The 144,179-nt window shown below is 41.3% G+C and overlaps 6 protein-coding genes across 10 annotated transcripts in view; 2 read left to right on the top strand and 4 right to left on the bottom strand.

The window, feature by feature from the left end:
• Positions 1-22,701, top strand: part of LOC117515699 (zinc-binding protein A33-like) — a 23,931-nt gene extending 1,230 nt beyond the window's left edge. Inside the window, exons 2-6 of the mRNA XM_034176389.1 lie at positions 1,812-1,907; positions 16,096-16,326; positions 16,418-16,440; positions 21,930-22,048; positions 22,127-22,701. Coding sequence (XP_034032280.1) covers positions 1,812-1,907; positions 16,096-16,326; positions 16,418-16,440; positions 21,930-22,048; positions 22,127-22,674 — 1,017 coding nt within the window. The 3' untranslated portion in view covers positions 22,675-22,701. The remainder of the gene's footprint in view (positions 1-1,811; positions 1,908-16,095; positions 16,327-16,417; positions 16,441-21,929; positions 22,049-22,126) is intronic.
• A 14,829-nt stretch (positions 22,702-37,530) lies between these two features.
• ighmbp2 (immunoglobulin mu DNA binding protein 2) lies at positions 37,531-62,073 on the bottom strand. 3 transcript variants are annotated; one of them, XM_034176387.1, is made up of 16 exons: positions 61,898-62,073; positions 61,679-61,772; positions 51,058-51,227; positions 50,746-50,941; positions 50,520-50,617; positions 50,206-50,369; positions 49,277-49,477; positions 49,060-49,207; positions 48,796-48,970; positions 48,531-48,713; positions 48,339-48,457; positions 48,146-48,240; positions 42,771-42,894; positions 38,283-39,119; positions 38,007-38,206; positions 37,531-37,784 (listed from the first exon to the last, which is right to left on the bottom strand). In XM_034176387.1, exons 2-16 carry the CDS (start codon positions 61,753-61,755, stop codon positions 37,590-37,592), a joined length of 2,982 nt encoding a protein of 993 aa, XP_034032278.1. In that variant the 5' UTR covers positions 61,756-61,772; positions 61,898-62,073; the 3' UTR covers positions 37,531-37,589. The 3 variants fall into 3 exon arrangements, with proteins under 3 accessions (XP_034032278.1, XP_034032276.1, XP_034032279.1); XM_034176385.1 differs by having other exon boundaries at positions 61,679-61,775; positions 61,903-62,073; XM_034176388.1 differs by having other exon boundaries at positions 38,007-38,208; positions 38,300-39,119; positions 61,679-61,775; positions 61,903-62,070.
• A 7,136-nt stretch (positions 62,074-69,209) lies between these two features.
• Positions 69,210-82,181, top strand: chid1 (chitinase domain containing 1). The gene is made up of 12 exons (XM_034176380.1): positions 69,210-69,578; positions 73,739-73,882; positions 74,029-74,161; positions 75,866-75,910; positions 76,014-76,120; positions 76,206-76,267; positions 76,369-76,458; positions 76,549-76,650; positions 76,737-76,886; positions 81,126-81,206; positions 81,301-81,343; positions 81,443-82,181. Exons 1-12 carry the CDS (start codon positions 69,474-69,476, stop codon positions 81,539-81,541), a joined length of 1,161 nt encoding a protein of 386 aa, XP_034032271.1. The 5' UTR covers positions 69,210-69,473; the 3' UTR covers positions 81,542-82,181.
• Positions 82,169-87,517, bottom strand: gatd1 (glutamine amidotransferase like class 1 domain containing 1). Its single transcript, XM_034176384.1, has 7 exons — positions 87,376-87,517; positions 87,217-87,293; positions 82,977-83,082; positions 82,779-82,886; positions 82,597-82,688; positions 82,423-82,516; positions 82,169-82,321 (listed from the first exon to the last, which is right to left on the bottom strand). The coding sequence occupies exons 1-7, from the start codon at positions 87,422-87,424 to the stop codon at positions 82,206-82,208; spliced, it is 642 nt and encodes a 213-aa protein (XP_034032275.1). The 5' UTR covers positions 87,425-87,517; the 3' UTR covers positions 82,169-82,205.
• A 3,589-nt stretch (positions 87,518-91,106) lies between these two features.
• On the bottom strand, positions 91,107-107,854 carry cd151 (CD151 molecule). 3 transcript variants are annotated; one of them, XM_034176381.1, is made up of 9 exons: positions 107,721-107,854; positions 101,049-101,133; positions 99,941-100,132; positions 98,057-98,131; positions 97,768-97,788; positions 94,142-94,246; positions 93,817-93,972; positions 91,795-91,881; positions 91,107-91,674 (listed from the first exon to the last, which is right to left on the bottom strand). In XM_034176381.1, the coding sequence occupies exons 2-9, from the start codon at positions 101,130-101,132 to the stop codon at positions 91,615-91,617; spliced, it is 780 nt and encodes a 259-aa protein (XP_034032272.1). In that variant the 5' UTR covers position 101,133; positions 107,721-107,854; the 3' UTR covers positions 91,107-91,614. The 3 variants fall into 3 exon arrangements, with proteins under 3 accessions (XP_034032272.1, XP_034032273.1, XP_034032274.1); XM_034176382.1 differs by lacking the exon at positions 97,768-97,788; XM_034176383.1 differs by lacking the exon at positions 98,057-98,131.
• Positions 107,855-108,118: 264 nt separating this feature from the next.
• On the bottom strand, positions 108,119-134,915 carry cracr2b (calcium release activated channel regulator 2B). Its single transcript, XM_034176379.1, has 17 exons — positions 134,607-134,915; positions 134,408-134,519; positions 132,851-132,998; positions 131,477-131,623; positions 131,306-131,396; positions 131,123-131,218; positions 130,861-131,048; positions 121,067-121,138; positions 120,871-120,925; positions 117,298-117,377; positions 117,086-117,200; positions 116,817-116,943; positions 116,643-116,724; positions 114,056-114,170; positions 108,583-108,690; positions 108,417-108,493; positions 108,119-108,228 (listed from the first exon to the last, which is right to left on the bottom strand). The coding sequence occupies exons 1-17, from the start codon at positions 134,859-134,861 to the stop codon at positions 108,147-108,149; spliced, it is 1,950 nt and encodes a 649-aa protein (XP_034032270.1). The 5' UTR covers positions 134,862-134,915; the 3' UTR covers positions 108,119-108,146.
• Between the last annotated feature and the right edge of the window lie 9,264 nt (positions 134,916-144,179).

Raw genomic sequence — 144,179 nt, 5'->3', positions numbered from 1 at the left:
CAAAAGTGGACCTTTAACCAAGGGGTGTTGTGGAGGACGTCCCCTCCACAACACCCTCTTTTCATCTGGATGCGTCCCTGGTTTGCAGTCTCTGAGCAGGAACAATCAAGAATTTGTGTATTTATGTGGAAAACGTGACCTGACTAAGAGGTAACACCTAATGCCTTATACCCCCGTCACACTAGAGGCCGAATGAGCCTGACTACTGTCCAAATGAAAATTTGACCTCCATTCAAGCAAAGTCGAAGCACAATCGAAAACCTCCGACAGCATCCTGTGTGCACTCCAAACAGTTGAGCAAATTTCTGTGGCCGGACCGAATGTTGGCACATATTCCAAACATTTGAGGTGGAAAAAGCTCGAACAGCGGTCAAAGTGCAGTCTGATTGCAGTCTGACTGGGTTCTAAATATTCTCACAGCGTCATAACAGCATCTTGCGCTCAAGAGACATTCGCCGTGGTGAGGCATGTCAAATCCTGCCAGCATATCCCAACTGTGCCATGGATGAGCTGTACATGCACCTCCACAGGATCCCGTTCAGGGTGCGCAAAGGAAATATGTGCAATGTCTGTGGCACGCATTCATCTTGTGAACTAAACATGAACATTGCGCATTCAAACCAAAAGCACTGTGTCACTGTGAGTCAATGCGTCTCAGAGCCACAGAGTAGTGCGGACATCTAAATGGAGTGTAATATCCCTAATAAACCTTATACTACAGATACATTGTCATTCCCTCCCATGGGTTGCATAATGTATGCAAAATATTATGATCATCATAGCTGTAACACCATGAGCAGATGCGCCGTGCCGCTGCCCCACAGCGAGTCAATGCATCTCAGAGGCTCGGCGCAGCACAGCACAGCACAGCTGAACAGCATGTCATAGCTGGAATGCACATATTATGAAATGTGCACCATCAAACCCTTTAGGACCCATTAGAAGGAAAAGCTGGTGTAAATTATTCAATGAACTAATAGGATTATTAAATGGAATAGTTTGGACTGTGTTGAATGCTTGGTCTCCAAAGTAATGGTCAAACAATGTCGAGATCCATTGGATTACCCTGTAACATGATAACTAAGCATGACACATGGAGCACACTATTCCTTTTAAAAATCCTATTAATGAATAATTTCCACCACTTTTTACCAAAATTGAAGCAACTTTACCTTTGACCCCTGTCAAACTGAAATTGGCCGTTTTTACCACATAACTCCAGAACATTCAGTCATAGATAGTGCAAACTACACCTTTTTGGAATATTTCTGTTCAGACAAATAATGTGGTATAGTTTTCAATATGAGTGGAGGATTTTTTAAAGTTTGACCCCTGTGTAATTCTTCAAATGACCTCTACCTGGTACCCTTTTGAAAATTCAGGTGACCAGTCCATTTTTTCAAATGAGTAATGTCTAAAGAGTATTCGTGCCGAATTTGGTGCTTGCATCACTATTTGAAGGATTCCTCTGTAAATATTCTTTTATCTGCTGCACTATTCCGGGAAAATTGCAGAGGGAGTTTTTCCTTACCACTGTCACCTGTGGGCTTGCTCAGTGGGGTTGGTAAGATTAGACCTTACTCATGTGAAGCGCCTTGAGGCAGTTTTGTTGTGATTTGGCACTATATAAATAAAATAAATTGAAATGTAGGTTAAATTGCTGAAGTTAAAAGACGTTAAGAACTTTCTTTTGATCCATGAAAGTGTGTAAAATGTATTGACCATTAAAACTAACACTGGACTTGGGCTGGTAGTTTGAAACTTGTGATTGACAGAGTTTTGGTCAATAATTCTACTATGACTTTTTCCAGAGAGAAATTTCAGCAAAGCTCGAGTCCTTGCAGAAAACTTTGCAAACGCTGAACAAGACAAAGGAGCAATGGAATGAAACTAAAGAGCACATAAAGGTGAAAGTCCTCATGATATTTTGTATTTGTTGTACTTGAGATATTCACAGTGCATCCATAAAGTATTTACAGGGCTTCACTTTTTCCACATTTTGTTATGTTACAGCCTTATTCCCAAATGGATGAAATTCATTTCCCTCAAAATTCTATTCACAACACCTCATAAGGACAACATGAAGAGTTTAGAAATATTTGCAAATTTTTCAAAAAAAAAAAAAAAAAAAAAAACTAAGAAATTACGTGTACGTAAGTATTCACACCCTTTACTCAACACTTTGTTGATGCACCTTTGGCAGCAATTACAGCCTCACGTCTTCTTGAATATGATGCCACAAGCTTGGTGCACTTGTCTTTGGGTAGTTTTGTCCATTCCTCTTTGCAGCACCTCTCAAGCTCCACCAGGTTGGATGAGGAGCGTTGGTGCACCGCCATTTTGAGATCTTAACCTTATCTAGAGCTGGGGGGGGGGGGTTGTCCCTTACCGCTCTCCCCTCATAACTGGTGAACGGTATAGCATATGGCCACCAAATTTGCAGGAGATGATCTACACATGAAACTTAATCATTAGCCTCATTTTGGTATCATTATACTGTAAGATGTCATTATGACATCATAATCTGATTGTATTGCCTAAAATGTCAATGTATTTTCCTCCAAATTTAGGTTATACATCTCAGTTTTACTGATTATACCGCTTAGCGCATTTAAAATGTTCACAATGATTTCTGCTGCAAATGGCAACTACAAAAAATAGCAAAATGATGACATAAAATGACATCATAGATGTGGCAAAGTAGCTTCAATTTCTCATAACATGACAGTAAACTGTAAGTCCTTAACGACATAATATATTCCTACCAATTTTGCAGGGCATGATGTGCTAACACGTAATCACTACAAATATATTGGTGTTATTATTAATTATGACGGGCATGATGTACTAACACGTAATCACTACAAATATATTGGTGTTATTATCATTAATTATGACATCGTAAAACATCACATTCTTTTTTTATTTACTAAAATGGTCATTATAGGATAACCTTATACAAAGTTATGTTAATATAATGGAATAAGTATATGTTAAGTAGAAAATATGGAAAGTACATTGATAACCATTGCCATGGAAACTGCAAAGATGATAGGCTTAATCTTTTGGTACCAAATTGTAGCCAACTACATTTTAGGAAAAGTCACAAGTTTTGTAGTCCTAGCATAAGTTGTTAAGAAATTATACGACGTGAAAGTTGGCACGGGCACTTTTACCCGCCCTGGACTAGATAGGGTTAAGATATTGAAGACATTGTAGGCTACTGTAGCCTACTACAAATGATAACATTTGTTCAGCGCACTAAAATCTACTTCAATACATCACGGCCAGCACACTGTTGATTATTTTCATGTATTCGTCAAATTTACATTCATTTTGGAAAAAAATTCTCAGAAATAAAGACAGGAAAATACAGACTGGGATGCAGAGACCCTCCAATATAGCAGAGCTAGTACAGTTCATTTAGACATATAAAGAAGTGTTTTTTGAGCTCTACAGACAGTAAAGTAGCAGTTGTGGTCCCAGTGAATACTGCTTCTTGTGAACAGAGTTTTTCTAAGTTAAAACATGAATGTTAAGAGATTAAGGAGAGCATCGAGTCTTGGGGGGCAAAGGTATTGAGTCTTGACTCCTTTGTTGATCAGTTTGTCAGAAATCAAAATTGCAGAATACAGTTACTGTAATAAGTAGAGCAGTCAATGTATTTATATAATTCTGAACTGAGAAACTGAACCAAGGCTGCACCTAACAGTTATTTTCATTATCAATTCATCTGCTGATTATTTTATCAAGTCAGTACAGTCTGTAAAATGTTTATTACACACACACACACACATTATATATATATATATATATATATATATATATATATATATATATACACACACACACACACACGAGGTCTATTAGATAATAAACCGACCCTTTTATTTATTTTTTTTTTAACTATATGGATTTGAATGACGTGCGATTCCACCAATCATGCTTGAACCCTCGTGCGCATGCGTGAGTTTTTTCACGCGTGTCGGTGACGTCATTTCCCTGTGGGCAGGCCTTGAGTGAGATGTGGTCCCGCCCTCTCGGCTGAATTCCTTTGTTTCACACGCTGCTCCAGACGGCGCGGTTGCTTTATCAAAATTTTTTCTGGATCTGTGAGGAATATCCGAGTGGATACTATTCGAAAAATTAAGCTGGTTTTCGGTGAAAAGTTTAACGGCTGATGAGAGATTATGGGATGTTTCTGTCGGTGTAAGGACTTCCCACAGAGCGGGACGTCGTGCAGCGCTTCCAGGCGCAGTCGTCGGCCTGTTTCAATCAATCAATTTTATTTATATAGCGCCAAATCACAACAAACAGTTGCCCCAAGGCGCTTTATATTGTAAGGCAAGGCCATACAATAATTACGTAAAAACCCCAATGGTCAAAACGACCCCCTGTGAGCAAGCACTTGGCGACAGTGGGAAGGAAAAACTCCCTTTTAACAGGAAGAAACCTCCAGCAGAACCAGGCTCAGGGAGGGGCAGTCTTCTGCTGGGACTGGTTGGGGCTGAGGGAGAGAACCAGGAAAAAGACATGCTGTGGAGGGGAGCAGAGATCAATCACTAATGATTAAATGCAGAGTGGTGCATACAGAGCAAAAGAGAAAGAAACACTCAGTGCATCATGGGAACCCCCCAGCAGTCTAAGTCTATAGCAGCATAACTAAGGGATGGTTCAGGGTCACCTGATCCAGCCCTAACTATAAGCTTTAGCAAAAAGGAAAGTTTAAGCCTAATCTTAAAAGTAGAGAGGGTGTCTGTCTCCCTGATCCGAATTGGGAGCTGGTTCCACAGGACAGGAGCCTGAAAGCTGAAGGCTCTGCCTCCCATTCTACTCTTACAAACCCTAGGAACTACAAGTAAGCCTGCAGTCTGAGAGCGAAGCGCTCTATTGGGGTGATATGGTACTATGAGGTCCCTAAGATAAGATGGGACCTGATTATTCAAAACCTTATAAGTAAGAAGAAGAATTTTAAATTCTATTCTAGAATTAACAGGAAGCCAATGAAGAGAGGCCAATATGGGTGAGATATGCTCTCTCCTTCTAGTCCCCGTTAGTACTCTAGCTGCAGCATTTTGAATTAACCTGAAGGCTTTTCAGGGAACTTTTAGGGACAACCTGATAATAATGAATTACAATAGTCCAGCCTAGAGGAAATAAATGCATGAATTAGTTTTTCAGCATCACTCTGAGACAAGACCTTCTAATTTTAGAGATATTGCGCAAATGCAAAAAAGCAGTCCTACATATTTGTTTAATATGCGCTTTGAATGACATATCCTGATCAAAAATGACTCCAAGATTTCTCACAGTATTACTAGAGGTCAGGGTAATGCCATCCACAGTAAGGATCTGGTTAGACACCATGTATCTAAGATTTGTGGGGGCCAAGTACAATAACTTCAGTTTTATCCGAGTTTAAAAGCAGGAAATTAGAGGTCATCCATGTCTTTATGTCTGTAAGACAATCCTGCAGTTTAGCTAATTGGTGTGTGTCCTCTGGCTTCATGGATAGATAAAGCTGGGTATCATCGCATAACAATGAAAATTTAAGCAATGCCGTCTAATAATACTGCCTAAGGGAAGCATGTATAAAGTGAATAAAATTGGTCCTAGCACAGAACCTTGTGGAACTCCATAATTAACCTTAGTCTGTGAAGAAGATTCCCCATTTACATGAACAAATTGTAATCTATTAGATAAATATGATTCAAACCACTGCAGCGCAGTGCCTTTAATACCTATGGCATGCTCTAATCTCTGTAATAAAATTTTATGGTCAACAGTATCAAAAGCAGCACTGAGGTCTAACAGAACAAGCACAGAGATGAGTCCACTGTCTGAGGCCATAAGAGATCATTTGTAACCTTCACTAATGCTGTTTCTGTACTATGATGAATTCTAAAAACCTGACTGAAACTCTTCAAATAGACCATTCCTCTGCAGATGATCAGTTAGCTGTTTTACAACTACCCTTTCAAGAATTTTTGAGAGAAAAGGAAGGTTGGAGATTGGCCTATAATTAGCTAAGATAGCTGGGTCAAGTGATGGCTTTTTAAGTAATGGTTTAATTACTGCCACCTTAAAAGCCTGTGGTACATAGCCAACTAATAAAGATAGATTGATCATATTTAAGATCGACGCATGAAATATGGTAGGGCTTCCTTGAGCAGCCTGGTAGGAATGGGTCTAATAGACATGTTGATGGTTTGGATGAAGTAACTAATGAAAATAACTCAGACAGAACAATCTGAGAGAAAGAGTCTAACCAACTACGCGGCATCACTGAAAGCAGCCAAGATAACGATACGTCTTGGGATGGTTAGGAGTAATTTTTTCTCTAATAGTTAAAATTTTATAGCAAAGAAAGTCATGAAGTCATTACTAGTTAAAGTTAAAGGAATACTCGGCTCAATAGAGCTCTGACTCTTTGTCAGCCTGGCTACAGTGCTGAAAAGAAACCTGGGGTTGTTCTTATTTTCTTCAATTAGTGATGAGTAGTAATGTCCTAGCTTTACGGAGGGGGCTTTTTTATAGAGCAACAGACTCTTTTTCCAGGCTAAGTGAAGATCTTCTAATTAGTGAGACGCCACGTCCTCTCCAACTTACGGTTATCTGCTGTAAGCTGCGAGTTTTGAGTTATACCACGGAGTCAGCACTTCTGATTTAAAGCTCTCTTTTTCAGAGGAGCTCCAGCATCCAAAGTTGTCTTCAATGAGGATGTAAAACTATGACAAGATTACTCTATCTCACTTACAGAGTTTAGGTAGCTACTCTGCACTGTGTTGGTATATGGCATTAGAGAACAAAGAAGGAATCATATCCTTAAACCTAGTTACAGCGCTTTCTGAAAGACTTCTAGTGTAATGAAACTTATTCCCCACTGCTGGGTAGTCCATCAGAGTAAATGTAAATGTTATTAAGAAATGATCAGACAGAAGGGAGTTTTCAGGGAATACTGTTAAGTCTTCAATTTCCATACCATAAGTCAGAACAAGATCTAAGATATGATTAAAGTGGTGGGTGGACTCATTTACATTTTGAGCAAAGCCAATTGAGTCTAATAATAGATTAAATGCAGTGTTGAGGCTGTCATTCTCAGCATCTGTGTGGATGTTAAAATCGCCCACTATAATTATCTTATCTGAGCTAAGCACCAAGTCAGACAAAAGTTCTGAAAATTCACAGAGAAACTCACAGTAACAACCAGGAGGACGATAGATAACAACAAATAAAACTGTTTTTTGGGACTTCCAATTTGGATGGACAAGACTAAGAGTCAAGCTTTCAAATGAATTAAAGCTCTGTCTGGGTTTTTGATTAATTAATAAGCTGGAATGGAAGATTGCTGCTAATCCTCCGCCTCGGCCCGTGCTACGAGCGTTCTGGCAGTTAGTGTGACTTGGGGGTGTTGACTCATTTAAACTAACATATTCATCCTGCTGTAACCAGGTTTCTGTAAGGCAGAATAAATCAATGTTGATCAATTATTATATCATTTACTAACAGGGACTTAGAAGAGAGAGACCTAATGTTTAATAGACCACATTTAACTGTTTTAGTCTGTGGTGCAATTGAAGGTGCTATATTATTTTTTCTTTTTGAATTTTTATGCTTAAATATATTTTTGCTGGTTATTGGTGGTCTGGGAGCAGGCACCGTCTCTACGGGGATGGGGTAATGAGGGGATGGCAGGGGGAGAGAAGCTGCAGAGAGGTGTGTAAGACTACAACTCTGATTCCTGGTCCCAACCCTGGATAGTCATGGTTTGGAGGATTTAAGAAAATTGGCCAGATTTCTAGAAATGAGAGCTGCTCCATCCAAAGTGGGATGGATGCCGTCTCTCCTAACAAGACTAGGTTTTCCCCAGAAGCTTTGCCAATTATCTATGAAGCCCACCTCATTTTTTGGACACCACTAAGACAGCCAGCAATTAAAGGAGAACATGCGGCTAAACATGTCACTCCCGGTCCGATTGGGGAGGGGCCCAGAGAAAACTACAGAGTCCGACATTGTTTTTGCAAAGTTACACACCGATTCAATGTTAATTTTAGTGACCTCCGATTGGCGTAACCGGGTGTCATTACTGCCGACGTGAATTACAATCTTACCAAATTTACGCTTAGCCTTAGCCAGCAGTTTCAAATTTCCTTCAATGTCGCCTGCTCTGGCCCCCGGAAGACAATTGACTATGGTTGCTGGTGTCGCTAACTTCACATTTCTCAAAACAGAGTCGCCAATAACCAGAGTTTGATCCTCGGCGGGTTTGTCGCCGAGTGGGGAAAAACGGTTAGAAATGTGAACGGGTTGGCGGTGTACATGGGGCTTCTGTTTAGGGCTACGCTTCCTCCTCACAGTCACCCAGTCGGCCTGCTTTCCCGGCTGCTCGGGATCTGCCAGAGGGAAACTAACGGCGGCTAAGCTACCTTGGTCCGCACCGACTACAGGGGCCTGGCTAGCTGTAGAATTTTCCACGGTGCGGAGCCGAGTCTCCAATTCGCCCAGCCTGGCCTCCAAAGCTACGAATAAGCTACACTTATTACAAATACCATTACTGCTAAAGGAGTCCGAGGAATAACTAAACATTTCACACCCAGAGCAGAAAAGTGCGGGAGAGACAGGAGAAGCCGCCATGCTAAACCGGCTAAGAGCTAGTAGCTGCGCTAAGCTAGCGGATTCCTAAAAACACAAAGTGAATAATGTGTAAATAATTTAGAGGTGATTCAGCAGAGGGAGTGCTTTAGTTAAGGCATGTGAAGATTACACTGTGAAACAAATCGTTATCTAGGTAACTATATCAATCTAATTGCGCAGATTAAACAGCTAAGAGATACATCAAAACACCGCTGTGCTCCAGAACAGGAAGTGATACAATACCGCAGTGAGAGCCAACCACCAGTATAGGCAAGCAAGACCTGAAAACATCCTAATTTAAGGCTTAATTCACGCACAACGTCGTGAGAGAACAGAGAAGATTCAGAAGAGGCCGGCATGAGGACTTTATGCGGACATTCCACTGTTTAAGGACATTTTTAAATGAAAGACGTGCACGCAAATTAGCCGAGTCGTTTCCGTGACAACTCGACGAATCTGTGTGCGCCGCGACAGGAAAAACACCTCCGTGTTGAAAACCATTTGTAAAATTCAGGCGGCTTTTGATGGCTTTCAACAAGTAAGTAACTGAGAAATTGTTTAACAGCTTGGGCATCTTCCAACTTGCCCGTTAAGGTTTCCAACGGAGGTGTTTTTCCTGTCGCGACCCCCCGCGTTCAGGTCCAGCCTGACATGCGACTCTGCCCGCACGTTCTTTCATTACAAAATGTCCGTTAACAATGGAATGTCCGAATAAACTCCTCATGCCGACTTCTTCTGAAAGTTCTCTGTTCTCTGACGACTTCCTGGGTCAACAGAGCCTGAAATGTGGAAGTTTTCAACTTGAAACGGCGAGACACTGCCGCCTCGAAGCGCAGATCGCTGTCAGGCGCCGTGGGCCGTCCTTAAAGCGACAGTTACAGACCAAAATCTCTCATCAGCCGTTAAAATTTTTACCGAAAACCAGCTTAATTTATCGAATGGTGTCCACTCAGTTGTGCCTTACAGCTTTGAAAAAATTTTGATCAAACAAAGCAGCAGTCTGAGCCATTCCTAAACAATGAAGAGAAAAAAAAAAAAAAAAAAATCGAGGGTGGGCGACTCCTCACTCAAAGACTGCCCACAGGCAAATTACGTAACCGACAGGCGTGAAAAAATTCTCGCATGCCCACGAGGGTTCAAGCATGTGTGATGTAATCACACGTGATTCAAATCCATATGGTTTTTGGAAAAAAAAAAAAAAAAGGTCGGATACTTTTCTAATAGACCTCGTATATATATACACACACACACGTGTCTCAAATATATTTTGAACCATTCATTTAGGTTACAATGGCTAATTACTAGTTTTATGAAAATAAAAATAAATTAAATAAGATTTCAAATCTTTGTATTTGTTGCCCTGAGTTGAATGTGCCCCTCTGACAAGCTGTGCCCCCCAAATTGGTCAAGAACCACCACTGGGAGAAATTTGCTTGAAAATTGAAAGGGCTCATACACTAGCGGCGATTCCATCAGGTGTCCGGCTGAGTCTGCTGAGCAAAATCAGACATAGTAGTGAAGCAGCAGGACCTTCGTGGCCGGGACGACGGTGGGGATCGAACCCACACGGCTAGCACAAAAGACCGTTCCTCTACCAGGTCAGCCAAAAGGAAACTCCCCGTTAGCCAAGCTAGTGGGAACGTCTTTTCAATTGGGACCTGGGACTTTCATCCCGCTACAGTAGCTTCACAAAGCTTTTTTTTTTTTTCCCTTCCTCCTCCTGATGTATTCTGCACAGGACGCGTTTGTGTGCATGTGCTAATTCAGAAGGCAGAATAACGCAGTGTTCGTGCTCTCTGAAATGCATCTTCGTTTGGTGTCCTGAATCAAACTTACAGCTCTTTAAAAATGCAAAAGTAACTGGAGACAGACACAAAGCAGCCTACCTTTTTTTGACTGTTGTTGCTGTAAGTTCCTCTTTCTTTCCTCTGATTATAAACACGGGTGAAAAGTTGCTCTTGAATGAATGAATGAATGAATGAAAACTGTTTATTTCGAACATTTGATACAACAACAATTACAAGATAGATCAGTAAAGACAACAACAAAAAAGTTCCTACTGTGTACCCAACATGTCTGAAAAGGGGTAGGGTGAAGCATCAGCTTATTTATCCCTACCCCTTCTTCCCCACAACCAGTAATACCCTTTGCCACATATACACATAGATCCCTACACACCTAAACCGATATCAATATTATATATATATATATATATATATATATATATATATATATATATATATATATACACACACACATATATACACATATACATATACACAAACATAAATATACACCTACACATACCTACTTACATACAAAATACTATATATTTACAAGCCGAAGCAAAAAACAAAAACACCCTAACCCTCATTACCCTTCCTCCTCCCTATACCTAGAAAAAAACATTTTTGTACCGCTGTTTGAACTGGTTCATGCTTGGACATTGCTTGAGCCCCACTCCCAATCTGTCCACATCCTCACCCCACAGACAGAAATACAGAAACCTTTTAATGTTGTTCGTGCCCACTGATGCTTTAAATTAAATTTCCCCTCAGACTGTATCCCCTGATCTGTTAAAAAAAACATATTTTAATATTTGCTGGAAGTAAATTGTTTATTGCTTTATACACAATTTGTACTGTTTGAAAATGAACCAAGTCTGTGAATTTTAAGAATTTGGATTGTAAAAATAGTGGATTTGTATGATCTCTATAGCCAGTATTATGAATAATTCTTATAGCTCTTTTCTGCATTACTGATAGTGATTGTGTTGTACCTTTATAAGTATTACCCCATACCTCTGCACAGTACTGTAAATATGGTAAAACCAGTGAGCAGTAAAGAATGCGGAGTGAGTTGTGGTCCAGAATATGTTTTGCTTTTGAATGAATGAAAACTGTTTATTTCGAACATTTGATACAACAACAATTACAAGATAGATCAGTAAAGACAACAACAAAAAAGTTCCTACTGTGTACCCAACATGTCCGAAAAGGGGTAGGGTGAAGCATCAGCTTATTTATCCCTACCCCTTCTTCCCCACAACCAGTAATACCATTTGCCACATATACACATAGATTCCTACACACCTAAACCGATATCAATATATATATATATATATATATACATATATATACACATACACATATATATATATGTTTAGAACTGAAATGCTTCTTGACAGTTTACTTTGTATATGTTTTATATGAATCTTCCAGTTTATCCTATCATCTATTATCACCCCCAGAAACTTATTTTCATGTACCCTTTCAATATCTACCCCCTCGACTTGTAACTGAACCTGTATGTCTGTATTACAATAGCCAAATAACATGTATTTTGTTTTACTTAAGTTTAATGATAATTTGTTTCTGTCAAACCATATTTTAAATTTTCCCATTTCTATACTGATCCTCCTCAGTAACTCCTGCAAATCCCCCCTTGAACAAAAAATGCTTGTGTCATCTGCAAATAATACTAATTTTAATATTTTGGAAACATTGACAATATCATTTATATAAATTAGAAAGTTTTGGACCCAATACTGACCCCTGTGGGACGCCACAAGCATTGTCCAAGCATGATGATGTATAATCCCCCAACTTCACAAACTGTTTTCTGTTAGTTAAGTAGCTTCTCACCCAGTGCAACACCAACCCCCTAATCCCATACTGTTCACGTTTATTGATTAATATGTCATGATTGATTGTATCAAAAGCCTTTTTAAGGTCTATAAATATTCCAACTGAATGTAATTTGTGGTCTATGGCGTTTGTAATCTCCTCAACTGATTCTATTAATGCAAGTGATGTTGAACTATGTGCTCTGAATCCATATTGACTATCAGTAAGTAATTTATGTTTATTTATGAATTTGTCTAATCTATTATTGAATAACTTTTCTAATAATTTGGAAAATTGTGGAAGCAAAGAAACAGGTCTATAATTTGTGAAGTGGTGTCTATCCCCAGTCTTATACAGCGTCACAACCTTAGCTATTTTCATTTGATTGGGAAATTTACCGGTTTGAAATGATAAGTTACAGATGTATGTTAATGGTTCTACAATCCATTCAATGACCTGTTTTACCACCACCATATCAATTTCATTTAAATCGGTAGATGTTTTATATTTACAATTATTCACAATGTCTATAATTTCTTTTCCATCCACTGCTGTGAGGAACATTGAACAGGGATTTCTTTCTATGAGATTATTATCCCAATCCTCAGGTTGGGAATCGGGAATTTTTTCTGCCAAGCTTGGTCCAATATTTACAAAAAAATTATTAAAACCGTTGACTACCTCATCCTTATTTTCCTTCTTGACATTATCAATGAAATACTGAGGGTAACTCTGTTTTTTATTACCATTTTTGATAATGCTATTTAATATATCCCATATTCCTTTAATATTGTTTTTGTTATTATATGTTACTATAATATTCCTTCCTACATACCCGTATAATATTAGTTCATCTATTTTTGTATTTCTTATATCTATTTTCTGCCTCTTTAGTTTTATGAATTCTCTATACAGTGTATTTTTCTTATTACACGCATTTCGTAACCCTTTCGTCATCCATGGTCGAGCTTGGATTTTTTGTTTTCTGTAGTCTTGTTTAATTGGACAATTTTTTATCATATAATGATGTAAATATTTGTAAAAAAAAGTTTCATATGCACTATCAACATCACTTTCACTGTATACCTTTTCCCAGTTTTGCTCCTGTAAATCCTTCTTTAGTGTGTTCATGTTTTCCTCTGTCCGCACTCGCCTGTATTTTATTTTCTCCTCTGGCTGATTCCGCCGATGGTTTCTATTATAAACGATGAAAACTGGTAGATGATCACTAATGTCATTGTTAATAATCCACTCACAGTGTTATTCTCAATATCATTGCTGAATATATTATCAATTAAGGTGGCACTATGGGATGTAATTCTGCTTGGCCTGGTGATTTTTGGATATAAACTCATACTGTACATTATACTGATAAATTCATCTGTTATTTATGCTTATTTGGATTGAGCAGATCAATAAGTCACCACAAATGAACAGTTTTTTGATTAGTTTTTGAGAACATTTTTCCCATACAGTCAGTGAATGTTTCAATACTAGATCCTGGTGCTCTATATATACAGCTGACTAATACATTTTTGCTTTTTTCTTCACATATTTCAATAGTTATACATTCTAATAAGTTATCAATCACAGTTGTCATATTGTCTACTAGTTTATAATCCATGTTCTTATCCACATACACAGCCACTCCTCCTCCACTCTTATTCTTTCTGTTTACACAATTAAATTCATATCCATCCAGTTCAAAATCCATTCCTTTATCTTCATTGATCCATGTTTCTGATATAGCAATTATGTTAAATATTTTTTTAAACTGACTTAAATATTCTTTAATGTTGTTAAAGTTTGCATATAGACTTCTGCTGTTGAAATGGATTATTGATAATTTGTTATCCGTTTTAATGATCCGATTAAACTGTTCATCTGTATATAGCAACAACTGTCATTGATATTTGAGAAGAAATTATTGTCCGGGTCTATATCGTGCTCCAAGTCCAGTACATTGTGGTCTGTGTATTTAAATGTTCTCAGTTCTACTTTTCCATGATCAGCAATCCTTTGAGTATATCCTTCTTGTCTCCAGATGTAGATGATGTAGTAGATGAATAGGTTCCTCTGGTCTGTGTCATGGTGTTGTGATGTGTTTGTGTCCTCATACCTTATTGGTCGTATTTGTCCAGATCCTCGATGTTCCTGATTACCATAACCTTCGCTTGTTCTGGTGTTCCATTCAATTTGATAAATGTTTTGCAGTTGGATGTCCATGTCTGTTGAATTTTCCCTGCTTTTTTAAGAAACGAGCTTTCCTGGCGATGTCTGCATTTCTTTTGGTCAGATGTTCATTGATGAATACGTTTGTTCCTTTAAGTTTCCGTCCCTGTTTTAACAATGCCATTTTATGTTTTCTGTTGACAAACCTCATTATAACTGCTCGCTTGTCTCCATCCTCTCTCCTGGGCAGGGGGTGGCACGCTTCAATGTTATTACAGTCCATTTGAATACCTTTAGATTGCAGGAAGTCAGCCACCTGTTGTTCCACTGAGCTGGCCTCCTGCTCGTTGGCCTCCCCTCCGCTGTCTTCTGACACCGCCCGTGCATAGGATCAAGGTTTAATATGAATTCCTGTAATAATAACGTCGTTCATCCTTGTGTACTGTTCCAACTCCGCAACACGGTTCTCCAGGTACACCAGACGCCGGTCTTTCTCGGCATTCTGGATCCGGAGAGCCTTCACTTCTTCCACCAGCTCCATAATGGATTTCTGCTGCATTTTAACCACAGAGATTTCCTCAGACAAAAAGTCCAGGGACTTCTTGATATCGTCTCCCTCCTCCGCCGTCAGTGCCTTCTTCGGACCCATGGTCAGATAACTCCGCGCTGGCGCCTCGGGCCTCGGCAAAGCCGCGCCGGTGGAACTGCGCTGGCGCCACCTCTTGAGGGGTGTACTGGCTGTGTTCCGGCTTACTTTCACCCCTGTGTTCAACTGGATTTAGGTTTGGGCTCTGGCTGGGCCACTCAAGGACATTCACAGAGTTGATCTGAAGCCACTCATCTGACATCTTGGATGTGTGTTTAGGGTCTTTGGCCTGCTGAAATATGAACCGTCGACCCAGTCTGAGGTTGTCCTTCTGGAAGTTTCTCCTCTCTGTACAGAGGAATGCTGGAGCTCTGACAGAGTGACCATCGGGTTCTTGGTCACCTTCCTGACTGAGGCCCTTCTTCCCCGATTGCTCACTTTAGATGGGCGGCCAGCTCTAGCAAGCGTCCTTCTGAACGTCTTCCATTTATGGATGATGGAGGCCACTGGGCTCACTGGGACCTTTAAAGCAGCAGAAATGTTTCTGTACCCTTCCCCAGATTTGTGTCTTGAGACAATTCTGTCTCGGAAGTCAACAGACAATTCCTGACTTCTTGCTTGGTTTGTGCTCCGACATGCACTGTCAACTGTGGGACCATGTATGTAGACAGGCGTGTGCCTTTGCAAATCCTGTCCAATCAACTGAATTTACCCCAGATGGACTCCAATTAAGCTGCAGAAACCTCTCAAGTATGATCAGTGGAAACAGGATGCACCTGAGTTCAATTTTGAGCTTCATGGCAAAGACTGTGAATATTAATGTACATGTGATTTATTAGTTGTGTTTTTTTATGCATTTGCAAAATGAATTTTGAGGTAAAAAATTAATTTCATCCATTTTGGAATAAAGCTGTAACATAACAAAATGTGGAAAAAGTGAAGCGCTGTGAATACTTTCCCGGTGCACTGTAATATTGTATCCAAAATTAAAGAAAATTCTGTCTCATTTAGAATCTACTGAAGTGAAATCACTGTCTGCTTACATTTAATAACCAGAGTCAACTCACTTTATCTTAGACACAAGCAGACGAAAACGAGGAAGTAATAAAAGAAGAGTTTAAGAAGTTACACAACTTTCTTTGGGAGGAGGAAAAGACCAGACTGAAGATGCTCAGACAGGAAGAGGATGTTAAGAACAAGGTGATGTGTAAGAAGCTGGAAGATATTGAGGATCAGATCAGAAAGCTATCTTCCATCATCAGTGACACCAAGACTGCACTTCGATCAGAGGATTTACCTTTTTTACAGGTACACTTCCACATTACTCAGACCATGATAATGTCCTCAAATCTGGCATGTTACTGATGTCTTTTTTCCCTTCTGCATTCTTACAATAAAGGACTACAAGCACATATCGAAGAGGTACGTATTCAAACTATTTAAATCAGTACTACTGGTAAGTACTATAGCACTGACAATTTATACTGTATTTGTTGTCTTTCTGATGCCTGATTCTGCAGCTGAAGAAAGGCCAAGGAAACACCTACTTTTCACATGGCTGCAATAGGCAGGTGGACATAGAGTGCTTTTCTGCCTGGGTGGTTGCCATTCAATTTAATTCAATTTATTTTCATTTATATAGCACCAAATAACAAAATTGCCTCAAGGTGCTTCCCACAAGTAAGGTCTAACCTTACCAACCCCTAGAGCAAGCACACAGGCGACAGTGATAAGGAAAAACTCCCTCTGATGATTTGAGGAAGAAACCTCAAGCAGACCAGACTCAAAGGGGTGACCCACTGCTTGGGCCATGCTAATGACATAATTTACAAAACGAATATGCAGGAAATTTTGGGCGTCCATGCAAGTGCACAGGACAGGAGGCTTGCAGAAGACACCACTCATCTCTGGATGGAGCCGCACCTCAGAGGGAAAAAAAACAAAACAAAACAGAATCAGGCATCAGAAACACAACAAATAAAGTACAATTTGTCAGCATTAAGCAACAAGAAAAACAGAAGAACTACTAAGGTGATCGCCGGCCACTAGCCATAAGCTTCACTAAAAGACCCAGACATTAGATAAAGTTGAGGCCACAGCCCACTGTCTTTACTAATAAATGACTTTAAAAGGGTAAAAAGCATAGTGACATACTATGCCAGTATGCTAGACATACGAAAGGGAAAATAAGTGCGTCTTAAGTTATGTCTCTACAGAATTTGACTGCTTTATTGATGCAGGGAGCTCATTCCACAATGTACTGCATTTATATAACGCTTTTCCCAGTGTTTTAACCACTAGACCATCACCTCCCCATTTACCCCGAATGCTGGACTATGGTAAACCAGAAAATAGAACATTGCAGTAGTCCAATCTAGAAGAGACAAACGCATGAATCGGGGTCTCAGCATCAGCCATAGACAGGATGGGACAAATCTTCACTATATTTCGCAGGTGGAAGAAAGCAGTCCTCATAATATCTCTAATGTGGAGGACAAAAGACAATGTAGGATCAAAAATTACCCCAAGGTTCCTCACTTTGTCAGTGTGATCTATGACACAGGAGCCCAGGCTAAGTGTTAGCTGGACAAATTGATGCCGATGTCTCACTGGACCATCCAGAACCCAACAAGCTTCCATAGTGTAGTGAAGTGATGACACGTGGACCAGTGCATACTCCCAGATCTGACCTGTCCTGGACAAAGAATTAGAATCTGGACTTAGAATCTATCCTCAAAATGCATACCAGTGTTTTTTTCACAGTACTCAAGAAGGAATTTTCATTAACAGCAAGTCTGACAATGTCTATAGGGTGTCTCAAAAATGTACCCAAAACCAATCAATATTATCAGACTTCAACATGACCATGTGGCCGAAGCATGTAATTTTTCTCCCCCATGCAGTTTTTAGTCGTCTTTTTTTTTGACATTTTAACTGTCACGGCCTGCCGGTACCTGACAGCTGACAGGTACCAGCAGGCCAAGCGTGTCGCAGCCCGTGCAGTCGCAGAGGCAAAAACTCGGGTCTGGGAGGAGTTCGGGGAGGCTATGGAGGAGGACTATTGGTCGGCCTTGAAGAGATTCTGGCAAACCGTCCGACACCTCAGGGGGCGGAAGCAGCTCTCCACCAGCACTGTTTACTCTGCGGGTGGGGAGCTGTTGACCCTGACTGGGGATGTTGTCGGGCGGTGGAAGGAGTACTTCGAGGATCTCCTCAATCCCATCATCACATCTTCCGAAAAGGAAGCAGAGACTGGGGACTCAGAGGCGGACTCATCCATTACCCAGGCCGAAGTCACCGAGGTGGTTAGAAAGCTCCTCGGTGGCAAGGCCCCTGGTGTGGATGAAATCCGTCCCGAGTACCTTAAGTCTCTGGATGTTGTGGGGCTGTCTTGGCTGACACACCTCGGCAACATCGCGTGGCGATTGGGGACAGTGCCTCTGGACTGGCAGACCGGGGTGGTGGTCCCTCTGTTTAAGAAGGGGGACCGGAGGGTGTGTTCCAACTATAGGGGGATCACACTCCTCAGCCTCCCCGGTAAGGTCTATTCTAGAGACTGGAGAGGAGAATTCGCCCGATGGTCGAACCTCGGATTCAGGAGGAGCAGTGTGGTTTTCGTCCTGGTCGCGGCACACTGGACCAGCTCTACTCGCTCCATCGGGTGCGCGAGGGTTCATGGGAATTCGCCCAACCAGTCCACATGTGTTTTGTGGATCTGGAGAAGGCGTTCGACCGTGTCCCTCGGGGCACCCTGTGGGGAGTGCTCCGGGAGTACGGGGTCCGGGGTCCTTTGCTAAGGGCTATCCGGTCCCTGTACGACCGCAGCACGCGCTTGGTTCACATTGCCGGTAGTAAGTCAAACCTGTTTCCAGTGCACGTTGGCCTCCGCCAGGGCTGCCCTTTGTCACCGGTTCTGGTCATTATTTTTATGGACAGAATTTCTAGGCGCAGCCAGGGTGTAGAGGGGGTCTGGTTTGGGAACCACAGAATCTCGTCTCTTGCTGTTTACGGACGATTGGTTCTGTTGGCTTCGTCAAATCAGGACCTTCAGCGTGCACTGGGGCGGTTTGCAGCCGAGTGTGAAGCGTCCGGGATGAAGATCAGCACCTCCAAATCCGAGGCCATGGTTCTCGACCAGAGATAGGTGCTTTGCCCTCTTCAGGTCGGTGGAGTGTCCTTGCCTCAAGTGGAGGAGTTTAAGTATCTCGGGGTCTTGTTCACGAGTGAGGGACGGATGGAGCGTGAGATCGATAGACGGATCGGTGCAGCATCTGCAGTGATGCGGTCGCTGTATCGGACCGTCGTGGTGAAGAGAGAGAGCTGAGTAGGGGGGCGAAGCTCTCGATTTACTGATCGATCTACGTTCCGATCCTCACCTATGGTCATGAGATTTGGCTCATGACCGAAAGAACGAGATCGTGAGTACAAGCGGCCGAGATGAGTTTCCTCCGCAGAGTGGCTGGGCGCTCCCTTAGAGATAGGGTAAGGAGCTTGGTCACTCGGGAGGAGCTCGGAGTCGAGCCGCTGCTCCTCCACGTCGAAAGGAGTCAGTTGAGGTGGCTCGGGCATCTTTTCCGGATGCCCCCTGGACGCCTCGCTGGAGAGGTGTTCCGGGCACGTCCTACTGGGAGGAGGCCCCAGGGAAGACCCAGGACACGCTGGAGGGACTACATCTCTCGCTGGCTTCGTAACGCCTGGGGTTCCCCCGGAGGAGGTGTGTGTGGATCGGGAGGTCTGGGCGGCTTTGCTTGAGCTGCTGCCCCGCGACCCGACTGCCCGATAAGCGGAAGAAAATGGATGGACATTTTAACGCTTTTCTTTTACACCACATGATCACTGTAACCTCGTCTGAAGTTTCCTAAGAAACACAATCATCCGTCTCCAGTTTTCCTGAAGCCACCTAGGAATTCAAGTCCCTGGCCATTTGCTGGGAACTTAGTTCGCTCTAAGACTGGAATTTTGTATGGAAAGAGATGCAAGTCTGCCTTAGGATACATTGCACAGAACTCGATGGTTTTTGTTCTCTGAATTAGGGTCCACTGAGGCATTTTTCCTGGACTTTGTCTTGTAGAACCAGCTTTAGAGTTCCTGAAATGAGGAAAACACCATTATTTCCCAGCAAAACCATTTCCTAGTATTCATACAGTAGTGTTCATAGTAGTGCTATGTGACTAAAAAGATTAATCCAGGTTGAGTATATTTCTTATTGTTACATGGGACATATTTTGACATATCCAAACTGATCCATGATACCTGGTATGCGATATATAGGCCCAACACCATAGTATGAGAAACTGCCCATATCATGATTGCTTGCACAACCATGCCTCACTGTCTCACTGTGAACCTTTGGCTTGAATTCAGAGTTTGGGGGTCATCTCACAAATTGTCTGCGGCCCTTGGACCCAAAAAGAACAATTTTACTCTCATCAGTCCACAAAATATTCCTCCATTTCTCTTTAGGCCAGTTGATGTATTCTTTGGCAAACTGTAACCTCTTCTGCACATCTTTTATTTAAGAGGGACTTTGCGAGGTATTCTTGCAAATAAATTAGCTTCACACAGGCGTCTTCTGTCACAGCACTTACAGGTAACTCCAGACTGTATTTGATCATCCTGGAGCTGATCAATGGGTGAGCCTTTGCCATTATGGTTATTCTTCTATCCATTTTAATGGTTGTTTTCCGTTTTCTTCCACATGTCTGTTTTTTTTTTTGTCCATTTTAAAGCATTGGAGATCATTGTAGATGAACAGCCTATAATTTTTTTGCACCTGCGTGCAAGTTTTCCCCTCTCCAATCAACTTTTTAATCAAACTACGCTGTCTTCTGACAATGTCTTGAATGTCCCATTTTCCTCAGGCTTTCAAAGAGAAAGCATGTTCAACAGGTGCTGGCTTCATCCTTAAATAGGGGACACCTGATTCACACCTGTTTGTTCCACAAATTGACAAACTCACTGACTGAATGACACACTACTATTATTGTGAACACCCCCTTTTCTACTTTTTTTACTAATAGCCCAATTTCATAGCTTAAGAGTGTGCATATCATGAATGCTTGGTCTTGTTGGATTTGTGAGAATCTACTGGTACCTTGTTTTCCATTGTAACAATAAGAAATATACTCAAAACCTGGATTAATCTTTTAGTCACATAGCACTACTATTATTCTGAACCTTACTGTATTTTACAGAACTTTTGCTACATTTTTTGAGACACCCTATAATCAGTCGTTTGTTTCTAAATTACTTAGATTTTGACACTGGTACCATGGAAACATACCCAGGTTAGTTTATTTGGGACTTGCCAAGATTTGAAAATACATATGTCCCAAGTCGGGTAAAATTCAGCCTTCGTTCAATAATCATGTCCCAGGTCAGATCCCATTCTGTTGTTATGGCGTGTTCTTGTGTTTATTATGCAAATAAATCTTAGGCACAATAAAAGGAGAAACACAGAACAACATCAACTGTAAGGTGGATGGAAAGAGAGGTGACTGGTGTTTTTTAAGTTAGGTTTTGGAACATATGGCTGTTGTCCAGGTCTTGCCTCAACTCTGTAAAATCTTTCAGCACCTTTTGTCCACCTGAGGATGGCAGACATTTACACGTTAAAACCAGTTTGTGTACAGATGAAGTTAAAATTTTAGTGATTTTTTTTTTTTTTTTTACATTTTACCCTTCATCTTCCCTTTTATCATTATCTTGACATCACAAGCTCTAATGAAGATAAAAATATCACGTCATTGCTAATCAACTGTCATCATTCAGTTCCTTTTCTTTCCACATTTCCTTATTTTTTGTGGTAAGCATCCTATGATATGTTTTATCTGAACTGTCAATGACCTGTGAAGCATTTTGCTGTACGCTGTCACCAGTTTGAATGCTGTAATTATTTCACCACACTGCAGGACCAAATGCAACATTCATGAGCCAGAGTGCATCAGAGATATTTTGATAGACTCTGCGAAGCATTTGGGATCACTCAAGTATGAAGTTTGGAAGAAGATGGTTCGCATTGCTCAGTATGGTAGGTGATATAAGACGAATAGTTGAAGTTCATAATAACGTATAAACAATTTCAAACAACTGAATTTTGTACTCTCAGTTCCCATTACTTTTGATCCAAACACGGCCCAGTCCAACTTGAAATTCTCTGAAGAGCTGACAAGTGTGCAGTACAGCAGTAAGCTGATCCTACCCGACAACCCTGAACGCTGCACCAGCCGCATGTGTGTACTGGGAGCAAATGGCTTCACTTCAGGGAAGCACAGCTGGACAGTCGAGGTCGGCCAGAGCAAAGAATGGCACATTGGAGTGGCCAGAGAGTCCATTAAAAGGAAGAAGAATGTCTTTCTCGACCCTTGTGAGGGGTTCTGGGTAATTGGTCTGTGTAATGGGAACACATACTCAGCTCAGATGTCTCTTCGCATCAAACTAATGGTGAAGAAAAAGCCTGAGAAGATCACTATACAGCTGGACTATGACAAAGGAAAGATAGTGTTCATCGACGCTGAAGATCTGACAATAATTCACACATTCAAAGACAAATTTACTGAGCGGATATTTCCGTATTTCGCCCCTAGTTTGTATGAGGGGATAAACTCCAGCCCAATGACAATCTGTCCTATGACAGTTACAACTGATGTCAAATAAGTACAATAAACATCTTTGTCGCACATTGAAACTGTTGCTAATATCACTCAACTCCCATCATCTGTTCCACTACTCCTCCAAGGTGTTGGGGCTAATTTCCACCAAACATAATGTGTGTATGTCAGTTGACTCCAGAATTACGCTTCAAGGGTTTATTTGTCAAAGGTTAAGGTCAAATTTTGGGTTCATCTGTTTGCCTACTCCTCCCAGATTTTTTGGCTGATTTCCACCAACCTTGTGTCGCGGCTCGTCTTTAGTCTTCTCAGGATGTCGTCTTTTAGATAACACAAACTAATTGCAAGTGATATGCTAGAAAATGACACAACACTTTAGAATAATTCAGCCTTAAGCAAGATAAAATGCACAGAGTTTTTAAGTTTATTTAAGCCTTCGACACAAAGCTTAGACAAACTGAGTCCTCTAGAGAGACTGAATAAGTGACAACCGCGCTCATCTATTTATTGGAGACCCGCGGGCATCGCTCCTCCTTCAACTTTTTTATTTATTTCATTCCTAAGACATGGTTTTCTATTGGAAGCGTCCTCTAGTGAACCCTAAGCAGGTGTTAGGCCATTATTTCAATGTGACAAACGCTCCCATTAAAACATGAAGGATTTACAACTGATTTTTTTAAAAGACCTTCAGCCACAGGTGCAGCTGGCCTGAGGCCCCCCCCCCCGCACGTGGCCTCAGTCACACGTGCAGCTGGCCTGAGGCCCCTGCACGCGGCCTGCGGGAAAGCACCTAAAAGGCCTTGGAAAGCCCCTGACAGACTAAATGACTAATAGAGCCCTTTTTGGGTTGAACACCTGCTAGTTCAACCAGAGGACATACAGTTCGGATCAGGACACTTGATAGTTCATCACAGTTCAAATATGGACCTAAATTCTTCTACAGTCCCTCCTCTGGGACTCGAAAGAGTCCCATTACATCAACTATACTCTTGGGTTGTTTACTGACAAGACATCCTCATTTGTGCATTGCAATAAAAAAGAAAAACACATCACTCGACTTACTGATAACTCTGGTGCGGATATGAATATCAGTGATACTTCACACGGTAAATATATTGCAGTGCAGGTGAACCTACATACTAAGGCACAAGGTGAGCAATTAGCCGGATTATATCAACGCAAGGTGACATTCAAACAATGAGTTTTGGTGTAATTCAAGGCACTTAAAATGGCCACATAAAACAAGTTACAGCAACCTCTTAATCATGGCAAAATAAAGGCTTTACATTGACATCAGTGCAACCAATCATCTTCTGGCATCTACTGACTCACTCAACCAGAGGCTCCAACCCATTATACTTGGTTCTACATATTATTTTGTTAAAGAGTCACACATGTATTACTTAAATGCATCAAATAACGCCTACGTTACCACTATTTAGTCGACCAATCAAGAAACTATTCTAAGGTTAGCGCAGCTATGTCTAATTAAATGATAAAACACAATAAATGGTTTCCCTTCATGTCCGTCCTTAAGTCATTTGCCTTAGTCAATCATATAATGGTTTTCATTATAGGCCATTTCTCAACATTTTCCACTTTGTTTTTCTTCTTTTCAGCTTGTTTTCTAATGCCCGTTTTGGCCAGACACCAAATTTAGGCAATGCATGTCTCTTGAGGCATGCTATAATTTAAGAAAAAGGGGTCCCTATGGTGCATCTTTACTACTAAATCTACAAACACGCCGTGTAAGGGTCCCCTTTTTATAACTTTGCAATGTGATATCTATGTGTATGCATTTAGCTTTATCTGTGTTACGCAGATGATGGTAAGGACAGACATTTACCCAACCTTCGTTACTAACATATATCCTTCTTTGTTTTTATTTACACTCAGATTTCTGAAACCAGTCCGCAATTCAAACTCAAGAACCAAGATCATAGTCCGTGTTCAGTGCCATTACGTCAGTCCGCGCTCCTCAGCATTTACTCAGCATCTGAAGTTTTGGGAGAAGTTGGGGAACATGGGGAGGTTGGCCTTTCAGGGGTAGTGGGGGAAGGATCAGGAATTCTGGCTTTCAGACAGTCGTGCAGTTCTCTGATGGATCTTTCCAGCTCCTTGTGCTGCTTGGCCAGGTTGTACAGGGCCCCCAGAGAATTCTTGCCCACATTCAGGGTGGTGGTGGCCAGCCCTAGCTGTTCCCTTTCCATATGCTCCATCATGCAGGCTAGCATGTCCATACTAGACTGAAGACCACACAGTTGAGTATGGAGGCCCTCCTGAGCACAAGAGATGTTGGCATTGTCACGGTGTATCCTGAACAGGTATGCAGCTGTCTGACTTAGTTGTGGCATGATTTCCTCAAATAGCTCATGGGGAATGTGATTTGTGAGGGGCAGGAGCTGCTCCAAGGTTTTTGGAACAGACTCTTGTGGAAGACGAAGCTCTCGAACCAAGATTGCCATGTCCTGTGGGGTGACCATGACCAGATTAAGGTTGTGCAGTCCAGGGGACAGGAAGTACAAGGGGGAAGGCATTTCGTGTGTGGGGGGAGTATTGTTGATGTCGCACAGGCAAGTGGTTGGGACACTCTTGGCATTTAGTAGCCTGTACAAAGCTCCCCTCTGTCCTGGTGGGTGAGTTCGACTAAGGTCCACCCCTGCTGATCCTCCTCCAGAGGTACTGGGCTGATCAGAATATCTCTCCTGCCTTGGGGGTGGAAAGCTGGGGACAGGGCCTAGCAGTGAATTGGGTCTAGGATGCACTCGGGCGGTTGCTGCATATGGCCGACCTTGGCTGCCTCCCCTGGAGGGTATCGCTGCCACTGGCACATGTGACTGTCTCCATGGCATCTACGGAAGGGGTGTGTTCCTGAGTCCAAAGGGTCCTTCAGGTGATGGTGGAGTCCTCGGGCCGACTCTTGCTGCAGGCAGATTCTGTGAAGCCGTCATCGCCAGGTGCTGGAACGATGAAGATCCTTCTGTTGCCAACTGGTTTAGCTGCTGGATGGAAGGCGGCTGTGGCGACCAATCATGGTCGCCACAGCCGCGACCAACAATCGGTTCCTTCTGTACTTAGGGGCACTGGACAAAGTTTACTGTCGGCAGCATATTTTTCATCACCTACTGCCATTTTCATAACACATTGTGTATAGCATTCTGCTTGGTCTGAGTTATGTTGGGGACTCCTATAACAGTTATTGATATCAGGTAGGGGTTTAACCTGAGGTATCACACCTTTCCGGTGACAGGCTATGCAAGGCTTTTCACTGATCTGCCTAGCCGAAAATTTCAACCATTGGTAAAATAAATTGGTCTTCAACCCTTGTGTGCGGGCTAGGTCTGTACTGGGATCCCATCTCCCTAAGTGACTGCTTGTTTCTAGGCTTCTAATTGTCCTCTTTTTCCTTGGTTTGATTTTTACCCATTTTGTGGCTTCATGTACTGTAACAGTTACGTCTTGCTTGGTTTCCCTGCATCCTCTTTTATCACAAATTACCTCTATGTTGAGTGTTCCCTCCTCTTCACATTTGATGCTAATGGCTTCGCCTAATATGTAATCCCCCAGCTTTCCCTGTATTCCTATGTTCTTGTAGGCTTTGATTTAATGTATACCAAATTATATGTTTTTCCTGTGTTTAGAATGCCTTGTTTAGCTGCTATTGCGGCCATGGCCACGGCACAGTCCGTTGTATGTTTTGGATGTCTATTTTCTCCCATACTGACCACCAGTAGTATTGTCAATCCCTTGAATAATTCCTTAATCATTGCTCTGATGACTGTTGAGATGTGCTACTAGATGTGCTACTAAGTGAGCCGTCACTAGATGAGCTGTCACTAGGGATGTGTGGTGTATCTGTGCTTTGTCTGGGTTGTACTTCCTGCGGTTCTTCTGTCGGTAAATCTACTGAGTTGCTGTCCGAGTCTGATGTCTTCTGTGGCCTGTCTATCTGTCGGTCTGTATTTCTGTCTGTCTGTTGGCCTGCGTCTCCAGTTGTCTCTGAGTCTGCATCGGAGTCTGTCGCTGCTCTATCTGGCAGGGATCCACTACTCTCTGAAGCTGTGCGTCGTCTTTGTTCAATCAGTCTCTGTGAGCGCCTTGGCCAGTGTTCGCCTGGCTGCAGGGAGGCGTGGCCTTCCCTCGGTGCTTCTTCTGGCTGCAGGGAGGCGTGGCCGTCCCTCGGTGCTGCTGTAGGGTCTCTGGCTTCTCCTGCTTCCCCCCTTGGCCCGGCGGCTCTGCCAAGACGAGCTTGCCAAGGCCGCAGGGGCGCTGGGCCACCAACCCTACAGCAGTGGTTTAAATGAAACCAAGTGTCCTTACCGTCTACTTTGACTGCTGTACGTGAGGCAAGAATAACTTTGAAAGGACCTTCTCGGCGGGGCCTGTCCCACTTCTTTTTGAACACCTTGACGTAAACCAGATCACCAGGCTGGATGCTCTGATTTTCGAGTGGAATCTCTGCTTCTCTGTCTTCTGTAGCACCTTTGACCTGCAAAAAGATAGTTTTGTGTATTTGGGTTAACTGTCTCAGATAATTATGCCATTCGTCTTGTAGCTGCTCCAGCGATGGTCCTTCGTAGGGTCCTCTCAGGTATGGAATAGGCATCGGCCGACCTGTAAGAGCTTCAAATGGTGTCAAATGGGTTAGTCGGTTAGTTTGTGAGCGCATTGACAATAAAGCAAGCGGCAACGCATCCAGCCAGGTTAGTTTGCCATTGCTGTCTGCTATGATTTTTGCTAGTTTGTTCTTTAAAATGCCATTAGCCCGTTCCACTGCCCCATTTGATTGAGGGTGATAAACACACCCAAACTTCTGTTTGATACCCAATTGTTTGAATGTTTCTTGTGTAACCTTGGCTACAAAAGCCCTACCGTTGTCAGATGAGATAGTATCTGGAATGCCAAATCTTGGAAAGACGTCTCGGCACAAGAATTTGGCTACCGTTTTATGGTCTTGATTTGCAGAGGCTACTGCCTCAATCCATCGGCTGAATCTGCATATCACTACCAAAACATATCTCATTCGTTTAACTCGATTTTCAGCTCCCATGTCTATGAAATCCATCATAAGATGTCTGAATGGCCCATCAGGGACCGGAATGTGGGCTAAAGGGGCTGTGAATGATTTCCGGACATTGTACTGTGCACATACCTCACACTCATTCAACAAACGGTCCACTGTAGCTGCCATATATGGTGACCACCAGACAGCTTTTAGTTTGTTCATAATTTGGACTCGCGAACAATGATCGGGTACGTGGGCCCAAATGATTGCATGTCGTAATAAATTGGTGGGTAACACAAAATGTCCATGACTACTGCGCCACAGCTTGTCCGCTGGCCCCTGACTGCGTGTCTCAATAGCGCCTCGTTTAACCCACATTCGTTTTTCTTCTCCACTGGCCCTACTTTGAGCCACTATCAGTGCGTCAAGTGAAACCAGTGGGGCACAATCTTGGATGGTTAGCAGGGGAAACATATTTTCTCCTTGTGCTCCTTTGCGAGCTGCGTCATCTGCTAGATTGTTACCTTGAACTATGATGTTATTATTCTTTTGATGAGCTGCACATTTAATGATGGCTACCTCAGACGGTAATTGGAGAGCTTGTAACAGTTGGGAAATCGCTTCTCCATGAGTGACAGGGGTGCCATCTGCTCTCAGGAATCCCCTTTGTTTCCAATGTTTGCATGTACATGACATACGCCATAGCGTAGGCTGAGTCTGTGTAGATATTAACACGTTGATCTTTAGCTATCTGGCAAGCCATAGTTAAGGCTTTGATTTCTGCCAGTTGGGCTGAACAAGGCTGATCAATTCCTTGGGACTCCAGTAATTCAAAGGTCTCGCCATCCGTGTTTAGTTTAACAATCCCCATACCCGCATGCAATCCCGCGGCATCCCGAAAGCATGAGCCGTCCACGAACAGGGTTAGATCTGCATCTATGGCGTGATTATACAAATGTTCTCTGGCTCTCAAAAATTTCTCTGTCTCTGCCACACAGTTATGTGGAGTACCATCTAACGGTGTGGTCAATTTGGTGGCGGGATTCACCGTGTGACAACGTTGTATTGTTATTTCTGGAGCGGACAACACAACTTCATATCCAGTGCGTCTAGCTTGTGTTAAGACAAAACGTTGACTGGTTAGCAGGGCATGTAACTGATGCGACGTGTACAACGTTACTGCATGTCCCATGATTATGGATGATGCTTTTTGAAATGCAAAGGCAGCTGCTGCTAGACCCTGATAGCATGGTGGCAATCCTGTTTCAATGTTGTCAAGCTTTGTACTATAATAGGCCAATGGTTGTTTTCCTTCATTTGTTTCCTGCATTAGTACAGCACAAGCATATCCAGTTTTTTCAGTAACATACAAATGGAAAGGTTTCCCATAATCTGGGTTACCTAACGCGGGAGCAGATTGCATGTCTGTTTTTAGGGCCTCAAAAGCTCCCGTTGCCTGATCTGTCCAGACGAGGAGAGCTGCATTGCTTGTTTGCCCCACTGCTCTAATCATGGCACGCAAAGGTGCAGTTTTTATAGCATAATCACAAATCCACGGCCGACTGTACCCTGCCATCCCAAGGAATGAAAGCATCTGTCCCACTGTTTGGGGTTTGGGAGCCTTGATTATAGCCTCCACTTGGCTTGGGGCTATACATCGCGTGGTCCCACACAACTGTCTTCCCAAGTATTCTACTTGTTGTTTGCAGAACTGCAATTTGTCCTTACTTACTTTATGACCTCCATCTGCCAATGCATGCAATACAATTAATGAATCTTTTTCACACTGTTCTTGAGTCTCTGATGCAATAAGGAGATCATCCATATATTGCACCAATGTACTGGGTATATCAAGGTGTTGTAAATCTTCAGCCAGGACTTTGTTAAAGATGGCTGGGGACAGGTTCAGTCCCTGAGGTAGCCGTGTATACGTTAGCTGTTGTCCCAGAAATGTGAATACAAACAAATGTTGTGAGTCTGGGTGCACAGGCACACTGAAATAGGCTGAACACAGATCGATTACCGTGTACCATTTTGCTCCAGCAGGGATGCTTGATAGTATAGTATGCGGATCAGGTACTATAGGTGCATCCATTTCTATTATTGCATTGATAGGACGCAGATCATGTACCAGCCGATACTCTTTGGTATTGTTTTTATGGATAGGGTAGATAGGAGTATTGCATGGGCTTGCAGTTTTTATTAAAACTCCAGGTGCCATTAGTCCCTTAATTACTGGTTTTATGCCTTCAATAACCTGAGGTTTTAATGGATACTGCCTTTGGTGAGGCAGTTTTGCTCCCGGTTTTACTTTTATTTTTACTGGTAAGGCTGTTTTTACTAGTCCTACATCCGTTTTGCTTTTGGACCACACCACTGGTGGTATTTGCTCTAACAATTTCTCTTGTTGGGCCGATAACACCATCTGTCCCTCTGGTCTAGGATTGAGCTCCACTTTTTGAGCTATAGCCTCATCATTTACTTTTAAATTAATTCGTACAAACTGCTGGTCTTTTGACAGATGTACTTGTGGACTTTCCATGTTTTGCCATTCTTCAACTTCTGAGGCTGTCTTTACCATTGGACCTAGGTCATGGGATTCGTACTTTTCTGAGACTAAAAGGGTCACATGAGGCGTGGCATTTGGCACTTGATACCATTGTTGTTCAGCTGAAGTTAGCTTGACAGAAGCTGCGGCCCCTTGGGGGCCTAAATAAATTTCTGTGGTGGTTATGTGAAACAGCCGTTGATTCATCAATACATCCCAGCAGCATGCATAGTCAGTTTGTTCTTGTTTGGCATCGAACATCAGGGTGACATGTAAAGGTAAACTAGGTGTATATACTGCTTCATAGTGTTGTTCGGCCCAGGGCTTCCATTTTTCCCATTCCAGTTGAAGATTTGAATTTTCTGGTTGTAACTTCAGCCAGTATACCATGGGTTGCACAGGTCGGACATTGTTTTCCATGTCCATAAGCACCATAATGTTGGCAAGTGCTTCGTCAGGAAAGTGTATTTGCAGTCCTTGATGGGTACACACTATCTGGGTTTGTAGCTTACATAAAATGTCTCTTCCCAGCAAATTCACAGGTGTATTTTGTGAGTATAACAGGGGTGCTTCAATTGTTTTTCCTGCAATCGTTACAGGAAGTGGGCGTGTAAAAGGTATTATTTGAGTTTTCCCAGAGAAGCCGATGGTCTTAATTACAGACCCAGAGAGGGGGAGATGAGCGCCCATTTTCCCTATGCAAGAGTATGTTGCCCCTGTATCCACCATGAAAGGGAAATCTCTGTTTTGTATATTAACAGTGACGGTTGGCTCTTCCTTAGGTATCATCGAAATAGCCAATGCCACCGTTTCCCCCTCTGTCTTCTCTAGGCCTCCCTATTGCCAATAGGCAGAGGGTCCAACCCAAGGTCGGGCCGGACAATTTCTCATTCGATGTCCAGGTTGTCCACAGCTCCAACACTCATTAGAGGGTTGATCCCCTATTGGGGGTGTTGGTCCCATAGGCGGTCCCACTTGACTGTTCCTGGGAGCTGAGTTTTGGAGTCTGTTTCCAAATGAAGGTTGGCGAGATCCTCTTCGCCACCCTCCTCTTTGACCTTGAAAGTTCCGTGACTCTCCTCTCCACCCATGACTGTAGGTGGGTCCATTTCCGGGTGTGCCAGTGCTATGGTAGTGATAGTGATGCTCCACTGGTGCCGAGACTTCTCCTGTAGGAGTGCTCCCTGCTGCTCCTTGGGGGCTCTGTGTGGCTGTTACCACAGGTGCCTGTATGGTGGCAGCAGTGTTTGTCGTAGGGCCTGTGCTTGCCGACTCAGAAGGAACAGGGGTCATCATTGGTGCCTGGGTCTTTGTTTTTTTCTTTCTTGACTTTGGTTAGCTCTCCCAACTGCATCTGCACCAATTTTTTCGTCAGGGATTTTGCTGCATCTTCTTCTTTTTGTTTTTCTTTCTTGTAGATTTCAAGATGGTGACAAATATGCTCAGAGTATAAAGCCCAATTCATTTTCGATAGTCCCACGACTCCATCTAGGGCTTTCTGAACCTCATCTGGTAGAGCCTTTTTTACAGTTATTTTAAACAGGATTTCAGTTGCTGGAGAATGGTTCCATGCATTTCCTGTTTCCTCCGCCCATCTCTTCTGGAATCGATGCAGGAACTTCTTTGGGCACTCTTCAGGTGTCCACTCCTCATCATCCAATTTAGAGGGATCCAAGACCTCAGGGTACTTTCTTCTCAGTCCTTCCCACATGGAGTTTCTATAGCGATTAAAGGGGACTTCATCATGTTGATTAGTGCCCATCATTTGTGTTAGTCCAACCTTTCCTGCTAATTCTTCAGTGTCATGTTTTCCCATGACATGCATTAGCAAGGCTTTTATGTCACCTAAAGACAAGGTTACCCCTGCAGTGCCCTCTTCTAAGGCAGTTATCCATCTCCCAGCTCCTTGGGTGATGTCTGGCAGCCTGTTGGCCAGCCCCACCATGTCTGTCCAGCTCCATGGGGTATACACATGATGACCATTTCTAACCACCAATGGGCATATGAGGTCTTCGCCCTCCTCTTCTTCTGTGCGGGCTCCATACTGTCTTCCAGATCGAGTGCGACTGACTGGTTCCAGGCAGTCCATCCAGTCGGTTATATTCTGTTCTAAAGCCGCTATGTCTTTGGCTACACATTGTTGTCTTTGCCTGAGTCGGGCCTCTTTTGCAGTCTCAATGATGATCTCACCAGAAATTTTTCGGGTGGGTGGCTCTATAATGTGATTCCCTTGATTGGGCGTCGATTGTTGTAATATTCTTCTTTCCTCGGCGTCCCTATGTCTTTGTATTCTTTCCTTCGCTAGCCGAAGTTGCTCAGCTAGTTCTTCATTATCTCTTCTGGCCAGATCCAGTGTGTCACAGAAGCTCTTGTGCCACTCTTCGGAGCCTCTATAGCCTGTGAAGGTCCAGTCGGCTGACTTATGGTGGGAGGGGACGGTTTTCAGTGGACCTCGATGTGCAGGCGGAGCCTTCAGGTCTCTCTCTTTATCCTCGTCTGCCTCCGTGTCACTGTTATTTGTGGCCCCCCCTGCTGGTCGTGGTGTGCGACCACTTACTTTCGGACTTGGAGACCTTGTATGATCCATTTGACAGACGGAGGACCTGTCTCCTTGTGGCTCTCGAGCTTTTAGTGTCAGTGTGAATTTGCCCTCCACATCCATGCCTTGGTCCTCTTCACGAGTTCCTAATACAAATTGTCCAGCTGTCTTCCCCATATCATGACGTTTATATGGGGGTGGCTCTGCTTCCCAGCTCGGTGCACTGGCTTTAGTCTCTTTGGATCTTTCCTCTGTCATTTTTTCTCTTTTCTGCTGTAGCCTCTGTGCTTCCTGCTTGAACAAGGCCAAAACTTCTTTTTCTTCAGTGCGTTTTTGTTATTTACGTTCTTCTGCTGATCTTTAATTTCTTTTTTCTGTATTTCTACCGCAACTGCTTCACACATCACCGGATCAAATGATCCCTCCAAAGGCCATTGCCTGCCCCCATGTGACCTTTTGTGCCACTTTCTCATACATTGGTTGGCCTTAGTGCGTTTTCCTGGATATTTTCTTAGTACTAAGTCTAGCGGGGTACTTTCCCGACCTTGACCTTGAGAGTTACCCATGTAACCCTGACAAACACTGTGTGAGGTGTTTCTATGGTGTTCTGGTAGTCCCTCAGGGGCTGTCCTGATCCAGACCAATAACTTGCTGGCTGTAACACCTGTTTTGTATTTTAAACCCTTAAAAGGATTAAATTTCCAACTGTTATGCCCGTCTTCTTTTTCTTTAACTAAATATGAAAATTTACCTGTTTCCCACCGAACCTTCCTTGGGACCACAGTCAGAGTCAACCTAGGAAACAGTTCTTCACCTGGATCGGTTGGTAGTGTTACTAAATGATTTAATGGTATGCTAAGTTCTTTATTAGGGTCAGCACAAAGCAGCTCCAGCCACGGGGTTAAACCCTGATGCCACAGACGTCTTATCAGCAGCTCCCAATTAATTAGAGGGAATTGTTCTTTCTTTTGCTTCAGATTGATTACCTTAGTAATCTGCCATAATTTCTGATTGATCTCTTGTTCGTCCTGCCAATGTTCTGCTCCTACCCTGTCAAAATAGGTCCTTTCCAGCCAAAAATGTGTCCTGATTCCCTGGGTTTCGATGTCTCCGTCAGTCAAGTAATGTTCTGGGAGTATTATTTCATCATCACTTAAGTCTCCCATCAAAGACTGTCCCAAGCATTGATCAGTCTGTCACCTTTTTCACTATAATCTAAGCTTTAACTCTTTTGATTTATAACCAACTTTATTTATTTAATCCTCTTACAACCCTAACACTTCCTAATGTCTTTGCTCCCGACTTTCTTCTATTTTCCTTCAAATTTTTTAACTTTCTGTTATGTTTGTTTATTAGTTTTCTCTCTTTGAAATAATATCTACCTTTTCTGTATTTACATAGCACTCTTCTCCTGTCTTTTTCTTCACTGTCTCTGTTTCACACTTTACTCTCTGCCTGTCATGCCCCTCCCAAGTCCTCCTGTTGGGTCTAAATACCTCCCCCTCGTACTCTTTCACATTAATCTTGTATGTCAGCCAGCTTGCAAGCCCACAGCTTTTTGCTTGCACCTCCCCGCTTACTCTCCACTCTCCCACACACAATTTTCAACAGCTTTATACACAAAAATTATTAAAAACAACTTTCTATATATCTCTATCTAGACTTCTGCCACTTTTCACTCCGCGGCTTTAAACAACCTTTTTATTCACTTAACACCAATGTGTTCTGTTTAAGCATGTATCTCTTCTTCACGTTAGACAGCTTCTCCGGCGCTGTCAGCAACTTCATATATTACTTTTTTACAAGCCCTCTTTGAGCGTACAATATTTCATTTACTTCTACGCCTTACCGCGCCTCGCGTGCGTATCCTGTGCTTAATATATTATTTTTCACCAGCTCCTTTCTGAGCATACAATATTTCATTTATTTCTACGCCTTACCGCGCCTCGCGTGCGTATCCTGTGCCTTTCTGCACTTTCTTCTACCTTTTTTCACTTACTGAGCTCCTCGTGAGCTTAATGTGCCTTTGCACTGAAAATATTCTCTTTCTTTTCTTATAAAAAAACTCATATTACTGTGTACTTAATTACTTATTCTTCTCCCACGCCCCACAAGCGTGTATCTGGTGCCTTACTGCACTATTTTCTGCTTCATTAATTCTCATGTATTCTGCACTAACTCTTCATTTATTTTATTTTTTATAGTTTTTCTCTTTTCTTAAAAAATGACGTCCTTTATTGAGCTCTTTTACTTACTATCAGCTGTGCCACTTTGCACTTTTAAATCTCTTTATCACGTACGGTATTTCTACTGCGCCCCCTCAGGCGCTTATCTTGTGCTTCCTCTGCACGTATTCTCTGTTAAACTTTTTTCTCACTTATTTCACTTCAGTCTCTGTTAAACTCTTTAAATAACCTTGTATTACCTTGTATCTATTTGTCAGTATACTCCCCTAAATTAACCACTACAGCGCATGCTATCAGCCGGCACGTTAGTAACGAATTTCAACACCAATTATTTTCCAAGCATCCAGGTTAGTTCTTCACGCACTCTTTCCGCACCAGAGTTCATGAACATTCCTGACCTTTCACTCACACAGACATTCTTTTTCCCCGGGAACACACACACCTTCTGAGCATTTTATCTACAAGGCCTGATAATTTTCAATCTTATCTTTTTTTTTTTTTTTTTGGTCTCTTATCAATTTTCTTAGTCCAGGTTCTTTTGGGTAAGAGGCAATTAAAAAAAATATCACCCGTCAACTTGGGCGGAAATCCCGACTCACTCCTCCAGATCGTGCAGAAATTATAAAAGGTTTCTGCTTACCTTTTAGTCGTGATCACTGTTATTTACGGTCTGGAGGGATGAGCTGGACTGCCCCAGGCTGCCGGAATGCCCCTGGACCCTCCTGAAGCTGGCTCGCCAAGTTCTGTCGCGGCTCGTCTTTAGTCTTCTCAGGATGTCGTCTTTTAGATAACACAAACTAATTGCAAGTGATATGCTAGAAAATGACACAACACTTTAGAATAATTCAGCCTTAAGCAAGATAAAATGCACAGAGTTTTTAAGTTTATTTAAGCCTTCGACACAAAGCTTAGACAAACTGAGTCCTCTAGAGAGACTGAATAAGTGACAACCGCGCTCATCTATTTATTGGAGACCCGCGGGCATCGCTCCTCCTTCAACTTTTTTATTTATTTCATTCCTAAGACATGGTTTTCTATTGGAAGCGTCCTCTAGTGAACCCTAAGCAGGTGTTAGGCCATTATTTCAATGTGACAAACGCTCCCATTAAAACATGAAGGATTTACAACTGATTTTTTTAAAAGACCTTCAGCCACAGGTGCAGCTGGCCTGAGGCCCCCCCCCGCACGTGGCCTCAGTCACACGTGCAGCTGGCCTGAGGCCCCTGCACGCGGCCTGCGGGAAAGCACCTAAAAGGCCTTGGAAAGCCCCTGACAGACTAAATGACTAATAGAGCCCTTTTTTTGGGTTGAACACCTGCTAGTTCAACCAGAGGACATACAGTTCGGATCAGGACACTTGATAGTTCATCACAGTTCAAATATGGACCTAAAAATTCTTCTACACTTGATAGGTGGATGACGATTAACCGTAGAATTTCCCTTAAAGGGTTTGCTTTAGCATAATGTCAAAATTCAGATTTTTCACTTTGGTGTCCAACAAATGTGGCACACAAGTGTAGGTAAGTTCTGAAACTGCCCAGCAAGATCATAATTGGCAAAGGTCAGTAAGTAGGTTAAAGGTCATGTCTGCTTCTCTGTTAGCCTACTCCTCCCAGTTCATTTTTGCTGGTTTCTATCAAACTTATGCCAGTGAAGGTTGACACCATAAAAAAACAACAACAAAAACTTTTTGTTGAAGGTCAAAGTTAAGAAATGTGGCATATACTTAAGTGGATTTCAAAATTGCCCTGGCCAAGTCAGCTAGAGGTCAATCATTTATGTAAAGATGGAGATCATTGGTGTCAAGCATCAGACTGATTTTGCTATTTTCATGAAAATTCAGTAAGGTATGTCTTCTATATCCATCCATCCATTTTCTTCCGCTTTATCCAGAGTTGGATCGCGGGGGCAGCAGCTCAAGCAAAGCCGCCCAGACCTCCCGATCCACACACACCTCCCCCAGCTCCTCCGGGAGAACCCCAAGGCGTTCCCAAGCCAGCCGAGAGATATAGTCCCTCCAACGTGTCCTGGGTCTTCCCTGGGGCCTCCTCCCAATGGAACGTGCCCGGAACACCTCTCCAGCGAGGCGTCCAGGGGGCATCCGGAAAAGATGCCCGAGCCACCTCAACTGACTCCTTTCGACGTGGAGGAGCAGCGGCTCGACTCCGAGCTCCTCCTCAGTGACCGAGCTCCTCACCCTATCTCTAAGGGAGCGCCCAGCCACCCTGCGGAGGAAACTCATCTCGGCCGCTTGTACTCACGATCTCGTTCTTTCGGTCATGAGCCAAATCTCATGACCATAGGTGAGGATCGGAACGTAGATCGATCGGTAAATCGAGAGCTTTGCCCCCCTACTCAGCTCTCTCTTCACCACGACGGTCCGATACAGCGACCGCATCACTGCAGACGCTGCACCGATCCGTCTATTGATCTCACGCTCCATCCATGTCTTCTATAATACATTCCAATTCTAAGATAGAACTCTACTAGTGTATACTAAAGTATATCTAAATATGTAAAAAAGGAAGCGTAGAATAGAATAGAGTAGTTCAATGCCCATGGGTACTATTCCTGAGTGTTATTCATAAAAAAAAATAAAATAAAAAAAAATGCATTAAACATTTTAAATAAATTATTTAATCCATTTTATACAAAAGGTTTCACGTTTGTTATTTTCCCATCATTAACTGTCCTCTTTGTTTTTTGCTCTCCTTTGTGATGCCATATCTTTCAGTTTAGAGTCCAGTTTTCGCTGTAGATATGCCTTCTTACTGGGGTCCAGAGACCTCTCTTTCTTCCCACTGCCAGCATAAAGAACGCCTTCTTTGATTATTCTCATCCGGGCATGAGACTTGGCTTTGTCACCGCAACCGTGAACCTAAAAGTGACAGAAGAAAAGCAGATAAATCACCAAACCTGAAGGCGTTATTCTCTGTAATTTAAGATCGTCATCTATGGCTCAACAATGCAAATGCACACTGGGCAGGTAATCCTTGTTGTATCAGTATCATCCCGATAGTACACAGCTGAATGAACACCTCTAAAATATTTGCTAAAATAACTAGTTTCAAGTCAGTTCTTCACTTATGGCACCTCGTACCTCAGGGATATGATGGCTGAGACAATACTGCCTGTTGCAAAACAGGCAAAGCTGACCAAGTGTCAGGACTGAAGCTTTACACTTCCCAAAACTGCACACGCTATCAGCCTTCACCACTGCTTCAATAAGTGCATCAAAGTCATGATCTGAAGTCGTGGCAGCAGCAATGTCACAGGCACCAGCCTTCATACGGGCCTTTCCTAGGAGAGAATTAATTGTTTAGGTGATCTCTTGCAGGCATACATACAAACGAAAGTATACTGTTGTATTGCAAACCTTTAACCGGCTTGTCGTTCTTTGAATATTGGGACTGTGCTGGGGGGTTGGTGCCCCGTTGCTTTTTTTGTTGGGCATTTCCTTCCCGTTTCTGCTCCTCCCTTTTCATTCGCTCCAAATGTAAACTTTTTAGGTCTAACGGAGGTTGGCGTAATGAATCTCGCTGGATATTTGGGATCGTTCTATCTTCCAGTCCTGCTGCTTCTTTTGCTTGTGCAGGCTCCTGCACTAGTCCGTTCTTCACAGGCTTGGAAACCGTGATACAGCGGTCTTTACCCTCCCCTTTGCTCTCATGCAAGAGGCCCAGTTCCTCAGCAACTTGATGGACAAGCATTCGATCATGAGAGTTGAATGATGATGGAAACTGTAGTTCAGTTTGATTTAAATCTTTCAGAAATCTCTCGACATGCCCTCTGATCTCAGTGTATCTGCTTTTGGCCTGCTCTTCCTCTTTCAGTGCCGATGTAGAGGACTTTGTGTGCTTATTTCGACCGTCATCATTGTCCTTACTGCTGCTCCCGCTGGATTTCTTCTGTTCTTGCTTCGCCTTGCTTGGAGGATGATCTCTGACCTTCTGTTTGGTCGACACAGAGCTGCTGGCAGAAGCATCAGGTGCCTTTGTATCTTTGTGGTCACGGGTATAGTTCTGCGGTACAAGATCTTGGATGTACTCAAATGCTGTTCTGACTTCCCCAAACTCAGTCATGTGACTGATGAGTGACTTTAGAAAAGCGTGATTCTGAACAGTCTGTGTGTCGCACACGACGGCAAGATGACGTCTGGCGCGTGTAACAGCAACATTTATTCTCCTGTCTTCTGCCAGAAATCCAACTTCACCTAAAGACAAACCAACCAACAAATATACATGTGTAACAAGGAAAGATTAACTGATGCCAGTGTAACAGAGTTAAAAAGGCCTGTTAAACCCCTGTTAATTGGTTATTGATTGTCCCCCCCTTTTTTGTATTTTCACTGTTACCTGGAATTATTTTCTTGTGTATTGCCCCATATTTTAGTTGGTCCTCTGCACTCTTCTTTGTTGATTAGTGTCTTTTTCTTCTTCAGGTACCTCTGCTATAAAATCAGGAGTACCTGTCTACCTCTTCCTCTCTGGAATGCCCTTATGAAAGAGTTGTCTATCTCATCCATTATCGTCCTGTGTTTTAATGTTCATCCTGACTTTTACATTTTATTTATATCACTGTTAACATCGTGTGCATTGTATGCACTAGAAGAGTGCGCATACGTTTGATGTGTTGGGTCAGGTGCACACGTGGCGTATCCTAACCTGTGTATATGTGTTGATTAGAGTTTGGGCAGAACAGACTGGGACTAAAACAGACTGTGTTTTACATGATTAAAAAGTATGTTAGTTTATATTATTTTCTTCTTCTCTGGAATGGAAGAGAGTTGGGGCGGAACGGAACGGGGTTTAAAAGAGACTGTTTTATTTTACATATTACCAGATCTCCAGACCATTAAATGGAGTGAGTATCTCCTCCTCCAAATAATCCTTGCTGTGTCCTGTGTGTCCATCCGCATCACACCAGCAGTCACACAACACAACGCCATGCCATGCCAAGAATATACCGGTCACACCAGCAGAGTTAAAACTAATTCTCACACACACACACACACACACACACACACACACACACACACACACACACACACACACACACACACACACACACACACACACACACACACACACACACACACACACACACACACACACACACTTCCATGTGAGGAGTTCAACTGGACACAGAGCATCTTATGAAAAAAGAACCTTGCTCAAAAGCACTTGAGTGATGTTGACCACTTTGCTTAAAAAATATAATACAACCCCAATTCTAATGAAGTTGGGACGTTGCGTAAAATGTAAATAAAAACTGAATACAATGATTTGAAAATCCTCTTCAATCTGTATTCAACTGAATACACTGCAAAGACAAGATATTTAATGTTCAAACTGACAGACTTTTTTGTTTTTGTGCAAATATTTGCTCATTTTGAAATGGATGCCTGCAACACGTTTGAAAAAAGTTGGGACAGGGCAACAAAAGATTGGGAAAGTTGATGAATGCTCAAAGAACACCTAATTGGAAACTGGTGAGCGTCATGATTGTGTATAAAAGGAGCATGCCCAAAATGCTCAGCCATTCACAAGCAAAGATGGGTGAGGATCACCATTTTGTGAACAAGTGCTTCAGAAAAATAGTCCAACAGTTTAAGAACAATGTTTCTCAACGTTCAATTGCAAGGAATTTAGGGATTCCATCATGTACAGTCCATAATATAATCAGAAGATTCAAAGAATCTGGAGAACTTTCTACATGTAAGCGGCAAGGTCAAAAACCAACAGTGAATGCCCATGACCTTTGATCACTCAGGCGGCACTGCATTAAAAACCAAAATCACAAAATCACTGTGTAAAGAATCTTACCACGTGGACTCAGGAACACTTCAGAAAACCATTGTCAGTTAACATATTTCGTCACTACATCTACAAGTGCAAGTTAAAACTCTACCATGCAAAGCAAAAGCCATACATCAACAACATCCACAAACGCCAGCGGCTTCTCTAAGACCGAGCTCATTTTAAATGGACAGATGCAAAGTGGAAAAGTGTGCTCTGGTCTGATGAGTCCACATTTCAAATTGTTTTTGGAAATCATGGACGTTGTGTCCTCCAGACAAAAGAGGAAAAACACCATCCAGATTGTTACCAGTGCAAAGTTCAAAAGCCAGCATCTGTCATGTTATGGGGGTGTGTTAGTGCCCATGGCATGGGCAACTTGCACATCTGTGATGGCACCATCAATGCTGAAAGGTACATCCAGGTTTTGGAGCAACACATGCTGCTATCCAAGCAACATCTTTTTCAGGAACGTCCCTGCTTATTTCAGCAAGACAATGCCAAGCCACATTCTGCACGTGTTACAACAGCGTGGCTTCATGGTAAAAGAGTGCAGGTACTAGATTGCCCTGCCTGCAGGCCAGACCTGTCGTCCATTGAAAATGTCGGGCACAATATGAAGCGCAAAATATAACAACGGAGACCCCGGAGTGTTGAACAACTGAAGTCATACATCAAGCAAGAATGGGAAAGAATTCCACCTACAAAGCTTCAACAATTAGTGTCCTCAGTTCCCAAACGCTTATTGAATGTTGTTAAAAGGAAAGGTGACGTAACACAGTGGAAAACATACCACTGTCCCAGCTTTTTTGAAATGTGTTGCAGGCATCCATTTCAAAACAACAATAAAATTTATCAGTTTGAACATTAAATATCTTGTCTTTGCAGTGTATTCAATTGAATGTAGGTTGAAGAGGATTTGCAAATCATTGTATTCAGTTTTTATTTACCTTTTACACAAGATCCCAACTTCATTGGAATTGGGGTTGTATAACCTGTTAAGCTGACCATGCACTATACTTTGTGTCTGTGCTGCAGCAATATTTCACAGATGGAACACAAATGCAATGCAGTGTGTAGGGCTTATGCTGTATCCCACACCCCCTTTGGGTTGAATGCAACATGCGCAAAATTTCAAACATGTTCAAAATTATGCCATCAAGCAAAAACAACAGCCGCAGCATCCGTGTGTGTACTTTATTTTGCACCTGGGCTTCAGTTTAATGTATGCACATGCATATATAAATGTGTCATGAAAACACAGAATGAAGTACTTCTCGATAATAGTAGGTCCCTTTGGCTGCTCCCTTGTTTTCACTCAGGGTCATCACAGCAGATCCAAGGTAGAGCTGCATGTTGATTTGGCACAATTTTTATGCCGCTGCCCTTCCTGACGTAACTCCACATTCCATGGAGAAATGTGGCAGAGGTGGGGTTTGATCCGGGAACCTTCCACAATGAAACCAAGCACACTAGCCACTTGGCTACCACCCCTGCAAATACCTCTCGATAATAATGCACAATTGCGCTCAAATGTCTGCAGCATTTGCTATCTGCACTCATGTGCACCACTGCTCAACCCAAAAGTAAAGTTTTACGATTTGGGGCAAGAACCTTGGAGTTAACTTCAGCATTACAGCAGGTGAATTTTCCTTCAGAACACTCTAGCCTGACACACTTTATATAGAGAATGAAGAATTAAAATAACCTCTTATTATCAATTCAATCTATATATTAAAAACCAAGTAGCCTCTGTGTACGTGTGTATAACTTCGATTACGGACAAACTGGGGAGAGCTGACATTTGCACTTTGGTATGTCTATGCATTTTGGGTCAAGGATGAACGCCGCATCAGTGGACAGTAGACATTGATAACTGCATTCTGGACTCACACGCCGATCCAAATCATTATAGAAACTTTGCATAATTTATTACCACCCTTGAAAATGTCAGTGACCTATTTTATGAACACTACCCAATCTAGAGCCCATGGATCCCCACAGGCAACGCGCTAGTTAGTCTTATGGTGTAATGCAACATGCAAAGGCTCTTATCAAGGAATTACCTTTTCTGTTTGAGCGCACCAAAGACAACACCACAGCCTCTTTCTCTCGGCCCTGAAATCCATCCACGGATTTGACTTCAAGCTCTGAATGCCTTGCAGAAAGTTTCTGACGCAGAAGATCAACCTTTAAAGAAACAAAAACTATTATCGTCAGGTTACCACTGTTAAATCTATTGACCTACTTATTATTACAACACCAAATCCGAAAACGTTGGAACATATGGAAAACAAAAATATAAAAATCCTGCAGTGATTCTTACATTTACTTTTGACTTAGATTTCACAGTATGAAACCAAGACATTTCCTATTTTGGGTGATCACGTTAATTACATTTGCTATTGTCCATTCCTGCCTTACAGGCCTGCAACATGTTCACCAAAATAAGTTGGGGCTGGTAATGGTATTAAAAAAATAATAATAAATAAATAAATGAATAATATTATTTCAGACAGGTGATATAATGAGCTGCATGTGTCTGTTCACTTCAATGAGATCGCACATACGAGGTGAGGGGGGAAACGAACAGATTTAGAGAATCTGGGTTCATTTATCCTAAATCAATCAAACAGGAAAAAAAAAAAAGCTTCTGCCACCCCAGGAACATCACTGAAATGTGTTTTTTTTTTTTTTCCTTACAAGATTTCGTTCTTAAGGCACCTGAAAATGAACTTGCCATGCTGGGAAAGAGAGTGGTATAGAGCACTACTGTAGTGTCATTTTTTGTTAAGGAAAGATGATGTGCTAATGAAAAACTTATCATGAGAATATGTAATGCCAGAAAAGGGGTTTGTTGTGTATTTTCGATGACAGTGAACAGATGTTTAAAAGAATATATGTTTTGTGCAAAATGTATGTTTTCTTTCAAAGGAAACCATAAGGCCAGAATTTGGAGTTAAAGGTATAATTTGAGTGAAACACTTAATCTGTGAAGAATATTTTATTAAAAACGTGGGATTTATCAGAGGAGTAAATTTTCATGGTTCACGGCCTGTTGACCGAGAAATGAACCCACAAGCCTGGTAATTTTTCATGATGGTTTTTTTAACACCTCCACCCTGACCGAGAATGAACTCACTGGCTGGGGGATTTCCAAGAAATGAATTAATTTGCATTTGTATAATGATGTCATTAATAACTGTTTTTTTAAGGAGTGCTAAGTTTAGAAAGGCCCACTTTGGGTGGAGTTACTGACCCCTGACGTGTATAAAAATGCATTGTCAGAGTTCGTCTCTTTGAGCTGTTCGGGTGTCCCTGAAGACTCTATGGATTTTGCTTCCTTTTTTGTCTGCAAAAAATAAAAACTGTTGCTTTGAGATTTTGATTCTCTGATTTTTTGGGGGGTACCTTTGAGGAAATGTTTTTACGATTGAGCAGTTAAAAAGGGACTTTGTCCTAAATTTTACATGACATGAATATGACAGCACCATACACTCACAAATATCAAGTGGACAAGTATTATTGTATTTGTCCTGATCAAACAGATTATGAATGAACCATTTATTTTAAGAGCCACTATTTTTTAAGTTCAGGCAGTTTTACATTAGGGTGCGAATCAAGCCGACTCAGATTTCAACAAAACTTGGCTCAGAGATGGAACCTTCCAAGAAACGAACTCTCCCAAAATTTCTCGACTGAAAACCAAACTGTGACCTTGCCAGGGGCCATAAAAGTTCAAGGCAAAAATATACTAAAACTGATATTTCATTAAATTCCCATTGTTCCAGTGGTGCAACATTCAGCGCCATCAAGTCCCCAAACCTCCCTATGTCCCCAATGACATAGGGAGGCACACGCTTTCATCTTATATACATATTTGGTTGGGGGATCGATGGCGCTGAATATAGGGGGCACTCAAAGTCTGGTCATTTTGCAAAATTGCCTGTATTTAAAGGCCCATAACCCTCTGTGCCATCAAGACCCCAACCAGATTTTAATGTTATCAACAATATAGGCCCTACTCTATCAAAGGCAACTAAAAAAAAAACATTGGGGTCTTGCTGGCGCTGGCCATCAAGGGGCGCCAAAGTACTCAACTTGCCCAATTTTGAGGAAGTTTAGCGCCACCTGGTGGCCCGCGCTATCAGCCTTTTGTAACAAAATTTGCAGGAGTGGATAAACCAACATCTCTACTTTATATAACATTTGCCAGAATTTGGGGGACTTGTCTTAGATTGATTTGATACCACTTTAAAATCAGGATTTAGGTATGAAAAAAAAATAACTTCATGAAAATTCTTATGTTCTGTTGAACAGAACATGTTCACAAGCGTGTTGAAATAGCAAGTGATACTAATACACATGTATTGGATTGACTGTACATAAGGGAAGGAGAATCAAAACAACATATCATCAGATCATACATGCATTCATGTAGTAATTCATGCAATTGGGTTAGCGAGCATATGTTCAATGACCTGATTAAAAAGGGGTATCAAACCAGGAGGAGTCCCCAAAATTCTGCAAACTGGCACAGAGGGTTACGGGCCCTTAACTACAGCCAATTTCGCAAAATGGACCGACTCTGAGCACCCCCTATATTCAGCACCATCGATCCTCCAACCTAATATGTATGTAAGATGAAAGAGTTTGCCTCCATAAGTAATTTGATAGTTAAACTGAATTGGGGACTTGATGGTGCTGAATGTTACACCACCTGAAAGATGGGAATTTAATGAAATGTCAGGTTTTGCGTATTTTTGCCTTGAACTTTGATGACCCCTGGCAAGGTCACCGTTTGGTTTTCGGTCAAAAAAATTTGGGAAAGTTCATTTCTTGGAATGTTCCATCTCCGAGCCATGTTTCATTGAAATCTGAGTCAGGTTGAATCACAGCCCGCCTGATCCTGAAAAAAATTGGCTCTTAATTGTCATCTGAATGTGTTACAAGTGTTCTGTTCACATACAGTGTGGAAAATAAGTATTTGAACACCCTGCAGTTTTGCAAGTTCTCCCACTTAGAAATCATGGAGGGGTCTGAAATTTTCATCTTAGGTGCATGTCCACTGAGACACATAATCTTAAAAAAAAAAAAATCCGGAAATCACAATGTATGATTTTTTTTTTTTTTTAAATAATTTATTTGTATGTTACTGCTGCAAATAGGTATTTCAACACCTGCCAACCAGCAAGAATTGTGGCTCACACAGACCTGTTAATTTTTCTTTAAGAAGCCCTCTTATTCTGCACTCTTTACCTGTATTAACTGCACCTGTTTAAACTTGTTACCTGTATAAAAGACACCTGTTCACACACTCAATCAATCACACTCCAACCTGTCCACCATAGCAAGACCAAAAAGCTGTCTAAGGACACCAGGGACAAAACTGTAGACCTGCACAAGGCTGGGATGGACTACAGGACAACAGGCAAGCAGCTTGGTAGAAGACAACAACTGTTATGATTATTTATTAGAAAGTGGAAGAAACAAGATGACTGTCAATCGCCCTTGGTCTGGGATTCCATGCAAGATCTCACTCTGTGGGGTAAGGATGATTCTGAGAAAGCTCTGAACTACACAGGAGGACCTGGTCAACAACCTGAAGGGAGCTGGGACCACAGTCACAAAGATTACATTAGTAACACATGATGCTGTCATGGTTTAAAATCCTGCAGGGCAGCAAGGTCCCCCTGCTCAAGTCAGCACATGTCCAGGCCCGTTTGAAGTTCACCAGTAACCATCTGGATGATCCAGAGGAGGCATGTGAGAAGGTCATGTGGTCAGATGAGACCAGAATAGAGCTTTTTGAAATCAACTCCACTTACCATGTTTAGAGGATGAGAACAACCCCAAGAAAACCATCCCAACTGCAAAGCATGGGGGTGGAAACATCATACTCTGGGGTTGTCTTCTGCAAAGGGGACAGGACGACTGCACCGCATTGAAGGGAGGATGGATGGGATCATGTATTGTGAGGAGTGGACCAAAATCCCTGTTGCAGTGTGTGCAAACCTGGTGAAAAACTACAGGAAATGTTTGACCTCTAACTGCAAACAAAGGCTACTGTACCAAATATTAACACTGATTTTCACAGGTGTTCACATACTTATTTGTAGCAGTAACATACAAATAAATTATATATATATTAAAAAAAAAAAAAAAAAAAAAAAAAAAAAATCATACATTGTGATTTCCGGATTATTTATTTTAGATTATGTCTCTCACAGTGGACATGCACCTAAGATGGAAATTTCAGATCCCTCCATGATTTCTAAGTGGGAGAACTTGCAAAATCGCAGGGTGTTCAAATACTTATTTGTGAGAAGAAAACTCTATGGCTGGAAACACGAGTCTGACGTGTGGTTTGAAAATATCAGCCCAGCTTCAGTTTGAATACTGAACACTACTGGCCAGTAGATGGTAGTAGAGATCTTGAAAACACAAAATTCCAGATAATCTGTGTTGCTACGTTTAAGATGCATTTAATAAAAGCAAACAATAAAAACATCTATAAACCCAGAGAATATATTCACGTGAGTTTTAGGCAATAGAGTTTAATGCTGTTGTCCTGATCAGAATGTCTGAAATGCATTTCTCCTGTCGTGAACGTACTGAGATTACCCTATCCCATAATACACCAGGACACAGCATGCCCCACACTAAAACCTTAAAAATTAGAGCATTACTTTAAAACTAAAACATATATCTGATATTTTCACTTTATAAAACTTCAGAAGTGACGTTAATTTAAATAACTTGTCCAAAATGAGTTTGGTTAAAATTTGAACCATAAGTTAAAAATGACTTGGGTTATATTGGCCGCGTATCAGTATGGGGTTAAAAAAATTAGGGTTTTTTTTTTGGGGGGGGTGACCGGTTCTCGTTTGCCTGCAGAGGATAGAGCGGCTTCTCCTAGAAACAGCTCTCCTCTGTTTGTAGAGGGTAGAACTGCACATCTGTTCACTTTTGCTTACCACGTTAACAGTCTAAAAGTTAATCGGAAGATAATTAGTCCGATAATGGTTTTCAAAGTTATCTGAAAAGATAATCTGATAATGAAAACTTTATCTTCGATAATTATCGGTTATCGGATTATCGGAACTGTGCCCACCACTGATTGAATATAGGTTGAAGAGGATTTGCAAATCATTGTATTCTGTTTTATTTACATTTTACATAATGCCCCAACTTCACTGGAATTGGGGTTATGGAATCAAACAATGGTGATTGTCTTTATGTTTAAGGTTATGAGTGATTGATGTTATATTTAAAAGTATTTTTATTTCATTTATATAGCACCAAATCACAGCAAAGCTGCCTCAAGGCGCTTGGCTATGTACTGTACAATTTTTTTGCATCTTTATTATGACACAAAACAGTCTTACTTGCTAAGATATGCACTATTTAATCCCTGAATATGTCAAATTCAATCATTTACCTGCAAATTGTATGGAGCAATAACAGCTATATCTTTGGCTTTCACTCCAGCATCAGTTAAGACCTGAATGTGCAGTTCAACAATGTCGACTTCACCTGAGGAAACATTTTACAAACCAACCAAATAAAAACTGTTTAACATCATTCCTGTTTTTAATTTACTTTGGGGTTTTTTTCCAATAAAAACAACTGACCTTGATTGCCTTTGGACTGCTCATCTGCAAGCTCCATTTCAGTCAGACCACAGCCTGCAGTGTCAATAAGAAGAAGTGGCGTACTTGTTTCTTCAATGCAGGTGACTCCTGGTAGATCCCTGTTTGGATCGAACATATTTAATTAAGGTGTCTCTTCCCTGAACTACACAAGAAAAATATGTTGATTCTCACTTGAGCAAATGACTATCCACAGAAGAATGAGCAATAAGTCTTCCATGGTACATCTCTTTGGAGGCCCATTCCATGATGGCACTGTTCATTCTGTACTGTACTGTCAGCATGCGGACCACCGAGTCCCCGTACATCTGGATGAGTCTCTCCATGAGACTGAGAGACAAACCTTTTGATGCAGTCCTGCGGTAACATAAAAGGACATGTTGCACACCAAACAAAACTTTGACAAACAAGTATCAAATTACAGAGAACCAGATTTTACTTTTGTGATTTAATAGTGGGCGGTAACTGCTTGTAGTCTCCAGCCAGAAGGCACTTGTGTGCTTTGAGCAGGGCGATCCAGCAGCTGCTCTCCAGGGCCTGAGCACATTCATCGATCACAACCCAGTCAAAATGTTCTGCTGGCAGGAATTTCAAAGGACCGTCATCACAAGCCCCTAAACACACACAGGCACAAAAAGTGACTTCTTTTTGCTTTCAACACTACCACTACAACTGACTGACATTTTCTCACTGCATCACAAACCTGTGTTGGTTGATAACACAACATCAGCACTTTTTAGGATCTGAGTGATGGCTGCTGTCTCTCTGGTTTTCAGCTCTCTTCTTAACTCTCCAACTTCCTTTTTGAAGCTAACCTTCTCTCCTTTGTCACAAATCATCTTCATTCCCATCTTAAAGCAAAATACATAATTAAATATGGGAAAGATGATGAAAGCAGTAACACAGACAGACATACTTACAAAAGCTTTATCGATGTCTTTACGGATGTCAGCAATGATGTTTGCATTGTCACTCTGAGCAAGGATGGCATCCAGTGAATGCTTCTGGATGGCCTCCAGCAGTCGGGCAGGATGTCCCAGCCTCAGGACTTTGGCCTTACAACGAGCGAGACTCTCCACTAAATTATCCACAGCCACATTAGATGGTGCACAACACAGGACCTTAAAAAAGCCACAAAGAATCTATCTACTAAAATGATTTACAGACTGCAGTTCTGCAATGACGATATGACAGGACCCAACTAGAAGTTCTCAGAGAGTACATAGCGCTAACAAAAAAGAAGTACAGCTTTTAACCACAGATTCCATAAAGAGAAATCCAAGGGAGAAGAAAAATATCGGAACCTCCCTATGCTGTACTTCGCGTAACAAGGACAATGATCAGAAAGCTGACTTTCCCACTTGTATTAAGTGAGTATGAGTTAACATATCAGCACAGAATCTGTGAAAAAACAGAGCTTCAGGTTTCTAGATCAATTTGCTAACTCAAGCAACGTAAATGCAGCCCCTTAAAATAAAAATCTGGACCTTGATAGGGATCTGCACTAAATTAAATATACTGTTGAAATGTCTCATTATGTGAATACCTGATTTTTCCCCCACAAAGGTGTATGTACCATTTGCCGAGAAATTGATTTAAATCTGAAGTAGTTCTATCTCACAATGTTAAAGTAAAAAAAAAAAAAAAAGTTTTGGAACCGCCTAGTTAATTAGAGCTGCTCCACCCACTCTTCCACTAAGTTACCAAGTTTCAAGAAAATCGGTTTGATAGTTTTTATGTAATCCTGCTGAAAGAGGAAAAAAACAAAACAAACAAAAAGCCAGCACTGAAAACATTAGCTCCTTGGCAGAGATACAGTAATAAATGTGACTTTATTTTTTCCTTGCACCTTTTGACCTTGTTTGACCGCTTGGAGGATGACCTCGACAACGGTGGTGGTTTTCCCAGTGCCCGGTGGGCCATGAATCACAGCCAGTTCTCTCTGAGACAGAGCAAAGGACACAGCTTCTCTTTGGGACTTATCAAGGTTTGGGTTAAAGAATTCTACTTGATCTGAGGAAACATAAAAACAAGGTATAAAATGTAACACACTATCTTACTTTGTGTTAAACAGTGTACACTGTTTAAAAGCTACAGTCAGTCACAATTTCAAACAAACAAAATACAGAGTGGTTGCTTTTGCTTTGTAAAAGCATTACTTACTTGGCTGTGACTGAGAAGAAGGTTTTGCATCTCCAAAAAGAACATTTATGAGACTGACAGCAGGTCCACATCTGTATCCATTTAATGCAATCAAGGCACTGCAGATGAGATGACAGTTGCACTTGCAATTAAGTGTTTCATTACTTGCTTCTGTCTTCGCAATTATTGGTAGAGCAACTGATCAATTTGATTCTGAACTAGCTACAATACTCATTATGGCGCTTACAGTTTCATCCGTTTGTATGTGACATCGTTTGCCAACTTTAAGAGGTTGTAAAGGGAATCTGTTTCAAAATGGTGGCCATCTTTATTGTCCTCAAAGGCAACACTAACTGATGTTTGGCCAACCCTCATCACTATTCCTGTGCCAAGCTGGGAGGATGGGCTGCATCCAGTGGTGTTGTACAAGCCAACAATGTCTCCTGTAACACAGGCCACAGACAACTTCCCATTTAGGACCATAAAAAAAAAAAAAGAAAAAAAAAAAAAAATCAGTCACACACACACAAAAAAACAACAGCATATTTTTCAGTCTTACCAGGGCCAAAGTTGTTGCTTGGAAGAACTGATGCACCAAAATGCTTTCTCGGCTCTAGGATAAGCACTGTGTGGCCATACAAGCCCGTGGATTGGCTACCGATCTGTAGCTTCAACAAGCACACGCCTTTATTTTGGAGATCCTTGAGAGAAACATTCTCCTGCCATATCCTGAGACCACAAAAATGTATTTTAAGACGGGTCTGTAGGCCCAGACCCCCTACTCCAGGGGTGGCCAAGTTCGGTCCTCGAGAGCCACATTCCTGACACTCTTAGTTGTCTCCCTGCTCCAACACACCTGAATCCAATGAAACGAGAGCCACATTCCTGACACTCTTAGTTGTCTCCCTGCTCCAACACACCTGAATCCAATGAAACACTCTTTCATTGGATTCAGGTGTGTTGGAGCAGGGAGACAACTAAGAGTGTCAGGAATGTGGCTCTCGAGGACCGAACTTGGCCACCCCTGCCCTACTCTATATCATGTAAATGCATAGTGCATCTATATTTTTTTTAAGCAGGTAGCCATCTACCTGCTAGAAGTAGGTCCAAAGTAAATAAACAGCAAAACAATTTTTTTTAATAATTTTGTTTCTGTACACCACCACAATGAAGCTGAAATGAAATTATCACCTTGAATTTTAAGGATTTAACAAAAATATCACAATCATTTAGGAATCAGACATGTTTTATACACAGTGCCTTCATTTTCAAAGTCCCAGAGCTGACTACACCAAACAGACTTACTGCAGAGTACCACACTTTGTGACCAGTCAAATGGAATCGAACCTGATTGGACCGCTGGTGCAGGACCAGCTTGTGTCATCATGTGATCTTGTCGTAGCATTCTCTCTGTGGTGAAGAAAATAGTCTCTTGATCAATTCAGATGGGATGGTGAATGCGGTGAAAGAACAGGCCAAGTCTTGACGCTCACCATTTCTGACAGACTGTGAATGTGGTTCTAGATTCTCCTCAATATTGCCCACTGAAAAGTCACTTGGAACTGATTTATTTCTGGTTTGGGGTGGCTGTGCACAATGACTGTCAAAGTCCTATGGCAGTTACTGCAGATGTCCTGAAATGACTACTCATAACAGTTTTATGTGCCTAACATTCCAAGTTCTGCCAGTTCTTTATATACACACACACACACACACACACACACACACACCGGGTAAAATAAGTATTGAGCATGTCACCATTTTTCTCAGTAAATATACTTCTAAAGTTGCTACTGACATGAAATTTCCACCGGCTTTTCATCCAAGTAATCCACACATACAAAGAAAGCAACCATAGATGTCCACAAACTAAGCTATGTGTAATAATGTGAAATGACCAGTGGTGGGCACAGATAACCAAAAAATTAACTTCGATAACAGATGATCAGATAACTGAAAAGTTATCTTCGATAAAGATAAAACAATAAACCACCCAAAAAGTTTTCGAAAGTTACAGATAACCGATAACAGATAAATTCTAATATTATCTCTGGCACATTTACAACTACTAGTAAAACAAATTTAATAGCTTCTAATAATATTAAAAATAACAACAGACCCAAACAATAAGACCATACTTTTTCTTTCAACAGTCTGCCCCTGCTGGAAGCTGTACAGCACTCCGAGCACAGACAGAAGCACCCCGTGACCCAAACAATGAGACCACACTTTTTTCTTTCAACATTCGGTCCCTGCTGGAAGCTCTTGTTTATGACAGCCCTCCCAACACAGAGGTGCTCTGAGAGCAGCCATAAAACCAACCCTGTATTAATTATAAAGGTCCGGTCATGCGCAGGTCTTGAAAAATAAAGTCATATTGACTTATGGTTTTGATTTATAAATAACATTAATACCAATAGAATTAACTCCATTAATGTTAATTCTGTCATTTGTACAAAGTTAAAATATAACATATATCTTTTAATGTTGAATAATGCACTAATTCTGGGGTTTTGTAACAAAGAGACAGATCGCAAAGGATTCTGGGTAAAGGTGCCTGCTAAACACTGACTGGTTCAGTCATTCATTATGTAAACCAACACGTTAATGTGACGTCTGTTGTGTGTTGGTGTTTAAATATGCTTTTGTAAAATATTCCATTTTTTTTATTTGTAAAAACAGGCATTTTTACAGAGCTCTGGAAGTGTCATCGCAAATTTTTTTGCATGTTTTTTTTTTGCATTCTTTTTTTTCATTTTTTTTGCATTCTCTCTTTACAACATTCATTTGATGTTGTAAAACACTTTACACTGTGCGAGATGATTTTTCATGCAGGAATTTTTGGACCAAGTTTCAGGTTAATCGTGCGTCCTGCATCGTGTAGAGTTCATGGAGTATCAAGCTGTGGTCAACATCTGACGAACACCTCCTGATCGCTGATCGTATGGTCGAATGAGAATCAAACCTGTTTGATATATTATTGTGGTCAGCCGTCATGAGGTTATCCTGCTGCTGAAAGCTACAAGCAGCATCCAACCGTTCGCACTGTACCTGTGCAAACACTGCAGAGCTGTCTTGTAATATTATTATTATTATTATTATGCAGTTTTGTTTTTAAACTTCATTTGTAAAAAAAAATCCATTTGCAAAGCAAAAATTTGATTTGACAATCATCTTTGTTTCTTTCTTTCTTTAATATTTATTTCATTCATTTAAAAGAAAAAACAGAAATAAAGCATCACAATCACCAGAATGCAAAGGAGCAGAAAGAAGAACAAGTCTTATATCTGACATAACCAGGGTCAAAATAAATAGAACACTGCCATCTACTGGTCCCCAGACACTGCCATGAACACTACTGGCCAGTAGACGCTAGATGGCAGTAGAGGCTTTCAAAACAAATTCTAGATAATTCCTGTCTGTTCACATTTAAAATGCGTGGAATTTAACAAACGTAATTTAAAAAAATCAACGTCTATAAACGCAGAGAATATATACAAGAGAGTTTTAGGCACTAGAGTTTAATGCTGTTGTCCTTGGAGCTTGAACAGAGTGTGTGAAATGCATTTGTCCTGTCGTGACGTACTGAGATTACATCATCCTACCCATAATGCACTGCGGGGCAGAGCATGTGTTTTTCCTTTGTCTGCAGAGGATTGAAATGCTTTTTATACAAGCAGTTCTCTTCTGTTTGCAAAGGTTATAACTGTGTGTCTGGTATAAACTTTTTAACAGGTGGGTGCTGAACTAATTTAAAAAATGCTTGTCACTGTTCAGCTTTGTTTATTTTGTTTATCGGTTTAAAAGTTATCGGACAAAAATTCATCAGAAGATAATTAGTCCGATGATGGTCTTTAAAGTTATCTTAAAAGATAATCCGATAATGAAAACGTCTTTGATAATTATCTGTTATCGGATTATTGGAACTGTGCCCACCACTGGAAATGACACAGGGAAAAAAAGTACTGAACACCTGAAGAAAGGCAGGTGCAAAAAGGCATGGAAAGCCAAGACACCAGCTGAAATCTACCAGTAATTAGAAAGTAGTTCTGTCCCTTGTTAGTGCAAATTAATATCAGCTGGTTCAGTCCCAACTAATGGCCTATAAAAAGGTGTCATGTGTCACACAAGAAACATCTCATGATGGGTAAAAGCTGAGAGCTCTCTCAAGATCGTCGCAATCTTATTGTTACAAAACAGGTGACAAATGGCACAGAAGGATTTCTAAACTTCTGAATTTTCCAGTGAGCACTGTTGGAGCAGATCAGAAAGTGGACAAAACATAATTTCACTATAAACCAGCCATGACCAGCTGCTCCTCACAAGATTTCTGACAGCAGACTAAAAATAATTATTAGAAGAATTGTCCAAGAGCCAAGGACTGCTTAAGAAAGACCTGGAATTAGCAGCAAGAAAATAATAAGTACTGCACTCAATTGGTATGGCTTGTATGCACGGTCACCACGCAAGACTCCACTGCTGACAAAAAGCTCATTTAAAGTTTGCTGAACAACATTTAGACAAGCCTGTGAAATACTGGAAGAATATAGTCTGATCAGATGAGACCAAAACGGAACCACTTGAATGCCATAATGCACACTATAAATGGCACTGTACATCACCCCAAAAACACCACATCAACAATGAAGTTTGGAGGTTGGAACATCATGGTGTGGGGCTGTTTTTCAGCATCTGGCACTGGCAAACTTCATATAATTGAAGGAAGGATGAATTTTAAAAAAATGTACAGAGACATTCTTGAAAAAAAAATTCTATCAGGATGATGACAATGAAACGAGGGCAGACATTCAAGGAAACTCTCACTTGGTTTCAAAGAATAAGAAAAAAAGCTGCTAGATGGCCCAGCCAATCAAATAACTTGAATCCAATAGAAAGTTTATGGAAAGAACAAAAGATCAGAGTTCATAGAAGAGGTCCCCGGTACCTTCAAAATTTGAAGACTGTTTGTGAGGAAGAATGGGCCAAAACATGACACCTCAGCAATGCATGAGTTTCTGGAGGTGTCTTGAAACTGTCATTACCAACAACATTATGTATTAAATACATTTCAGTACACGCGTTCAATACTTTTACCTGTGTCATTCCATTTTATTACACATAACTTAATTTGTGTACTTATTAGTTTCTTTGTGTCTACAGATTACTTGGGTTGTCACTGACACCTGGCGAAAATTTCATGTCAATAACACATTTACAAATATAATTACTGAGAAAATTGGTAACGTGTTTACTACTTATTTTACCCACTGTATGAGCTACATTGTGTTTTGCCTTGGTGCAGAAAGTGCTAATCCGACTGCTGCACTACAAACAGTGCAGTAACAGTTAAATTAAAAAATTGCAGCACTTGGGCTCAGTGAAGGACTAAAACACCAAATCAAATACGGCTATTGATGTAAATGAAGTCAAAGACATATTCAGTGACTTGGAAATAGTCATATATCCATTCAATAGCAAGCCCCTTTGGCTGGTCCCTTGTTCAATTTTCAATTCAATTTCAATTTATTTTAATTTATATTGCACCAAATCACAACCGAGTTGCCTCAAAGCGCTTCACACAAGGTCTAACCTTACCAACCCCCAGAGCAACAGTGGTAAGGGAAAAACTCCTTCTGAGGAAGAAACATCAAGCAGACCAGACTCAAAGGGGTGACCCTCTGCTTGGGCCATGCTACAAACATAAATTACAGAACAATTCACAGAACAATTCACGGACGAGCCCTCCTGTGGGTTCACCACCTACAGAGGGGGCCATGGAGGTCGGGTGCAGAGAGGATTGGGTGGCGGTCAAGGGCGGGTGGCCCGGTCCATGCTCACAGCCCCTGGCTGTTGGGACGTGGAATGTCACCTCGCTAGGGGGGAAGGAGCCTGAGCTTGTGCGGGAGGTTGAGAGATACCGACTAGAGATAGTCGGGCTCACCTCCACGCACAGCTTGGGCTCTGGTACCCAACTCCTGGAGAGGGGCTGGACGCTTCATTTTTCTGGCGTCGCCCACGGGGAGAGGCGGAGAGCTGGGGTCGCATTGCTTATTGCTCCCCAGCTCAGTTGCCAAGTGTTGGAGTTCACTCCGGTGAACGAGAGGGTCGTGTCCCTACGCCTTCGGGTCGGGGACAGGTCTCTCACCGTTGTCTCGGCCTACAGGCCGAGCAGCAGTGTAGAGTACCCGACCTTCCTGGAGTCCCTGGGAGGGGTACTAGATAGCGCTCCGACTGGGGACTCCATTGTTCTCCTGGGGGATTTCAACGCCCACGTGGGCGGCGACAGTGAGACCTGGAGGGGGGTGATCGGGAAGCACGGTCTCCCCGATCTGAACCCGAGTGGTGTTCAGTTGTTGGACTTCTGTGCTAGTCACAGTTTGTCCATCACGAACACCATGTTCGAGCACAAGGGTGTCCATAAGTGCACGTGGCACCAGGACACCCTGAGCCAGAGGTCGATGATCGACTTTGTAGTCGTATCATCTGACCTTCGGCCACGTGTCTCGGACACTCGAGTGAAGAGAGGGGCAGAGCTGTCAACTGATCACCAACTGGTGGTGAGTTGGATCCGCTGGGAGGGTAGGAAGCCGGTAAGACCTGGCAGGCCCAAACGTATCGTGAGGGTCTGCTGGGAACGACTGGCGGAACCCTCTGTCAGCGAGGTCTTCAACTCCCACCTCCGGGAGAGCTTCTACCAGATCCCGGGGAGGTTGGAGACATGGAGTCCGAGGGACCATATTCTCCACCTCCATTGTCGATGCGACTGCTCGTAGCTGTGGTCGCAAGGTCTCTGGTGCCTGTCGCGGCGGCAATCCCCGAACCCGGTGGTGGACACCAGAAGTAAGGAATGCCATCAAGCTGAAAAAGGAGTCCTACTTATCTTTGTTGGTAGGTGGGACCCTAGAGGCAGCTGACAGGTACCGGCAGGCCAAGCGTGCTGCAGCTCATGCGGTCGCAGAGGCAAAAACTCGGGTCTGGGAGGAGTTCGGGGAGGCTATGGAGGAGGACTATCGGTCGGCCTCGAAGAGATTCTGGCAAACCGTCCGACGCCTCAGGAGGCGGAAGCAGCTCTCCACCAGCACTGTTTACGGTGCGGGTGGGGAGCTGTCAACCCTGACTGGGGATGTTGTCGGGCAGTGGAAGGAGTACTTCGAGGATCTCCTCAATCCCATCGTCCCGTCTTCCGAAGAGGAAGCAGAGACTGGGGACTCGGAGGCGGACTCATCCATTACCCAGGCCGAAGTCACCGAGGTGGTTAGAAAGCTCCTCGGTGGAAAGGCTCCTGGGGTGGATGAAATCCGTCCTGAGTACCTTAAGTCTCTGGAGATTGTGGGGCTGTCTTGGCTGACACGCCTCTGCAACACTGCGTGGCGATCGGGGACAGTGCCTCTGGATTGGCAGACCGGGGTGGTGGTCCCTCTGTTTAAGAAGGGGGACCGGAGGGTGTGTTCCAACTATAGGGGGATCACACTCCTCAGCCTCCCCGGTAAGGTCTATTCCAGAGTACTGGAGAGGAGAATTCGACTGATGGTCGAACCTCGGATTCAGGAGGAGCAGTGTGGTTTTCGTCCTGGTCTCGGCACACTGGACCAGCTCTACACGCTCCATCGGGTGCTCGAGGGTTCATGGGAGTTTGCCCAACCAGTCCACATGTGTTTTGTGGATCTGGAGAAGGCATTCGACCGTGTCCCTCGGGGCACCCTGTGGGGAGTGCTCCGGGAGTACGGGGTCCTTTGCTAAGGGCTATCCGGTCCCTGTACGACCGCAGCAGGAGCTTGGTTCGCATTGCCGGTAGTAAGTCAAACCTGTTTCCAGTGCACGTTGGCCTCCGCCAGGGCTGCCCTTTGTCACCGGTTCTGTTCATTATTTTTATGGACGAATTTCTATGCGCAGCCAGGGTGTAGAGGGGGTCTGGTTTGGGAACCACAGAATCTCGTCTCTGCTGTTTGCGGACGATGTGGTTCTGTTGGCTTCGTCAAATCAGGACCTTCAGCGTGCACTGGGGCGGTTTGCAGCTGAGTGTGAAGCATCCGGGATGAAAATCAGCACCTCCAAATCCGAGGCCATGGTTCTCGACCGGAAAAAGGTGCTTTGCCCTCTTCAGGTCGGTGGAGTGTCCTTGCCTCAAGTGGAGGAGTTTAAGTATCTCGGGGTCTTGTTCACGAGTGAGGGACGGATGGAGCGTGAGATCGATAGACGGATCGGTGCAGCATCTGCAGTGATGCGGTCGCTGTATCGGACCGTCGTAGTGAAGAGAGAGCTGAGTAGGGGGGCAAAACTCTCGATTTACCGATCGATCTACGTTCCGATCCTCACCTATGGTCATGAGATTTGGCTCATGACCGAAAGAACAAGATCGCGAGTACAAGCGGCCGAGATGAGTTTCCTCCGCAGGGTGGCTGGGCGCTCCCTTAGATATAGGGTGAGGAGCTCGGTCACTCGGGAGGAGCTCGGAGTCGAGCCGCTGCTCCTCCACGTCGAAAGGAGTCAGTTGAGGTGGCTCGGGCATCTTTTCCGGATGCCCCCTGGACGCCTCGCTGGAGAGGTGTTCCGGGCACTTCCCACTGGGAGGAGGCCCCGGGGACGACCCAGGACACGCTGGAGGGACTACATCTCTCGGCTGGCTTGGGAATGCCTTGGGGTTCCCCTGGAGGAGCTGGAGGTGGTGTGTGTGGATCGGGAGGTCTGGGCGGCTTTGCTTGAGCTGCTGCCCCCGTGACCCGACTCCGGATAAAGCGGAAGAAAATGGATGGATGGATGGAATTCACGGACGAATATACAAGAAATGCTATTGGCGCATAGGACAGGAGGATCGCCAACACGAATACAACTCCCATCTCTGGATGGAGCTGCACCTTAAAGTAGACCTGCATTGAAATAAATACAGTCAGATCTTTGGACCAAAAAATGACTTATATTTACACATAAGATCCTTCTGAATGTAGTAAAGTAAATCTGCAAGCCCAGATCTGTCATTCAAGGGAGAAATCTTCATTTAAAAATGAGAAATTTACAGCTAAAATTTAGCCCTCCGCAAAACTGTCATCACATCCGGGACGCTGCCTAGACGTCAGGGAAAAGATCCTATCCCTGCATGCATTGCGCGCGCCAACTGTAATTTGTGGATTTATGTCAGTTTGCATCTGCACCTTTTTATTGTCTTATTGTCTTATTATCATATTGTCTTGCGGTACGCTTGGTGAGTACACATTTCTTTTATTTGTGCTTGAAAATTATTTTTGGGGACTGACTTTTTCATACGCCCGTTTGATAGAGTGGTGTCGCATTGAAAATCTACTGTCTTTCGCCTCCGGTGTTACCGTCACGGGTTACGGAGGCGAGACCCGCAAAGAATTCAAGTCATTAAAAAGATATAAACCTCTCTCAGTGGGCCACGGAGCTCTGTGGCTCCGATTACCGAGACGTGCGGCACTGCAGATTTTGACGCAAGAAGTTTGTCCTTGTGAGCAACAGATGTCACCGGGCTCTCCGCATCAAAACAGCGAGCGTAGTCTCTAGACTTTTGCCAAGTTGGCTGCACCTCCATTCAGTAGACAGAGCTGTGTCTGCGGCTGTACAGCAGACACGGGGGTGTGAGTGGCCCGCGGCGGAATTTAACGAGCACATGCACTCAGTAAGTGCATCGGAGGCAGGGAGAGCGAGGCGTTGGGGAAGAATGGCGCCCGCTGTTGATGTCGCTGCTGATCTGAGCATGCAGAGCTGTATCTCGCATTCATTGCAGCTTACGTTTGGATGTTGAAACCAGGATGTGTATAACAGTAACATTACTAACAGATAAAATCAATTTCAATGCGGGATTGGACTGAAGGGAGCGTGTCGTCTTGTCCCCGACGTCATGGAAATGATCCGGATGTACAAACTGTTTTCGCGGAGGGCTAAATTTTAGCTGCAAAGTTGTCATTTTTAAACAAAGATTTCTCCACTGAATTACAAATTTGGGCTTACAGATTTACTTTACTGCATTCACAAGGGTCTTATAAATACATATCAGCGATTTCTTTCTGAAATCTGACCACATTTATTTCAATGCAGGTCTACTTTAAATAGAGAAAAACAGAATCAGGCATCAGAAAGACAAAAAATACTGTATAATTTGCCAGTATTAAACAACAAGAAAAACAGAGAAATACTAAGGTGATTGCCGGCCACTAGCCCTAAACTTCACTAAAAGACCCAGAATTTAGGTAAAGTTGAGGCTGCAGCACACTCCAATTACTAATAAATGAATTTAAATAGTAAAAAGCGTAAACAAAACTGTACCTGTAACCCCCCACTTGGGGTCACCATAGAAAATCTAAGGTGGATCTGTATGATGATTTGGCATAAGTTTTATGTTGGATGCCCTTCCTGACGCAACTCCATGTTACATGGAGAAATGGGCAGGGGTGTTGTTTGAACTGGGAACCTTCTGCACTGAAACCCAGCAGACTAACCACTTGGCCACCAACCCTTCATGTATCCATTCAATGACCTGCTAAATAAATTTATCAATGACTTGTCTCTTGAATTGATAATTTGTATGCAAAACTAATCCTAATAGATTGTCAGCTTACTTATGGGCTCTCAAAATGAAAGGATTTTAATTTAATTTTAATTACACTGTGGTGGTCTACAGAGCCTACATTACAATAATTGTGTCACTATCCAATTACCTACAGACCTAGCTGTAGCTGTACTGCAGTCATAATGGGTAAAATGGTTTTCTTACAAACCAAGTACGAAGACTTGAAATTTCACTTACGCTTGTGTGAAATGTACATTTGCTGCACTTGCTATCAATTTGTTTCTCTGACTTGCAAATTTCTTAGGCTAAAAGTGTGTGTTGTAAATGTAATTTTAGGCTGCAATGCAACAAAAAAAGTGCACACTGAACCAGAGGTGCCAGAACAAATTTTAAATTCTTATATTATTTAATTTTAAAGTGCATGTTCCAATTTATCATTTGTTTCTTGATTGCTGTTTTGATTGTTTGTTTTACTGTCTCATTTTTTTCCTGAAACACCTTGTATGTATCACTTGAAAGTGCTGTGTAAGTAAACTGAGACACATCCGAGTGTGGAGCTATGTCAACCAACCGCATATTTTATTTACAGAAGGAAAAGTTTACTGTCGTCTGAAATAAAAGTTAAGAATCAAAGCATGGGTGTTATTCTATGTACCTGGTCTCCGCTATCTCAGCTTCTCTCTCCTCCTGAAGAAGTTCGAGGGTCTTTGACACAAACTGCTCAACTGCCATTATTTCCTACAAAAACCCTGAAAGGTTTGACACAGATACGTGTCAGCAGTTCGAGCTAAAAAGCCGCAAAGGTTAGCTAGATAAAAACAGTTGCTAACGTTAGCAGCTAGCAAACGACAACGGCCAAATTCAGTCAGCTTACCTGAAGTCTTCAAATAGGACAGAGGTAGGAAAAAAGACCTAAAAATACGAGAAACAGATCGATTTTCATTTTACGGGAACTAACTTCATTGAAAATACCAAAAACGTTTGATCAATCATGCTAAAAACAAACCTCTTCTTCATAGCATTTGGACCTCAATTTCTTGTACACTACCGCCACCTACTGAATTGCAATGCTTATCTGCCCATAAAATTCTCATTTTATGATAGAGGGCGCTGTATGTTTTGGAAAAATTAAAACTCATTGAGAGATTTTGTCATATTATAATATATATATGTCATAATATATATATATATATATATATATATATATATATATATATATATATATATATATATATATATATATATATATATATATATATTTCATCCAATTGAAACAAGCAAGGTGGCCGTGGAATCTGGGTGGAGTTTAATATGGTTGAAGGGCTTGTTTCAATTGGATGAAGGCACATTGCCGCAAAAGTGTCACTACGTGTGTTATCTTCTTATTTATTTAATCATTTTAAGGAGCAAATAGTTATGTGTTGCTGCATTCCAACAAAATTAGATTTCACCCCACACTAGTCTCCACGCTCATGTGTTTTTGAGGTGAGTGTTTTTGTAGCAATTCTCAAGGTCGGTCATCCGGGCATTTAAGCTTGAGGGGCGGGTTCTCTCTGTGAAAACATCGCGAGCTCAATACAAATACATGTAATTTGGTCACTTTTCATAGGGGTCAGACTCGTCAGTAAAGTAAATTTAACATACAATGGTTCATTACAGGTCATCTTCATGTATAAATCTCACAGTTCAAGGCAGTGATAGCTGTCAGCTGGCCGTTAGAAGCAAGTTAGAGACAATAAAAAACTGGCTGATTTCAATAGAACAGCATACAGCCCGAGCATGTTGTCACCGAGCAGCCAGTCAGGGAAGTACGAATTCTCGAGGTTGGCGTCCACGTGATATGGTGAAGTAGCCAATCCGAAGGTGAGAATTCGTACTAGGAGTGCTATGCCTGTAACCATATTCATGGGGTGATTTTTGGAAGATGGGTCATCTGCAGAGCAACATGCAGATTTTACCATCATACCCAGGATACACCAATTGGTTGGACCAAAAGGTCCAACTGCCTTGCTCAAGGACATGATATATTGCTTTGAACAGTTGGCCTTACATATCTGAACTTATCTACGTCCAGCACCTCCTTGCAACTTCAGCATTGCATTGTGCTCACTTTCATTCACGTTTGTCATCTTGCCCCGACTGACTTTCATTCCTGTTCTCTCCAGAGCGTAGCCCCACCTGTCATCTCAGTCTGCTTACTCTCACTACAGATTAGTCACCTGCAAACATCATAGTCAACATCAAAAGGCTAACGCTAGCTCCTTCACTGACAAGTATCAAACCACAACTCTGCGTGCCAAAGACACCGCTGGCCTTTACCGCTCCACATACCTACTGTACGGGATGGCGGACACAGCAGGTAAAGGTGCCGCCGCCCTGAGTAAAGCACAACTTAAACCAGAGATTTATACTACAGCAAACGGTAAGACTCTGGTGGAAGATGAACTATTGAACTTTCTTGTTGTGAAAATGAAGACAGTCAGGATGATATTATATTATTGACTGTGAACCATTTTGGGTCCGAGTGGATTGAGACCTCGAAGAAGGTACTGTTTGATCTCTGCCCTAGTACAACTCAGCGTTTTGTTACACACGAAGGGCCACAAAAAGATGTAAACAATGTCAAAAGCTGTCTAAAGGTGCTTAACGAGGCCGGGGAAAACATCCCTCGCTTTGTGTCTCATCACTTAGATGAACTTCCCCCTGTAACCTTCAACAGCATTGACATTTCATGTATGCTGCGGACATTGGAACGTGTGAGTGAGGACATATCATTGCTGAAGCAAGCGGTGTCTGTGCAAGCAGGCCACTGCGATGATCTCCGCTCGATAGCAACCGGACTAAATCAATGGCTGTGTGCTGTTGAGAAATGTGAAGCCCCCGCGAAAAGTGCATCGCTGTCATCGGGCAGGGAGGAGGCTGTGAGCCCAGGTGTGGGCAGCGTGAGGCGGATGCCTGAAATTACGGACCCTACTGTTATGGACCCTGTTGTAAACATGGCGGAGGGAAACGCAGACCAACTTCCCAGACTATCTGCTTCTCCGAAATACAGCAGCGTAGTCAAGAAGGGCCGACGATGACAGCACCTGGTTGATAGACCGACTGCCCAGCTTCATCCCAAACCACGTCTGAATTCGACTCGGAGGGAGAAGAAAAGTGGTGTTGTTGGAACCAGTGCGTGTGGATCTATACGGGTTGTTAAAACCAAGCTGGTGAGTGTCTTCGCCTCAAGATTTTCCCCTGATGTAGATTCGGAAGAACTGATTTGACAAACTACATCGGGATGTGTCTTGCCAAAAGATTGACAGTGTTCAAAAGCGGTATAACTCATTTAAAATTACTGCAGAATGTGAAAAGGTCGAGGAAATGTATGACCCAGAGCTTTGGCCAGAGGGAATCTTTGTGCGCCACTTCTATGAAGCACGAAAAACAGTGGATTTAAAAACTCTTGGGGTGGCAAGGAGCAATAAGGTGCCTGAGGCCGGGGCATCTGCTGCAGTCAATGCTGGACAATAATCATGGAAATAGTGTCATACAATGCGCGTGGCCTGCGTCTAGGACAGAGCTATAGTGACAAAGCGCGACGCATTGTGATTGACCAACTCTTTGACAGCGCGGATATATTATGCATACAAGAGACTCTATTGCCCAAGCAAGAACTCGACAAACTTAATTCTGTGCATAAGGACTTCTATGGGGCAGGGGAGTCCACAACTGATCTAAGTTTGGGGATAATACCTGGCCGAATTCCTGGCGGGGTGGCCATATTCTGGCAAAAGAAGTATGATTCACATATAAGTGTGATTCGCTTAGAGGTCGACTGGGCTATAGCGATCAAGGTTACCTATGAAAAAAATGAGTTTATAATTTTAAATGTTTACACTCCCTATGAATGCAATCAATATGAAAATGAATTTCTCAACAGATTAGAATTCATTAGTTCTTTTATTAAAGAAAGTGAATGTACATGTATATTTGTTATGGGTGATCTGAATGCTGACATCTCAGATAATCAGTCTTTGTTTGGACAGCATCTAGAACTCTTTTGTCAAAACAGTAAATTAGTGTTTTCTAGTAAAGTGCTGCTGCCTGAGAATAGCTATACATATATTAGTGAAGCATGGCATACAACATCCTGGCTGGACCACTGTATATGCACAGCCGATGCCCATGACTGTTTATCTGAGGCTAAAATTCTGTATGATCTGTCCATAGCAGACCACATTCCTGTCTCTATGTCATTAAACCTGAGCTGTCTACCGGAACTGTCTAGCAATAATAGACGTCAACATGCATGTAGGAAAATAGACTGGGCTAAGCTCTCTGAATATGACCTTTTGAAATATATTAACAGATAAAAGCCTCAGCAGTGTACATATACCACATGTAGTATTAACTTGTGATATTAACTGCCAAAATCAGGACCACCAGAATAACTTATTTAATATGTATGAAAATATAGTGAAGTGTTTGATTAATGATGGTAAGTTTTTTGCTCATGACAAGAAAAAAAATATATATATATATCAGGCCTGGATGGAATGAGTATGTGTTGGAGTTTCACTCAGAGGCTAAAAAAAGCTTTAAGAAACTGGGTAGTTGCTGGAAAATTGAGATATGGCCCTGAGTTCCAGCATAAGAAGACCACTAATGCCAGGTTTAAATCTGCTGTGCGCTATGTGAAAAGAAATGAGCAAATGATGAGGGCTAACTCACTGGCTAAAAAACTCCATCAAAATGATGTCCAGGATTTCTGGAAAGAAGTTAAAGTTATTAACAACAGCAAGATGCTTCTTCCATCTACTGTAAATGGTATATCTGGGGATGGGAATATTGCAGAGTTACGGGCGAAGCATTTTGGGGAAATTTTTAACTGTGTTGAAAGTGCTGCTTTTGATGTTGGTGATGTTGTTTATGATGATGGTATGGTTATTAGACCAGATGAGGTGTGTGATGTCATTGGAAAGCTGGCAGTAAATAAAGCCAGTGGTACTGACCAAATTACTGTTGAGCATCTAAAGTATGCTAGTTATAGACTCTCAGTGCTGCTTGCTTTGTGTTTCTCAGGCCTGTTAGTACATGGTGTATTACCTGACTCTTTGTTGTCTGTACTGTTGGTTCCCGTTATCAAAGATAAAACTTGTAAAGCATCTAGTATAGACAACTATAGACCCATTGCACTTGCTAGCATAATTTCCAAAGTATTAGAGCGGATAATCTTGGAGAGGCTGCAAGGACATGTGGTGACAACTGATAATCAATTTGGTTTTAAACATAAACATGGAACAGATTTGTGTATCTATGCATTAAAGGAGCTTATATCAACATATAAGAAGAAGAACTCCACAATATTTATGTGTTTTTTTTAGATGCATCGTAGGGCGTTTGACCGTGTTAATCATGGGAAATTGTTTTAAAACTATATGAACGAGGGGTTCCTTTATACTTGATATGCATCTTGCAGTATTGGTTCTCTCATCAAACCATGCAGGTCAGATGGGGCGAGGCATCTTCTAGTCATTTACTGGTTTCCAGTGGTGTCAGGCAAGGTGGAATTCTCTCTCCTGTTCTTTTTAGTCTTTATATGGATGATCTGTCCAGGAAATTAAAGGACTGTAGGACTGTATGTATGGTTGGGGATAAGGTTATTAATCACTTATTGTATGCTGATGACTTAGTTGTCCTGTCTCCCTATAGTGCTGGTCTCCAGCAATTGCTCAGAGCCTGCTCAGAGTATGGGATAGAGTATGACATTAAATATAACTCAAAAAAGAGTGTTGTAATGATTGCCAGGTCCAAGGAGGATAAAAAATTACAGTTCCCTTCTTTTTATTTAAATAACAGTGAGTTGGCAAATGTAATTAAAGCAAAATACTTGGGTCATATTCTTAGGAATGACTTATGTGATGATGATGATATTCAGCGTCAGTGTTGCAAGTTGTATGCTCAAGCGAATATGCTGGCACGCAAATTTTATATGTGTACTAATGATGTTAAAATATCTCTCTTTAGAACTTACTGTACTTCACTGTATACAGCCCATCTTTGGTGTAGCTATAGCAAAGCAAAGATGAATAAGATCAAGGTGGCTTATAATGATGCGCTTAGAATTTTGCTGAAGGCTCCAAGATGGGAAAGCGCAAGTACTCTGTCACTGCAAATGTGCCCACATTTCAGGCTCTAATGAGGAACCTCGTGTATAAATTTATGTGTAGGTTAACTGAGTCAAGAAATGGTATAATGTGTTTGTCCAATATAAAGGAAAGTGACACTCAATACAATTCTGACATATGGAAACATTGGAAAAGCCAATTGTATGTATCTCTAATCTGATTTTTTTAATGTAAATATATTGTGTGTGTGTGTGTGGGGGGGGGGGGGTGAAGGTGGATGATTTTTTTTTAATGTTTTATAATGTAAGTGTATATGTCTTGTGTGTATAAACTGGACCCTGAGTCTGTAAATAAAGTTTATATATATAGTCCATGCAGACTCCTGCCTGACTTTGTTTGTCAATTCGCCCTATTGACGTTTCAAATCCCGCAAAACTTCGAAGAGGTCGCCGCACTACGAGATCTCAGTAACATTGAGAACTTTATTGAGATGCTCTGATCAGGCATCACTTTAACCGCTGCACATGGTCAACACCATTAACATCGCAACATAAAACTATTTTTATATTGTGCCTAAAACTCTCATGAATATATTCTCTGGGTTTATAGACGTTATTGCATTTGTTTTATGTAAACGTGAGAATCACAGGTTGTCTCTCCGTTATTTTCAGTGGGAGCTGCTGTGAGCTACAATCGCTTCCTGATCGTGTCGTTCTGGGGGAAAGTGAAGTTTGCTCTTTAACATCTTGATTATTGTTCTTTACAACACTGTTTGTCCTCTTTGTTCCAGACTAATATATATAATATTTCTGAAATTCGGTTTGCATTTATTAAATTCCACGCAGATTAAACATAGCAGATACGGATTATTTGTTAGAATTGTTTTAGCATGTTTAGCAAGGGTATCATGCATGCAGTCTCTTATTAATGTGACGAAAAGCATAAAAAATACATTTTTGTAGTATAATATTAATTTACAATTGTCATCATGTGGATTCTCTATGTTGTTTGACTGCAGCGACTCTCTGGCGCACAAGGGATTATGGGATACATCAATAGGGCGAATCTGTTCTTCAACACTACAAACAACAAAGAGCTCATAGCTAATTTAATTAGAGGAGCGCTATAGAGGGTTTTCAATCACGTGACCGATTTGCTGCAGGACAGGTGCCGTCGCCATTCTGGATTACAAGGAGGCTGACGCGTGATAGAAAAATGAAGAGAATGTCCCGTTATTACGAGGCTTTAAATCCTCGAGATAAAGCTATTTATCGTGATAGATGTGTAACAGTTGGTTCAGTGGATCCGTATCTTATACCAGATAGTGAATTTAGTGGTGATGCAACGAACTGGCCGACCGTGTCACACTGCGATATTGTGAACTAGGAAGCTGCCGACCAGGTCAGCCTCGCCGGCCTCCTGCAGAGCATCACAGCGGAGCTCTGAAAGCGGTCATCTTGAAGTCCTGAGCGATTTCTCTCACCAGGCGTTGGAAGGGCAGTGTATCAGCAGCTTGGTGCTCGAGGACCACAATATTGGAAGCGTTCTTGTGTTATCCTCTGCAGTATTTTTTTATGTATTGTTATATAATTTTATTGCCGAATAAAATAAAATAAAATTCTGGGAGCAGTGGATTTCTGTTAGCGGCGGATCTCTCACAGCGCCACGGTGCCGTGAGGCTTCTTCACACCGATGTTGAAATTTATGCAATTGTTCGCCAAATGCACGAAGTGTAATCACAGCGGCCACCGCGTCATAACCCAAAATGGCCGCGGGACACAAAATGACGTGACCAATACGTCACATGAAAACCCTCTATAAAAAGGTGAAGTCATCCTTTACAGATATTTGAATTTTAGCCCATTGCGAAAATATCCAACAGCACTTGAATTCTTTGCCACTGTAAATTGTTAAGTTAATAGGGGGATATACATCACCATTAGCTACACTCCTGAATTTTAAGGCTAGTTTAGCTGTTTAAATCAACAAAATTTAGCTTGAAAAAGTAAAAATATAAGCTTCGCGTCTTCTTCGGTGGTGCTGGCTTGCGGCGCCTCACAGACCACACGGCATTTATTTTGAAAAAACAACACGGAAGTTACACCGATCATTCACCTCGAAGAAACACGTTGCGCTAAGTTTTCTGTCACAAACATCATTAATCGCTCTGCAATCCAATCGAGGGTGTGTTATACATTCGCAGATTGTACGGAGCCTTTGTGGTATGACATGCTGTTTGTTAATCTGCCACATCTCAGTTAGTCAGGAAGGAAGGAAGGACTTGACCTGCACAACAACTGAAATAAGCCGTTTGCTGCTGCACCACTCTGTAAGGAAATGAGAGCGACATTATTTCTGTTGCTTACAATTTCATGCTGCTGCTTGGTTCGTGCCACTTTGTCCAAAACTGATGTCAAGAAGTCACATAAAGCTGAAGCTGAGGTGAGTAACTTGTAATCGTTGTGAGCAAAGGCACCAGCAACATTTATTTACACCAGGTGGATGGTGACTTTTTTAGGGGATGGTATATGTGATACTTAATAATTAAAATAGTTTGTATGCTTATTATCACGTCATAGAGTGACATGTCATAGTATACAAATACAAATAATGAATGTTTATGAGTTCAATGGTACAAATATTTCATACCATTCACCTCGGCTTCGCCTCATTGAATGGTTTGTTCCAGCTTTCACCGAATTAAATATTCGTTCCATTGAAAGAATGTAAAAACATTCATTATTTGTTTTATATAATGCTAAAATAGATCCTTGTCATTTGATATTTTATTAATTTATAAACAACAGAAAGGGGACTTACATTTTGGTGTTCCACTGTAACGTGTAGTCCAGTGATGCTGTGCACTGACTTCAGACTTTCATAAAAAAGACTTTGTGTAGTTCCTCAGTCCAGCCAAAAATCTCATCAGCGTTTCATGTGAACAGGTCATCATGCATCCAGATGGCTTACAAGCGGAGTTGATTTTGTGTGTGGGTGTGGGTGTAGCAGCTAGGGATGGGTATTGATAAGATTTTATCGATATCGGTGCCATTATCGATTCTGTTTAGCGATCCGATTTCTTATCGATACCTCGTGAATTTTGTACTAAAAGTAGGCTTTACAGGTTTTCTGTGTATTTCATTAAGTCTTAAAGTAAATAAATATGAAATTGCTCACTGTATCCTTGATCTCTGGACATAAATAAAAATAAAACGGTGTTTTACTTTGAAGTTATTCATTCAGACTGGATTCTATCATTCTAACTTGACTTGTGAGAGAGCCGCGCAACGTTTGGAGCTGTGTGAACAGAACGATTCTCGTTTCTTTCTCGCAACAAGACAGGAGTCCCAGTTAGTAACTTTAATCTGCACAAAAGTGACTCATTCAGGGATGAAAGTGGTGAAAAACAAAAAAATTCCAGACAATAAACTGCAGTGAGTGCAGCATCCATTTAGGTGCAAAAAAAAAAAAAAAAAAACTTATTCAGATTCATTCCAGTAGTATTCTGCTCTTACTAGGATGCAGCAGTTTTCTAGTTTGGCAGATAGCTCTGGAGAAAATCACTGAAGAAATTAACAAATTGAAAATATGGTTCGACCGAAACAAACTGTCATTAAACTTAAATAAGACAGGGATGAAATGGAGGTGTAAGAGACACTAGGTGTTCACAGGAAACATTTATTTCTGTATGTATGTATTTATTTATTTATGTATGTTCATTGTTAGTTGCTTTTATATTTTCTGTTGTGTTTCTATTCAGGTTCTTTTTGTCTCTTTCTCTAAAACTGTATATAATAATCATTAGATTATTAATATATAAACAAAAATAAATTTAAGAAATATTACAATTTGAAAACAAATGCACCCGAACATGATGACAGCTGCGACTGCTTAATGCTAACTTTTAACATTGAAAATGCCATAGACATGCTAAGGCATTAGCATGGCTCCTATTTTTAAGTTATAAAATACATCTATCAACTGTTTCAGAAGACTATAACAGGTCGGTTTAACATAGAAAAGGTAAATAATACTCACAGACATATGCTCTTTAGGGTTTTAGCGGGGGAAAATTAAGCAAAAGAAAGAAAGAATAAACGAAGCAATAGATCGAAGCATTGCTTCAATCTGCGAACCACTGTTTTGATTGGTTCAAGGTTCAAAGCAAAGGCGCGCTGCAGAAAAGTTGATTACGGACTCGCTGACAAACACCCCCCAAAACAACGGCCACTCTGAAGGACCGATAACAGAATCGTTAAGCACAAAGCTTATTGATGTCGGTGGATCGAATCATTTCTTAACGATACCCGAAAGGAACCAGTTCTCGATACCCATCCCTAGTAGCAGCATCAGTTACCTCAATCAAATCACCGTGTCTTTGCCCCCCCCGCCACGCCACGCGCACACACTCGCAACTGGCTCAGTCGACTGTGTATGTCCTCAGTGCAGCGAAAAAATAATCACATCACAAATGTGTGCAGCTTTTCTTTCTCTGTTCCTGCCAACAGCCTCCAGACAGCACAGTGGATTTGTTTTGTTTTTTTGTGTGTGTGTGTGTGTGTGTGTGTGTGTGTGTGTGTGTGTGTCTTACAAACAGCGTCAGTTAGCTCAATCAAATTATGTCTCGGGAGAGTCGTTGTGCCCCGTGCGCACACACACGCACGTGCGCAACCTGGTCGGCGCTTGTGCATGCGTGTACTACCAAAAAAAAGACTGTGTACATCCTCAGTGCAGCAAAAAAAAAATCACATCAGAAATGAGTCCAGCTTTTCTTTCTCTCTTCTTGCTAACAGCCTCCAGACAGCACAGTGGATTTGTTTTGTGTGCGTGTGCGCACGAGTGCATGTGCGTGCGCGATCATGTGTGTGCGCGTGCACAAGGATGTGCGTGCAGAGTGCAATGGTACCAAACATATGGAACCAAATTTGCACTCTAAATGGAACCAAGCTGCACTCTAAATGCAATGAACACAAATGGGATGAATTAATCCATGTCATGTGACATACAAAGCACCAATCAAATGACAAGGATCCACTCAGCCGTTATATAAAATACAATGGACATTGACCTTATTTGACCATTACTTTGTAGATCAAACATTCAATATGGTCAAAACGATTCCATTTACCAAAATTTTTGACCCCTGTACAAACTAAAATTGACCACTGTCACCATTATGCTGATTTTACCCCATAACTCCATAATATTTGGTCATAGATAGTAATGGTATTCCACTACATGTACTTGTCACCTTTAATGCAAATTACTTCAACGACACAAATTAATAGGGCACCGCAGTCTCGTTTGAATCCCGCGTGATATCATGGCATTTGACCATTTATGGGGACAGCCAGAGTAGCTGTGGTCTCTCACCTGCAAAACCGCCTTGACACATTTGTGCTGCTGGTCATAAACAAACTGCAACACATGTCCACTTTCCCACAGCATTGTCATTTTTTCTTTGCATTTTCACTTTGTTTGCATGTAATTTGCCCAATAACCCATTGAAAATGTCATGCTTGGTCCCCCGGAAGTAGAGAAATTACGTCATATTTTACCCTTTTAGCACCCACCCTCAAATGAGACTGCGGTGCCCAATTTTCATATATTACACAACAAAGTTGCCATTTAATGGTGCAAGAATCATACACAAAATGTGCACTGTGGGGAAGAAAGTCTGAAAATTCAGTTTATTTTTATGAAAAACAAAAAAAAACTGACTTCTGTGGTTTTCAGAATAATTCTGTAAAAAATCCAGTAAAAATATGTAAGGCAATGGCTATCTGTATTTGTATTGTGAACTTCTTGTGCTATGTAGCGTCTCTCTCATTGGCCAATATAGACCTTGTGATCATGAGGCTGTGTACTTGTACATGCATTTGCTACTGATATGTAGATTCCTGAACTACGTTTTGAATTGAATAGGCACATCTAGTGTCTTGAAGCTCCTGAGCACACCTTATCAAAATAGAGTGCAAAAAGTCTATTTTTCATTTCATCATAACTTTGATGATGGAATTTTTGGTTGCAATGAAAAAGTAAGTCCCTTCGGCTGCTCCCTTGTTTGCACTCGGGGTCGCCACAGCAAATCTAAGGTGGATCTGCGTGTTGAATTGGCACAGGTTTTACGCCAGATGCCCTTCCTAACGCAACTCCACATTACATGGAGAAATGTGGCAGTGGAGGGATTTGAACCCGGAACCTTCTGCACTGAAACCAAGCGCATTAACCACTTGGCCACCACCCCTGCTTTTTGTTTGCAATGAAAACCTGTTTAATTCTGGCTTTTCATGGTACATGATTTGAGATCACTGCATCCTTGACTTAATTAATCGATTATTCAATGGGATATCCAAAACATTTAAACTTTTCAGTGACAGACAGCAGTCTGATGTTACACTATTACTTACTTTCAATAGTTACACCTTCTAGTAAAAGCAGGTGGTTGCCATTGTTTGGAGGTGTGATTGATTGAGTGTAAGTCTGAATATCTGGATTCATATAAATTCGCTTGTCTTTTTTTGTGTGTGTGTGTTTTTCCAAGTAGCGTTGATGTTGGCTTCCAGATGATGTGTCACTGAAATGGCCTCATTTCTCCATAGACTTCCCCATCAGAGTTGTCAGTGTTGGAGAGAGGCCTTGTTGTATCAGACCCACAATGGAAAGACATAGTGAAGGAAGAGAAGAGATACTGTACTCATATCAAAAAAACATTTCAAGGATCAGTTCTTGGATATGTCACACCTGTAAGTTTTGAAATCCAGTTATTACTGATCCATACACTTGCATATCTTTCCGATTAACATTATTGTGGTTTCTCAAGCCGACTGCTTCTATAAATCTTTTTTTTTTGTTTTTTGGCCATCACTTACTGTTATTTCTTTCACTGCAGTGGAATTCTCATGGTTATGACATTGCCAAAATGTTTGGATCCAAACTATCGTCAGTGTCTCCAGTGTGGCTTCAGCTTCATCGACGAGCTCCTGAAACCTTTGATGTAAGAGGTCTCCATGACCATGACTCAGGTAGAGGACCCAACAAAACATGATTTGTAAAGGTGCCTGTACTTCAAAAGAAGAAAACATCTCTGAGGCTTCAGCCACAGGAATGGCTTGGCTGTGGACGTGATTGGTTGCGGTAATGATGAGTAGTGGCATCACCACTGAAGGGAAAATTGGCAGGGCTTGACATTTTTGAGGTTCATTTACTCCATCTGGTGCCACGAAAGCAGCATGTTGCATTCGTTAGGGGCTGTAGCATTGGTTCCTGTTAATAACTGCAATGATTAATTGGTTATTAATCATTGCAGTTAAATTAACTAGTTTGATAATCGATTTGAATCATTAAAAAAAATCTAAATTCTCTGATTTCAGCACCAGATCCAGCACAAATTCTCCTTAAACATTGCTTTTTTGAAAAAAAAAAACGACGGGCCACTTGAATTTCAATAGGCGGCTACGTAGGGGTTAATTGAAGAATTACACAAGGGTTAAAAAAAATGCTCTAATCATATTGAAAACTATACCACATTATTTGTCTGATCATAAAGATTCCAAAAAGGTATAGTTTGGACTATCTACAACTGAATGTTATGGGGTAAAAACCTTAAGAATGGTGACAAAGGTCAGTTTCGGTTTGTACAGGGGTCAAAAGTTAAAGTTGCTCCATTTTTTAGTAAAAAATGGTGCAAATTGTTGATTGAGCTATTTGGATTAATAAATGGAATAATTTTGACTGTGTTGAATGCTTGGTCTCTAAAATCAATGTCAAATGTTGACGTCCATTGAATTTTATGACGTGATTGACATATGTTACCCCGTAATGTGATAACTAAGCATGATACATGGTGCAAACTATTCCTTTTTGAAACCCTATTAAGTCAACCAATAATTTGCATCACCTTTGAACAAAATTGGAGCAACTCTAACTTTTGACCCCTGTGCAAACTGAAACTGAACTTTGTCGTCATTCTTGTTGTTTTTACCCCATAACTCTAGAGAATTCAGTCATAGTCCAAACTATACCTTTTGGAATCTTTACAATCAGACAGATGATGAGGTATAATTTTCAATATAACTGGAGCATTTTTATATTTTGACCCTATGTAATTCTTCAATTGACCCCTACGTGGCCGCCTATTGAAAATTCAAGTGGCCCGCTGTTTTTTCAAAAGAGTAATATCTAAAGTGTACTTTTGCCAAATTTGGTGCTTGTATCACCATTTGAAGGATTTCTGTAAATATTCTGTTATCAGCTGCACTCTCTTTGCTCCTCAAACAGTGAGCCTTTCTTTGTACCAAATCATTACAATTACCTGTTAACATCCTCTGTTTGAAATAGTATTACATTTATATTGTATTTTTCTCATTAGTACTATATTGCGCCATCCAAACTTTTTGATACGTGTTACAGACCTGAAATGCAGGAATGGATATACAATAACAAATGAAATTAAGGTGACGAGAAAAAATGTGAAATATCTTGCGTTTGTATTGTCTGTAATAAAATATAAATCAAAGTAATGCCCAAGTATTTTTTTTTTTTTTGTATTTTTCATGCTTTTTCTGATTTGGTATTGTAGATATTCTGCACTACGTACCAGCATGGAGTGACTTACAGAAACATTTAGTTCTTGTGGAGTTGGAGGACTGGTTCACTGACACCCCCGTAAATCTGCCATCTTTTCTTAATAAAGTCCTACTAGATGATTTGTTCTCTTTTGTTTTCAGGGTGGGTCAAAGCTGTACGCAAATCTAACAAAAAAGTCAGGCTGGGTGAGTAGATGCTTACCAAGTTACCAAGTGTGTGAACTTTTGCTCCGATAACTTTTGCCAGAGAAGTACCGGTAGATGATCTTGTGCTTGTCTTTACCATCAGTGCCTCGGTTGTTATTTGATCGCTGGTCTTATCAGGACTATGTTAGCGTGTTGGGAAGTGAAGATGAAATTGAAGAGCTTACAAGCGAGCTTGTAGATGTTGCAAAGGTAAGTTTAGTACCATGTTTGTGTTACTAGCGGTGCTGGATATAGTAATTATATCACTTCTGTCTTACAAGTCCTGCTTTTGCAGACAGAAGGTTTTGATGGTTTTACTTTGGAACTCTGGAGCCAGCTGGGAGGCAACAAAAGAAAGTGAGTTAGTCTACTGCTACTTCTTTATTGTTTGTTGTACATTATTTGCATGAGATGCATTGCATTTGCAAAGAAAATAACCAGACATCTTTTGCACATAGGGAGCTGGTCCATCTGGTAAAACACATATGTGAGACTTTGAGCAGTAAAAAATTATACTGCATCCTCGTCATTCCACCAGCTCTAACAAGGTGAGTTAGTTGTAGCCCCTCTGCCATTGTACAAATTTCCAAGTAATTAAAACTGGTGCTGACTTGGATTTTTTTTCTTTCTATGATCAGTATGGGACAGCCGGGTATGTTTGGCAGGGAGGAGTTTGAGCAGTTGGCTCCAGTAGTGGATGGATTCAGCCTCATGACGTACGACTACTCCAACACTGGCAGGTACAAATCACAGATGTAATACTTGTGTAATCTAGTCAGCAAGTTACACAGACCTCTCCCCACCCACCACCCCCTTCTTCTTTAAGACCAGGCCCAAGCTCACCCCTGCCCTGGGTGCGAAACTGTGTCCTCCAGTTGTCACCCAATAGTGAGTGGAGGCACAAGATCCTGCTTGGGCTGAACTTATATGGCATTGATTTTGCAGATCAAGCAACAGAACCAATCCTGGGAGGCAGGTAATAAATCACTGAAATAACTGACTTTAACTGAATATTTTAAAATTCATTGTTTAGAAAGGTATGGTTCCTTTTTCCCACAAAATTGACAAATTTACTTTATTTTGAAATCTAGTTTTTATAAAAGTATCTTTTTATTTCTGTGGTATATCACAAAATTACATTTTTATTTGACTTTTGCTGGTATTTATTTTGAGGGAGTTTCATGGCAAATATAGGGAGTTGGTTCTATGAGACCTTTCAGAAGACGTGAAGGATGAAACTGGTTATGTTCCTGCTTCAGTTTTACAATGGTTTTCAGCACGATGAGGTGCAGTTGAAGGTCTACCATCAGGGTTCTAGCTAGGACCGTTTTAGTGCCGGGTAAATTATGTGATCGCGGCTCATAGCTTTGGGGAGCCGCAGGCCCTACGGTCCCCCAAAGCTACAGGGTTTTCATACCACTAAAACATTATTGGCAAGCCCTATTTTAACTCATTTTGAGTGGTTTTAGATGCATTGAAAGCAAGAATAATAAAGAAAAAAATATATATTTATGTTGTAATATTTGTAAGATCAAAGTTCTTTTTTGCATGTTGCTGTCAAAGTCTAAGTTAAATTAAATAACATTGAAAATGTTAAAAACATTATTTAATGGACATAGCATTTACTCTCTTCTTTAAAAATGACACACTGTAGTTTTAATCTAGTGAAGTAGGCAGTTTTTCTGTCATCCTGAGTTTATATATATATATATATGAATGGGATTTTATGACATTTCTTTTTAAACAATATACACCTAATTGCCTTGTTTGAACAAGAGCTGAACCTGGACTGATTTGTCAAACCTGTTCTTTAAAGCCCCGGTCACATGGCACTAACGAAGGACACCAAAGCCAAAACGAAACAATAAATCTGGACTTATGTTGACATCGTTTAACCGTCGTCCAGTTTCGTTCCTGTAGCTGGCGTTTCTTCAGAATTTTCAAACTGTTGAAAAATGTGAACAAATCCTGATGACAATCTCAATTCATCCGTATTCCATTGTGTTTTCTGTCTTGATGGTTCCTTATCGTTTGTGTAGTTCCAATACCGTCAGCGTTTCATTTGGTTGTCGTCCAACCTCCCAAGTCCGATGTCTTGCACCAACTTTGACAATATCTGAACGGATCAATAACTAAAGCTCAGATGAGCTGAATGTGACTCATACATGTGTGGAATGAAAAGGAATATTTTCATACAGAAACAATAGTGGCAAGGACGTTTTATCAACTACTTTAACGATTTACGCATGTTCAAGCTGTCGGTGGCTGGGACGTGCGTGTGTAAATTGTTTCCAGATTATGTGAATGTTGATCAGATTGGAGATACACAACAATCAATGCAAGTCCTTTGTTTGAACACTATTGAAAAAAAAAGAGGTGCAGAAGAAAATCCTTTTTCTAAATTTGTGTATTTTTTTATTATTATTTTTGCAAATTTATTAAAAATAAAAAGCTTAAGAAATCATGTGTACATAAGTATTCACACCCTTTGCTCAATACTTTGTTGATGCACATTCGGCAGCAATTACAGCCTCAGGTCTTCTTGAATATGATGCCACAAGCTTGGTGCACCTGTCTTTAGGCAGTTTTGTCCATTCCTTTTTGCAGCACCTCTCAAGCTCCATCAGGTTGGATGGGGCGTGTCGGTGCTCAGCCATTTTCAGATCTCTCCAGAGATGTTCAATCAGATGCAGGTCTGGGTTCTGGCTGGGTCACTCAAGGACCTTCACAAAATTGTCCTGAAGCCACTCCTTTGATATCTTGGCTGTGTGCTTAGGGTCATTGTCCTGCTGAAAGATGAACCGTCACCCCAGTCTGAGGTCAAGAGCGCTCTGGAGCAGGTTTTCATCTAGAATGTCCCTGTACGTTGCTGCATTCATGTTTCCCTCAATCCTGACTAATCTCCCAGTTCCTGCCACTGAAAAACATCCCCACAGCATAATGCTGCCACCACCATGCTTCACTGTAGGGATGGTGCCTGGTTTCCTACAAACATCACACCTGGCATTCATGCCAAAGAGTCCAATTTTCATCTCATCAGACCAGAGAATTTTGTTTCTTATGGTCTAAGTGTGTTTCAGGTGATTTTTTTTTTTTTGGCAAACTCCAGGCCAGCTGCCATGTGCCTTTTACTAAGAAGTGGCTTCCATCTGGCCATCTACCATACAGGCCTGATTGGTGGCTTGCTGCAGAGATGGTTGCCCTTCCAGAAGGTTCTTCTGTCTCAGAGGTGTACAGACAATTCCTTTGACTTCATGCTTGGTTTGTGCTCTGACATGCACTGTCAACTGTGGGACCTTATATGTAGACAGGTGTGTGTCTTTCCAAATCATGTCCAATCAACTGAATTTACCCCAGGTGGACTCCAATTAAGCTGTAGAAATATCACAAGGATGATCAGTGGAAACATCATAGTTATCAGTGGCGGGCACACTAACCAAAAAGTTAGCTTTGATAACTGTTAATCCACTAGCTGATAAGTTAACCTTTATAAAGCTAAACCGATAAATCCCCAAAAAATTTAGTGGAAGCTACAGATAAAAGCTAAACCATTAACTTTCACTATTGACTTCAGTACACGGCAGCTACTGACACAATAACAAATCAGCGCTTGTCTCAGATCGACCTCTCAGCAAAAGAGACCTGTGATCAGAGAGAAAGGAAAGGGAAGTAAAAGACAATTTCTCTTCACACCATACAGACCTGCTGTCTTGCACAGGCAGACAGTTTTGACTTATGGTTATAATTTTAAACAAACTAATTCCAGACAAGTTACTGAAATTAACATCACGTCTGCGAATGTGTGGCACACTGGCATTAACACTGCCATATACTGCCAGTAGTGTCCATGGCAGTGTGAAGAGTATTTGCCACACATTCGCTAAAAGTGATGGACTTGAACAGAATTTTCAGTTTTCAAATTGCCTTTTTTTACAAATGAAAAAATGACATAGTTACAGATAGATTTTTGTAAAACCCACCGTATGTTTCAGTAACTGTGTGTTATACCGACCAGCCAATCAGCATGTGTGTCTAAATGCTAAAACCTTCAAAATTAGTGTATTACTTTAAAACTTAAACCTGATATTTTTACTTTGTAAAACGACAGACGTGATGTTAATTTCAAAAACGTTTCCGGAAATAGTTTGCTTAAAGTTAGAACCATAAGTCAAAACTGTCTGCCTGTGCAAGACTGCAGTGAAATGGCCAACAGGTCTGTATGGTGTAAAGAGAAATTATCTTTTTTTTCCCCCCCTCCTTTGCTCCCCCTTCCTTTCTCTGTGCTAGTCACCTCTCTTCTGCCTGTGGATGATAGAGCTCTACCATTCATGGCTGTCTGTCTGCTGCAAAACACGTAACAGACAGGCACTAAAATCTTTGATTTCAGATTTTACAAATGTTTTTAACTGTTAAGCTTTATTCACTATGCCCCCAAAAATATGTTAGCGGTTTACAAGTTAGCGGAACTAAACTTATCGGAGGATAATTGGTCCGCTGATGGTTTTCATAGTTATGTGCAAAGCTAATCCGCTAATGAAAACGTTAGCTTTGATAATTAGCGGTTAGCGGAACTTTGCCCAGTATCCTGTCAGTTATGAGGGTAGCCTGAAAACTTCTAAGGCTCCCCATGAAGGAGTAATGCATTAACTGCATTATAGTGAGCCTTAGAACTTTTCAGCCTACCCTTGTACACCTGAGTTATCAGGTGCTTCAGCTTCATGGCAAAGGCTGTGAATAATGTGCCTGTGATCTTTTTTTTTTTTTTTGTCATTTTTTATAAATTCGCAAAAATTTAAAAAAGAAGTGCTGTGAATAGTTTCTGGATGCACTGTATATACACACACGTGTGCATATGTATATCAAAAGGGACTACACAAGGATGTGTGCCTTTCCAAATCATGTCTAATCAATTGAATTTACCCCAGGTGGACTCCAAGGAAGCTGTAGAAACATCTCAAGGATAATCAGTGGAAACAGGATGCACCTGAGCTCAATTTTGAGTTTCATGGCAAAGGCTGTGAATACTTACGTACACGTGATTCCTTAGTTTTGGTCATTTTTAATAAATTAAGATGAATCAAAAAAATGTAGATGAAGTGAAGCACTGTGAATACTTTCTGGATGTACTGTACATACAGACACACGTGTGCATGTATATCTAAAGGGACTACGCCTTTACCTGTGTCTCGTGTGTGTGTTCCTCACCTCTCTGCAGATACATTGAGATCTTGCGTGAATTCAAGCCAAAACTTCTCTGGGATGAGTATTCTGCAGAGCATTATTTCACTTACAAACGGTACTTAATGCATGAAAATGAGTGAATGAATATCACCTAAATTTTAAATGTGTAATGTACATTTTAACAAGAGCGTTTACTTATTTCTTTTCAGAAACAGCGCAGCTAAGCATGTAGTTTACTATCCATCGTTGAAGGTAACTATTACATTTTGAGCCCATTGGTAGACAAACATTTTTTAAATCTGTTGGATGCTTTCATTATTATTACATTAATGTTTTTCATGTATTTTATAGTCCATCTTCCTGAGGATCTCTTTAGCTTCAGAACTTGGCACAGGAATTTCCTTATGGGAATTAGGACAAGGGCTGGATTACTTCTATGACCTCCTTTGAGAACAAGGCATCTTTCTCACAGCTGTCAACTTTGGATCATCAGCACATGGATTTTTGTTCTTCCAAATATAGTTAATCACAAAACATGCTCGACTTGCAGTTTTTTTTCCCCCTCATGACAGAAATGAACTTTCAACATGGATGAGTTAATAATCAACAGGTGCCATTCCTGGATTTGAGATTGTTTGATCACAGCAGACCATTGATTAGTTGAGTTTTATTCCTTTTGACATTGTGCAGCATCATTTCCACTCAGCAGTCTATGCATGACACAATATTTACAAAGTGAAATGGTTGCATTGTTGCCGAGAGCTCTTCACAGTTGACGTGCCATATCTGCAGCAAACTCATCTTAAAGTGACGTTAAACCTTCTGTTGAGCTTATAGTTGTTTGAATGCTGCTCTTCAGAAACATCTAGGATTCCTTCTCACTTCCTGGTATCGATGCTCGAGATGCATCTGCTCCCAACATCCAAGTGTGTTTGCTATTTAAATTATTTTGGATGTGTAGATTTTTATAATGTTTGTAACAGTCACATTGACAAGAAAATTAACTTGCATATACAAATGTTGCCAAATGCAATCTGTTCTCAGTGTCCCCCTCCTCATGAACGTCTGTACATAAAAGTGGAACAGTTGTTGATCCTTTTTTTTTTTTTTTTTTTTACTTGCTGCTACAGAGCAGGAGGAGATTATTTACAGCAAGTGAGGTTGACTGGATGTTCTGACCAGTAATTAGGTGTCTGTCTACTACCACATGCACGCCATCTTCTTCACTTGCTGGAATAACAAAGCAGAAAACATCAAATATTGGAGTTTAGTTTGAGAAATTCAGATTATGGGACCTGTCCACTGAGGATCTGCTCTGCTGGTGAGCTCACCTGTGTATGATCCACCGCTGTCTTTAACAAAGTCCTCTACAATCAAGGGCAGGTTGGCAAAGTCAGGCCTCCGCACCAGTTCAAACACTGACGGCTTTGAATCAAACACAAACAGTCATGTTAACAAGAAATGTTTGAGCACGTTCCCCTCATTCACACTTGAGGGACACTAACCCCCGTTAAACTGTAGCCGCTGAAAATCCACCGCTGGCCCTCAGTGGCACAGCACAGGGCCGATACACCCTGACCCACAGCACAAACAGGCTCTGTACACACAGAGGGAAACACAACAGAAATCTGCACATGAGACTTACGGATTACAGACAGACTGCTCTCCACCTGAGCATCACACTCACTGTGGTAAGATATGAAGTGGGTGAGAATGCGGTACAGAGAACCGCTGTGTGCCAGGTCGTTCAGGGCTCCAGGGCAGTCTGGGATGAGCAATGCCTGGTATCGAGCACCTACAACAGGTCATTGTGACACACAGTGACCTTACGCTGAGCACAGGACAATAAAAAGCAGTCAAACAGCAGTGAGGTGATTATTCTTACCATCTATAGATTCCAGTTTGGCTGGAGTCGCGTAAGGTTTGACACTGAAGTCCTGCACCCATCTGGCAGTGCTTTCGTCGATCCCAACAAAATCTATGGGCTTCCCCTGCAATTCAAATAAGCTTTTAGCTCAGTCTCTGCCCGCAGTACCTCTGAGAGGGCATGATTTTGTCAAATAAGGGCAAGAACTACTGCTTCAAGCCAATTCTTAATCGCATGGAATGTAAATGGCCCCTTTTTTCTGTATTATCAGCGCTTTAACTTGGGGTTTTTGTGCACTGTATTAGTGTACTTTTTGTTATTGCCATTTATTGTTTCATTGTAAGAGCTCATTTTGTTTAGTGCTTTGATTCCTGAGGAAGCTGCATGTGAATAGTCACTATATGTAATATTAATACATTTTTTGGTGGTATATAGGTCAGACTGGAGTATGTCACAGGACGTTTCAAATTAATAATAATTTAAAAAACCCTGCACCCCCAAAAACAGTCGTTATCTACGAACCACAGTAGGCAGCACATTTTTAGTGAGATTTATAGTTAGCCGTACTTCCAGTTGCACTGTAACTGGTGAGGTGTTAAAAATGCATCCAATATTTGTAAATTAGACTGGACATACTAAGTAAAAAATAATAAATATACTATGCAACATAACTGCATCCCACACTGCTTTGTATGCTTCAATATTTTACATGACGGCCATAAATATCCAGTTACCGTGGACATATTTGTGTTTCTTGATTTTTTTGTCTTTTGTCCAACGAGTCAATAAGCAGGTAAGTATGCACATAGCTAACATTTAGTACTGATAAATGTCTGAAAGTTCCATGTTCACAGTACAGCGGGCCCACTGAGATCACTAACCCGACCTCTGTGTCCTCTCCAAACTTTCATGGTCACACTTCCAAAATAGGATAAACTTGCCCAGCTTTCTCGTAGACACGTACAAATAAAAACAAGCACTCGTACAGAGGTTCAGCAGATGGAAAAAGACAAAAACACTGAATGTTTACGTCACAATGCATTCTGGGTCGATTTCCCTACATGTCATTATTATTCTAATGTAATTTTTTAAATCAGTCATTCATTTTTGTTCATCATCATGAATTTGGGAGCTCAGCCTGTGACCACTAGGCACAGCTTAAGGAGTCATGAGGAGTCTTTAGGTATGGTGATGAAAGTCCAAGTCTTTCGGCTCCTGGTGCTTTTGAGTTGCAAGCTAGCTAAGATGAAGACTGGCTGTCTTTGACACTAGGTCTCTTCAGAGAATCCTTGGGTACCACTGGAATGACTATGTCAAATGAGCAGTTACTTAGGGAGACTCTTGAAGTATACTACAACAAATCCTAACCCTGACCCTTTGAGAACAGTCATCGTTGGAGCTTCATGTCACCATGTTGGTCAAACACAACCAGGGAGCAATCTGATCTGAAAGTATCAATGGACATTGAAGAAGCCTACTTTTGCAGTCCTACTTCCACTTTGACTGGGTAACTTGAAGGTATGTCAATAAAGGAACTCACAGGTAACAAGACTTGTGGGATGTGAAGCCTGATGCCCTGCTTGGAATAGACTGACATTCGGGTATGGCTGAACTTAGTCAGTTGTGGGGCTGAATCTACTTTCAGTCAATATTTTTCAAATCTATTAATCGATTACTTTGTCAACACAAAATTTAACACTTTTTATGACATTAATTACTGTCAGACCAAGGGATGCTGCAAATACTTAGAAACACTTTAGGTTCCAAAATCTGACACTAAAAAGTTAAGTTTCGGGGTGAAATGTGTCATCTCCTCTCTGTAAATCCGAACCATCACTTTTGAACAGCAGCTCAGAAGCTTCGTTTTCGGATGGAGCAGGTTCTTTTCCCTCTGTCAGTCATTGGGATGTTTCTGTTTTGCTAATTAGGATGTCACACACTGCAGAGAATTGCTGAGTGAAATGTTTTCCTGAACGGAGTGGCTATACATCCAACCGTTGGTTCAATAAAGTAAATACGCGAGCATATACGCCCAACCACAACTGACCAATGAGCGCGCTTGTAAGTTCACTTCCGGTTCCAACGTGGGTAAAAAGGGTGAATATTTTCTCGCTGTCTGTGGGAGGGTTTGCAGCCCACGGAGGGGCTGTGATCTAAAGTGGTTCTGTTTGGCTCATTACACCCAGGGAACTGTGTCAAACTAACACCATTTTACAGACAACAAGCAGCATGTTGTTCATAAAAACTGTTTTGTCGTCGTTAACAGGCTTCCGTTCAAAATGCCTATGAAGTTTGTCTGCATTCATCCATTGCGGTGTTCTTTTTGCAGTAATTAAAGACGCCGTCGTTAAATGTGTCAAACATACGCCACAATAGAGCCTTAAAAAAGTGGTGTAAAAAACGTAGTTTAGATGCACCAAACATGTCAAATACACAATCACGATTGGGCGAATAAGGTAAGACATTATCTGCCCAACGGTTGGGTGAATAGCCTTTGCCTTTCTGGAAATGCACCTGCTAACGCTCAGTGTGAGGAATAAAATACATCAGAGGTCACTAATTATTAGCACGTGTGCAGACACTTACAGTAGTGTCCAGAATAATAGTAGTGCTATGTGACTAAAAAGATTAATCCAGGTTTTGAGTATATTTCTTATTGTTACATGGGAAACAAGGTACCAGTAGATTCAGTAGATTCTCTCAAATCCAACAAGACCAAGCAATCATGATATGCACACTCTTAAGGCTATGAAATTGGGCTATTAGTAAAAAAAAAAATGTAGAAAAGGGAGTGTTCACAATAATAGTAGCATCTGCTGTTGACACTACAAACTCAAAACTATGTTCAAACTGCTTTTTTTTAGCAATCCTGTGAATCACTAAACTAGTATTTAGTTGTATAACCACAGTTTTTCATGATTTCTTCACATCTGCGAGGCATTAATTTTGTTGGTTTGGAACCAAGATTTTGCTCGTTTACTAGTGTGCTTGGGGGTCATTGTCTTGTTGAAACACCCATTTCAAGGGCATGTCCTCTTCAGCATAAGGCAACATGACCTCTTCAAGTATTTTGACATATCCAAACTGATCCATGATACCTGGTGTACGATATATAGGCCCAACACCATAGTAGGAGAAACATGCCCATATCATGATGCTTGCACCACCATGCTTCACTGTCTTCACTGTGAACTTTGGCTTGAATTCAGAGTTTAGGGATCGTCTCACAAACTGTCTGCAGCCCTTCGACCCCCCCCCCCAAAAAAAACAAAATTTTACTCTCATCAGTCCACAAAATATTCCTCCATTTCTCTTTAGGCCAGTTGATGTGTTCTTTGGTAAATTGTAACCGCTTCTGCACGTCTTTTATTTAACAGAGGGACTTTGTGGGGGATTCTTGCAAATAAATTAGCTTCACACAGGCGTCTTCTAACTGTCACAGCACTTACAGGTAATTCCAGACTGTCTTTGATCATCCTGGAACTGATCAATGGGTGAGCCTTTGCCATTCTGGTTATTCTTTTATCCATTTTGATGGTTGTTTTCCGTTTTCTTCCACGCGTCTCTGGTTTTTTGTCCATTTTAAAGCAATGGAGATCACTGTAGATGAACAGCCTATAATTTTTTTGCACCTGCGTATAAGTTTTCCCCTCTCCAATCAACTTTTTAATCAAACTATGCTGTTCTTCTGAACAATGTTATGAACGTCCCATTTTCCTCAGGCTTTCAAAGAGAAAAGCATGTTCAACAGGTGCTGGCTTCATCCTTACATAGGGGACACCTGATTCACACCTGTTTGTTCCACAAAATTGACGAACTCACTGACTGAATGCCACACTACTATTATTGTGAACACCCCCTTTCTACTTTTTTTTTTTTACTAATAGCCCAATTTCATATAAGAAATATACTCAAAACCTGGATTAATCTTTTTAGTCACATAGCACTACTATTATTCTGAACACTACTGTATAATCATGAGTACTTTTATGTTGTCTTACTAACTGGGACGTTAAAAAACGTGACACGTCTTTTAAAAGCCAAGATCTTAGTTCTGACACAGGACAATTTCAATCCCAGACACTGAGTCCGCGCTCAGCCATGGAAGATGGAACAGAATTAATTTCCTTCATGTACATTTTCATATGGTGTGTGAAGATTTACCAAAATTCAAGTGGTTTTAGAGGAATTGCACTTTCAGACTCACACAGATGGATCAGAAATGTAAAGTTGTGCATTTTTCTGTAGAAAGTCTTACCCCAGGCGTGGCTGTCTGCAGGTTAAAGGCAGAGGTACAAAGACTGAAGGACTGATGGAATGATTTTGCTGACACACCTGAAGGAAGGGGGAAAAAAACAAGCGTGTTCTGGTGCTGCTAGAAGAAAAAAAACATAATGCTCAGAGATACTGAACCAACCTTGAGGAGTCGAACTGGCCACAATCAAACACGTTGGTTTTGCTGACATTTTTTTTTTCTTGCTCCTTTTAAGTCAAATATTTGAATTCCGGATGAAAACCGTGAGCAAAACACTGATGAAGCGGAAATGCGATTTGTCAGCTGACATCCGCCGATTATTTCAAAATAAAAGCTTAATCAGAACGGCAGCAGTTGCTGTTTCTTGCAAAATAAATAAATAAAATTATATGTAGCGTTTTAGCTCCGGGCCATTAGGTGTATCTATCCCAAAACGGACAGGATTGTATTTCTGTGAATGAACCAACAAGAATTTGAATAGTTAATTATTTTTTGATGTCCAGGGAGGGTTTTTTTTATTTATTTATTTATTTGATTGATTAGTTATACTGCATAATGTGTGTTGTATGTGGGAGGTGATGGTCTCGTGGTTACAGTGGGCTTGCACCAGGGGGGTCCTCATTCTAACCCCCGTCTGGAAGTAACGTCATATGGGCCCTTGGGCAAGGTCCGGTGTGTGGTGAGTTCTGCACCGTGAATAGAGTCCCTTTATACAGAGAGTAGCGACAACTGAGAACATGGCGCCATTTTGGGGCAAACTGTCCTGAACTACTAAATGAACCTTTTGTTTTCAACGTTTTTTTTTTTTTTAATCAACCATATACAGTAACACATCCAGATACAGGTACTATCAAAATAAATATAAAAATAGTTAAGATCACATTTACATGAATTTACAATTTGTGATGATTTAATTAATTTAAAACCTGATGTATGCTTTTGCAATTTTCATCAAATCAGTGAGTGTCAGAGCGCTGAACTTTAATTTTGTACCTTTGCACGTCCAGACTACTCTGGGTTTTTTAATGGAAATGCACTGTGTACATTACTGTACATGGGACTGAACAATAAATTTAATGATGAAGTCACTTCCATCCCATTACTTTCCCAAATTTTTCTTCTGTTCGGATCTGAAGTAAATCTGTACATCTTGAAGCCCTTGTGTCTATTTGTGCATCCAAATGCACAGCAACCCAGCATTTTCAGCAAATAAATAACTAAAATAGCTGGATTTACATGCATACGAACGCTATTTTGGCCCCAAGATAGCTCCATGAGTCACGTGACTGATTTTTTTGGCTTGTCATGTCACTACTCTGAATAAAGGGACTCTACCTCTGAGCGCCCCCCCCAATGAACAGAGAGAGAGAGAGAGAGAGAGAGAGAAAACTTTGCACAAACAGCCATTTTTTAAATTATTTTTAATATTTTAGAAGTGCCCCTGAAATTGCAATTGGAATAGACATCAAAAGACTGCAGGTGACAATATAACTCTTATACAAAACATTCATGAATTGCAAATTGCTCTGTTATTAAGGTACATATTTGTCTCGTCATTTAGCATGTTTGTAAATATTAGGCTAAATGTGCAAATAGCATTAACTAATCTGCAAAAGAAATTTGATAATGTGGTGTTTCCCTTTTTTTTTTCTCCCAAATTTTTGGTCTTCATCTGTGGACCAAATGAAAACCTAAACTGAAATGTTACTAGCATTCCCATGCCAGTGAAATCAAATGTGATTCGTTATCTCCCTTAAATAAACCAGTTAATTATAAAGATAAGCCTCACTTAAAATTTTATTCTATTATTATTACTACTACTACTATTATTTTGTCAGTGTACATAAGGAAAAGAGAGTTTCCAGCTGCTGGAAAATTTTTGTAAAAATGTGGTAACACACACTCTTGCAGGCACATAAAAAGGTCAGATTCAAGTCACTTCAGCTAGTAATGTGAACGCAGCTCCACGAGTGGGCAGTTTGTCCTCTCAGGTGCCATTCAAACCCGTTGTTACACCCTGTCTGTCCGCTTCCAAATTTGTTTTTTCATTAACTAGCTGCCTGCCTTGTTCGCTGGGTGATCCACAGAGAAATGTGGCACAGAGTTCTGGTAAGTGGGCATAGAAAATATCACTCATCCAGGAAATCTTAGCTCCACCTTTCTACCTAAATCTACCTAAAAATTTATACCCTGTCACACATAGCTGGAATGAAGCCGATTCATGTCAGATTGATGATTCGACCCACATCGGAAAAGTGTCCAGTTGCAGTCCAAAAATGTTCTGACAGCCATCTGCGAGAGTCTACACAGTTGGTCAAAATCGGCTGATGCCCCGAGTGTGACGCACATGTTCAAAACACTCCGGCGCGGTCGAGATGGGATACCTATCCCACGGCGGTCCATGTGCAATCTGAGCACCATCTGTATCAGGTTCTACTGGCAGAACAGGCTGGACACAATTGCAAGATGCAGGAAAACAGCTCTGTAGAATTAAGGCGTTTACTTGGTACCAATGCAAGGGTTGGTACACAGAAAGGCAGTCCAAAACAAGCAACAGTAACAGAGTCATCAGGCAAAGGCATGGTCCAGTTATACAAACAGGTTGTCAAAAACACGATGAGGCAGTCAAGGCAAGGCAAGGCAAGGCAAGGCAAGGCAAAAAACACAAAGAACAGAGCTAGAAAGAGGCACAAGGCACAACAATCAGGGAAGGAACAAAGGCCAATGGTGAGGCTTATTAAAGCACCCAGGTGATGAGCAGTAAATCAAGAACAGGTGTGGGGAAACTTCCAGAACCAGGGTGTGGCCAGAGGGAAACGCCCACCATGAAGAACCAAGAGTGAGACAAGAAAGAGCAGGACAGAGAAAACCCAAGCAGAAAAGCAGAGCAAGAGACAGACAGATAAAAGTAAACCAAACACATACCACACAAAGTCCAATTCCTGACAATATGACCACAATTTACATATTCTGATGGTGTAAAAACAGGATTCGAAAGGATTTGAGCGCATATAGCTGCTCATTCACCTATTGTGAACACACACACACACACACACACTTCATGTCAGTCCAGCACCTCTGCTCTACGCGCACACGCACGTGAGGTCAGTAGTGCTGTGAAGTGGAGGACGAGCACAGATGTGGAGTGAGTGACTGCCCCATGCAGGCTATGACACATATGGCGTGAATCCGGTCCATACTTTGGCTGTACTCTGATGTTCAGTACCGGCAGGGACTGTGTACATGAGGACCACAGCGCTGCCTCCCACTCCGGTCCCGTGTTTGCCATCCAGATGTTTGGACATCGGGCAGTCTGCGCCTGTTATTGCCGTCTGACTGCAATCTGTGTCATCTACCTGTTGTCTACATGCACTTTGGATGCCATCGTGCAGATGTGGACAAGGTAATCTGGATGCATTCTGACACTGCTGACCACGCCTCTTTTCCTCCAGACTGTCAGATTATGGCAGTATTTGCTGTATCGGGTTGGTTCCTGCACATTCTCGCTATGTGTGACGGGGCTTTAACATCTATTCCAGTAAATGTCAAACCTTTTCAGGATTTTTTTTGTGTGTGTGTGTGTGTGTGAGAGACAGTCTATACTAGTAATCCACCATTTCAAAAGAACACTCAACTTCTTTGTTCTCTGTGCAGCTCTGCCCAAAACTGTGATGTCATGCCAACCTTTTCAGTATTTTTTATTTTTATTGGCACCATTTGTTTGCAAGTAAACCTGCTGATAAATCATCTGAAAATAACAAAAACAAAAACACATACTCTTTGGCACATTAACAATAATGATGAACTGTACTTTTCAGTTATAAATTGTAAAACACAAGACACAAATACACTTTCTGACCAACTGTACACAACCAGCCAGCACCTATAAAGAATGAAAATAAATGCTCTAATTTTATACAATACTAAAATTTATTTGAAGATAAAATGTGACATTTTTAGACAAGTTGCTTCATGCAGGCATAACACTAAAAAGAGAACTCCCGCTCTACTCTTGCTCCTAAAGACCTAGACTGATGTGAGACAATTAAACTTTGGTTAATCCTGTTACATAAAAAAAAAAGTACTTAAAATATCCACAGCATGCAGTAAATCAGAGCTAAACAGAAATATGTTCTCTGCTCTTAAAAATGTGTAATTTGGAAACAAAGTCACATATTGCACATATTCATGTAGCCTTGAAACTGAATATTAAAAGCACACACTGTAATATGCAAAAATAAAACAGTACCATCCAGCAGCAGGTGTACTCCATATCTAAATTATGTGTATTTTAAAAGTTGTGCCAAAGACATAACTACATAGCATCCTAAAACTGTGCACGTTAATAACTATCGCTGAAACAAACAACAATGTGTACATTCTGTGACAATAGTCCAAAAATCAGTATGACTCTTTCTGTAGATTTTTATAAAGGCAGCAAGTGAACATCATCCCCAGAAGCTGAAAGAAAGAGACGTATTAATTCCACCGTGCACCCAGAAAAATACAAGCTTATAGTTCAGATGATGTGCACAATATTTATATGAATAATATTTAATTCTGGGATTAAGAATACTTTACCTGTAGAGATGCAATCCCAATACCCACAGCACCCAGAATATACAGCTGACTCAGAATGAAGTCCTCCAATTTCATAATGCAACCTCCCTAAGAGCAAAATAAAACAGTTACAAACAAGAAAACTCACATATGCAGTGCAACATCTGCACCTTCTTTGTCATCGAGTTTCTTAAAATCCTTTCTAGTCCCTGAGGCCCATTGGTGCCATTGTTTAATTCAATTCAGTTTGTTTCATTTATACAGCACCAAATCACAACAAAGCTGCCTGCCTCAAGGTGCTTCACACGAGTGAGGTCTAACCTGACTAACCTCTTGAGCAAGCACACAGTGGTAAGGAAAAACTCCCTCTGATGATTTGAGGAAGAAATCTCAAGCAGACCAGACTCAGAAGGGTGACCCACTGCTTAGACCATTCTAACAGTTACAAGGTTTTTACAAAGGTGATAAAACAGGAAACAGAAAACAAAAGTAATATCAAAAGCAAATTGAGATGACCACGCAAGCATTTGTGCCGCAGCCAGGGGGTTATTCAGCACCCTGCAGGTCCAGTGCCCATCCATCACGCAGTCAGTTGTTTAACCCTGGATTTATTTGATTTTACCTTTTATTGTATGGTTGTTATTTTTGTTTTTGTTTTTTTACTCGCTTTATAGCTTTTAATTATTTTAGTTGTATTTTGTTTACAATTGTATGTCTTATGTAAACTGTTATGTCTTATCATGCTTTTTATTTATTCTTCTGTACAACACTTTGGTCCACTGTGGTTGTTTTAAAGTGCTTAACAAATAAAGTTGGTTGGATGGTTGGTTGGTTGGTTGGTTGGTTGGTTGGTTGGTTGGTTGGTTGGGTGGATTATGTAGAGTGAAGCATGTGAGAGTCTATGAGAGAGTGAGTGAAGCATGTGACTCCAGTTCAATACAGGTTACTTGCTCAACCAGGGCTGGCACCCATTTACAGCTGGGTGGACTGGGACAATACAGATTAACCAACCTCTACATACCCATATCCCAGTTTCTTATTCCACTGAGTTATGTTGTCTTCACTTGTCATAAGTGATGCCATAATATATGGCTCTGGACCATTTTAACCATGACTGACACACAACCATTGCACCGTGTTTAATCTTAATTGGCTTCAAACTGTTTAATAGTTATGGCCCTGAGTTTGACATATCAAAAAGTGATCCAGGGTGAAAGACTATATGACCAATGGAAAGGTGTTATATGACTTCATTTTAGTGTTTAGGGTGGCACAGTGGTTTGGGGGTTAGCACTGCTGCCTCACAGAAAGAAGGTCACAAGTTTGCTTTTAACCTGCTCCTTTCTCTGTGGAGTTCTCCTCATGTCTGCATGGGTTCTCTCTGGGTGCTCCAGCTTTGACCCACTTCCAAAGACAGGCAGGTTTGGGAAACTGGTGACTCTAAGGCCCAATCCAAATCCCATCTACTTCACCCTTTCCCTTCATTTTGCACATGTGCAGCCGTAGATGAGAGTGGTAGTGTGAATGAGTTTGTCTCTCTATATGTGTTGACCCTGAGATAGACTGGCAGCCTCTGCTGGGTGTACCCCGCCTCTCGCCCGATGACTGCTAGGGAAGGCTCCAACCCCACTGTCACCCTTAACTGAAATAAGAAGATGAAGAAAATGGTTGGACATCAGTGTTTTTTTTTTTTTAAACCATAGGGGTGTCTTGAACCAATTCCTCAAAACAGTCTAACAAGAAATATTCCTATCTGAGGAAGTCAGCCATGAGACTGGGATGGTGCAAATTAAGTATTGTATACAAGGAACCTGAGCACAGACTCACAATGTAACCCACTGGGCCCAAAATCCATCCTTGGCTTGTAATCTTGACTTTTAATTAGTTGTCAAAATCAAATCACTTTTTCTTTGGCTGATGACCAATCATTACATGGAGTTTGGTCCATATCAAAACTCTTCACACACACATAAACGGACATACACACAGGACAAACTACACCCCCCATGGACTATGCTACAGTCAGTGGTCAGTCTTACCTACCTCAACCTTATAGATGTTTGAAGGATGGTCCCTGCTGCCGCAAAGGATGCTGGGAGTTTTGCAACAGCTGTCAGGAACGAGCCGGTTGTTGTCTGCTGCCTGGATCCACACGCTGTCTGCCCACTCTGAGGAGCTGTTACTGCCACAACACTTAAACTGAGACAAAGAACAGAAAAACACAAGAGAAGGCTCATTTCATCGCTGCGTTTACGTGCAGGTCAAGTTATTTCAAAACTAGCATCCACTGAGCAAAGTGAAGGTTTTTGTGGTGTTTCTTGTCAGTAGATACAGATATGATTTAATCACACAGAATCCACTTCCACACCTCCTGCTGAAGTCTGTCCACAGCCTGTGTGAGGCTGTCCTCACCCGGCTGCTGGTATTTCTGCTGCATGTTCACCTTCAGGTTCTGTCTGAGCTCCTCATCCAGCTGTGACACAAGAGCAGGACATCAGTTCTTCAAAGTTCTTCTCCCCTGTCGCTGTCCAGAACCCAGATCATGTCACATGTATGAGCCCTCTGTCCTCATCAGCACATCAGTCCACCTCGACACTTGCACAAATTTCAAAATTGTCTTTGCGCACTGGCACGCAATCTCGCGTACCAATGAGTAAACTCATCGCAAACTGTGCGCAAACTGTGCCCTACGTGCAGTGACACACATTGAAACGCAGTGTTTGTGAATTGGCTGCACAATGTTCACAACTAGTTCACGCAAGTGTCATGAAATTTATGCATGCCAGAAATTTTGAACATTTCAAAACTTTCTTTGTGCACTGGCATGCTTCATATATATATATATATATATATATATATATATATATATATATATATATATATATATAAACTTCTAATGTTGTCTGTGTTGCTTATTCAAGCAAATGCTTTGCATGTATTCTATTTAATTGACATGTGTTCCTTGTAAATGATTAACTGACTGTTTAAATGTGATCTTTCTGCATTATCAGTATGTTGATGGTTAAATAGTGTTTTAACCAAATGGACTGTTTAAGTTACTATTAATGTGTATCCATTTGAGTGTCTTAGAACAAATAGTATGCCAAAATAGTTAATGTGTTTAAATAGTTGAATTATTTCTTTGTCTGCCATTCTCTAACACATGAAGTTTTCTGTGAAATTACACACTGTAAATGGGCGGAGATTAATGATGTAAGTCCCCTTCAAAAAGTTAGACGTTTCTGCTCTCTCTCTTGGAACTCTCCCTCAACTCTCTTGGAACATTTCTGCCTTTTTTTCCCCTCTTCTCTCTCTCTATTCTTAAAACGCTTAACATTATTTTTGGGCTAACAAGGCCCCATGCTAGCCAAGCAATGCAACCATGTGGCATTCAATCGTTATTATTCTTTGATAACTTAACAAATTAATAGCCTGACGTTTTTAAGGTTCATCAAGTCTTTTGAATTTTTAAGAGAACTTCCAAGTTGAACTTTTCAAAATAATAGCAAATTGACAGAAATACAACTTTCCTTTTCTGTACTTTACAACGCTGCTCTTAAAGTTCTGTCTTTTCTCTAAATTCATAAAGACTTTTAATCTGGCTCCAACAAACCTTTTTAAAAGCTACCAGAATCCATTTTCAACAAACGCCTTCCACCTCTGGTCCAGCTAGCTGACGACAAATTGCAAGCAGCCATCCTGTCGGTAAAACCAGCCGACACAAAGCCTTTGGGATCGCCCGGGGAGACCGCTGGTTTAACCCCTTGACCCAAGTGAGCTCACTCTGCAAAGAGCCTAAAACATCAGCGATGGACAGACTGTTCATCTGAACCATCTCTTCAATGGATCAGCTAAGTGATGCAGTTAAAGGTTCCAGAAAAAAGGTTTCTGTGAAGGCTCTCAGTTGTCCAGGTGGTTTCCATAGTAGAGAAGCTTGAATCTTCGACTGGACTGGGTTGCTTGACGCGAGGAGGTTTTGCTTCAAATTGCAGAAGCTTCCTCAGCTAAAATTCTTGCTCTGGAAGTCTGACTTCTGTCTGACCCTTGTAGAGAAGAACAAACAGATGCCACAAAAGGTGGAGTTTTAAACCTAACCAGACCCCTCCTACTGAGAGGCAGACTGCTATTGGCTAGTGACTAAACAGTTGCTTTAATTAGCACCTGTTGTGCTATAGTTAGCACCCTCCTAATAACAGGGTAAGCTGTCCCTCCTAACGATGGGACTGACGCCTCTCCTGATGACATGAATGACTCATTACCATGAACAAAAGACTGAAACTGCTTTTACCTGAGTACCCCATTGTAAACAGGGGACAAAGCGTGTCTCAGACCCCTCCCCGGTTAAGGCTGGGTTTCAACTGTTTCACATACAATGCCTCCTTCACCCCTCTCTCAAACCATTTCTTCTCAATGGCTAAGATTTTAACTTCCTTGTCCTCAAATGTGTGGTTAGTGTATTAAAGGTCATCTCCACCTTAAAGACACTAAAGACTTTTAAAACCTATTCATATATTTGGTTAATCATTTTCTTAATAATAATTGGCTTCAAATTTCATCACTAAATTCTGATCAGATTTATTTACTTAAAGTCTTTAAGCTTTATCGCTCTACTTTCTTTCAACGTCTCATGAGTAAGCAAATTGTGTCCATAAATGAACTTATTTAATCACTGTCCACTCAAAATGCCAGTGAACTGTTCATTCCTTGTATAATTGTAAACAAAATGTAAATATTTCTGCTGTGGTTCATTTTGTGTTTAGAAGGAAACCCTTGGTCAATCGTATCGTAGAATTTAGACTTTCAGACCTGAGACTAATTAAATTGAGAAATGACTGATTAATTTGAGACTGATAAATTAATGAATGTTTAAATTAAAGTACCTATGCTTTAAATAGGTGGTGCCCTGAGGTGATTAAATATTATTCTAATTAAATAATAATTATTAAACCCTAAAATTGTTCATTATTTCGGTGACCCATTAATGAGGTCTAGGCCAATTTAATTCAATTTGGGAGTTTAACAATACTTTCACTACATATTTTTGGTGCTCTCAGTGAGGCCAATAACACATTGCGAGGCTTAACTACTTATTCACTACATTAAATTGGTGCCCGTGTGAGGTGCCATTCATTCCATATAAGTAAGTTAAATGTAATTTGTTACAGTTTATTTTGGTGCCCGTTGCGAGGCATTTAGAATTTCGCTACACAAGTGTCAAGCTGGCTTCAAACTGTAATTTCACCAATGTCTGTCCCCTACTCCTTCAAGGTCCAATGGCCAATTTCCACCATACTTCTGTGGATCATGGTCATCACTAGAACTGCCTCTGCAAGTGTTTATTTGGGCAAAGGTCAAGGTCAATAGGGTCAAACAAAATATTTTAAAATGTTTTTATTTTTTCTACTCCAATGTCCAGCAAACATGGCATGTGTGTGTGTTCTGGAATTGGTCAGATAACATCAAATTGACCAAAGACCAATCACTGGAGTCAAGGGAATTGGAGTTAAAGATTAAAGTTTTTTTCTGATTTGCACTGAGTTTGGCACACATAAGGAGGTGGGTTACTGAATTGCCCAGCAAGCTCAGATTGTGTAGAGATCAATCACTAAGGTCAAGGTCATGTGTGGCCATCCATTTGCTAGCCTACTTATCCTAGGTCCTTTTGCTCATTTCTACAAATCTTCGTGCATTGATGAAGGTTGATGCTGAAACTGCCTTTAAATAATTCATTTTGGCAAAGGTCAAGGTCAACCTGATTTGGACCAAATGCAGTACATTTTAAGGTGGAGTCTGGAAGTACCTTGGCCAGCTAGAGGGCAATCATTTGGGTTAACGTCAAGGTCATTGGGTAGGTCATTGCGGGTACTATTACCTAGTACTTTAAATGAGTACAAGAAAAAAAAACTTGAGTTCCAAACAAGATATAAACCATTTTATATCAACCTGTTTGAGCAACAGTTTGATATAAAATGAAATCAGGTGGTAGAAGATTACCTGGTAGCAGAAAGGAAAACACTGGAACAGGAAGAAAGAAGAGTATGAGAAGGGTGGAAAAACAAGATAAATGAAGAACATGCACAGATGCACGCAGCGTGCAGCAGCCCTGATATTTCTCAGTTTAGTGCATCAAAAAAAGTGTAAGTAGTCACACAGAAACTGAGCTGTGATTAAAGTTACATTACGAGATTGAGGAAAAAATACGCCACAACCAGACAAATATTCATTTGGTGATCTGTTTCATCAAAAGTACCCCCGCCCCATACTGCAGTATAAAATCAGTCACCTGTTGGTAGTTAACGTAGGCCAGGACAGCGGCAACCACTTCCAGCAGGAAAATACACAGCAATAAGATAAAATACTGTAGGGGGGTGTCAAAAAAGAAACAGATGTTAATTAACAAATTTCATAAGTTATATTTCTTCTTTCAGGCGTTAGTACTGTAGGAAAAAAAAAAAAAAAAAAAGCTTTCAAATCTATGCAGTTGGAGTGATGGAACCACCCAATAGGAATATCTACAGGCTCTGTCGCTGCTGTGGGAAAGGAAGCTGTTCATTCCAGAGGTCAGGGTGGATATCTTTAAAGACATAAGGTCAGGGAGCTTGTGCAGTTTCTGTATTTGCTCACTGCCTGAGCTCGTCTCTCTCCCAGCATGCCCCTGTGACGCCCCTCATTCCTCTGGCATGAGGCGCGCTCTAAATCTAAACCTTGAAAGGCGCACGCTGTAGGACTGTCTGTCCTATACCACTAATGAATATCTGACATAATTAGCTGCAAACAAAACAGATGGCGGCCAGCGATTAACTTTCACTTCATGTGAACTCAGACTGGGTTGTGTGTGTGTGTGTGTGTCCATAAACAGGAGCTCTGCACACAATGCAACATGGCTTCATGGGTTGATTTAACAACACACACGGCAGGATACTGTTTATTTGCCCCAAGCACTGCATTTATTTTAAGTTAAAATCGCAGTATCCACCTACAGTTGTGTTCAAAATTATAGTGGTGTGTTTAAAAAAGTGAGTAAAGCTTAAAATCCATATAATAGCTTTTATTTTTATACAGTACCTGCAAATGCATTGGGAACACACATTCTATTCCAAATCAAACCATGAAGAAAAATTACTTTAGAGAAAGCGAAGAAAAAGGAATATTAGGGTGTTAAATAAAAACAGTATCTGAATTTTTCTTTACAAACTTAAACATTTACTGTATACACTGAAAGATGCTTGAAGATTGATCTTTTCTGTGAATCACTGAACGAATATTAAGTTGTATAACTGTTGTTTCTGAGAACTGCTTCACATCTGTGTTGCATGGAGTCGACCAACTTTTGGCACCTGTGAACAGGCATTCCAGTCCAGGACGACTGGACTACATTCCACAATTCCTCTGCATTTCTTGATTTTACCTCAGAATAAAGATTCCAAAAAGTATAGTTTGTACTATCTATGACTGAATGCTATGGAGTAAGAACGGTGTCAAAGGTCAATTTCAGTTTGTACGGGGTCAAAAATTAAAGTTGCTCCAATTTTGGTAAAAAGTGGTGCAAATTATTAGTTAATTAATAGGATTAATAAATGGAATAGTTTTGACTGTGTTGAATGGTTGGTCTCCAAAGTAAAGGTGAAACAAGTTTGACATCCATTGGATTCTATGACATGTGACATATGTTACTCCATAACATGATAACTAAGCATGACACATGGTGAAATCTATTCCTTAAAAAAATTAAATAAAATAAAATATTAACTCAACCAAATAATTTACATAACTTTTTACCAAAATCAAAGCAATTTTAACTTTTGACCTCGTACAGATAGTCCAAACTATACCTTTGTGGAATCTTTATGATCAGACAAATAATGTGGTATACCTTTTAATATGGTTGGAGGTTTGTATTTTTAAATTTGGACCCTGTGTAATTCATCAATGGACCCTTACTTGGTTGCCTATTGAAAATTTAAGTGTACATGTATCAAACAAATATCGGAAACCAACAGACCAACAGATCAAACACATCAACAACAACAACAAATATCCTGTTATCTGCTGCACTATGGTGGTGATTCCCGTTTGTCTGACCTGGAAGTACACTGGTCTTGAGAGTGAGAAGTCTGCTATTTGAACCCCATTTGAGTCACATAGGTATGCCGTTACCTGTCCTTACCACAATCAAAAGACTCTTCATCTCATTCAGTGTGGCGCAGCAGCCAATCACGCCGGTCACTATCACAATGAGACCAGCAGTTATCAGGACGTAGGCTGAGGCCAAGTAGTAGCTGGAATTCAGTAAACTGATGTAGTCGCTCTTCTCCACCAAAGTCCACACTCCCACTGCCAGCACAGCTCCTCCTGCCAGCTGACACAACACACCGTTACCAGCTAAACTCAAAGCAGATGGTCATATCAAAAATGCACTGCAAATGATGCATGAGACAAGTTTTTATTCATTCCCTTAAAGCCTCAAGAGAAATCCACCTACGGTGTAGAAATTATCAGGGTGATTCAACTTAAAAACATTAGTTTAATTGCAGCCAATTGAAGAAGAGCTTTTATTCAACTCAGGAAGGTAAGTTAAAGAAGTCACCCACTTACAGAACTTACCTTCCTGAGTTGAATAAAAGCTTTTCTTGGAGTTTACTTTTGTTTTTAAGGCAGATAAACCACATTTATCATGCCTGTGTGTGCACACATTGGAAATGTACAGCACACGCTGTATGGAGAAAAAAAGAATACATAATAAAAACTCTGTTGGATTGGATTGAAGCATTTAATGTGTAGTTGTACACAACAAACTGAGCAAATGAAGTTCATACATACTAGATCGTGGTATGACTGTTTTTTCAAATGCGTCCATTCTTGTACACAGAAAAAATATAGTGTTAAGCACCCCAGCATGTATGTATAAATGTGGTTTTTGATATTTTCATCAACGTCAGTACACGTTCAAATTAAAAAAATTAGAATGGTAATTTTAAGAAGCTAGAGATTTTTGTCCATTTTATTAATAAAATAGTGTTGCAGAAAGTACCAAATTATTTCAGTATTTTTTAAATTACTTTGTAGATTTAAAACCCAATTCATGAGTACACAAAATTAGTAAAGAATAAATGTATCAAAATTCCTTTTGAAAAATATTGAATAGTTCAGTCCAAAAAATGTAATATTTGGAAGCTTCAGTTTTTCCAGCATATTTTTACACAGTGGATTACAAATGCGTTATCTTTATTATTAATGTATTTAGTCAGAGTCTTAAAACTTCCTGATCAACTTACCCAGAAGAGAAGGTTAAAAATAAAAAGTAGATATTTAAGGCAAATTGTCCCACACGTGTTTCTTTTTTCACCTCGTTGTTCCATTCTTGAGAGAGAGAGAGAGAGAGAGAGAGAGACACAGACAGACAGACAGACAGAATATAAAACACATAGCATACATAGTATACAACTGACATACACAAGTTAAAAATACAGTGCCCTCCAAAAACATTGGTACACTTGGTATTTCACACATTTTAATTATACCATTGCAAATACAAAAATTCAAAAAGTAAAAATTTCTAAAGTTATTGTCCTTAATTTGAAACTGAAAGCAAATCTCTACAACTTGATATAAGATAATTAAAAATATAAAAGCCAAGATGATGGTTTGCATACCTCTTCATCATGAAGCTGTATAACTGGCGATACAAAATGCAAAACATGCACTGTGCGCAATTACTCCAATCACAGCCACAGAAGCCTTTAACTTCTTTTGGGTTGTCTGGGTGTCTTGGTGGCTTTCCTCACTCTTCTCCTTGCAGAGTCACTCAGTTTTGGAGAACTGTCTACTCCACACAGATTTACCATAGAGTGCCATACTGATTGTATTCTTCTTCATAACTGATGTAAATAAAGTCAAAGACATATTCAGTGACTTGGAAATGTTCATGTATCCATCCCCTGACTTGTCTAAAGAAAACTGGCAATAAAACAGATTTACAGGTATTACACCAAAGCATTCCATTCTTTATGCAACCTTTTATATTTTTCGAATTTCAGAAATTTTTATTTTTTGTGTGTTTGAAATGGCATAAATTAAAGTTGTGTTAAATATGTGTTCTGATACTTTTGGAGGGTACTCTATATAAAAATCAGCAAATGAAAAACTCAGAGGAATCTGTCTGGAGAAGATTCGACTGCACCTGAACATCTTTCTATAGAACAAAGGCAACATGCTGCCAAAACTGCCCTCATTTTTATATTAAATAAATAAATAAGTGTAAAAAACTTAACAGTCAGTTAAAGACTGTTAAAGCTGTATCTGTCCAAGAACGATCAGTTAGAGAATTTAGTCCAGTTGCATTGTAACACACACATCTGCAAAAGTGTTAAGTCCAAAAATATTTACATGCTGCCTTAAAAAAAAAGTCTAATACAGTACTATTTGGTTGTAAATTCTTCATAGCTGGTAAATGAAGTCCAAAACCCACAGACATCACACAGCGAGCGAAAGGCCAGTCTGCTGTGAGGTGACAGTGCTAACCACTAAACTATTGTGCCGCCCATAAATCTTGTACCCTTTGCCTTTACTCCGGTGAAGTCTTGATTGTTGACTTTTGGACAGACAAAGATACACACTCAGTTGTGCTCATCTGGTCACATGTTGCAAAGTACTTTTCTTCTAAAGAAGCAAAAATGATTCTTCATAACCCCTTACAGTAGTGTTCAGAATAATAGTAGTGCTATGTGACTAAAAAGATTAATCCAGGTTTTGAGTATATTTCTTATTGTTACATGGGAAACAAGGTACCAGTAGATTCAGTAGATTCTCACAAATCCAACAAGACCAAGCATTCATGATATGCACACTCTTAAGGCTATGAAATTGGGCTATTAGTTAAAAAAAGTAGAAAAGGGGGTGTTCACAATAATAGTAGCATCTGCTGTTGACGCTACAAACTCAAAACTATTATGTTAAAACTTATGTTATGTTAAAACTGTTAGAACTTTTGTTTGGTGCCTTTCCAATAAGATTTATAAAGATGACTGCCTGAAGAGAACATGTAAATTTCCACAGTCATTGATGATATGGGGCTGCATGTCAGGTAAAGGCACTGGGGAGATGGCTGTCATTACATCATCAATAAATGCACAGGTTTATGTTGATATTTTGGACAATTGAAAGGATGTTTGGGGATGATGAAATCATTTTTCAAGATGATAATGCATCTTGCTATAGAGCAAAAACTGCAAAAACATTCCTTGCAAAAAGACACATAGGGTCAATGTCATGGCATAGGGTCAAAGTCAATGAGCAGATCTGATTTGATGTAGGTGTTAATTTGGGGGATGAAAATTTACAGGGTGATTCCATAATTTTTTCCCTCAGAATTGAGTGATTTCATATTTTTTTTTTCCTCTGCTTGGTCTAAAAAAGTAACCGTTACTGACTGCCACAATCTTTTTTTCTTGATTTCTTATAGTATTTCTTAAAGCCAGAAAGTTGCCATTTGAAATGACTTTAGTTTTGTGTCATGTCTGTGATCTGCTTTTTTTCTACAAAATTAAACAACTGAATGAACATCCTCTGAGGCCGGTGATTCCATAATTTTTGCCAGGGGTTGTATTTAGTTGTATAACCACAGTTTTTCATGATTTCTTCACATCTGCGAGGCATTAATTTTGTTGGTTTGGAACCAAGATTTTGCTGGTTTACTAGTGTGCTTGGGGTCATTGTCTTGTTGAAACACCCATTTCAAGGGCATGTCCTCTTCAGCATAAGGCAACATGACCTCTTCAAGTATTCTGACATATCCAAACTGATCCATGATACCTGGTATGTGATATATAGGCCCAGCACCATAGTAGGAGAAACATGCCCATATCATGATGCTTGCACCACCATGCTTCACTGTGAACTGTGGCTTGAATTCAGAGTTTGGGGGTCGTCTCACAAACTGTCTGTGGCCCTTGGACCCAAAAAGAACAATTTTACTCTCATCAGTCCACAGAATATTCCTCCATTTCTCTTTAGGCCAGTTGATGTGTTCTTTGGCAAATTGTAACCTCTTCTGCACGTCTTTTATTTAAGAGGGACTTTGCGGGGGATTCTTGCAAATAAATTAGCTTCACACAGGCGTCTTCTGTCACAGCACTTACAGGTAACTCCAGACTGTCTTTGATCATCCTGGAACTGATCAGTGGGTGAGCCTTTGCCATTCTGGTTATTCTTCTATCCATTTTGATGGTTGTTTTCCATTTTCTTCCATGCGTCTCTGGTTTTTTTTGTCCATTTTAAAGCATTGGAGATCATTGTAGATGAACAGCCTATAATTTTTTGCACCTGTGTATTAAGTTTTCCCCTCTCCAATCAACTTTTTAATCAAACTACGCTGTTCTTCTGAACAATGTCGAACATCGCGCTATACAAGAAAAAAGTTGATTGATTGATTGATCCCATTTTCCTCAGGCTTTCAAAGAGAAAAGCATGTTCAACAGGTGCTGGCTTCATCCTTAAATAGGGGACACTGATTCACACCTGTTTTTTTTTTTTTACTAATAGCCCAATTTCATAGCCTTAAGAGTGTGCATATCATGAATGCTTGGTCTTGTTGGATTTGTGAGAATCTATTGAATCTACTGGTACCTTGTTTCCCATGTAACAATAAGAAATATACTCAAAACCTGGAATAATCTTTTTAGTCACATAGTATTACTATTATTCTGAACACTACTGTATGTGTGGTTTGCTGGCATTGTCAGCTGTTTTGACCCTGTAGTGCATACAACCCCTGGCAAAAATTATGGAATCACCGGCCTCAGAGGATGTTCATTCAGTTGTTTAATTTTGTAGAAAAAAAGCAGATCACAGACATGACACAAAACTAAAGTCATTTCAAATGGCAACTTTCTGGCTTTAAGAAACACTATAAGAAATCAAGAAAAAAAGATTGTGGCAGTCAGTAACGGTTACTTTTTTAGACCAAGCAGAGGAAAAAAATTTGGAATCACTCAATTCTGAGGAAAAAATTATGGAATCACCCTGTAAATTTTCATCCCCCAAATTAACACCTGCATCAAATCAGATCTGCTCATTGACATTGACCCTATGTGTCTTTTTGCAAGGAATGTTTTTGCAGTTTTTGCTCTATGGCAAGATGCATTATCATCTTGAAAAATGATTTCATCATCCCCAAACATCCTTTCAATTGTCCAAAATATCAACATAAACTTGTGCATTTATTGATGATGTAATGACAGCCATCTCCCCAGTGCCTTTACCTGACATGCAGCCCCATATCATCAATGACTGTGGAAATTTACATGTTCTCTTCAGGCAGTCATCTTTATAAATCTCATTGGAAAGGCACCAAACAAAAGTTCCAGCATCATCACCTTGCCCAATGCAGATTCGAGATTCATCACTGAATATGACTTTCATCCAGTCATCCACAGTCCACAATTGCTTTTCCTTAGCCCATTGTAACCTTGTTTTTTTCTGTTTAGGTGTTAATGATGCCTTTCGTTTAGCTTTTCTGTATGTAAATCCCATTTCCTTTATGCGGTTTCTTACAGTTCGGTCACAGACGTTGACTCCAGTTTCCTCCCATTCGTTCCTCATTTGTTTTGTTGTACATTTTTAGATTTTTGAGACATATTGCTTTAAGTTTTCCATCTTGACGCTTTGATGTCTTCCTTGGTCTACCAGTATGTTTGCCTTTAACAACCTTCCCATGTTGTTTGTATTTGGTCCAGAGTTTAGACACAGCTGACTGAACAACCAACATCTTTTGCAACATTGCGTGATGATTTACTCTCTTAAGAGTTTGATAATCCTCTCCTTTGTTTCAATTGACATCTCTCGTGTTGGAGCCATGATTCATGTCAGTCCACTTGGTGCAACAGCTCTCCAAGGTGTGTTCACTCCTTTTTAGATGCAGACTAACGAGCAGATCTGATATGATGCAGGTGTTAGTTTTGGGGATGAAAATTTACAGGGTGATTCCATAATTTTTTCCTCAGAATTGAGTGATTCCATATTTTTTTCCTCTGCTTGGTCTAAAAAAAGTAACCGTTACTGACTGCCACAATCTTTTTTCTTGATTTCTTATAGTGTTTCTTAAAGCCAGAAAGTTGCCATTTGAAATGACTTTAGTTTTGTGTCATGTCTGTGATCTGCTTTTTTTCTACAAAATTAAACAACTGAATGAACATCCTCCGAGGCCGGTGATTCCATAATTTTTGCCAGGGGTTGTACAGGCCAATCTGGCCACTCCTGAAGTCTTTGCCATTTTTCAGAGTTTCTGTTGCATCTACATTAGCCTCCTTATTGACAGTTAACAAGATTGCAAATGTGGCAGTTGACCTTGACTCTATGCATTTTGTCAACTTGCATATATAAGTCATTGGGGTATAAACACATCTGACAATAAGCCAGATAACCAGTTGTCCAATTACTATTGTCCTTTTATTTCAATAGTGCAGCAATTAGTGCACATGCAATTTGGATATACTTTTCAATAAAAACTTAAAAATCAGTAGAGTTGTATTCATTACAGAGTTGGTGTCATCTAGTGGTGAGCTGACAGATTCCATTATGCCATCACAAGTCACATTTTTGCTTCTTTGGCGCCGGGTATTAACGCCCCCTTGTGATAAGCAATATGTATTATTTTTGTGGTGATAGGGTTTGCGATCAAGATTTCCTGCAGTAATTGATCCGTAAACTGAAATCCATAAACCACTTAAACTGAAATATATATATATATATATGTGTGTATGTGTGTGTGTGTGTACACACACACACACACACACACACACACACACACTTGTATGTAAAAGTTTGGGTACCCCTGATGATTTCCATGATTTTCCTTTATTAATCATTGGTTGTTTGGATCAGAAATTTCAGTTAAATATAGCAGACAAACACATTGATATTTGAGAAATGAAATAAAGTTTATAGGATTTACAGAAAGTGTGCAATAATTCTTTAAACAAAATTAGGCAGGTGCATAAATTTGGGCACCCCAACAGAGAGCGAGAGAAAAAAAAAAAAAATCAATATTTAGTAGATCCTCCTTTTGCAGAAATAACAGCACCTAAACGCTTCCTATAGCTTCCAATGAGAGTCTGAATTCTGGTTGAAGGTATTTTGGACCATTCTTCTTTAAAAAATATCTCAGGTTTGTTGGTTTCCGAGCACAGACAGCCTGCTTACAATCACACCACAGATTTTCAATAATATTCAGGTCTGGGGACTGAGATGGCCATTCCAAAACATTGTATTTGTTCCTCTGCATAAATGCCTTAGTACATTTTGAGCAGTGTTTAGGGTCGTCGTCTTGTGGAAAGATCCAGCTCCGGCACAACTTCAACTTTGTCACTGATTCTTGAACATTGTTCTCAAGAATCTGCTGATATTGACTGGAATCCGTGTGATGTGATCCGTGTGTACCTGCACTGGCCACACAGTATGATAGAACCACCTCCAAATTTTACTGTTGGTAGCAAGTGTTTTTTTCTTGGGATGTCGTGTTCTTTTTCAGCCATGAAAATTATCAGGGGTGCCCAAACTTTTGCATACAACTGTGCATATATCATGAACAATATTCACATTTTGCAAGACCCGTGTTCACATGATCCTGCACACTTGCAACCAGTAGACAATGAAGAGGGGAGGTGAATGTCACAATATGGTGATACAACACAGCGTCCTCCATGAGGGCGCCCGCTTGTAAAGGATTCATTTTAGACTCATGAAAATGGATTTGTTGTTGCGGGTAATTATACATTAATGAACAGATGTGTATGACAGAACCAAGAAACACTCAAAGCTCAGTATTAAAAGTGTTTCCAGCAACAACACTGACTTGCAAAAGCACAAACTCCAGTGAACCCTGTTATTTTTAAACCATTGTGTCATGGGAAAAGTCCCGTTCTTTCCAGCTGTGATTAAAATACTCCTACCTGATTTCACACGGTGTGACCCTGAAAGATGTAGATTATCAGGGTTAACGTCTTCCAGGCTCCCAGCGACCCTCAGCGTGCTGCTGTTTCTGAAGGTTAACAGGAACAGTGAAGGATCTCAGTTAAACCAAATCTCAGAGCGGCTGTCCTCTTTTGGCAGAGCAGGTCAGGTCACCCAGACGCCCTGCGAGCAGCTGTACTGCCCCCAGCTGGCATCTCACAGGAATGATCCTTTTGCAAAGAGCAAAATAAATGACTCGACTAGTGCATCATTTACATACAAGTTCAATTTAAAATACCAAGAAGACAAAGTCGTCAGCAAAAAAATATATCCTTTATTGAATGCAAAATATTCAGTCAACAAATCTTCCCAGTAGGAGAAGAGGAACAAAAAGAAAAAAGCCTCCTGGTCTGGAGACAAGCTCTCTATGTGCAGCAGCCTCTTTTGGCCTCTTCAGTCAGTAGAAATGTATCTCCACACTGGCGGTCATGCTGGGAAAGTAACATCCTAAAATGAGGAGAAAATGAGCTGTGAATTCACCCAAAAGCATACACTAATATTTGTGCATTTATTCTGCACTGTGCATTAAAACGCTCTTGATAGAAAAACATTTGAGACTAAGACCACCAACAAAATGCTGCAGGTGTCAGGGCGGGACATATACTTCACTGTAGTAAAGATACAAGCTGCCATACCCGGCCAGGTGAGTCATCAGCTCCTCCATGTTACATCCCGTCTTGGCACTGCACTCGTAGAACACAGCCTGCTGCTGCTACAAGGAATGTAAAAAACAAAAATAATATTTAGTCCAAAGGTGTTTTGTGTGCTGCTCACACATTGAGGAAATCACAGAACATTCACCTGTGCCAATGTCTGCCCTTCTTGTGTCGTGACTTTTCTCCCTTGACTGCCTACCAGGTCCAGTTTGTTCCCCAGCAACATTAGCACGGCATCTTCACACATCTTCTCCTGCAACAGACTTCTAAGAGGTCAGAATGCATGCTGGTCAATGCATTAACGTTGAAAGCAAACCACAGAGATGCCAGCAGTGACTAATGATGCATTTACTACACAAGTCCAAATAAGAACAGTCCATGAGCCAAGCAAGCTGTCGGTGGCACTTAAGATGACAAAACAATCGAACCTCAGTGTATTATGACCTACAGGGTTCTAGCTAGGACCATTTTAGTGCCGGGTAAATGTGATCCTGGCTCATAGCTTTGGGGACCACAGGCCCCTGGATCCATGGCCCCCCCAAAGCTATATGGTTTTATACCCCTAAAACATTCTTGGCAAACCTTATTTTAACTCATTTTCGTTGGTTTTAGATGTATTGAATGCAAGAATAATAATAATAAAAAAAATTATATTTATGTTGTAATATATGTAAGATCAAAGTTATTTTTTGCAAGTTTGTCAAAGTCCAAATTAATAAATTAAATAACACTGAAAATGTTATCACATTAGTATTTAATGGACACATCATTTACTCTCTTTAAAAATGACACACAGTAGCTTTTAATCCAGTGAAGCAGGCAGTTTTTCTGTCATCCTGAGATTTTTGTTTCAACAATTTTAGTGGGACTGCATTACTTTTTCTTTTTAAACAATATAACACCTAACTGCCTTGTCTGAACAAGACCTGAAGCTGGACTGATTTGTCAAACCTGCTCTTTTAAATGGGAAAAACTGTGCATGAGTTTCACTTTCTTTTCACTGATCTCTCTCTCTCTCTCTCTCATGGCGGCTTTTGTTTTCTTCAGTTCAGAGCAGAGACACTGTTTCCAGCTGCGGCACTTCACAGCATACTGCTGTGGCCACAGAACGCGCTGACTCTCTGATCTCTGCTGTTTGTAATTTGATGAGAAGAAAATGAGAAATATATTTATTACTTTAATTATTGGGTTAAAATTGCAAAACTATGACTCTAAGCTTTAAATATGATCCAATTGGTACATTTTCAGCAACATTTCAGTTCATTTTTCAGAAATTCTGTGCTGGGCAACACAGCCAATTTGAACCTGAGAGCTGGGCAGAAATTTGCAGGACTGGGCAGAGCCGCCCAGTGCCACCCACTGTGACTAGAACCCTGATGACCTACACAAAAATGTATGATGGCCATCTCCGGGTGGCAACTGTAGTTGGTAGGGGTCAACAAAGAATTACGCAGGAGTCAGAATCTAAAAATGCTCCATTTATACTGAAAAATATACCACATTATTTGTCTGAGCATAAAGATTGCAGAAAAGTATAGTGTGGACCATCTATGGCTGAATATTGTGGAGTTATGGCGTTAAAAACAGCAAAAACGGTAACAGTCCGTTTCAGTTTGTAGAGGGGTCAAACATTTAAGTTGCTCCAGTTTTGGTGAAAAGTAATGCAAATTGTTGGTTGAGCTAATAGGATTAAGTCGTACTGATTAGGTCAAAACCGACTACGGGCTCAGAATAGCTCAAACTGTGGTATGTGTACCACTGGTGGTACGTGAGCTCCCTCTGGTGGTACTCTGAGTCACCAAGTTTTAAAAATATACAAGCAGTCTACACACCCACACCAAAAACAGTAACCACAAAATTTCTAAGCACTGAAATGATATTTATACTAGGATTTCATCTTTCAAAAACAAAAACGTATGTTCATTTTTAAATGACATTCGTATACGAGTAGAGGCAGCAGACGCTGAACTTAAGCATTGCCATCGTACCAATGGCAAATATAAACTAAAACGGTGAGAGAAAATACGACTGTCCGGAAACAACTAAAAGAAATTTGGATTAAACCTTGGTTTATTTTATTCCATTTTCTAACAAAAAGATGTAGACAGACAAAACATGGAGTAAAAAAAAAAAAAAAAAGAAAAGAAAAAAAGGAGGTTTCTTGCCAATTTAATTTATCAGTATTTCTGAAACTGTAACGGATTATTCTGTAGTTATTATACAGAATAAAGCATAGATACCCAAACCAGGTCCGACCTGATGGGTCGAGCCTGGTTTGGGTCCAGTCACATCAACACAAAGACACTGAATTGTTATGGCTATATACCAGCATAAACCTGAGGCACTGAAGGGCTCCACAAAAAGGGTCACTGCATATACCATATGTACAATGCATCCGAAGAGTATTCATAGTGCTTCACTTTTTCCATATTCTATGTTACAGCCTTATCCAAAATGTAGTAAATTTATTTTTCCCTTCAAAAGTCTGCTCACAACACCCCATAATGACAACATAAGTGGGTTTTTTTTATTTTTTTTTACATTTTTTCAAATTTAAAGGAAATCACATATACATAAGTAATCACACCCTTTGCGCAACAATTTGTTGAAGCACCTTTAGCAGCATTTACAGCATCAGGTCTTGAATATGATGCCACAAGCTAGGCGCACCTATCTTTGAGCAGTTTTGCCCATTCCTCTTTGCAGCACCTCTCAAGCTTCATACGATTTTCAGATCTCTCCAGAGATGTTCAATCAGATTCAGGACTGGGCTCTGGCTGGGCCACTCAATGACATTCACAAAGTTGTCCTGAAGCCACTTCTTTGAACAGGATGTGAGTGGACCCCTACCTGGTCACTTGGATCTCCAGCTACCTCACCAACAGGCTGCAGTATGTCAGGCTGAGGGACACCGCATCCAACACTGATCAGCAGCACCAGAGCACCCCAGGGCACAGTGCTGGCCCCTCTTCTCTTCACCCTGTACACCTCTGGCTTTTGCTACGACTCTGAGCTGTGGCACATCCAGGAGTTCGCAAATGACAACCATTGTTGGATGCATCAGGGATGACAGACAGGAGGAGTACAGGAGCCTAGTGAAAGACTTTGCTGCCTGGTACCACACAAACCATCTACAGCTCAACACCTCAAAGACAAAAGAGCTGGTCATTGACTTTGAGAAGCCCAAACCAAGTCCGGGACCAGTTCTGATCCGGGGAGCTGAGGTGGAGGCTGTGGATTCCTACAAGTACCTTGGGCTGTGGTTGGACAGCAAACTGGACTGGACAACCCACACCAACCTACTGTACAGGAAGGGACAGAGCAGTACTTCCTGAAGAGGCTGCAGTCATTTAAAATCTGCAGAAAACTCCTGCAGATGTTCTACCACTCCGTAGTAGCCAGGGTCCTTTTCTACACTGTGGTGTGCTCAGAGGGCAGCACATCCATGAAGGACACATTTTAATTTAACCAGGTTAGTCCTATTGAGACTGACACCTCTTTTGCAAGGGAGACCTGGACATTTATAAAGTTTCCAGTTCACCTAACCTGCATATCTTTAAATGTGGGTGGAAACAGGAGTACCCAGAGGAAACCCACACGAACACAGGAGAACATGCAGACTCCACACAGAAAGACCACAGGTGGAATCGAACCCATGACCTTCTTGCTGTAAGGCAATAGTGCTAACCACTCAACCATCCAGGCTGGACTAACTGATCAGGCGGGCTGGCTCCATGGCTGGCATGAAGCTGGACTCTGGTGATGGTGGCAGAGAAGAGAACACCTGCAACACATTTCAAAAAAGCTGGGACAGTGGTATGTTTACCACTGTGTTATATCACCTTTCTTTCTAACAACACTCAATTAGCGTTTGGGAACTGAGGACACTAATTGTGAGTGTCATGATTGGGTATAGAAGGAGCATCCCCAAAAGTCTCAGCGATTCACAAGCAAAAATGGGGCAAGGATCACCACTTTGGAAACAACTGCATGAAAAAAAAAAAGTCCAGCAATTTAAGAACAATGTTTCTCAATGTTCAATTGCAAGGAATTCACGAATTCCATCATCTACAGTCCATAATATAATCAGAAGATTCAGAGAAGCTGGAGAACTTTCTACATGTAAGCGGCAAGGCCGAAAACCAACATTGAATGCCCGTGACCTTCGATCCCTCAGGCGTACTACATTAAAAACCAACATCATTATGTAAAGATCTTAGCACGTGGGCTCAGGAACACTTCAGAATACCATTGTCAGTTAACAGTTCGTCGCTACATCTACAAGTGCAAGTTAAAACTCTACCATGCAAAGTGAAAACCATACATCAATAACATCCAGAAACACCGCTGCGTTCTCTGGGCCCGAGCTCATTTGAAATGGACAGACGCAAAGTGGAAAAGTAAGTGGTCTGATGAGTCCACATTTGAAATTGTTTTTGGAAATCATGGACATCGTGTCCTCTGGACAAAAGAGGAAAAAAGACCATCCAGATTGCTACCAGCGCAAAGTTCAAAAGCCAGCATCTGTGATGGTATGGGGTGTGTTAGTGCCCATGACATGGGCAGCTTACACATCTGTACATCCAGGTTTTGGAGCAACACATGCTGCCATCCAAGCAACATCTTTTTCAGGAATGTCCCTGCTTATTTCAGCAAGACAATGCCAAGCCACATTCTGCACCTGTTACAAAAGCGTGGCTTTGTAGTAAAAAGTGCAGGTACTAGACTGGCCTGCCTGCAGTCCAGACCTGTCGCCCACTGAAAATGTGTGGCGCATCATGAAGCTCAAAATATGACAATGGAGACCCCGGACTGTTGAACAACTGGTCGTACATCAAGCAAGAATGGGAAATAATTCCACCTACAAAGCTTCAACAATTAGTGTCCTCAGTTCCCAAATGCTTACTGAGTGTTGTTAGAAGGAAAGGTGATGTAACACAGTGGTAAACATACCACTGTCCCAGCTTTTTTGAAACGTGTTGCAGACATCCATTTCAAAATGAGCAAATATTTGCACAAAAACAACAAAGTTTATCAGTTTGAACATTAAATATCTTGTCTTTGTGGTGTATTCAAATGAATATAGGTTGAAGAGGATTTGCAAATCATTATATTCCATTTTTATTTACATTTTACACAGCGTCCCAACTTCATTGGAACTGGGGTTGTATTTATATTGTGTATTCATATTTATATCTGCCAACTGTTTTCCTTTTTTTCCCCACTTTTGATACTCTGTGTGCTTCTTAACCTGTGTGCTGCTATACAATACTGCTGGAACCTAAATTTCCCTGAGAGTCTCCCCAAGGGATTAATAAAGTTCTATCTAATCTAATCTCCCATTTCCTTTGTCTTCCCTTCTCCACTGGGACCTGGGGAAAAAACTGCACTTTTCGTGACTGCTTTCATGATTGCAGCCAAAAACAAAACAGCACACCATTTTTCCATGTGAAGTGATGCTGCGTTTATGTTGCGCAATGGCAGGCTGTCCCCGGAAGTGGTCAAATCCAGTGATATTACACGGGTTCAAACAAGACTGCGCTGCCCTGTTGTGTGCTTCCCTTTTGGTTTTGTATATGTTTAACATCAAACTAAACACGACTTCTGGCCATTTTCACCTTCACAGAGTCAATCCATCCTCTGACAGCGGTGAAGGAAGGGGACTGAGTCACGTCATACATGGCGAGGATACCATCAGCCTTACGGTAGTACTGCTGAGTGATGCTGCGAAACCTGAAAAGATCATGGTGAGAACATAAAGTGATACAAAACAGCATCCAAAATGCGTGGGGGGTGGGGGTGGGGGGGCAATGGAGTTATCAGTAACAAATGAAGCCTTAAAAAAAAAAAATTAAATTATACTGTTAAATTAGTAAAGCTATTAAAGCTACAGTGTGCAGGATTTGTGTGTTTATTAGCAGAATTGGAATATAGACTTCATAACATCTGTTCATTAGTGTATAATTTCACTGGTCAACAACAAAAAAATTTTCTTGCATGGACTTTAAGAACTGATTTAGGATAATTCTGGGGTGCTGAATCTGAGCTCAGATTTCCTCTATCACATCATGTTTTTTGCAATCTGCATGCTCCGTATGATGGATTACGCAAAAGTTGCTCGCTCACGAGTTTGACACCACTAATCATGCACAAAAGCAGCTTCAAAAGCATAGTTTTTAAACCAGGTTCGCAAAATATGAACAAGAGCCGTAATATCATTTATGCCACTGAAGAGGTGTGCAAGACTCCAGCTTTTGCTTCACTGTTTGATAAGAGAAATACATTTTTATATCTCAAAAGTATCATGTGATTGGCACCAGATTCGGATTCAGTGCCCCCAAATTACCCAAAATCTGTTGAAAAACTCCAGGCAAGAAAAATCCTGTTATTGGCAACAATGAATCAATGTTTCATAAGCTTAGAATGAACCATTCATACACTTCACAAAAATATAAATACACTTGTCTCTCAACAGTGTCTCACACAGGCCAAAAATAAACAAACAAATAAATAAATAAATAATTGATCTAATGTAAGCACTGTCAAAGTGCAAATATAAAACTTCAGCTAGTCGAAATTTCTTTACATGGAATATAAAAGTTTATTGATAACAAAAGTTCATTTTAGAAAATTGAACTGAAAACAGATTAAACCTTCAATAAAGGCTGTCATAAAAGCCAAGAAATTTTTCAGTGTTAATACAAATTTTCCCCCAAAGTCAGCTGTCCTTCATATATAGTACAAATGACCACATTAAGAACCCATGGTTCCCCACAGGTCAACGTTCTAGTCTGGCTTTACTCCTACAGGCCCATTGGTGTCTGTGCTTATCTCTGGATTCCTGAGCATCAAGCAGATGAGAGTCTATGTCTCCCCCTAGATGGTACACCAGTCCAACGCAGGTTATTTCCCCAGCTGAGGCCGGTACCAGCTTATAGCTGGGTGGACTGAGACAATGTAGACTGAGTGTCTTGTTCAAGGACTTAGACAGGTAGCATGAGTGGGATTTGAACCTAGGTCTACATATTAGAAGGCTACTGACTCAACTCCAGTTTTGTGGAATTGCCAGAAAATAAAATATTTTTTCTTAAGGTTAATCACATTCTTTTCACGAAGTTTGCAATACAAAGAATTCACTCACTGACTGAAAAAAAAATCTTCTGTACATTTTTATGGTCTTGAATTGGTATTAAACTAGTAAATTCTTACATTAAAGAAAAATGGGGAAAAAGTCCATCTTATATTTTTAAGTAATTGCATTGGCATTAAATTAAATTGCATTGGTATTGTATTGCATCCTGCTACTACACTGAACAAAAATATAAACATAACACTTATTTTTGCTCCCATTTTTCATGAGCTGAACTGCGCTCATGAAATATATACACAAAAGACCTATTTCTCTCAAATATTGTTCACAAATCTGTCTAAATCTATGTTAATGAGCACTTCTTTGCCAAAATAATCCATCTCACATCACAGGTGTGGCATATCAAGATGCTGATTAGACAGCATGATTATTGCACAAGTGTGCCTTAGGCTGGCCACAGTAAAAGGTCACTCTGAAATGTTCTCTTAATTAATTTAATGTTTAAAAAAGCAGATGAAACAGTGGTTGCTCTCCTATACACTGTCTACAGTACAAGTATTAGTAAAACTTTGAGAACCCTTAATTTTATTAAATAGAGGATTGGACATATTAGTTATCACAAGAGAAGTCCAGGGAACATGAATCTCAGTCACCAAAAAACATGAAAACATGAAAGAAACAAAATTATGCCCCTTACCAAAAACCAAACCATTATATTCCTCATTTTGAGTTTATCAAAGGTCACGTTAGAAACCAAGCCTGGGACCCTCACAGACAGTGTCCATCTTGTGAAAGGCCCCTAAAATGAGTCATACAACACTTTTTTTTATACCTTGTGGGTATCACAGTAGGTGTAATTTAGTCTCACATTTCTAATGTTATTGGCTCTCACCAACAGGGGGAGCTCTCCCTGTGTCAGAAACTTGGACATACAATGAAGTAAAATTTAACTCACTTCCAAACAAATAACACAAACACTTGATAACTAACGTAGAATAAAGAATTAGCACAGATATTATCTAACACCGGCAACAGCATCACTAGATGACACTAAATCCTACACACTGCAGATTTAACAAACAGATAAATATCAGAACAACTGTATTGTGTCTGACCTTTCCTGTCCTGCAGTGTCCCAGAGCTGCAGCGCGATAGTGGTGGAGCCCAAAGTCAGTATCTTCATCCTGTAGTCTATTCCTTGAGGGAAGAAAGCCTCTCGCACATATTAAAAACACTTTTCTTACATGTACCCCGGCGAGTGTGATGTGATTAACTGGAGGAAGGCTTACCGACGGTGGCGCTCATTGGGCAGGAGAAATGTCCTGAGCTGTAGTGCTGGATGAAGGAGCTCTTTCCCACACCGGAGTTACCCAGGAACACCACCTTGAACACTCGCTGAGGGCTGACAACGTTACTCTAAAATTTAGATGAAGCGATCAAACTTAACATTTGTAATCCAATGTAACGTCAGCATTTTTGGCCGACTGTCATCATCATAATTCTCACTCTTTGGCTCCGAAAACTGATAATGTTCGTATAAATTCATCATTCGACCTACCTGAACTTGGATGCCATCAGCACTTTCACACAAGACCGTGGATGACAGCTGGTGTCTCTTGGGTGAAACTGGCATGTCTCCGCCCTGTTCCAGCTCACCGTCTGAGCTCAGCTCTCTTCGATAAATGCAAATAATTAGTTGCTTCCTGCAGCAATTGAGCACATAACTGCTAAAGTGAAAAAGTAAAGTCAGACCAGCGTTCTCATACAAACCTTTTCAGTGGCTTGTCTTGCAGAAAGTAGTTACCTATGATTGACCCTTTCTTCTGCAAACTCTGTTTGACATTAGGATTCTAAAAAGGTGTTTACAGAAAATGAGGCAGAAGAAATGAGCATAGTTAAGATTTTTGTTGTCTTCAATATGTTGTGCGTTACGGTAAAAATTTCCAGAGAACTTCAGTTTTATATGTTGTTATAAATTTGTTGCACAGGCAAACAATTTGATATGAACATGAGAAAAACAAGAATTCAGTCCAATAAAAGTTTATTCTGCTAAAAAGTATTTAACATCATTATTATTTATCAATAATACAGTTATTTGATAAGTTGGCAAAATAAACAAACAACCAGCAGGTGATCACTGTGATAAAACACATACAGCTGAAATATCCGTTATTCAGAAACTACATCCAGACAGACACATGAAATGTCAGACAATAAAAACAAAAGGAAATGCTACTTTGTATGCATGTATACAAGGTCTATTAGAAAAGTATCCAACCTTATTATTTTTTTAAAAAAACATATTGAATTGAAGCATGTGTGATTGCGTCAGACAAGCTTGAACCCTCGTGCGCATGCGTGAGTTTTTTCATGCCTGTCGGTTGCGTCATTCGCCTGGGAGCAGGCTTTGAGTGAGGTGTGATCCACCCTCTCGGTGGATTTTTATTGCGAATAAATGTCTGAACGATTTGGAGCTTTGCTGCATCAATTTTTTTCCAGAAACTGTGAGACCTCCAGGTGGACACCGTTCGAAAAATTAATATGGCTTTCAGGGACGATTTTATGGGGATTAAACAGATTACGGAGTGTTACTGCCGCTTTAAGGACTGCCCACATCTCCTGAGAGCGCGGCGCGCTCCCAGCCCCCATCAATAGGCCGACACCCCGCTGGAACAACCAGATCATTTCCAACGTGAAAGCTTTGTTGATCCGGGACCTCGTCTGACTTTCACAAAAAGGCAAAAGATGTGGACATCAGCACTTTATTGGCACATTCCACTGTTACAGGAGTTTTTTTTTTCCATGGAAACCACCTCGGTGTTGGTCTCAGGACAGCTTTCAGGTGGATTTCAGACGGATTCATCACGGCATTTCTTTGCGCCATGCAGCTCCGCGGCGACGCGTGGTTGAGCCGCTTCTCTTTCCATGACTCTCCTGTAACAGTGAAATGTGCCATTCATTTTTAAACTGGATGCTGTCTTGATTCGGTATGTCATCTGACTAGCACAGGAATTGTGAAAAGACATGGACATCAGCACTTTTTCCGCACATTAAGACAGACGTGCGGAGGAGTTCCGCGCATCGCGGTGCAGCCGCTCGGCGCAAAGAAACGCCGTGATGAAGCCTTCCAGGACATGTTTGGGCATGTCCAGCTCATGCACAATCACAATCGGATATTCACACGACTGGAAAGCAACCGGAATCCGTCTGAAATCCACCTGAAAGCTGTCCTGAGAGACCAACACCGAGGTGGTTTTGTGCCGCGCCATGAGCGGCACAGTGGCGCGTCCCTCCGCTTCTTTGTCCATGAAAAAAAACTCCTGTAACAGTGGAATGTGCCAATAAAGTGCTGATGTCCACAACTTCTGCCTTTTTGTGAAAGTCAGATGAGGTCCCGGATCAACAAAGCTTTCACATTTGAAATGATCTGGTTGTTTCAGCGGGGTGTCAGCCTGTCGATGGGGGCCGGGAGCGCGCCACGCTCTCAGGAGTTGTGGGCAGCCCTTAAAGCAGCAGTAACACTCCGTAATCTGTTTAATCCCCATAAAATCGCCCCTGAAAGTCATTAATTTTTCGAATGGTGTCCACCTGGAGCTCTCTCACAGTTTCTGGAAAAAAATTGATGCAGCAAAGCTCCAAATCGTTCAGACATTTATTCGCAATAAAAAATAGACGAGAGGGGTGGACCAGTGCTCACTCAAAGCCTGCTCACAGGCAAATGACGCAACCGACAGGCATGAAAAAACTCACGCATGCGCACGAGGGTTCAAGCTTGTCTGACGCAATCACACGTGATTAAAATCCATATGGTTTTTAAAAAAAATAATGTCGGATACTTTTCTAATAGACCTCGTATAACTGTCAGCTTTGAATGCTGTATTTATTCAGTGGTTTTCTCAGAAAAAGCGAAAACCAGTAAAGATGCTACATTAGCAGTTTGATACATAAGAAACTTAAAGAGTAGGTGACACCAAAAAATGTACACAAATAACTACTAAAAATGATGAAATGTTGATATTTTTTTAAATCCTGAACAATAAAAGTCAATAAGTGCGCGGGTGAAAGGTCAATCTTAATAACAACAGCTGTCTGAAGCCTGCACTCTATTGCAGTTGTCAGCCACGGCCATGTTGTTGCTACATCATCAGGAGAACACCACCAGCTGATTCAAGCCCAAATCAACTGTAAACGCGTCGGAGGTCGAGCTGTTCTCAGACGATTTTTTTTCTAGTGTGGAGTTCAGTCTGAAGATGATTCTAAAGATGTCTCTGAAGAAGCTGTGGCAGATACAGCCTTATTGCTTTGAGCCTTATTTAGATGACAATAAGGAAGACAAAACCTTGGAGGAAGACCTTCAGTCTGACACCAATGACGATATTGGTAGACTTCAGAACACAGAATGGATATAAAAAAAAAAAAAAAAAAAAAAAAAAAGATGCATGCATGCGGCGGAGATGATAAACCAATTTTTTTTGGTCAGCTATTTGGTAATAATCAACTGATAAGGCCTCATTAAAAAAAATGTTAGTTTATCATCCTTGACATCAGAAAAAAGTGATCAGGACGTGCCTACTGTGTGAGTGAAATGCAGTGGCAGCAGCTGTTGCACCTGCAATTAAAATTCACCAAAATAAATAAATACATAAATAAAATAATAATAAACACGTGATCCTTAGGAAATTTAAACAAGCTGACTGTCTACAGGTGTATTCAAACAAAAGCCTGCAACACACTGAGCTGGCATAACTCAAGAAATGAAGCACTTACACACAGAAATACGTCCAATTGCAAACAAAACAAACGGGACTGTTAAAATAATGGTGCTACCGCTGACATCACTTCCTCCTTGTCCAATTTTGTGACTCGTCCGAAGTTCCTGGTTTTTAGTGGTATGTAGTTCAAAATCCGAATATTTATCTCTTCAGTAACTGCACACAGGGAAAGCCTTTTTTTTCCCTTTGATTATTTAAGACTAAAATTAAACATTGTGTCACCTACACTTTAATTTAAAATGACCTACTTCAGCTCATGTGCATGTAAATGTATATGTACAGTATATCACAAAAAGATAAACACTGTGAAGTTGACAAACAGTAGAATAAATGTTTTAAGACAAAAATGTTCAGTTCACTGACCACTCGGACAAAACATCACCGGAGTTTGACAAATCCTAACTGGCAGTGACTGTATCACACGGTGCAAAGATAAATAACCACTGTCCAGAGGAGGCAAGAAAGCAATCCACGACTTAGCTTAGCGTGGACACATCTGCTATGTCCAAATGTCTTCATACAGGTCATAGGTTAACGGCACAGGAGGAAACTCAGTGCGTCTGTGACTAACCCTCTTCTGTGACTGCTGGGCATCTTTCTCATCTCGCAGCCTTTTATTCATGTCCCTGACACACACCATCAAATGTTTAGAATGTGTTTGAATAGATACAAAAAGTGCACAGGCTAGATTTACATTCTTTACTTTTTTATGTCACAATTTTGCTGGGCAGAAAATGTTTGAAAACATGTACTGTGTGCAGACCTACCTTAATAACTCCAGTTGTCTTAAGAGACTTTCCTTCTCTTTCTGCATGTTTCTAGACACCTTCATCACTTTTCTATAATAAAGCAGCAAAAGATTTGACTTTACAGTGGAAATATGCTACAAAAATTAGCCCAATACATACAAACATACATATCAACATGACTGCAATACAGTGTTACATGAACCACTTTTGTTTGTAGTTGATGCAGGGAACTGGTGTGCCTGGGATTGTGATTGTCCTGGATCAAAACTAAGATGCAACCTTTCAGTGACTTCCTGGACTCCGTCATCAAAAATGTATCTATATCCACTGAAATTGTTGAACTTGAAGAGACATTTACTTAGTGACATTCATGTATTTGGGTTCCTGTACCTTTGAAATAGAGAGACACATGGGAAGAGCTTATGGGGTCATTGTTGCCTGTAACGTTGTTGTACAGGCCACAATATCACCAGGTTTTCCCAAAGTGCCAAAATGAGAATGGGGCTAAAGTGACAGAAGCAAAAACAGGACTGTTATTAAATATTTAACTCCTGAGAATGCAATGTGATAAATGCATCTCCTCCTGAATGTGTGCAGTTAATGATGACTGTGCCCCAACCTATGTCACCCTCAATCAATCTGTCAGTGTATTTATGTAGAGTAAAAAGACAAATTTACTCCCATCCAGACAGGACATGAAAAGCAGCACTTCAAAACAGTGCAGGTAAGGGGCAACACAAAGTCTTGCAAAAAAGATGAGTGTAATTTTCTGAGACAGAATGGAGGTTCAATTAAATAGCACCAAATCACAACAAGCCGCCCCAAGACACTTCACAAGGGCAAGGTCCAAATCACTGGACAGGACCAATAAAGTCACCAGTCCATCTAAACCAACAGTTAAAAATAATAATCAAATAAATAAATACAATGAAAATCATAGTGTGTAAAATGGTAACACAGATTGTTAACTTGCAAAGCTTCCAATACTTAACAAAGAATGTCTGTATGAGGAAACAACAACCACCCAGTAATGCAACACAACACCTTATGTTAACTCCTCAAGCTTAATACAACTATGACTCAGAGAGCAAAGAGTAAATCAAGTGGAAACACCTGGCATTTTATCAAATCCACTAAAATAATGACTCACTATCTTCAGGAACAGCTAAGGTATTGAAGACCTATTACATGGTACAACAGTGAATACCAGTGGCAGCTCCTGAAAAATTTCTCAGGAGGGCAATTTTTGTGATAATGATTAAATACATTATGCAAGACAAGACAAGCAATTAGTTGTTTGCTGATTACCTCACACAGCAATACCTCCACTAGATGGCAGCATACAATAGAAAGATTTCTCCTCTCGCTACATAAGTTATGGGTGGAAAGCTGTGGGAGGAAGTTGCATTCAGGAATGTTCACAAGCAAAATGTTAATCAAAATGAAGTGGCCCCACTCTCTACTTTTAAGATTAGGCTTAAAACTTTCCTTTTTGCTAAAGCTTATAGTTAGGGCTGGATCAGGTGACCCTGAACCATCCCTTAGTTATGCTGCTATAGACGTAGACTGCTGGGGGGTTCCCATGATGCACTGTTTCTTTCTCTTTTTGCTCTGTATGCACCACTCTGCATTTAATCATTAGTGATCGATCTCTGCTCCCCTCCACAGCATGTCTTTTTCCTGGTTCTCTCCCTCAGCCCCAACCAGTCCCAGCAGAAGACTGCCCCTCCCTGAGCCTGGTTCTGCTGGAGGTTTCTTCCTGTTAAAAGGGAGTTTTTCCTTCCCACTGTAGCCAAGTGCTTGCTCACAGGGGGTTGTTTTGACCGTTGGGGTTTTACATAATTATTGTATGGCCTTGCCTTACAATATAAAGCGCCTTGGGGCAACTGTTTGTTGTGATTTGGCGCTATATAAAAAAATTGATTGATTGATTGATTGATTGATTATTCACACTGGAAGCAGGTGGGGATTATGGACCTTGCCCAAGAGCCCTTGTTGTTTTTCTGCTGGAAAATCGCTGTATATCTTTTCACAGTTGCGCATGATGTAAACACATAACACGCTCTGCACACCCGGAATCCACAAAGATTGCATTGAAAATGCCACTTTGTGAAAAATAGTGATTTTACATCAGAGTCTGGAGAGACGGTGGTGGAGCGACTTTCAACCTGACTGAAATGACACCAGAATTGTCACGACCTGACTGGACAGTGACATTCAGAGGTATATCAAACAGCCTGGAACACTGATAACCACTGTAATGGTGTGTTTACACATAGGCAAGACGTGTTACAAATGCCATATTTGCATCATTCTTGGCACATTCCTGACATTCTTAACGTGACTTAACGCATCTGAGTAGGTTTCTTAATGATGCGTGTTGGTGCGTGATATTTGTGATTTTTGTGGAGCATGTTTTTGGCTGTCAAAAAATCTTCCACTTGATCCATCTTGATTAGTGATGATCCTTAATAGACATGCGCACAATTAAACCCTGCTGCACCGCATTCAGTTTCATTGCTGCAGTATGCTGAAGGACAGCGATGCCAAGTCAGTTAAAAGCAGGGGCGTAGGTTTGCATATGGACCATAGGGACAAGTCACAACCATTATTTTGGGATGGCAAAATAGTCCCTACCAATATTTAGCATTTTTGTTTATATAACAAAATCATTCACTATTTTTTTGCGAACTCGATACTATAATTTTAGTCGTCACGTTTTGTGTTTTCGACGTGCCAGAATGACAGGGTTACCCATGTTGCAATTTCATTGGCTCACGTTCTTCTCACATGGACGTAAACAAAGCGCATCTCGTGGCAGGCAGTGCTTAATTTGTAAAGTGGGAGGTCCCGGAGCGCAGAGGATGGGTGGCTCCGGTGCAGTGTTGCCAGATGTACGATAATTATCGTATTTGTACGATAGTTTTGTACGATGTACGATCAATAATGGGAAAAAATCCAAAATGTACGATAATTTCAGTTGTTGCCCAAACACGCATCTCTCTGTGACACCCAAGAATCATTTTGCAGGCGTTGCACTCAGGCGGCATCAAAGACACACCACACACAGGGCTGCTGCAGGCTTTGGCCGCCCGGGACAACGTCATTTGAAAGCCCGCCCCCTCTCATACAAAGTGAGTTCCCATCCAATCTCTGCCGTGACAGGAAGATTCCCCAACCAACATCTTTTTTTTTTTTTAAACTTTATTTGAACAAATGCAACAACAAACGAACAAAACACAAGAGCAAAGAGATATACAAGAAAAATAAAAAAGTTCAAGTTCCTTATGGAGGTGTCAACATTTTTTCTGTGTTCAACAAAATCTGCACAAGTGGCCATGGCATCGGATGACGACAGCGACCTCAAGGTTGAATTCGACTCTTTCTAGTCTGGTAATTAACACGTTTGTGTCCCTTCACAGAAAAAAAAAAAATCTTTCTAGTAGTGCGTTCTAGTTTCCCCATTACTATAATTACTGTTTAAAAATGTGACATAAAATTCTTTGGAAATTAAAAAAAAAAAAACACTAAAATAGCTACGTTGTATGCGTTTTGTTTGTGTACGATCATTTCTCCCAAAATACGATAATTTTGAGGTTTTGGTACGATACTTTCATATTTCATATCTGGCAACACTGCTCCGGTGCAGAAAAACAAGAAGGGCGGGGTGGAGGGCTTGCGAACAATGCTGTGCGCCACACTTAAAATAAACTGCACACCCACACACACCTTCACAAATGACACTAACATCCTGCCTTTTCCTCAGAAATTACTACATTTATGTTTGCTGTCTGTCTCTGTACTTTTTTGTCAGTTTTGCGCTCTTTTTCATACTTTTGCCTCGTTTCAAAAGTCACCGAACGCACTTTACCGTAATATATGCAACATATAGCATGCTGTTGGAAAGCACGGGTTCTTGGCTTGCTGTCAGTGTTAAATTTTTCAGAGTGAGGGCTTACATGAGAACTTACGGTAATCAATCAATCAATCAATCAATTTTTTTTTATATAGCGCCAAATCACAACAAACAGTTGCCCCAAGGCGCTTTATATTGTAAGGCAAGGCCATACAATAATTATGTAAAACCCCAACGGTCAAAACGACCCCCTGTGAGCAAGCACTTGGCTACAGTGGGAAGGAAAAACTCCCTTTTAACAGGAAGAAACCTCCAGCAGAACCAGGCTCAGGGAGGGGCAGTCTTCTGCTGGGACTGGTTGGGGCTGAGGGAGAGAACCAGGAAAAAGACATGCTGTGGAGGGGAGCAGAGATCGATCACTAATGATTAAATGCAGAGTGGTGCATACAGAGCAAAAAGAAAAAGAAACAGTGCATCATGGGAACCCCCCAGCAGTCTACGTCTATAGCAGCATAACTAAGGGATGGTTCAGGGTCACCTGATCCAGCCCTAACTATAAGCTTTAGCAAAAAGGAAAGTTTTAAGCCTAATCTTAAAAGTAGAGAGGGTGTCTGTCTCCCTGATCTGAATTGGGAGCTGGTTCCACAGGAGAGGAGCCTGAAAGCTGAAGGCTCTGCCTCCCATTCTACTCTTACAAACCCTAGGAACTACAAGTAAGCCTGCAGTCTGAGAGCGAAGCGCTCTATTGGGGTAATATGGTACTACGAGGTCCCTAAGATAAGATGGGACCTGATTATTCAAAACCTTATAAGTAAGAAGAAGAATTTTAAATTCTATTCTAGAATTAACAGGAAGCCAATGAAGAGAGGCCAATATGGGTGAGATATGCTCTCTCCTTCTAGTCCCCGTCAGTACTCTAGCTGCAGCATTTTGAATTAACTGAAGGCTTTTTAGGGAACTTTTAGGACAACCTGATAATAATGAATTACAATAGTCCAGCCTAGAGGAAATAAATGCATGAATTAGTTTTTCAGCATCACTCTGAGACAAGACCTTTCTGATTTTAGAGATATTGCGTAAATGCAAAAAAGCAGTCCTACATATTTGTTTAATATGCACTTTGAATGACATATCCTGATCAAAAATGACTCCAAGATTTCTCACAGTATTACTAGAGGTCAGGGTAATGCCATCCAGAGTAAGGATCTGGTTAGACACCATGTTTCTAAGATTTGTGGGGCCAAGTACAATAACTTCAGTTTTATCTGAGTTTAAAAGCAGGAAATTAGAGGTCATCCATGTCTTTATGTCTGTAAGACAATCCTGCAGTTTAGCTAATTGGTGTGTGTCCTCTGGCTTCATGGATAGATAAAGCTGGGTATCATCTGCGTAACAATGAAAATTTAAGCAATACCGTCTAATAATACTGCCTAAGGGAAGCATGTATAAAGTGAATAAAATTGGTCCTAGCACAGAACCTTGTGGAACTCCATAATTAACTTTAGTCTGTGAAGAAGATTCCCCATTTACATGAACAAATTGTAATCTATTAGACAAATATGATTCAAACCACCGCAGCGCAGTGCCTTTAATACCTATGGCATGCTCTAATCTCTGTAATAAAATTTTATGGTCAACAGTATCAAAAGCAGCACTGAGATCTAACAGAACAAGCACAGAGATGAGTCCACTGTCCGAGGCCATAAGAAGATCATTTGTAACCTTCACTAATGCTGTTTCTGTACTATGATGAATTCTAAAACCTGACTGAAACTCTTCAAATAGACCATTCCTCTGCAGATGATCAGTTAGCTGTTTTACAACTACCCTTTCAAGAATTTTTGAGAGAAAAGGAAGGTTGGAGATTGGCCTATAATTAGCTAAGATAGCTGGGTCAAGTGATGGCTTTTTAAGTAATGGTTTAATTACTGCCACCTTAAAAGCCTGTGGTACATAGCCAACTAACAAAGATAGATTGATCATATTTAAGATCGAAGCATTAAATAATGGTAGGGCTTCCTTGAGCAGCCTGGTAGGAATGGGGTCTAATAAACATGTTGATGGTTTGGATGAAGTAACTAATGAGAATAACTCAGACAGAACAATCGGAGAGAAAGAGTCTAACCAAATACCGGCATCACTGAAAGCAGCCAAAGATAACGATACGTCTTTGGGATGGTTATGAGTAATTTTTTCTCTAATAGTTAAAATTTTGTTAGCAAAGAAAGTCATGAAGTCATTACTAGTTAAAGTTAATGGAATACTCAGCTCAATAGAGCTCTGACTCTTTGTCAGCCTGGCTACAGTGCTGAAAAGAAACCTGGGGTTGTTCTTATTTTCTTCAATTAGTGATGAGTAGAAAGATGTCCTAGCTTTACGAAGGGCTTTTTTATAGAGCAACAGACTCTTTTTCCAGGCTAAGTGAAGATCTTCTAAATTAGTGAGACGCCATTTCCTCTCCAACTTACGGGTTATCTGCTTTAAGCTACGAGTTTGTGAGTTATACCACGGAGTCAGACACTTCTGATTTAAAGCTCTCTTTTTCAGAGGAGCTACAGCATCCAAAGTTGTCTTCAATGAGGATGTAAAACTATTGACGAGATACTCTATCTCCCTTACAGAGTTTAGGTAGCTACTCTGCACTGTGTTGGTATATGGCATTAGAGAACATAAAGAAGGAATCATATCCTTAAACCTAGTTACAGCGCTTTCTGAAAGACTTCTAGTGTAATGAAACTTATTCCCCACTGCTGGGTAGTCCATCAGAGTAAATGTAAATGTTATTAAGAAATGATCAGACAGAAGGGAGTTATCAGGGAATACTGTTAAGTCTTCTATTTCCATACCATAAGTCAGAACAAGATCTAAGATATGATTAAAGTGGTGGGTGGACTCATTTACTTTTTGAGCAAAGCCAATAGAGTCTAATAATAGATTAAATGCAGTGTTGAGGCTGTCATTCTCAGCATCTGTGTGGATGTTAAAATCGCCCACTATAATTATCTTATCTGAGCTAAGCACTAAGTCAGACAAAAGGTCTGAAAATTCACAGAGAAACTCACAGTAACGACCAGGTGGACGATAGATAATAACAAATAAAACTGGTTTTTGGGACTTCCAATTTGGATGGACAAGACTAAGAGACAAGCTTTCAAATGAATTAAAGCTCTGTCTGGGTTTTGGATTAATTAATAAGCTGGAATGGAAGATTGCTGCTAATCCTCCACCCCGGCCCGTGCTACGAGCATTCTGACAGTTAGTGTGACTCGGGGGTGTTGACTCATTTAAACTAACATATTCATCCTGCTGTAACCAGGTTTCTGTTAGGCAGAATAAATCAATATGTTGATCAATTATTATATCATTTACCAACAGGGACTTAGAAGAGAGAGACCTAATGTTTAATAGACCACATTTAACTGTTTTAGTCTGTGGTGCAGTTGAAGGTGCTATATTATTTTTTCTTTTTGAATTTTTATGCTTAAATAGATTTTTGCTGGTTATTGGTAGTCTGGGAGCAGGCACCGTCTCTACGGGGATGGGGTAATGAGGGGATGGCAGGGGGAGAGAAGCTGCAGAGAGGTGTGTAAGACTACAACTCTGCTTCCTGGTCCCAACCCTGGATAGTCACGGTTTGGAGGATTTAAGAAAATTGGCCAGATTTCTAGAAATGAGAGCTGCTCCATCCAAAGTGGGATGGCTGCCGTCTCTCCTAACAAGACCAGGTTTTCCCCAGAAGCTTTGCCAATTATCTATGAAGCCCACCTCATTTTTGGACACCACTCAGACAGCCAGCAATTCAAGGAGAACATGCGGCTAACATGTCACTCCCGGTCTGATTGGGGAGGGGCCCAGAGAAAACTACAGAGTCCGACATTGTTTTTGCAAAGTTACACACCGATTCAATGTTAATTTTAGTGACCTCCGATTGGCGTAACCGGGTGTCATTACTGCCGACGTGAATTACAATCTTACCAAATTTACGCTTAGCCTTAGCCAGCAGTTTCAAATTTCCTTCAATGTCGCCTGCTCTGGCCCCCGGAAGACAATTGACTATGGTTGCTGGTGTCGCTAACTTCACATTTCTCAAAACAGAGTCGCCAATAACCAGAGTTTGATCCTCGGCGGGTGTATCGTCGAGTGGGGAAAAACGGTTAAAGATGTGAACGGGTTGGCGGTGTACACGGGGCTTCTGTTTAGGGCTACGCTTCCTCCTCACAGTCACCCAGTCGGCCTGCTTTCCCGGCTGCTCGGGATCTGCCAGGGGGGAACTAACGGCGGTAATGAGAATCAGCGGCGCATTAGTGTGAAACTTCCGTGTTTTTCCTCTGCGTTATGACATCACAGGCTTCGTTTACCGTAATACACCATATATATCATTGGAAATCCCTTTTTTTTTTTAAATTAGGTTGCCAGATACCTACAACTGCATTATTGATGAAGAGAATAGATTATACATCTTGGTTGCAAAAACTTTTCTTTTTTTTTGTTAGCTCCACAAGTATTTTTTTGTTGTCTTGTTCTCTCAGGTGTAGGCCTATCGAATAGATTCGTGATTTTGGGTGCAATTTTGTTATTTAAGGTATTTGTTTGTTTGCCTACACGCTTAATATTGTAAATAAAGTGTTAAATTATTCAGCATTATGTCGTCATATGTTATGTATTATGCTGTACTTGTGCGTCTAATGGTATGAGTGGGTTAGGGGGTGGTGGTGGTGGGCAGGGGGGCCGGGGGGGGTGGTATTGTCCCTACCAAAGCTGAGACCAAACCTACGCCCTTGGCTAAAAAAGTTTCATTCCAGTGGTCATCAGCGCGCTCCTGCAGGTGTTCCACCTGCTGCTGCTGCCCCTGATGTTTGGGAAAACAAGCGAGACGACAGCCGCATGTAGCCACACATCTGTCTCTCAGTCTCCTCTTCTCTGTGCCACTCCATGGCACAGAGCCCAACTAAGCATGCAGTCAAAGTTCTGCTGTGGATTTTGAGGAGCAAACTGGAGCGATCTGAATTGTTCAGCAACAGCTGGATGAATATGCGGGTGTGTGGAGACAATTCACCTCATTCACAACGTGACAGAACTTAAACTACCGCGCGTAACAGCGCACAACAACAGAACATTATTTTTGACTGTGAATAATGGTTCCTGATAATTCCCCAGCAACACGTGCCATTAATCGTCACGCGTGGTATCAGGTTGCAGCAGCCCCTGAGGACACCTGATGCCTCTGCCCCGAATCATCACATTTGTGATCAGCGGCCAAGAACGTATACTTCGTGGCATTCGTGACTTGCTGTCATTATCTGTAAATGCAGCTTAACAGTGGTAGACTCGTACAGAAGAAAAAAAAAAAAAAAAAATCCCTCCTTTTCCCGTTTAACAGTGCGTCGCCCAAATTGCCCTTATGAACAACCCACCCCTGGTGGGTACGACATTGCATTGAAGCTTTTGGCTAGCACTTTTATTCCAAAGAAAGGTCGATGAAAGGCGCAGACCTGCACACCAGGAAGAATTTGTGATTCACAATCTTGCTGAAGGACACTTTGACACAAAGACTGCATTAACCACGGTTTGAGGCAGTGACCCTTCACTGAATGGACGACCCAATAACGTCAGCTACGACCACCCACACCGCTATGTTAATCATCAACAGTTTATCAAAAGACAGAAACACGGTGAAGCTTAACCTCATTTACCCAACATGAGACCTCTTATAACCTCTGACCAATCACTGCTGTGGAAGATGAAGCTAAAGCAGCTGTAGTGTGTGTGTGTGTGTGTGTGTGTGTGTGTGTGTGTGTGTAAGAGTCAGTGCAACTTCCTAAACGATGTAAAAAAATGCACCAGTGAACATGTAGATTGTGTACAGAAGTATGAAACAGGATTTTTGTTGTTGGGGTGGCGGGGGGGGGGGGGGGGGGGGGGGGGGGGGGGTGGGTGCACCGTGGTAGGTGCTCACCTCTGTTTGGCCATTTCTTCCTGAGCAGCGTTGAGCTGCAACAGGCTGAGCTGGCCCAGTGTGGCCTGCAGCTGCTCCCTGCTGCTCTCCACCTGCTCCTGTAACTGCACATTGAGGCGCTGCAGCTGCTGGTTCTGGTCCTTGATGTTTGCCTGCTCACAGCTCAGTTGCCGAATTATGGACTCCAGCTGTGTACAAAGAGAGATTGTGTTGACTCTGTCATTAAACTACGAGGACTCTATAGAAATGTTTGGAAGCCTACCTCTTTCTGTTTGCTCAGAGCGTTCTCCAAATCCTGCTCCCATATCTTCAGTTCCTCCTGAAGTTCTTGCCCCCTCTTCTTCTGTCTAATGTTGTCCTTAATATTACAATAATTAAAATGCGTTTTGATGAGGCCTTCCCTTTATGCAGTCCGACACTTTGATGTTACAGAATGTGCCTGTACCTGAGCAAGGCGTTTCTCTTTCTCCTCTCTCACTTGGCTTTCCATTTCTTCATATAAGGATCGAACAACCTGGTCGTGCTCACCCTCTCGCCTAAGAAAAACAAACAAAACAAGAAACATTAAAACAAGCTGAAGGCATTGTGTGGCAGAAAGTGAGGAGACCGGCAAGACCTGCGTAGAGCTTGTTCCAGGCTGTCTCTTTCTCTGATGGAGTCCTGTAACTGGGAGACTGCATGGACCAGGATGCCTTCAAGGATGCTCAACAGCTCTGGTCTCTCTCTCTGGAGTTCACACCACAGAGAACAGAGCTCCTGCTGACTGCCATGCAGCAAGCGGACCACATGTGAAGTGACACAATACAGTGAGCACAGTCGATCTGGTTAAAATAACGTGGAGAGTAAATTAGCACTATTTTTACTTTACAAAAAGGAGCACGACGTCTTCCAGGGAACACGGGGCAGGGAAATTTCACTTGCAATGTAATATGAGGAATGTAAATCGATTCAAATCAGGTCAATGAGCATGTGTCAGTGCCATGTGTTGCTGCACACACAACAAAATGGTGCCACTGTGGGTCCTGGTTGAAAACTACTGAGGCAAGCGTGGTCCACCCCCACCTCAACAGCAAATCTATCTCCCACAGCCAGCCAGGGCGTCCCCTTGAACGTCTCTAGCACCTGGGGTCCTCAACACTCAGGCACGTGCATGCCGTTTCATCCACAGAGATCACATGGCCGAAATGTCATAGCTAACACTCCTTCATAATGTAAGTGATTCTCCTCATTTTAGTCTCCCTAAATAATTGATCATTTGACACAGTCAACCCAGCAGAACCCAAGGGCCATCTTAAGAGACCTGGTACTAAAGACACCCAGGCATCACCTTAAGTCGCTGCTTAGCCTACAACTCTTAAAAGCACACGGCAAGACTAGAAGCACTAGGATCCCAAAGTCTTAGACTTTCTTCTGCAAAGGTGCCTACATCTCCAAACACCACTGTCCAGCGACATCATGAGCTCTTCTCAGGCGTCTCTTGATCTCAAAGGCAGAGGACCCAGAGACATAAATGTCACTGCCAAAGTAAGTGAATGACTCAAGAGGGTCAACACTTTTACCACATACAGATACACTTCTAATGGCCCAAGTCCAAGATGTCAACCCTGGATTTTATTCTTGATTCAGGACAAATGCAAAACCAGACACTCTGATTGATCAATTAGTTTCTCAAGTGCTGGAGTCAAGGTATTGATTAATCAATGCCAATACGACACAAACTCTCATTGTTTTAAGGAATTTTTTAAGTAGCTCAGGTTTGATAGAAACACACCCACATCTTTAATTGAGCAGTTTCACTATAAATAATTAAAATGACGGCTCATCCACTGTGTCTAGTATCAAACTGGCTTAATTATGTGAATTTGTATAACTCTCTGCATAGTAGGATTTATTTTGAACACTTAATACATTTGCATTGTCAACTTTGGGTGAAAAATCCCCTCTGATCTCAAAACAATTGAGAAAATGATTTTATTAACAGTGGTCTCACTCTCTGAAGAGCTTGTCTGTGCCTAGCTCCCCCAGGACGTTTACAAATCTAACCGCTGTGGTGTCCTGGGACAAGTCCAATGGTTCCCGTTCCTCTTCTGCTTCGACCTCTCTCTCCTCTGTGGTCTCCTCCAGTCCCACCAGCTCACCTTTGGCAGTCAAAGAAACACAATGAATGAACAACAAATGTTAAATGTAAAAAAACAGACGTTTGTGAACTTAACAGTAACTGCGCCCCAAGAATCCAGAATAAACCACTTAAAGTAACACAATAAATGAACAAGTGTTGTAGGGTCTTATCAAGTGAGGCCAACTGATTTGGGGTACAAGGCTGTCTTTCTTGCTCACAGATGCTAACTGCAGAGTTTTTGTAAACTTGAAGAGTTCATGCCAGGTGAAGGAATTATTGTCTGTTGCGCCAAGATCGTAGACAGATTTGATGGACTCGAGGTGGGCATTCAAGGTAATATAATAAAGCAATGTATACGGTTGTATAGAATGTATGCTAAGATTTCAGAACAGAACTTGCACATCTGTGCATTCACAAGCACAATGTATGCTGTCGCAAATCTGCCAACGCACCGTATAAACAACAGAAAAACTCTCCGCTTGACTTAAACCAGTGTCACAGACTGAACGGTCAGCCCCGAAAAATCGGTCCACCTTTTGCATCTGCGCACGTGTCATTTCGGACCACGTAGCACGTCTGAGACAGAGTCTCTTCACTCAAAGCAATCAAATGAATTAATGGAATTATTAACCATCAGATGATAAAAGTAAACCCTATTAAATCATTCTAAAGTCAGTTCTAAGCAGAAACAAGGCAAAATTCCATGGCATTTTGAAATGTCTGACGCGCAGTGAACGCATCAGCTAGCAGCTCGTTTAGCTGCGGCACTGTGATCGCTTCCGGCGCCTTTTATGATGAAATAATGCTGAATTTATGTGGAAATGATTGCTGTACTAGAGCTTCAGATATCTGTCGCTGAGACAGATGATGACTGGAGTGCAGTTTGAAGCAGAAACGAGGTGATAATCCATGAACCGCGTCATCGGGGGGACTGATTTTTAGGGGGGCCTTTCGGTCAGCGACACCGGGCTTTTGGTTTATGATGCATCACGATAGCAGCAGTGGACTACACCTGATTTAAAGACCAACAGGCCCATGGGCATACAGCTGAGCGCAAGTACCTTTGCCACTTCAAGAACATGTAAAAATATCAACTGCTTTAGCTGAAATCTAAAGCAGGTGATATCTGTGCTGTTATGTGTGCTGGGTCTAAGATCTCCTTCCATCTCTTTATCACTGATCATGCGAGCGTGTTGCAAAGAGCCCAAGGTAAAAGTTTCTCTCACAGCAAGCAGGAGTCCAGCTATGGACTAAAAGGAGCTATTTCAGGTCTGAATTAACCATACAGCACTAGGATTTATACATCCACAGTTTTAGAATTACAGTACTACGAGCCTGTTTCACATGAATTTCCAACCATAGCTTATGTAAATATTAGATAAAAAGAACTTTTTCACAGTATAACCCCTTTAAATATAATTCACTCACCAAGTCCTGCCTTGAACTCAGCAGGAGTCAGAAATCCATTCCTTTCTCGGTCAAGACTTTCAAAGACCGTCTCCAGTTGCTCAGGGGACAGCGGCAACTCTCCTTGTAGCCTCTGATGAGGAAGAGCGGGGATAAAAAGGAACAATGACAGTTTTCAAGACTCTCATTCACCTGTGACTGTGTCACAGGAGCCGCTCACCTGCATGTCCCGCTTTGTGATGAAGCCTTTCCCGTCTTTGTCACACAACACAAACAGCTCCTTGGCCTTGTCCATAGTTTCGGCCTGCGGGCTTCCAGACACAGCTTCCTTGGTGCTGGGTGAAGTCTGTGGACTTCGGCCCCGGCCCTGTCTGGGGCTCCCAACTGGGTGACTGCGCAGCTTGGGGCTCATGGGTAACGCCTCACCACTGCCTTGACCCACCAGCACTTCACCATCAACCAGCCACTTTGACATGACTGCACAGACACAGGAGCCTACGGGAAAGGAAACAGAGCTGTATGTCTGTCATTAAGCACCAAACGCATAATTATGGACCACTCTGTGTACCTTCTCACTCCATGTCAAGTCTGAAAGTCATATTTCAAAAGCACTGCTTTCTAACGGCATTTATCACATTCACGTCATCGCAGACGGGGATATCTCAGGTACCATCAGCAACATGACGTCTTTCTTATTAACGAATTTAAATTAAAAGTTACTGTGAAACTCCTTCCTCAGTATTGGATAACATGACGGTTATAGTAAACTCACCCTGCAAGTCCTCCCTTGTCAAACATGTGCCACAGAACAAACTGAGCTGTGAGTGTACACAAAATCCACAGCTGTGCTCAACAAGGCTGAGCCTCACAGGATTTTACAACTTTTAAAGAACCTGACAATCTACACTAGCTGAAACCATTTAAAGCATAAAATAATTCATATTTCTTTTTAGAATACATTAAGCAAGTGGGACAGTTCAAATTATATATATATATATATATATATAAAAATAAAATCTGGCTCTGGTGGTTAAGTGTGCTTGTTTCCAATGTGCAAGGTTCCAGGTTCAAAGCCCACCCGTGCCCATTCTCCAGGATGGGGTTCCACCAGGAAGGGCAGCCGGCGTAAAACTTTGCCAAATCAACATGCAAATTCATCTTGATCTGCTGTAGTGACTAGGGATGGGTATCGAGAACCGGTTCCTTTCAGGTATCGTTAAGAAATGATTCGATCCACCGACATCAATAAGCTTTGTGCTTAACAATTCTGTTATCGATCCTTCAGAGTGGCCGTTGTTTTGGCGGGTGTTTGTCAGGAAAATGATCATTTCTCTACATTGATTACAGACCCTGCAGCGGGTCCATAATCAACTTTTCTGCAGCGCGGCTTTGCTTTGAACCTTGAACCAATCGAAGCGTGGTTCGCAGATTGAAGCAATGCTTTGGTCGATTGCTTCGTTAGCATTTAGCAATTGCAGCCGTCATCACGTTCGGGTGCATTTGTTTTCAAATTGTAATATTCCTTAAATTTATTTTTGCTTATATGTTAATAATCTAATGATTATTATATACAATTTTAGAGAGAGACAAAAAGAACCTGAATAAAAACACAACAGAAAATATGTAATAGCAACTAACATAAATACATACATACAGAAATAAATGTTTCCTGTGAACACCTAGTGTCTCTTACACCTCCATTTCATCCCTGTCTTATTTACGTTTAATGACAGTTTGTTTCGGTCAAACCATATTTTCAGTTTGTTAATTTCTTAAGTGATTTCCTCCAGAACTATCTGCCAAACTAGAAAACTGCTGCATCCTAAGAGCAGAATACTACTGGAATGAATCCGAATAAGGAAAGTTGTATATTTTTTTTTCTCTCACTAAATGGATTCAGCACTCACTCCAGTTTATTATCTGGAATAGTCCCAGATTGCATTTCAGAGCTTCTAGAATTCAAACATTTTCCTGCAGGTGGTGTTGGGGGGTAATTTGGGGTTTCAGCTTTTTTTGTTTTTCACCACTTTCATCCCTGAATATGAGTTGTGATTCACTTTTGTGCGGATTAAAGTTACTAACTGGGACTCCTGTCTCGTTGCAAGAAAGAAACGAGAATCATCCTCCGTTCTGTTCACACAGCTCCAAACGTTGCGCGGCTCTCTGACAAGTCAAGATAGAATGATAGAATTCAGTCTGAATTAATAACTTCAAAGGGAAACAGTTTTGTTTATTTTTATTTATGTCCAGAGATCAAGGGTACAGTGACTAATTTCATATTTATTTACTTTAAGACTCAAGGAAATACATAGAAAACCTGTAAAGCCTACTTTTAGTACAAAATTCATGAGGTATCGATAAGGGAATCGATAATGGCATTGATATCGATAAGCAGAATCGATAATGGCATCGATATCGATAAAACCTTATCAATACCCATCCCTAGTGGTGACACTGAATAAAGAAACAAGGGAGATACCGAATATAGTATGATATAGTTTGTGTATTCTGGAGGGTTTTTAACCACACCTGGTTTAGAGTTTAGAGGTTAAAAGGCATGCACGTGTGTTGGGTGGGGAGTAGCAGAAAAAAGAAGAAAAAACAAAAGAAAATCTGGGAACCACTGGATCAACTGACTAATTTTTACAGCTCTAGTTCAAAAGTTAGGTGCAACATTAAGCACATTTCTGCCTCAAATTTGCCGTATACTCGTATTGGGCGAGGAAATCTTCAATGAAGTGTTTTTCGACTGCACCAGGATGTGGATGATAAAAAAGCAGGATGGTATCATGTGAGGAGTTACTGTGTACTTAGAAGGTAGGGCATGGCCAGTCAAAAGGAGGAGATGCAAATGAAACATTTGCAATTGTTTGCATTGTCAAAAACCTGCAAGCAGTTTTTACTCCATCAACTATGGAAATAATGAGCCAGTCTGTCATGAAGCTTTAGAAAACAGTGATTTGTGAAGTCTCACCTGGGTCAAAAACATAATTATCCACTTTCTAAATATGTGAGCAGAATCACCATAAAAACAGATTTCATCAAAATTATAACTTCATAAATTATTAAGAATTGTGGCAAATAATTAGCTGAAGTAATTGGTTAGATGGTGTACAGATAAATAACTAACAATTGTTTAATCATTTGTAATAATTGAGTTAAAAAAAGAAGCAGTGGTCCAGCTCATCAAACGATTTTCTTTTTCATTATTGTTCCATGAATGTTATTCCGTGTTGTTGAACACAAAGAAAGATGTCATTTTATGTTCAATTAATCATTCACTTTAAACAGTCATCATAAACAGCTGCAGGTGCACAAAAGATTCTGACATCTTAATAACACTGACAGAAAAATCTGACAACATGCTGAATGACACGCGCCCTTCCTTCACTAATCATATTCTTCTGTAACGCATTTCTCAGCTAGTCTTGAAGGGAAGGGTCGAGTAATCTGCTAGTTTTTGTTAGCACAGTATGAACCCACTTCAGATCATCTGGAACTGGAACTGATCTACTCCCTGTACTGTCTGGTGCATAAGTATTTAGACAGTGACAATTTTTTAAATTTTGCCTCTGTACACCACCACAGTGACATGATTGCGATGTACAGTGCATCCGGTATTCACAGTGCTGCACTTTTTCCACTTTTTTTTTTAATGTTACAGGCTTATTCCAAAATAGATGAATTTTTTTTCTTCAAAATACACATAATACCCGATACTGGCAATGAGAAAAAGTTTGAGATTTTTGCAACTTTATTAAAATAAAAAAATTAAGATATTGAAAGTATTACTATGAATTAAATAACCAAAATTGAGAGGAGTGTAAACTAGGAATTATTCTTTTTGTTTGACAATTTTTGTGGCCCAAATCTCAGTCAGTGTAGAGAAAATGGTGGTTATCTGAACTCTCTCTGGTCAAAACTTGAAACCTCTTCAATCAGAGAAAGTGAGACATAATTATGCAAATTTCGAGGACAGGGTGGTGACCCCTCCTCCTGGAGATCACTTACCCAACATTGTTTTCGTGTGTACTCACTGCAGCCACAGCTGATTAGGCAGGTCTGGTATTTCCTAGTTCTTGAGTGGTTAACCACACCCGAGGGAGTTAATTAGCAGTGGGTGGAGCAGGCGGAACTAGGAAACATCTAAAGGCCCAGTCACACGGCACTTAAGACGGGTGATCTTGGAATGGAGGGTTGGTGACCCATGGCTGAGAGAGCGAGGGTGGACATGAAGGGCCAAGACACTGCTGGATTTCCTTGCTCCTGATGACCTCAGCAGGAGGTTTTCACAGATGATCAGGAATTCAGGTTGAAGAGAGGAACAATGCAGCAGCATTGTATAGCAGCACACAGCAGCATTGTATAGCAGCACACAGCAGCATTGTATAGCAGCACACAGGGTAAGAAGCACACTAGTATCAAAACTAGAAGTACAAAACAATTTGCAAAATGTAAATACAAATATAAATGCCAGAAATACTGACTGCTACTGGCTACTACTGTTCCTCTCCTTCCCATCCCCTGTCTTCCTGCTACTCCTCACACACTCATCTTCACCCCCTTAGTATAATTAAGGGTCGTGGGGGGCTGGAGCTTATCCCAGCAGTCATAAAGTGCGAGGCGGGGTACACCCTGGACAGGACACCAGCCTGTCGCAGGGCCACATACAGATAAACAAACAGTCACTCCCGCATGCACACCTACGAACAATTTAAAGTTTCCAGTCCACCTAACCTGCATGTCTTTGGATGTGGGAGGAAGCCGGAGCACCCGGAGAGAACCCACGCAAACATGAGGAGAACACGCAAACTCCCTAGGTGGGAATCGAACCCATGACCTTCTCGCTGTGAGGCAGTGCTAACCACTAATCCACCATGCTTCTCCCTGCCACTCCTCCTCCTCTTAAGCCTGGTTCACACGTCAAGATTTTAAAATTATCTGTAGGTTTCCAAAACCTGAGAGACCACACACGTGGAGTTAAAAAAAAAAAAAAAAATCATAGATCAGACTGGTTTGGTGGTACAGTGTGTGGTTGTGCAGCCACACGGTAAAAAGAACACACCACAGACGAACAGACTTCACACACGAACATTCCCAGGTCAGAGAGGAAATCTTGCAAAATCTCGAGATTAAACGTGACTTCAAAGTAAACAAACGGAGATAGTTTGTGGACTATTTACAAAAGAGGAAAAAACAATACAAAAAGAAAAAGGCGTTCTTCAAAGGAGTGGAGACTGTGCGACCACCGGACTTTCTGGTGCGCCAGCTGTTTTGATTTTAGATTTGGCTCCGTATGTCCATCACCTCACTTTCTGATTAGCAGCACGTCACATTCAGCAGGCTGCGTGCTCGTTTGTGGTCGGGGGGACACCACACACGCTGCGATATTGAGCCAAGACAATCCAACATGTTGAATATCCCCAATTTGCGGTCTGAGCGCTCCTGACATCCTTCCGAGCAGATCAGAACGCTCTTAACACACCACATACAGCAGGAATATTTGATAAGATCTTTAGCATCACGATTGTTGGGGCGTCCTTAAGATTACCAGAAGGGGAAGATCAGGTCCGATATCAGCCTAATAATCTTGCTGTGAAAATGCTACACTAAAAAGAATTCCGGCCTATAAACATCTTGAAGGCCATGGGGTCAAGGCTTATCCCTGGAATCTATAGCATGAAGAAGCTGAGACTCCTCAAGTCCTTCTTGAGAGGATGTTAGTCCTTTGCAAGCTACATCTCCAGCCACAGCTGGTACCTATTTACATCTGAGTGGACGACACAATGTAGATCAAGTGTCGCGTCCAAGAACACAGATGGGTAGCATGATATAGACACTTGGATTTGAATCCTGGATGACATATTGGTGATCCAAATCCTATCTCACAAAGTCACCTGCTCTTCGGTTAATTATACAACCACAAAACCACGCCCCCACCCCCCCTACCCCCCCAAAAAAACCAAACAAACAACTGAGCTCATTTAATGTGTAATAAAAAGCTTGTTGGAAGGTCCCCGGCTGCCAGAAGTGCCATCCAACAGTATGGATGGGCTGATAATGATGATTATACAGCGTCTTGTTAAACATTCCACACTTCATCCTCACACACAGGCGGACTTTCAGATAAGAGGACTGTGTAAACAGTGTATGCTGAGGATTTTGTGTGTCAAATTCGACTGCCTGCGAGCCAACAAACACACCAAAGGTCAGAAAATGTTCCTCACCTGCATTATCCAGCAGGTGTAAAGTGGAGGGAAATGAACATTATCGACGTGGCACAGAACGAGCTGCGAGAAGAAAAACAGGCGCTTCGAAATGACAGTGCGGTTGTTTTATGCAGATGGAGTTCTGAAGTCGAAAGTTCCAGGAGCTGCTGTCAAAACCACCGTTGGAACATTTATCAAACGAAATAAATGCACATTAATTATTAAGACGATGAAAGAAACACATTCAGAGCAGTCAGTCTCACGTTATTCTACCGAACAAAAATGAACACATCGCTCACATTACTGCCTTTAAAGTAATTTGAGCAAAAAAAGGAGAAACATTGAACGCTCACCTTCGGCGTGCTGCACGCAGCTGTGCGCGCGCTACCTGTAAACAATTCCGCTAGCGGCCACGAGGGGGCAGTAAGAAGAGTTAGCCCGGCGTTTACCGTAATACTTCGTGTAGATGGTGAATCTCTTTAGCAGATTTTTGACACAGGAGCATCTACTTTTTTATTCAGCGGTTTAAGAAATATACTGAGATCTTTTACTTCAGTACAAGAAGTACTGAAACCAGGCTGTAGAAATGCTGCCCTGTATTGAAAATGTTGTATTAGCGTCAAATTACTCATTTATTATTATAATTATTGATGCATTAATGTCATTGCTTTTATGTTGCGATTTGTTAATGTGGAGTAAAGTTAAATTTATTGACATTACGAAGTTCGTAATACAAAAAATTCACTCACTGGCCAAAAAAAAAAAAAAATCTTCCTTACATTTTTTTTATGTTCTTGAACTGGTATTAATTAGTTGGAAGCACAGGTAAGCTCCACCTGCATGGCGTTTCCGCCTGACGCACCTCCGCCAGTGCCAACGGGGTAACTGCAGGGTCATCAGCCGGGAGCCACCCTTCATTGATGTTTTGCTCCATTAATCCCGGAACATCTCACGGTGGTGGAGCAACGGCAGGGACGTCTCCCTGCCGCCCCCTGCAGCTACCCCTAGGACCCCTCTTTCCCCCACGACCTGTCCTTCCTACGCAACCACAACCAGAAGCTGGCTCTTTCCGCCTCTTCTGCCAGGTCCCTAGCTGCCCTCTTCAGCCTTGTTCTAGACACTCCAATCTTCCTGAGGAGGTGCTGGATGGATGTTCCAATGAACCCCCTGCAGCCAACCTCCACAGGGTAGATAGTTGTGGACCATCCAGCTTCCCGGCACTCGGCTACCAGGTCGGTGTATTTGTCTCTCTTCCTTTCACAGGCAGCCTCCATTCCTCCCTCCCAAGGGACAGTTAGCTCTGCCAGGATCGCTGTCTTGACATCAGAGGACCACAGGATGACGTCTGGCCTCAGGGAGGTGATGGTAATCTCTGGGGGGAACTTGAGCTGCCGATCAAGATCCACCCTTAAGTTCCCATTTGCATCCAGGTGTTAGCAGTGATCTTTCCCTCTGGCTGATGGTCTGAGCTCCAGCCCCTTGTCTAACAAAGCTGATAAACGTCCGAGTCTTAGAAGGAGGGTCTTTGGCTGCTTCCATTCTCCACGCTTCAAGGACTTCTGCCAGCTTCCGCAGAACCAGATTGTGCCGCCACCTATACCTACCCTGCGCCAGAGCTGTCTTGCAACTAGACAGGATATGTTGTAGGCTTGGGTTTGGGGCATTGCAGAGGTGGCAGCTTTCCTCTGAGCCGTACCACTGGCTCACATTGCTTGGGCTGGGGAGGGTGTCATACGTGGCCCGAATGAGGAAAATAAGCCTTGCTTGAGGCATCTTCCACAAGTCGGACCACTTGATGGTCCTGCTGACGACTCCTTCCCAAGTTGTCCATCGCCCTTGCTGTGGCTGGCTGAGCGCCTTGATCTTGTATTGCTCCTCCTCGTGCCTGACTACCTCCTCAATCACCAACTCTTTCCTCTTCTTTTTTGTAGCCTTGGACCAAAAGTTGGGGGCTGTTCCCCACCCCAAGCCTGCTCTCCCTGACTGTATCCTGCCCACCACTTCTATTATTAACAAACTAGTAAGTCTTACATTAAAGAAAAATGGAGAAAAAGTCCATCATATATTTTTAAGTAACTCCATTGGTATTAAATTAAATTGCATTTGTATTGTATTGCATCCTGATACTACACTGAACAAAAATATAAATGCAACACTTTTATTTTTTTCCTCCCATTTTTCATGAACTGAACTCAAAGGTATACACAAAATACCTTTCTCTCAAATATTGTTCACAAATCTGTCTAAACCTGTGTTAGTGAGCACTTCTCCTTTGCCGAGATCATCCATCTCACATCACAGGTGTGCCATATCAAGATACTGATTAGACAGCATGATTATTGCACAGGTGTGCCTTAGGCTGGCCACAGTAAAAGGTCACTCTAAAATGTGCAGTTTTGCTTTATGGGAGGGGGGAGTCTGGGGGTGTGAGAAAACCAGTCAGTATCTGGTGTGATCACCATTTGCCTCACGCAGTGCAACACATCTCCTTCGCAAAGAGTCGATCAGCAGCCAGACGCCATCGAATGTGAGCATCTGCCCACGCAAGTCGGCTACAACGACAAACTTCAAACTCACTCAGGTTGAGACCCCGATGAAGATGACGAGCATGCAGATGAGCTTCCCTGAGATGGTTTCTGACAGTTTGTGCAGACATTCTTTGGTTCTGCAAACTGAATGTTGCAGCAGCTGTCCATGATTAGAGCCTCTGTGCAGCACAAGAACAAGCCCTAAGTACCAGATCCACAGAGGCGGGAGTCGACCATAGCTGACGGGACCTAAGTTGCAGTCTGTGCAAATATCCCCCAGAGACACTCCAGCACATTGTAGCAGGATGCAATTTACAAGGTGGGATAGCACACACTGAGAAGCACAACCAAGTATCGAGAATCATGTACAGGAACATCCGTGCTGCATAAGGAATAGAAGTCCCCAAGTCCCGATGGGAGACACGACCAAAGGTGGTTGAGAACGACAGGGCTAAAGTCCTGTGGGACTTCAAATTCCAGACAGACAAGCAGCTGCTGGCCGACAGTAGTGGTTGACAAGGGAAAGAAGACCACAGTTGTGATTGATGTGGCAATCCCAGCTGACAGCAACATCAGAAAGAAGGAGTATGAGAAAATCAGTATGTACCCAGGGCTGAAGGAGCAACTGGAGCAGATGTGAAAGGTAAAGGCAAGTGGTCCCAATGGTATTAGGACAGTTGTTCACAAAGTGGTGATCCTCGCCCCATCTTTGCTTGTTAACAGCTGAGCCTTTTGGGGATGCTCCTTTTGTACCCAATCATGACACTCACCTGTTTCTAATTAACCTGTTCACCTGTGGAATGCTCAAAATAGGTATTCTTTGAAAATTCATCAACTTTCCCAGTCTTTTGTTGCCCCGTCCCAGCTTTTTTCCAACCTCATTGATTTGGGGTTGTATATTGGAATTGGGGTTGCGTATATATATTTATATACGCAACCCCAATTCCAGTGAATTTGGGATGTTGTGTAAAATGTAAATAAAAACAGAATACAATGATTTGCAAATCCTCTTCAACCTATATTCTATTTAATACACCACAAAGACAAGATATCTAA

This window comes from Thalassophryne amazonica, chromosome 8 (genome assembly GCF_902500255.1).
Source record: "Thalassophryne amazonica chromosome 8, fThaAma1.1, whole genome shotgun sequence".
NCBI classification, from domain to species: Eukaryota; Metazoa; Chordata; class Actinopteri; order Batrachoidiformes; family Batrachoididae; genus Thalassophryne; species Thalassophryne amazonica.
The sequence above is the reverse complement of the archived record's forward strand: the minus strand, read 5'-3'. Positions and strand labels throughout refer to the sequence as shown.

What these genes read in the sequence shown, in the direction of transcription:
- cracr2b (XM_034176379.1), bottom strand. Translation starts at nt 134,861, where the DNA reads ATGTCAAAGTGGCTGGTTGATGGTGAAGTGCTGGTGGGTCAAGGCAGT. An exon ending in CTGGAACAAGCTCTACGCAG is followed by an intron (nt 131,397 to 131,476) that starts GTCTTGCCGGTC and finishes TGTTTTTCTTAG; the next exon opens with GCGAGAGGGTGAGCACGACC. An exon ending in AAGGGCAGACATTGGCACAG is followed by an intron (nt 108,494 to 108,582) that starts GTGAATGTTCTG and finishes CATTCCTTGTAG; the next exon opens with CAGCAGCAGGCTGTGTTCTA.
- cd151 (XM_034176381.1), bottom strand. Translation starts at nt 101,132, where the DNA reads ATGGAACAACGAGGTGAAAAAAGAAACACGTGTGGGACAATTTGCCTT. An exon ending in TGAAGAGTCTTTTGATTGTG is followed by an intron (nt 98,132 to 99,940) that starts GTAAGGACAGGT and finishes ACCCCCCTACAG; the next exon opens with TATTTTATCTTATTGCTGTG. An exon ending in TGGACAGACTTCAGCAGGAG is followed by an intron (nt 93,973 to 94,141) that starts GTGTGGAAGTGG and finishes TCTTTGTCTCAG; the next exon opens with TTTAAGTGTTGTGGCAGTAA.
- chid1 (XM_034176380.1), top strand. Translation starts at nt 69,474, where the DNA reads ATGAGAGCGACATTATTTCTGTTGCTTACAATTTCATGCTGCTGCTTG. An exon ending in TAACAAAAAAGTCAGGCTGG is followed by an intron (nt 75,911 to 76,013) that starts GTGAGTAGATGC and finishes CTTTACCATCAG; the next exon opens with TGCCTCGGTTGTTATTTGAT. An exon ending in GACTACTCCAACACTGGCAG is followed by an intron (nt 76,651 to 76,736) that starts GTACAAATCACA and finishes TTCTTCTTTAAG; the next exon opens with ACCAGGCCCAAGCTCACCCC.
- gatd1 (XM_034176384.1), bottom strand. Translation starts at nt 87,424, where the DNA reads ATGTCAGCAAAACCAACGTGTTTGATTGTGGCCAGTTCGACTCCTCAA. An exon ending in GCGGCTACAGTTTAACGGGG is followed by an intron (nt 82,517 to 82,596) that starts GTTAGTGTCCCT and finishes TTTGATTCAAAG; the next exon opens with CCGTCAGTGTTTGAACTGGT. An exon ending in CAGCGGTGGATCATACACAG is followed by an intron (nt 82,322 to 82,422) that starts GTGAGCTCACCA and finishes TTGTTATTCCAG; the next exon opens with CAAGTGAAGAAGATGGCGTG.
- ighmbp2 (XM_034176387.1), bottom strand. Translation starts at nt 61,755, where the DNA reads ATGGCAGTTGAGCAGTTTGTGTCAAAGACCCTCGAACTTCTTCAGGAG. An exon ending in GCTGAGATAGCGGAGACCAG is followed by an intron (nt 51,228 to 61,678) that starts GTACATAGAATA and finishes TTGTGGTCTCAG; the next exon opens with GATATGGCAGGAGAATGTTT. An exon ending in GAACGACAAGCCGGTTAAAG is followed by an intron (nt 38,207 to 38,282) that starts GTTTGCAATACA and finishes ATTCTCTCCTAG; the next exon opens with GAAAGGCCCGTATGAAGGCT.